General features: G+C 36.0%; 1 protein-coding gene across 1 annotated transcript; it reads right to left on the bottom strand.

Annotated features, from left to right (window-relative positions):
* Positions 1-38,648: 38,648 nt before the first annotated feature.
* Positions 38,649-124,557, bottom strand: galnt18b (UDP-N-acetyl-alpha-D-galactosamine:polypeptide N-acetylgalactosaminyltransferase 18b). Its single transcript, XM_028016030.1, has 11 exons — positions 124,016-124,557; positions 85,099-85,294; positions 80,459-80,625; positions 71,147-71,330; positions 69,003-69,200; positions 68,718-68,832; positions 53,915-54,100; positions 49,963-50,100; positions 46,098-46,193; positions 42,897-43,061; positions 38,649-39,369 (listed from the first exon to the last, which is right to left on the bottom strand). Exons 1-11 carry the CDS (start codon positions 124,251-124,253, stop codon positions 39,223-39,225), a joined length of 1,830 nt encoding a protein of 609 aa, XP_027871831.1. The 5' UTR covers positions 124,254-124,557; the 3' UTR covers positions 38,649-39,222.
* Positions 124,558-132,583: the final 8,026 nt, after the last annotated feature.

Here is a 132,583-nt window from a genome sequence, read left to right as displayed (position 1 = left end):
AACATAAAGACCCGTCTTATATTTGCTAAAATAACATCTACAAGATTGTTGGAAAAGGTTGTTATGGTCTGATAAGATAAAAGCAGAACTTTTTAGAGGGTGTGCATCCTGTTACATTTGGCATCATGAAGTCAAACAATGTTAGTCTTTTCAATGTCTGAGAGTGGTTTGCTCTATTTGAAATCTGAGTGGCTAAATAAACACAAAAGGCAAGTTTCTGAGTGCCCTGGTTCAAATCTGCATTGAAATCCTATTGAGATACAGTCTGATAATCATGAGAAATCCTCCAATATGTCTACAAATACTTCTGAAAAGAAGAGTTGACCAAAATTCCTCCATGGCAACATAAAAAAAAAACTCACTGTCAGTTGTTGCATAAGGTTTAGGGGTCTAATACTTTTTCACCTGGGGCAAGAAAACTGAGAAGTACATTTTGTATTTACTCAGGTTATCATTGTCTAATAAGTAATGGCATAAAACATACAAGTGTAACAAAAACAAAAAGGGTGTGTAAGGGTTAATTGTTTTTACAGGACTGTATGTGCTGTATCCTTTTGTACAAGTTCACAATGGAGCTGCAGCATTTTGAACAGTTTGTTCTGGGCCAGTGAGTCTGAGCCAGACAAACCAAACCAGCTGATTAAAACACAACGAACCTTTACATTGTCTTTGAAAAGATCAAGAAGCTTCATTTCTTTACAATTCTAGGCTAACTTTCAACGTTAGCACTAATCTGTCTATAGAACATTCAAAAACAGTTTAGTTTAAGAACACTTTGTCTTAAGTAATCTAGACAGCCCCCGATAATGGTTTTAATAGGATACGACTGTTAAATCTTTTTTAGCAACAATTTCTGATGTTTCTGTTAGGGAAGTAGGACCTAAACCAAACATCCAGACTACAGAATATGCAACTAATCTGTAGCGATGTGCAGAATGTGGCCAAATTCCTTAGAGTGATTCATGCTTTTAACTCCAGGGAAACTTGGTCATTTCTCTGAGCATGTTCAAAACAGACATGTCCCCATTGTGTCATCACAACTGCTAAACTGATGTCAGAAACGGGTGATACATTTGAGTCGTTAGAGCAGAACATAATGAGCACTGCAGGCTGGAAAACTGGGAAATAATAGATTGTGAAACAACCCCAAATTCTTAGTTCGATACAGCAACCAGGAAACAAATGAAAAGCTAAAACAGATATATAAATTGCCATGCTTGTTACCAGAGGGATACCAGTAAAAAAGTGATGAAACATGTTTTAAATCGGCCTGAGGGAGGTAGAGCTGGAGAACGAGCCTGCTGTTTCCAAAAAGGCAATGAGCTTTGATGGAATGAAGATGAAAATAACTCTTGTGGAAGACAAAGTGCTCCATTCACAAGCTGGGGGCAAGTCAGAGCTCCAACTGGATTTACTTCCATACATTGCAGGAGTCTTGTGTTTTCTCTCCTTGGGCTACATTTAAGACAATTAACCCAAATACAGGGTGATGCATGTCAATTTAATCTAAGCTTATTCAGACAGAAGTCAATATGCCAAGTAAAAAAAAATTAGTAAAACTAAAACCAACTTCTTAAAAAGATCTTGATCAATAATTCCGGAGGTTTTCTGAAGGTCTGTCAGTATTTTTTTTGTGTGCTTTAACTGCTTTTTAAACTCATTGCCCCTTGAGTGCTTGTGCCTAACCAGGAAAGTGTGTTCTTTGCATTTAAACAATAAAGGGAAACGAACAAACGGAGGACAATATATGTTGTGTCAGGTCTAAGAAAACAATATACACCACATGAGCTATGTATAAAAGTCCAGTCTTTAAGAAATAGGAAAACAGCCCACAATCATTGTTGTGGCCATTTATGATAAATTTTGCGGATTGTAATTTCTACCAATTTAGTTTTCTTCTTTGGGTAATTAGAATATATTTAAGCTAGTTTAGAACCAAAATTTGTAATTACTTTTTATATTTTGAATTGTTTAGATTACGTTGTTAATTGTTAGACCCTCCCATTAATTTGAGTAATTAAGAACACACCGGCTGCTTGGTGAAGGGCTATTGTTTGGTAAATGTCTGGTGTGTTGACGGGAGGTTTTATAAATGATTTTTTGACCACTTTTTAGAGCTTCAAACATCAAATTGAGATTCATTTTCGTTTTCGGCTAAGTTGCAAGACATTTTTAGGTATTATTTTGTCTCTACTTTTGCAAGATCATATATATTTTTACAAAACAATCAAGTCGGAAGTGCATGCAAATCAAACCACCTGTTACCACCCATGGCATTTGTTGGAAATGTTGGTTTTTGGAACATAGAAGGACCTGACAATCATCCTTCAGCTGAACATCAACTATACGCCAAGTTTTCAGCTATTAGCTCTTTGTTGTTGGTGCTACGATGCTGTTTTATGTGTCAGATTGTGTCACCTTTGGGATTTGTCATAGAAATTGGAATAAATTGTTTGCAATCAGAGGTGGATCGTAACAAGTTATATTTAATATGCTACATTTATTTGAGTAACTTGTTGAAAAAAATAAACAAATTGCTACTGTAAGTATTGGTTTCAAAAGTTTTATGTTTATGAAAACTCAGATTTAGAAATGTATTTCTTCTGCCTCAGTTTGTTATTTTGAAATAATGTGATGTATTTGTAGTCATTTTTCAGTACATAAGTAGCCCTTTTACTGAATACATGTTCTTCTGATAATGGTCAGGTAGGACAATGAAAATATCATCAGAAAAAAATTCAACCTCCAGAAACCCTCAAAATTTTGTGACAAAAGTCCCAAAGTAAGTCTGCTTCCAGGGAGCAAAACATAAAGAAACATGGCATGGTATACTAATTTCACATGGTACCTAATACTTATCATTTTTGACATCTAAGATGAGAAATAAAACAAACAAACAAACAAACCTGATCTACATGAAAGAAATTTAATTTTTGAAAGAAAAAAAAAGTTTTTCCCAGCAGGGGGTGCTAGAGTCCTGTCATGGTACTTTTATTTGCCTTGCTGAGCAGTTGCATTAAAAATGTAATTATAGAGCGATAAACTAAATGTTTCTTTTATTTTGACAGCTGTGCACAGGGAATTTTGTGGCTCCGATATGTCAAGTCCATAAAAAAAACAAAGTTGTTCCCTTTGCATTTTTAGGATCTCTTCAAACTGTGCAGCAGAAAACAATCATAAAACACTACTGTTGATCATGTGAGGCACCTTACACTCATTGTCTTGTCTATTATGCTTAAATACACAAGTTGCCTCTGCTTCTGTTTAGTCCTTTGTTTTTCAAACCATCTTCTGACAGGCAGATGACTAGTGGTTCTCATGACATCAGTTACATTTAACTCACAAAAAAGACAGATCTGTAAAAACATTCTACATACAGCCAGCTAAGCAGCAAAGGTGCAATTAATTTCTTTCATGCTTTCTGTCCTCCAATTTTTCATAGCTGACATTTTGTAGCTTGTCATGGCAGTAGAAGCGCAGCAGAGGTGTAATTAATAATGATTAAAATGTCAGCATCCCATGTGAGTGAGCTAGTTAAACTTTTTTTTCTACTGTGCGGTCTTACTCACTGTCAAAGCTCTGAGGGTCTGCAGCTGAGACGTCATTAACAAAATATACTTCAGCTGCACTTTTTCATGTCACATCAAGTCAAAATGTCGGCTCTGGAAAAGGTCGCCAGCAGGGCTTCTTTTATACGTGCAGTTTGTGTTTGCTGTTGGGTCGTCATCTTACCTCTTTTTAATTTAGAAGCATGTATGGTGTTCTGTGCTGCAGCTTCATATTGATTCTACATAAATAACTAAAGACCAAGCACTCAAACATTTCTTGAGAGGCGAAGTAGACTAAAGCATAGTGTATGATTAAATGAGAACATGTGAAAGCACTGCTTTTAATTTTGGTCTAACTTCAGACCTTAATCTTGCATCAGCCACTTCATCTTGTCAAACCGGTTCTTCCATCACTCATATAACGACCTAATGAACATGCCTAACACGTAATTGCAAAGGGAAGGTGTTAGTGTGAACTGATTTCTTGTGCAAATTATAAACTGATTTAACAGATGGTGTAGTACTTTGCAAAAGTCACCCTTCATTTCTTTGTGTTTTGCTTTCAATGAGCCAGATGTTCTAATAATCTTTTATATTAGTCTCTAAAAATAGTTCTGCAGAGTTTTGCTTTAACTTTGGCTGCTATCTTATAAAATTTTACTCCAATTCCCAGTCATTTTCAGACAAGCATGTATTTGTTTATTTTTGTTTTATTTGTTTATTTTATTTGTTTTTCTGACTGTTATGGTCGAATTTGGTTGAACCTGTGCAAATCAGTCTCAGTTTTCCATTCTTATTTGGATGGAGTTGAATCCAGTTTGGTCTCGTACTGCTGTAACCTATCTGTATGAAGACTCGATGTATTGTGCATTCAGAGAAAGTGTTCGACAAAATCTTGTTGCAACAAGCAGTTTTTGAGCTACTTATGTGCAAGGGTGTAAATCCCATCTCATTATTGGGGGAGGAACATGAACAGAAAAATTTCTTAAGACCAATTTTGGGGGGGTCGGCAAAGCTACAGTGAAATGTAACGTAAAATGTGGTTTAAATAGTTTTTAAACCATATTCAAGCTGCAGGACTAAGAATGACATGCACATCAAACATGTTTTTTTCTCAGTAAGCAAATTATTGAGAAATAAAACTAAAATTCAAATGTTGCTTCTATACAAATTTTGTTCAGTCTGACGATCTAATCTCTGCTACACCTTTACAAAAATGTAAGGTTCTAATTAAAAAAGTTTTAATGAGTAACTGCTCTTAAAATTAAAATTTCTCATAAACATTGATCTATTGAAATGGCTCCCAATACAAGTTATGGGCTGTTTAAATTATAACTTAAGTTGCTTTATTTTTAAGCCTTTTTTAGATTTGCCATGTGCTTGGTGACTGAGAACAAATAAGTAGATAGAAATTAATATCTGGGGAGTATCATAATTTAAACATAACACTTAAAGCACAAGAGTTTATATAGAAAAATATTCAGATTTAGTTTTTGGTTTTAAAGACTCTACGCTGAAGACAGTGAGAAATAAAGGCATAACTTTTCTTTCTCTATCTGTTCTCTTTTCTGTTCTTGGCTCCCACACACAGAGCTGGGTCCACTTGCTCAGCCCCTCCCTCCCGTTTCAAACTATTCTAATTAACTAAAAGTTAAAGAGCTAAATATGAATGAGATGTTTGCTACCTTTGACAAAAAAAAGATTAAGTCTATGAAAGCAGTGTAGCAGTTTTGCTAATGAGGCAGCTTGTCCGGGCCCCCTCAAACCCCCCAGGATTTACGCCTATGCTTATGTGTTTCTACCATCCAATCAGAACGCCTTTTCTATTGTTAGTCTTACAATCAACAATCACCACTGCTGCATGATGAATATTTGCTCCTTTTTGTACACCTGATAATGTTTTTATGTGTGAAAATCCAAGTTGATCATCAGTTTCTGAAAAATTGCCATCTGCCTTTTACACCGGCATAAAAATCCACTTTTTTTATCCACTGTGATGTTACTTTGAAATTCAGCAACTCCTCTTCTTCACTTCTATATGGCTAAATGCACTCCGTTTCTGTTGTGTGTTTGATTGAATCACTATCAGTTCAATAAAGAATAATGTGGCATATTAACACCAAAAGCGTAATTTAAAAAAAAAAAAAGCTGTTGGGGTTAGAAAGACACATCTCTCAAGTCCTATAACAGGCTGTACTGTTTTTTTCTGTACTGGAGCAAGAAATGACTTTCAGATACTGATTACAAGCTGCAGTTTGCTGTTAAGGTCTGATACATTATTTTTAGTCTTCAACTTTGCAAATTTATCTTTTTGTTTTTTAAAAAAAGGACGAGCTGCACAACACGCTGTAATGGCCAGGTATAAGGGCTAAGCAGAGATAGTTGAAAAAGCAGCTGAAGTCCAAAGATAAGATTAGAAAGTCCTTCAAAAAAGCTGAAGAACCCTCGATCCAAATCACTTTAAAAGATTGTAAGAAAGTCCGCTCCCTGAAAGCAAAGTATAAATAATTGAGGAATCAATCAGGCTGTGTGCACAGTACAGCATGTGTTGCTTTTGTACATATACACTAAGTTAAAATATGTATTATTTGAATTACAAGTAGTACAACTGCTAAATTTTAGGTCAACCTCAAAATGGATTATTTTCATTTATTTTGCCTTTGATGCTGTAGATGTGAAGAAGAATGACTGAAAAAAAAAACACATCTAAGTGCAAGGAGACACATTTTCCTACATTTCTGACCTGCTTTAATATTCACTTTTAACCTCACATAATGGGCAGATTTAGATGAGCATATCCTGAAGAGAAACACTTATTGCGGCTCTGTACCTACAAAGCTAAAAGGATCTACAAGTTTAGAAGTCATCCATTAAGGAATCAGGACAGCAGGGTAAAAATCCTCTGTGGAATGCAAAATTAATTGACTCAACTCTCAGCATACTGAACATGAATCACATTAATAACAACTACGTCCTGTCTGAATTATTCATGTGTACTGGCCTATTGAATCCCCTTTCCCATGGTCCCTCCTCCCCCCATCAGTCATCCGTACGGCACAGCATATATTGTAGTAACCCTTATCTCTACTACCCCCAGCTGTTTTTGTTTTAAAAATTTGTCACTGTTTTCATTCGTCCTGGCTTGTCTCACATTTATGACATTAGGCTCTCCTTGCTTGTCATCTAATTGGCTCTTATTTATAACCGATGGAGTGGCCTGTACAGAGCAGAGACGGTGTGTAGCACTGCAAACTAACATATACAGCAACTGAAACATGTTCAACCCAAATGAGTGCTTCGTATTCTCAGATTTTGCAGAAGTGAAGCTGTGGAGCCAAAATGTGTTGGTCGTAAGGGACGGTGTGAGCCATCAGTGACAATTCCCTGGTCGGTTTCTAGCTCCAATTACATTTAGGCCTGCATTCCACCAGGCCAGTGATGTTATCAGGAGATTTGTCGAGAAGGAAACATTCACTGGACACAAGTTAAAGGGATTCCTCTGAAATAAAGAAGAAGATAAGATGAAATAAAGTACTCTTTATCTAGTTTTTCCATTTTCAAAAGCAGGTTTCTATCATTGTGTAATTTTTATTTCAGGTAGTTGTTGTTTGGTCTGTATAGTTTGGGATGCTAACTTGCTACTTTTTCACAGGGCTTGGCATATGAAAACATTTTGTACCACTTTCTCTTCCCTTGAATTTATTTATCTTTTCTGAGGTAATTTTTAAATATATAGAAACTATAAATATCATTTAATAGTGGTAAAATAAAATGCGCTCATTTTACAGTGGCTTGCCCCACAGATCTTTTCAGTTTTTACTTTTTTCTCAAAGTTAAATTTTCTAGATTTTTGTCTCAAAGATAACTTCAGTAATTAAAAAAGTAGTTTTTAATTACGCTCACTTAACATAAACCCCAATTATGTTAAGTGGGGCTTCTCTACTGCTTATGAACCTAGAAAACATGCCATGTCTGACTGAACCACACATTCTGCTGTTTATCCTCATCAAGCTTTTGACATTATGACTCAAAATACCTCCCCAAATAATAAAAATGAAGATTTTGGATTGGTTTACCTAAAGTCTGGACTTAAATCTAATTAAGATGCTGTGAGGTAACCTAAATAAATATTTCCTGCCCCAAATTTTCTAATGTGGCTACTTTATAACAACTCTGGAAAGAAGCTTGTGCCATAATTTATCTACAGTGAAACAAAACACTCATTGCCAGGTATTGCAAACACTTGTTGCTACAAAGAATGATAAAACCACGACCAGGGCAATCACTTGTTCACAGCCATGATGGATGCAGGAGCTAACAAAAACTGTATCAGCAAATGTTAATTTTGAAACAATTAGCTGGAACTCATGAGATATCATCATAACTATTATCTCATGGAAGCCAAAGTAGTATTAGCTTTTTATCTGCAGAATTCTGTCTCTCGTTATTCATAAGAAGAGGATTATGGTGTGAAAGTGGTCGTTCTTGTGTTATACCCACATGTTTCTGTATCAGTTGGGGATGATCTGTGACACTAAATCAAACCCAGCATGTATATCTCTTTTTGCTGGACGTTCCTTGGTGTGACATAATCTGCTTGGATCGCTGCCTCTGTCTATTGATGCATTGATTTGAAACAAGCTTTTTAAAGTCACATGACTGAAAAACAAAAAGCTATTTACTTGACTGACTTGTTTGTCATGAGATATCATACAAATATGCTTAAAGAACAGCCTCTCTCATCTTTTTTAGATGTTTATTAATCACTACACTACTAATTTAAAATGAAATCCTTTTCATCCCATCTTATTTAGTTGTGGAGACTTTGGCTCAGTTGTAGGGTATTTGTTTTGCGATAGGAAGGATGAAAGTTTGATTTCAGCTTGATGTCGATGTACCCCCTGGGCATGGCAGTCACCCCGAGTTGCCTACCGATTTGCTTGTGGGTTTATAAAGGCGTGAGGCCATGTGAGTGCGAATGGGTGAATAAGTCTGATCTGTAAAACACTTTGAGGGGTCGATATACTGCAAAGGCACTCTATAAAATCTTTACGTTTTATGACATAACACTGGTAATTTTCCTTTATTTGCAGCACATGTCTTACTATTAGTTTGGATGATGGATGAACTATTTGTGGGCCTTGGGCTAAAACTGGTTTAAAAATAATAGTCTGTCACTGGAGCTTGTTAGACGTATAAATAGCAGAGATGACATGTTGCATAATTATTGGTTTCTGGTATAGTTTCATACACAAACTTATGGTTGTTTCAATAATTCCAGCCTTTGTTTGTCCTCGGAGTTGTAGCATTTTACAAACAGTGTAAAACCGATGACATAGTTGAAGTTTTAAATGGATGATTGCTAATGGTGATTGTGTGGTTTAGCTTTCGATTGAAGTTGCTTCATTCTTTAGCCGAGGGAGTTATTTTGTAGACAAGATGCCCATTTAAAGTACCACAAATTTCAATAAACTGTTGCTTGCCAATATTATTTTGACTATTTATTTAACAGAAAAGTGAATGAATGTCACACTGCAACATACACACTGTATTGCTAAAATGCAACTACAGTCAACTGGCCAAGTACATACCTGAACATCTTGAATGACATCACATCTTAAGGTAAATGATTTAATATGATGTTGATATCAATTTTGAAAATTTAGTAGTGAAGAACAGTGTTGCCAGATATTACGAGAAAAACAAGCAACCAGCTCAATTAAAGCAACCAGCCATGTAAATTCACAAGATTTTAAAGGATTTTTAAAGCGTATAACTGTGTATCGCAGTCACACTACACCACTGAAAACTACTTACCATTAATGTTTTGCTTTATTCTGGGGAGCTTGGACTTTCAAGAAGAAAGTCAAGCCCAAATAAGCAACTTCACTTTCAAAAACAAGCCCAAAAAACTGAAACCATTGAAACAAGCCCAAAGTTGCTTATAATAAGTGAACTTTGCAACACCGGTGAAGAAGAACAACTGAATTTATTGCATAAGTGGCATCTTATCTGTGGTACCAGGCTGACATGTACTGAGTTCCACTCTTTCACAACTGGTTTTAGAAGGAGTCTACATGCCATGGTGCAAGAGCTCATACACCTGTGGCTAAAGAAGTGATTGGAAATTCAATTACAGTAACAGTATTCACAAAATCACAGCCAGCACAGACACAGCAAACTGAGAAAGCTTTTATTTATTGCCTACAGAAATGGTCCTTATCCAAACTTTGATTCATAAGCAGAAATAAACATCTCACATTAATTTTCCTATCATCTCCTATCACTGAGATTTCTGCTTTTCTGAAGCTCTGTGTGAATCAGGCTAAAAAGCACAAAATGTTGCTAAAGTGAAGCAAAAGTGAACATGAAGTAATATTTGATTTTTTTTTTTTTTCCAGAAGAAATCCCACTTGTCAGACCCCAGGAAGAATATTTCCTGCTAATGTTTTCAGGTAATTTTCTGTTAATGTTGTCTAGTGATTTAGTCTAAGTGCTTGGCAGAGGAAATGGGATGAGGTAGACAAGATATTAATGTCAGAAACATCCATGTGACATTTAACAAAGGTCCCTGACCAGACTTAAAGTCAATTCATGAGCTGCATCTTAAATCCATTCTATCACATCTTAAACCCCTCCATTCTTGGAAGTTTCATGTGCAGCATAACTAATTCTCCAGAGTCTATGTGAGAGATCTTAAGCATCCAGGACATACAAAGGAGAATGGACACCTACTGTCACTTGTGTTTAAAGTGTTTACAACATTGTCCCTACACAATCAAGCCAATTGCTTTTCCAAAAATAGCGTACCCCTCTAAATCCAGATGACAATACACTACATAGTGCCCCAAGACATCACAGAGGGACAGACAATTTTCTTGAGCGTAGTAAAGTAGAAGAGCTGCTCCATCTCAAGTATAAATTTAGTCAGTTTAATATACTGTCTGCCTTGGGTGATGTCTGTTGGCATCATTCTGAGAAGAAATCTAATATACGGCAGAAAAACATCTTCCCTCGACATCTAAGCAAGTAATAAAGTCATTTATCAAAATCAGACTGCGATGACAATGCTCACACTCAGTGGTCTAATCTAAGGCCCAGCAAAAGGCAACCAATAACCCTTTATTATCTCATTCATGAAGGCTTATTTCGGCTCTCGTTCAATCCTTTGAAAAAGGCACACAATGTTGCACATGGAGATTATGGCTGAGATGCAAATACTTTGCAACCAGAGAGCTTCTACTGCAGAAAATAATGTATTAATTATTCTCCTCTCACATTTGATTTCAGAATACGTCTGTACATATGCTTCATGAGTACAAGATGTCGGCATTTTTCAAGTGTGAAACCAGCCCATATCATTGTCCTTCCTCCACCAAGCTTGATAGTTTGTTAGGAGATGTTTGTGGAGATCAGGGGTGCCTTATGGCCAATGCCCCTTTTAGTGCTTACTTGCCTAAAAGTTTTATCAGAAATGTTGAGGATCATTCAGAGGGCTTTTCTAGCAACAAGCAAGTCCTACTTGTCAAATATTTTAATTGAAATTCAGCATATGAACTCTAAAGTGTTTTCTTGTTGTTTGACTTGTAGTTGAATAAGTCAAAGTGCCAACTCCTTGAGAGACTGGTAGCTGTCCTAAGTATTTTGGATTTGGCATTATGTTAGCACAAACCAAAGGAAAACCTTCAAGTTTCTCTTTCACAGATTTGGTCACAGTTGATCATGCCCAGTTATTCAAGTTTATTTAAGTAGCAGCACCTGGCCGCTTCTTTCTTTCTTAAATTCTTTGAAAATGTAGTTCAGTTATTACATAATGGACAATTTATTACTGGGAAATCTTTGTTGACTTTGTTCTTGTGTGGAACTGAATTAATATGTAGCAAGTAATTCATAAGACAGTGAAATTTTGTTTTCACATCTGCAACAGATCCATGATGCAGTTTTCAGAAAACGCATGTAGATGCAAACATGCTCATCATTTCTAGCTGATGCGAGAAATTTTAACCTAGTTTTAAATCAGGGGACATGTTGTGTATCTTGTGATACAATTTGTCAAAATAAAAAATAAACATCTACACTTTACAAACTGTCAATGCCTCATTTAAATGTGGGCAAACTCCACCAGCACAGAGATATACTGTTTGTTATGAACTTTGTATGCTGTTTGACAATTAGACAAATGCATTACTCTAGTTTGCACACATTTAGTCAGTGGAAATTGGTTTGTGATTTTTGACCATTTTTGTACTGCATCACTGAATTCAAATGACAAATTAGGAGCAGTAAGAAAATTTGGATTTCACAGAAAATAATGAGGTTTATGTCTTTAAGTAATGACAAACAATGGTTTAATTAGTGTTTAGTGTTAATCATTTATTATTACCTAGCAGTTAGTTGCTCCCTGTTTTTCATCTTATCACTTATTCAGTACATACAGCGCTCACTTTGTTGTCTTTAGTGTTAAGAGTTTTATAACAGTGGAAGTTCATAGAATGGGGCGTTACACAGGGTTACATTAGAAAAGTCACAAACAATCATAAAAAGTAATTTGTCAGTTTTGTATTTAACATATATAGTATTTTCCATATTATATATGGTATCTATTAGTGCAAGTATCTATAGTTTACCTCCAAGTGTTTATGATCTAACCTTAAATGATGTTATGTTAAATGATGAATCTGAATTATATAGTGACATTTTGGAGGTCAATTCTGTTGCAAACTCTGTTGCAGCTGTTTGTCAGCACTTAATTTTTCTAAAAGCAAATTGTTTAATGACCTTCTTGAGTACAGTTCCTTTTTATCCTCATTTATTATACTCTAAAAACTTTAGAGTGTTTTCCTCATAAACATCTCAACCGAGGCAGTCACGGGGGTCTGGCTGTTACATTTTTACACCTTCTCTACAATAAACAATATGCCAGGAAAATATTACTCAGAGCATGGAACTGCAGCACAGCATTGAACATATAAAATACTAATTGTAAAGTGTCAAGTAAAGGCCATATGGGCCTTGAAACCAAATGTATGTTGTAAAAATGAATGACGAGAAAAAGAAATGCTGTTTTGATGCTATGTCCTTGCTTGCATCATTTAATCCATATGCTTACCAAAACCAAATAATTAACAAAGAACACTTCATTTAGATAGTTAGTCCAAGTTAGTCCAAGACTCTTTTTATGAGTAAATGTCACTTTTGTTGCTTGTGAGATTGGTGTCTTTGCTCATTCCACTTACCTACAACTTTTAAGAAATACATCTCAAATAAAAATAATCATTAGAAAGTCTTGGAGACATAGAAAAAAACTTAAAAAAGAGGAAAAAAAACTTCTGAGATGCTGCTTTCTGCTTCATGTTTTTTTTCTGAAATACAAAGAGGAGCTGTGTTATTGGCCATGGTAACTGCTTAATCATAAAGTATTGATTAGCTGTAATAGTATTTATTCTGCCTTGCTCGGACACCAGACACCACTCAGCATAGGTCATTTTAAATCTTTATAGATTTTTTTGTGAGTGCAGAGGGCTCTCGTTGATGGGATTCCTAGACCATCTTTAATTTACTCACTGCTCTTTACAGTATTCAGAGCACTAATTAACAATTACACATTGAAGTCATTAAGATCATACAGACCACAGAAATAGTGTCTAGAGATAGCTTCATAATTCACAGAATCTGAATTATATAGTGACAATTTGGGGGTATTTTTTTTTCTTTCTGACAAATCAAAGTCATTTTATTAGTTGACAGGATTATGAACCACACAATAATGCTTGTAGTCAAATGTATTGCCTAGCAAAGCATTGCATAGTAAAAAGGATATGAGTATTGCTCCTCTCACCTCTGACATGCCAAAGAGAGAGGTGCCAGTGCTGCATAGTGTTCAAGGCAAGTCTGTTTGCCATCAACTCACTTTGCCAGATATTTTCATGGAAATATTAACAAATAAGATAAAATCAGCAGTCTTTATCATTTAATTTGACATTCTGCTCAAATAAAATGAAGGTCAAATAAAAATACATTTTAAAAAGAATAACATATTAAAGTGGATAACTCAAAAAAAAACTTGAGTGAGTCCTATTTTCTCTGGTAAATAAAAAAGGCAGTACTGTTTCAGTGTTTTGCTGTTGTCAACAAGGTTAGATGGCAGTGGTATTAATGACCAATATATTTTTCTCTAGTTCTGAAGACAGGGCACACAGAGAATAAGATGAATATTATTTTAAGAAAGAGCAGAAAACAGAGGAGGCTCTCTCACTTTGTATGTACGTATGTGAAGATGAATTGTAATAACATTAAAACATACTCTTATGGCTGTTATAACTTATGTATATTCCTAAATGTAAATAATTATATATTTTGATACCCAGAAAAACTTATTTGACTATTGCAAAAACCCCTTTTTATATACTAATTTTCAGCCTGACATGTTTTCTCCTTGGTCTTGTTGCATTGATGAAACACCACTTAACAATTAGGTGACCAAAACTTAAAAATATGTACAAACTTTAGTTTAAAATTGCCTTATAAAGACAATCATCATTTAGCCAACTGAAAGGTGAAGCTAAAAAGTTATTCAGATCATTTGCATGTTCTAATTCAGAAATGCAGAAGAAAATCTTACAAAAAAAAATATATATATATTAAAAACGTCAATTAATATTAAAATTTATTACTTAGTTTGTCCTGATAAGACATTGAAACTGAAATTTGCAGGATAATAACTTCAGTATCTTCAGTATTTGCATGGCCAACTAGTATATTAACTGAATATACTGTATTTCACTTAATATATTATATACTTAATATAAGTGAAGTATATTAAGTGAATATACTTCACTTAATATACTATTAAGTGTAGTATAATTCTTCACTTAATATACTTAAGTGAGCCATGCATTTAATGTTTAGAATTAGAAAATATAAAGGCAATGATATTTCACAAAACTAACAAAGACAGATGTTGATACTGAGAGATGTGACAGAAAGTGAACTTGAAATTACATTTTGACAGCTTCATACATGCAGTGAAGTTAAATCCTCACAAATTAAACACGGCTTGATTATGTTCCCTAATAGAGAGTGTTGTTGTGTCACAGGAAGGAGACAACTGGAGCACTTTGACATGACAGCTCTGGTCAGAACTGGAGCAAAAAATAAAAAAATTATAATTCTCTTTCAATATTGAAATGTAAAGGTTTCTATTCCAATTTTTGCTGCAATTCTATTTGCCATGGTGGGATCTTTCTGGTAGATTGGGCTCACTGCAGAACACTTTTAAATTTGTCTGTAGGGTGCCAGTTTACTTAGGTTCTAGCTAACCAACATCCTTGCAAACCTCTTAATTCCTATTTTTTACATATTATGCATTGATATTCCAGTTCTTTATATCAAATCCAGTGTGGCTTGATATGAAGTAGTTCTTCAGCAAAAATAGCTCTTCATCGGCTTTTGAGTGTGTTGTCTGCTGATTTTTGTTCTTTTTCTCTGATATATGTCTTGATATCAAACATGAAAATAAATTAAACTACTGTGAACTAAAAACCTATATAAAGCTGAAAAGGAAAGCTATAAAACTTAAATTTACATACACTGCTAGGTCATTCAAATCCATCCTCTCCCAATTCATAATAGACCCACTAGATCACTGTTTAATTACAATGTACATGCTAAGGCTACGTGCATTTTACTGCCACAGAACTGTTTTCATATTAAACTTGAGTTTGGAAAACTTAAGAGATTTAAGAAAAAAATAACACATTTAGTTCTGGTCCATGAATATGTGTTTTTATTCATTGTCCCTCACTTTATATCCCTATTAGGATTTATTTTTTCTCCATGCAGTTTGAGATGTATTGGCTCTGATAGCTCTCTCCCACATGGTGCATACTTTAGTTTTGTACTTCGGGTGTGTTACACATGTTGACAGATGTCTCACAGCATAGACTCCGACAGCGATAGATGCCAGGAGAGAAGATTGATGGGGTGATGCTTCAGCTGATCGGCTGGGAGCTAAACTATGTTCAGAGTGAGGTGATTTGACGGGGTCTGAGAGCGTCCCCTCAGCGCAGGGAGGCCTGTCTTCCTGGATATCCGCTATCAGAAGTTTTGTCTGAGGTTTCAGTTTGTCAGCACAGATTAGTCATTGCGGTCGAGCCTGAAATTTAACTGCTGCCTCAGTGATTTATCACAGTTTATTGTGAAAGTATCAACAACACAAGGATGCATCCAAAGATACAGTGTTTTGCAGTTTTAGAAGATTTATCATTATCCATTTTTTTTTGTCTACCGGGTTGCCAGGTTGCACATAGACTTTCATCGGCCCCATCTGTATTGTCATATAAATAAAACTAACCATTGTTTAATGCACCTGTGACTCTTGCAGTAATTTTTCATACAGCTCAATTTACTGAGGTTCATCTCTTTTCAGAAGTAATTGATTGTGCTTGTTTATTAAGTTCCTGTCCCTTTCATTTGATCATTTTATAGCTCTAAGTGTGGAAGAAGTCTCAGCATATTCATCAGGGTATGACACGTAAAAGTACAACACATCTACCTTCCAGCTTCAAATGAAATGATTTTCCTGCCCCCACTAAAAATATGATCAAAGCCGAGCATGATAGATTGGCATTTAAAGAAAGAAAGAAAGAGACTCGGTCAGACTCTGTCAGTCAATTCTTGATCTCATAAGCAGAACTCTGTAATATTCTCATTTTTAGTAAGATCCTCAGGAGAAGGTAGATGGTTTTCTTTTTAAAACATGAACTGAACCTCTTAACTTGGGTCAACAAAGTTCTGCAAAATTCAAAAATGGAGACAAAACAAGCATGCTTCAGTTGTTACACAAATACCTTTAAGAGAAAACATAATTAAGTCAAGAAAAATCTGAGAAAAGCCGACGCAATTAGTGGAAGAAAATTAAAATCCTACTGCAATTTGTATGACTAAAAAACATAGCATTAAATTCTGTTTTTGTTATTTGACTGGTGTTCCCTCAGGGCTTTTTTTTTGCCAGCTCTCAAAATCACTATAGAAGTTTATAATAATGAATTGTTTAGTTGAAACTAAAGTTGTACCATTGAAATAGATCCAGGAGAGTGAAAGAAATAGCAGTGCATTGATTTTCAGGCAAAATATTAGTGTCCTGCTGCTATTCCCTTATTCTTATTTCAATAAGAGGTTTAGATTTCTTTAAAAAACCACTTGAATTTTGTTAATTCATAAAACAGGAAAACCACAAACCACAACTAAGGTAAATGCATTGTAAATAGTGATAGTAATAAGTGCAATGTATCAAAAATAACAAGCTAAAACTGTTTATATTTCTACTATATAAATGCATGGAAAACATAATAAAAACATATTTAGTATTGTTTTTCAGGTTATTAATGCTGCTGACGTTTACCTATTACTAATGCACAGGAAGAATATGTTGTTTTCTGAGCAGCTGAAACCTTGTGCACATATAATGAGCAGCTAACATGTTATTTGACCTCATATCTCAATCCAAGATTGCGTGAAGCTGTGGTGCTGCCAAGCATCTCAGTGGATCATTTAAATCAGAGCTGTTTATTGTGAGCTTTGGATTTACAATGGCACTGTAAAAGCAGCAAAATTTGATGTCTCTTTTAATACGCATCAAGCAAAGACTCCAGCTGCAGCATGTGCCTGTTCATGTTGAGCTCAAAGCTTGACAGCATGTGAGGTCAGTTTGAGATGCTGCGCTGTGGCGTTACGTAGTGTGTAGTGGTACTGACTTGTCACAACACTTGTGTTCCGAATCTGTGGATATTCTGTACCTTCAGATAAAAAAAAATCCTGAAGAAAAGCACTGCAACAAATTATTTTCTTTTAATTGGAGTGGGAAGATTTGCTGGCAGTGTGTAAGAATATGATGGGAAGTGTTGACCCAAATAAATTTAATGTTGAATGATCAGCACACACCATTATCCAATCTACAGAATTCAGCATATTAGACGACTTAATCCTAACCTCTTGAGCTTAATGAACCATCATGTTGCTGTTCAGACATAAAAAGCAATCTGCCTGATCTGCCCCACATCCCTGAGAATCCCTGTATTTGTTACCGTTTAAATGTCAGAATGAGCAACACTGCACATGTGTTTGAGTGGTGACATTTATAGTTTGTAACTTTTGTTTTCACTAAGGATTTCTATTTATTTATTACAGAGCTGAGTACGTATATGCACTCCAAAAAGAGACAATAATCTCACTGTCTGACAAAAACATTAATCCCTAAAACTGTTAGGTTCTTAGGTTTGTAGCCCAATTATTCTTTTGTAGTTCAATTTGATTCTAGTTTCAATATTATTTTTGTGTTAGTTTCTTATTTTTGTTAGATCAGTCCTGTTCCTGTTTTTATTTAGTTCAGTCCTTTCTCAGTGATTCTAGTTTAATTATGTTTAGTTTGCTTTACTGTTGTATTAATTTCCTTGCCTCCTGTGTCCCCCCCCTCTATCTATCTATCTATCTATCTATCTATCTATCTATCTATCTATCTATCTATCTATCTATCTATTCAGGGGTCTCAAACTCCAGTCCTTGAGGGCCGCAGTCCTGCAACGTTTAGATGTGCCTCTGCTGCACCACATCTGAATAGAATAATTAGGTCATTAGCAAGGCTCAGAGAACTGATCTACACAAGCAGGAGGTAATTAAGCCATTTCATTCCAGTGTTTTGTACCTGTGGCACATCTAAAAACTGTAGGTCTGCGGCCCTCGAGGACTGGAGTTTGAGACCCCTGATATCTATCCTCTTCCTCCTCTGTTGTCTCACACCTGCAACCCATTAGCTAATCAGTCCAGGTCCATCGTTTCAGCATTCAACCTCTCAGTACTTAAGCACCTCTTTCTCAGTCACTCCTGGCTGGCTCCTCCTTTTCCATGTACTCCTGTGTCTCCTGTTGTCTTTTTTGTTGGGGGTTACTTTTTGTTTCCACCCTGGCTCTCTGCGATTTATGTAAGCTTTGTTTATCAATTTTTATATTAAGCATTCATTATCTATTTTCTGCTTCTGCCACTGTTGTATTTGCTTTAAAACCTCATGACAAAAATGGGTCTTATTTATTTTGAATATGACCCATTTTAGGGTCATATTTCTTTTGCTATTTCAATGATATCACACGAGGAAGCTGTGTGTTTGAGGTGTTGCCTAAAAGTACATCCACAGGTGAATCTTGATCTAGCTCTGATGTTACAGAATCAAAGCCATTACATCATTATCAGGGCTTTCTAAAATGACTTAGAAAGCCCTGGTAAAAAATTATCACTAATTTTAGCGTGGTCTATGTAAATTTGTGATTTCAAGAAAATCATTGAGCACTTCTCTTTCTCATTCTGGCATTTAGAAAATAAAAGCAAGAATTTTGTTTATTCTAACTGACCAGAAATTGAAAAAGTCTATTCTGATTTAATATCAGACAGAGATCAAACAAGGGTTTATACACAGCATGTAGATATTTGGTTTCAGTTGTTTACCAAATCATTGTTCAGCAATTTATTAAACAAAGCCCTTAACACCATTTACTGACACAACTCTAAACTTTAAACTTTTATTTACAGACAGATCCTTTTATTTTGCCAAAATTAACATTCTCGCCATTGCAGTGACTTCTAGACAATAATAAGCTGGTTTCTCAACATGTTGCATGTTGTTCTTGTTTGACTCTACAAATAATTGCTGTACTTTTCCCCTAATATTAATTCACCATAGCTGTGACGAAAGTCATTGTCTATTCCCCTTCTTTTAGATGCCATAAAGAAACTCTGAGTTTAGTACTATAAGTAGTTGCTAAAAATCTACTTATAACTGGGTCCTAAGTTTGGTCACAAAGATTCACCCTTTTCTCTTAATGAGAAATGCATACATTAAAGTTTATTATCATTGAGTTTTATAGGTGCAAGAATTTTCTCATCTCTCATCCGTCATCTCTTCTATTTACATCTTTTTTACTTCAGAAGAATAGACTATTTAGGATAACTTGTACAAGACTGATATAAATGTGTGTTGCTATTGAGGAACCAAGTGTTCTTGTTCTGCGTGAGTTCAAAAATAAACCTGTCTGCCTGAATCCGCCTTCCTCTGCTGGATTGGGAGCCTGTTTATCAGGGGGGGTAAATCTACAAGGACGTTTCGGCTCATGGCTCATCAAACTCTTTTTTTAAAGCACAGTGAAAGTGATGAGAGAGAAACATTTGCTTGGATTTTCTCAGTGTGTGATCAATGCCTCGCACTAGGATGCCACACCTACATCTCCAGGAGGGAGACTGTGTGACCAAATGTCTTCTTTGTTCTGTTTTCATTTTCCTCTTTTTGCCTTAGCTAAATATAATTCGAGCATGTGAAGCTGCTCTGCTCCAGTCAGTTGTGTTTCTGCATGTAATTTTCTCTTCATGTCGAGTTTGGATTTTTATCACTTTTCAGGTATTTTTAGGCAATGAGTTTATCTTCTAAATGTGTTTAAATAACTATTAAGATAACTCTACAAATGGGCACAATCTGGTTTATTCATTAATTGCCAAATAAAAGATGTGAATTGAAATTCCTCCTGCCTGAAACCTCTAAATGTTCAAATACTTAGACCAATGTCAATATTTTCTCTTTCCCAATGCTGAAAGATGTGGCTGATTTTGCACTCTTACTTTTTTATTACTATTACATGGCAGATAATTATTGAACATATTTCCTGTATATAAATTCAGGAACATGAAATGATGATCACCATTATGTCTGATAGATGTACGTTACTTTCTCCAACCTGTCTGTATTTCACATTTATTCTGTCCTCATCTAAAAATATCCAAAATACATTGAATTTATACTTAGTTATTTTACGTGCTAATCCTGATCAGTACGTAATTCCAGTCTGTGTTTTATTTGCCAATAAGGCAGTGAATCTTTTATAGATTGGACTGGCAGAACAATAAAGTCATTATAATCAATGCTATGTACATTAGGGCTACGTTTATTTGATTTCCCTCTGAGATTAATAAAATCAATTTGAATTAAATTGATTTTTTTTCTTTTTTGCTTTTCTTGCATTATTGCATCTTCCATGCACACATTTCCATCTGTTTCCACAAAAGTGCTGGAAATGCAGCATAGCTCATTTTTGATTAATGAGAAATCTATACAGTATGCAGTGAAACTAAGCATAACTGACATCAGGGAAAATTCTTTACTTCAAGCGCTAAAGCCAGTGGCATGAACATCAGATCCAATACCATGTAGGTAAGAATGGCTTTTTAAATTTAGCTCAGGTAATGCCGTGTCGAGAGGTGAAGATGTACTGTGGCTCCATCAGTTTGTCATCTACAGACTGATGAATTCAGCTATTTATTCTGTAACTCTTAGTGGCTAATGCTGTCATTTTCTGTTTTAAATGAGCAACTAACTGCAGGCAACAAAAGTTAGCATGTTCCATCATAACTGTATGTAAAATCACAGACCAGGGGTTGCTAATCCTCAAGATTTCAGGATTCTTCTCCCTGATGCAAACATATCTTGATTGGCACCTCAAACCTATATTTGGGATCAGACCAGGATCACAATATTTTGATAAAGCCTGTGCCATTCAAAAAATATTTTCAAACTTGTAATTTTTGGTTTCTAAGTTTGAGGTAGTCAAAATTTGTGATTTCTTTATTGTTGTGTTTCCATTATTTTCTGTGATTCTTTAAATGGGTCCTTATTTAGTTGTAGTTTCCTCTTGATTTACTTCCTGGCTTTTGTCTAAGTTTCAGTATCTGCAACTTTTTAATTAATTAATTAATTTTGCTTTTGAGTTCTTTGGCCACATTCACCCATAACTATATCAGACCTCTATATTGTATCTGGGTTTTATCTACTGTAATGTTACTTCCTTGTTTGTTTTCTTCATGTTTTTTGTTTCCAAGCATTTTGTATTATCTTGTTGCAGAAATGTGTTATATAAATAAAGTTGCTTTGGCTTGAATTGGCTCTAAAAATATGTTTTAATTCTTTATGTTTTGATGCAGTTAAGTCATGTTTTGCATGCAAAAATCTTTGTCACACTATTCAATAGTGCTACAAGGACTTCTTAAGGGGAGATAAAAAAAATTAAGATTCACAAAAGCGGAAAAATCTAAATTGTGTAAAAAAAAAAAAACCTTGAAAGGAACTGTTCCAATTATGTCCTTCTGAGACTTTATAGTATTTTTTGTCCTAGTTTTAATAAACTCCTCCACTGCAATGAGCAATCTTATTTTCTATAGTTTTGTTAAAATGTGTGATTTCATCTCAATTTTCTCCAGTGCTTTCCACCCATTTTTTTTTTAACTCTGACTGAATCGGTTTTCCCTGACAGGGAGCTTGTTGTCTCCCAGAGTGTGTTGAGCCCCATTAAATTTTTAATGATGCTTTTCAGCATGAATTAGGAATATGACACAACTGTCAAAACCTGATGTTTGTCTGCATTATACTCAATGGAAAAAAGTGAATTAATAATCTGTCACAAAACCCAAAATAAGACGAGACAAAATGACCCAATGCATCACCTTATTGGGTCTCACTTTTTTATGAATTTAGCTCTATCTGCACATTAATAGATGTCTAAAATGTAAATATTTGAGTTTCTTCTTCACACATGACATGATGCTATTTTTTGCTGCTTTTCACATTGGAATATTCCAGGGCAAATTATATTTTGTTTATGTTTGTCGTCTTAGCCTTTAACCAAAGATGTTCAGTTATTATTATCGTTGTTATTATCATTGTTATGATTAATAATAATAATAATAATAATAATATGTAATGTTTCCATTAAGGCAAAGGTGTGGAGAAAAAATATTACTGTACTGTAATAAACAAAACTGAACTTCCTTTGATGGTCGAATGACCATGTTTGTCTTTAAAATGACATATGCACAAGTTTCTGACTTACTCTTCTAGTTTACTGATTTGTTCTCCACTTTGGTTTTGTTTTCAATTCTAGTATTAAAAAAATCTCTTTTAGTCTAATAAATGCTAATGCTGCTTCCATCTGTATGGTTTTCTAGATATGATGGAGATGCTTTTTTCTACATTATATCACAAGACTTTTTGTTAAAAGAGTTATGCTGAAAAATACCCCTGTGATTCCCTTTTTTCAATCAAACAGTTAGAGATATGCAATAAAAATAAAATTAATTATTGTTTTATTGGGCTTATTTTATACAGCCTGTAATAAAAGAAGCTGCACCATGGATCTTATGTCATTGTTTTAAACAAGCAACCATCCACATAAAACGTATTGTTATTGCTTTAAATTTAAAATTTACAATGTAATGTTCCCCTATCATGTGGTTAAACCAAACCATACATTTATGTTTATCAATTTGTAGGAATGACTGTGGCATTAATATGCTCAGCATGATACTGAGTGCAAGATTGATTTAAACCACGTGTTCCAACTTCATTTTTCATTTGGATTAAACATAGGCAGCAGTTCTGTGTTGCACAGCTGTTGCAGGAAGGCTGGCAGTACGGATGATATGCAAACACAATGCAATACCCATCTGCTTTGGATGGCACCGGTTGAGCTGGATCACGGGAACCTGATCTTAAAGTGGTTTGAGCTGTTAAATATGTCTGGGGCATTTCCGCTTGACTCTGTATGTGACCACAGATGTCATGTTCATCATCGGAAAACATAAATAGGACGAAAGGTAAACAAAATGTTTTACCTAAAACTATCTGAAGTTTGCTTGTAGCAACAGGTTTGATTTGGCTATGAATTACTATTCATCAATCAAGTTTATTTGTACTGCACAGTTCAGCAACAAGGCAGTTCAAAGTGCTTCACATCAGAAAAACAGAAAAATAAAAATAAAAGTAGCATACTGTCACCAATTAAGAAACCCGTAACAAACATTACATTTTGCTGAGTGCCATGATCAAAATTGTCAATACACATCTTATACGTTGATCAATGTCCCATTTATTATGGTGCAAAAGCAACTCCAAACAGATGAGTTTTAAGTCTTGATTTAAAGGAACTCAGTGTTTCGGCTGTTTTGAAGTTTTCTGGAAGTTTGTTTCAGATTTGTGCTGTATTGAAGCTGAATGTTGCTTCTCCATGTTTGGTTCTGGTTCTGGGGATGCAGAGCAGCTGGAGAATGCCAGTTCCACACTCTTATTTTTGGCTATAATTTCAGTCACCAGTTATCCAAACTTTAGATTGACTATTTATGTTGGTTCCAAAATTAGATGCGATTAGCCTAATGTAGAAAACAACAAAATGGGAGTAATTTTATTTTGTTATGGTAAAATCTTCCCATGCTTGAATGCAGAAAGTCTCTTTCTTCATAATGAAAGGTTCCAAAAACTTACCAAGAAGTCCTTCATGTTCATGTTGAAGCAGTACACCAACAAGAACACTAAATCAGCAGGCAGAATTGATCAAATACAGGATGGAGTAACAGATCTATCCATATCAAAAACGGAGAGAATTTCATACAGAATCAGGAAATAAATCCCTTTGACCATCAACAATAGCCCATTAAAACATAAAGTGTCATGGTAAAGAATTATTTACACATGAGAACATGAAATAATCTTTCAGTTCAGAATCACTTCATTAAACAGAGCATCATCATAAGTGGCCATGTAATTTAAGCTTCAACTTGTCATAAGTGATGATTTTACATTCTAAATTGTTCAGCTGGAAGGAAAAATTATAGTTTGCAAAAATCATAATATAGGTGACAGTATACGCTTAAAGAGGACGTTTGTGTATGCCGCATACTGTTATGTGTTTGAATAGTAATGAATACATTTTATTGAAACCTTGCAGTTTAATTTAATGAGCATTTCTGGTGTTAAAGTTATTTATTATTCATTTTAGGAGCATTGAGGACATTGCACCGTGTCATTCTGTGTGGTAGAACTGGCATGGTTCAATGCAGTAAAATAGGATTGTACTATTGTACTGAGATAAAATAATAGCAAGAAGGAGCACAACTTTCCATAACATCTTTGTCGTGTAAGAAAGATAAGAATTGCTAACCTGGGTTCAAACTGCAAAGGTGCTGTAAATTCAGCAGATTTTGTGACAAATTGAGGTTGGAAATTCAAAAGAAAAAAAAAATACAGGATATTTTTCTGTGATCTGTTTAGGTTTTGGTGGTCTGCTATTTTAGCAAAGTGGCCACCTTTGTAGCCAAATGAGGAGATTTCATATAAAATAGATAATACATAATCCCCACCGGTTTCAGATCTTGATGGATTGGTACGTTCCAAACTTAACAAAGCTTTCATTCTGATTTAAAGAGATAAGTTGGGATGTGCTGTTGTGGATGGCCATTGGCTGGATGCCAAAGTCCTCTTGTAGACCACCTTCCTCATGCTGTCACTCACAGTGTAACAAGGTCAGAGGCGCGGATGCCTTATTTGACGTCCTTGCCGAGGGGATGGCCAAGATGATGAATCAGGCCCTAAAATGAGAAGCTTTGATTTGTAGCTTCAGTCTTTCTTATCATCAAGGTCAGAAAGAGAGGTGGTGGAGGTACGAGATGCAAAACTCTTTCATCAGTCACACACCTGTCAATCGCAGTACTATTATTATTATTTCTCCTCATGTGCACTTTTATCTGTGCCAAACATAGACTGCAAGTGTAGCCTTATGACCTGTAAGCCAATACCAATAGAGCTGAAATGCATAATTTATAATTTGTTCTGTAGAACAAATCAAAGCAACACAGGCCATACACCCAATAACCAATAATGAGCATTTTCCCTGGCAGCATCTTGCCTATTTATGAAAAGGGTTTACTTTCTTCAAAAGCCTTTGTAGATACACATGACATTTTAGGTTCATTAGCATTTCAAGCATTTAAAAATCTGTCACATCTTCTTATTTGGGAAAACAGGATCAGAGTTGCTTACCCCAGCCTTCAGCTCCACAGGTCATTTGTTTTTATTGAAGATGACATTGTGAGCAGCATATTAAAGAAGTGAGCGTTATAATGTTGCCCTCTGCTTTTGGAGGTTAGTCATCTCTCCATCAACACTCTGGCCTTGTTTATAAATGACTCCAGAGAGTTATTCACATGAGGCAAATTTGATTCTTGGACCAATCATCTTTTACATATTTTTCAAACCTTCCCTCTTGAGAAGATTCCCAGTTTTTTGTAGATGAAGACATGGATTATTATGTGATACGATTTATAGCTGTATTGGGACCTTTTTAATAGAACAAAATGATAAAGGTTTCAGCTGGATTCATGAATTCACTCACGTTTTTGTTGCTGCCTCGCTTTAGAAACCCTAAGAGTTAAAAAGCTGCAAAAGTAGCCGGAAAACTTGGGGAATAAATTCACCCTAGTGAAAAAAAAGGTCTGAAGGCTGAATTTTGATACATGAAAGCTACTTGTAAGTTTTCTGGCTGCTGTTGCATTTATGTTGAATTTGCCCCACAAAGCAAAGACTAATTATGTAGTTAGTGCCTGGGTTTATCCTCTGGAAAGGTGCAGCACAAAGACACTTGCAGTCAGCATATTTCTATAAAAACTGGTAAAAAGTACTATCCAGAGTTTTTTTTCACTATGAAACATAAATACACTACCATAAAAAAGGACTAGGCCACATTTTGCTTTTAACATGTTTCACTTTGGTTGTTATATATTTTTTTTTTTAAAGCCTATTCAATATCACAACATATCTTTCTGTCAAGAGTTGTGCTGTTTACTTGCAGTTGAATGCAGAGTTGGACCATTTCATCAAGTCTTCTACAGAACAGTACAACACTTCTTCATGGGGCTTATGCCTGAACACCATGTCTTCATGCCTGTCTTTCACAAATAATCCAATAATCCAGTTTCCATGTTTCCTTGTAAAGTTTTTGTCAACCTCAATGATGGGTTGTTTTCAAAAGAGGATCCAGCTTGTTTGCTTGAATACTCAAAATCTGTGAAAATGTCAGAAAATGTAAAACTGCTTACTTCATTATGTGTGATTAAATAATTTGCTGCTAGCTAACTTAATGGACTCAAATGAAATGAGAAATGTGTTCTCCTTTGTTCTAAAATAGTGTTCCTAATGTATTTTTAAACCTTTGGTCAGGAGAATGGAAACATGCACTAATCTGAGCCAATTTTCTTTCCAATTCTCTTCACCAAAGCTATTGATATCTGCCATCCTATAAACTATGTAAAGTTTCTTTATGTTTTTGTCACTTCTTAAAAAATATTCTGATGCATATAAAGTTTGTGTTTTTAAATTAGCTGATGGATCATTTCTATCAAAGAAGCATTCTAAGCAATATTTTAATATTTTAGGAGATGTGCCTAAGTTCATTCCAGTATAGTGCAAGACCTTAGAAAGAAATCAATTTCCAAACATTAAATTTTGAATGAAATTGAGACGCACCTAGAATCACACCTTCACTTCAGTGAAATCCCCCATCCTAAGCAAGCACGGGGCTACAGTGGAGAAAAACAACTCTTGTTTAACAGTAATAAAAATCAGTAGAACCAGTGTCAGAGTGAGAGCTCATCTGCTGCGACTGATGGAAGACAAATAGTAACAATACTGGTTTACAGAGACACACCATTAAACAGAAAACAGAAACACATTTACGAAAGAAAATCTAAAGTTAACATGAGGAAGTCATTACCGTAAGCTAAAAAAAGAAAGGGTTGAGACTAGACTTGCTGATTGAATAACTGGGAGGTAATTTAACAAAAACAGAGCCTGATAACTCAAGGATCCACCTTCTATTGTTTTAGATACTTTGGGAACCAAAAGTAAAGTGTTCTCTTTGGAGAACATATCACTTTGATCGCTTCAATATACAATAAGGCTGTCAAATAAATAACCATATATGTTTGTATTCTATGTATTCAGGAACCAATGGAAAGTAGCTCAGATTAAAGAAACATAAAATGTCCTCTTAGCTTTCACCAGAGCTACATGATATTACTTGGTCTGATCAAAGATATTAGAATATTTCTATTCAGAAATGTTCCAGTATACAAATTATATACAAAACTGAAACTCGCCCTGTACTTGTCTAACCTATCATATTGAAGTTTCTTGTTTTTCATAAGCAGCGCTATGATGCTTACTTCTTATCTGCTTTGTTTACATGCCTTCCATTGAAGTGTAACTTCTGGTGCTCTGTGACTTTCTGAGACACAATGTGGATTTTGCTTTTCATCAGACAGTGGCACATGAGGTGATAACTTGTTTGTGAGAAAAAATGTTTTAAAAAGGAAAAAACTGACTTGTTTTTGATTGTTTGTTGAGGCAGCTGTAATTGAGTTCTGTAAAGACATTTCAGGAATAGCTTATTGATAGATTTTTGTCCAGCCATCTAGTGAGGATTATGGGTTATTGTGCAGTGAGTAGCTTTGATAGGTCCAGAGTCAGGGGGCCATAAAAATGATCTTTTCTCCATTTAGAGCTCAGACCACATCAGTGCTCTTCATCTGCTCTGACACATGCTGTTTGCCAGCAGTGATTAATTTTGCAGCTGGGTTAGAACATTTGTTCTGTGCTTTGAAAGGCAAACACACTAATCATGAACATTATATTCAAAAGGGGCTCAGATGAAGGAACTGTAAAGAATTCCTTTTAATCTAATGCTGATATATTACAGATCAAACATAAGCCTTCTCTTTAGCTTTTAATACTTGTGGTGCACATTCCTCAGTACTTTCAGCTCAGTTTTAACAGAAAGAACACTTCTATTGTTTCTAAGTTTTTCACATAGAAATAACTACCTTCATTCGTGGAGAACAACTCAAAAGATTACAAAGGTGTGATTTAAAAAAAACAAACAAACTAAGAATGTTCTTTTTTTAACAGGCAGAGATTTCACAAATGACCAACTCTTTTTTAAATCATCTGTATTCAGAGAAGACCTGTTGAATCCAGCTTTGACCCTTTTATGCTGTGCGTTTCAAATGTGTCAAGACCGTATTTGAAATGCAGTGGATGAACACCACCCGAATAACCTTTGTCACTTTGTTTGCTGGATCCTGTGTCGAGCATAGCTCTCTGTGTGGTAGGACCAGAATGGAAATAAAGTTTTGCTCTAATACCCACATGATGTCTTTCTTGACAGTGCTGCAGCAGTATGAGGGCAGACTTTAAATCCAGATTGAGGTGATAGGACATTGTTAGGAGGAAGCAAGGTCTTCTCCTTTCAACTATTGCAGTTGTCTCAGGCCAGGCATGTCAGGGTTTAGTTATTCTCTGTGAATTTGTTGAAACAGCAGATACTGTATGTGTCTGCTTGAACCCGATATGTGGAAGGTGTGACAGACACAGACTGAGTCAGTCCTTGAAGTGTGATTAAATTTTGATTAACCCATGCTGTCTTTGGCTCACCTCGTTTCTGTGAGGTCTGACATGCAATCTTTCACTGAGACAAAATATCACAACCTCTGTCTGCAGAAGGCATTTCCTCACTCTGACGGATTTTCGAACTGTGCATTTTTGAAGGCCATTCAATTATTGTCTGTTTACTGTTCTTTTGCTGCAGAAGACTGGTTGTACGGCGGGAGTATTTGACAGAAGAAGCAAGAATTATTGATGCGCAGTTAAATTACTTGTGGGTTTCGTAAGATGTAATTCAAGGTCAACGGGATCATGCATCAACATATAGCTCCCAGGCATTTAATAAGGGCCTTGACCACCGATATCTGACTCATAGAAGGAGCTTTTTTTGGTGAAAGAGGTTCAGTGTTTAAAAATGATTATCTGTGCAGACCTGGTCAAGTAGATTTGAAAAACATTTTATTCAATGCTCATAAATGCTTCATGGGTATAAAAACTAAGTCTGTTTGCCAGCAGTTACTTCACATTTACACTTATAATAATCTCTATATGTAACCTTAAAATATGATAACACATATTGTTCATAATATGGACATGTTAAAACATTACTAGCCTTGCCATACCAAGAATGGTTCTGATGGTATTTTGACATGTTGTTCACGAGGAAGTAGTTACGTCCTGCTTGTTTAAAATGTCTGCTTCTCTTTTAAACATTGTTTGAATGGTGAAATAATAAATTAGTTTTCAAAATAGCAGAAACAATGTAGAGTTTGCTAAATGCCTTTTAGTAAAATGCATGCATGGATTAAATAGACAATAAAGGTCAGGATGTTGGAAAAAACATTTTAGGTTAAAGGTTTATTTTCTCCATGACGAGTGACAATGTGTGTTAGAGCTACATTATTTTAAAAATCCTTTTCACTGGCAGCAAATTAGCTACAGAGCATGGCACTGACAGATAGTACAGTGATGTTTTTGGAGTTTTATCCTTCACTTTATAGTCAAGAGTTGACTTTATAGTTAAGAGCTTCCATCCATGCAAAAAAAAAAAAAAAAATATATATATATATATATATATATATATATGCAACTGTTTCAGATTACAGCATGACATTTTTCATATTCTGGCAACATGCTTTCCATGTTTGCACAATACACTTTCACATTACAAAACTTTTCATATTCCTACATTATAAATATTTTTGTGATATATTATAAAACATGGAAATATTTTTAGAGCAAGAAAGCTTCCATATTATAACATAATACCTTTATCGTTGGATAATAATATATATTGATAATAAAGTTGATAACTAATTGAGAAAATGTCTTATCTACTGGAGCTGATTAAGTTTCATTTCATTCTTGGCTTGGATCCAATGCAAACATCATAATGTAGGAAATGGAGACTTTATATTTTCAAAAACTGCTTCTGCAGTTTTCAGAAGGTAGGACTGAGAGTAACCTTTTTTATGTCATACTATTTTTATGTCTTAATTTACAAATGTTAAGGTAAGGATGTTAATGTTAAAACATGTTTTATACGTGGGGGGGGGGGGGGGGGGGTTGTACATATTTTTGCAAAGAACTTTCACCAAAACAGTCACAGAACAACTTCAAAATACAAACTACAAAACAGCAGCTGTAACAAACAACATGAGTTTATAAATGAACAGGAATGTAGTTTTCCTTTTAAAAGATTTGGCACAGCTTACCTTGACAAAGTATAACCAAATAAAGGTATACATTTGAAAGAAAACAGGTAATTAAGACATTATTGATTGCTGATTCAAATATGGAACGAAACTCAGATTTTCCAAAGATGTCGAATTAGCCTCATGATGAAGCTACTAAAATGCAAAAGCAAACAGGTTGCAGATTCCAAAGTCAATACTGATTTTCACTGTTTAATCTGATTTATGGACCTCTAAATGGGAGCTCATCCATCACCGTCAAACGCAAGATCGAATCGATAAAATGTCACAGCCTACATCCTCTCACTGACTGGATATAACAGGAGTAATAAAAGTAATGTAGAGAGTGATTCGGGTTGTTCAGGCAATTAATCTTCTTTAAAATCTGTGCTTATCCCTCTGTCAAGAGGGAAAGACAAAGTTGAAAATGTTACGGCGATGCTCAATTGAACTCACTTCATCAAATGTACAAGTAAACTTTTTTAGCCTTCAACGTGTCTACTTGAAGAGAAAATTAAAACACTGCATGGCTTCAGATGTGTTGAACCCTTAGGAAGCCATTGCATCTGTTGTACACTTCTGCTTTGCAGAGTCCATTATTTAGTTTTCTGTAGTAACAAGGAGCTGCTCTGTGTGCTGTGAGGCTGCAGTTTGGCACCAAACAAGAAAAGAGACTTTGACGGACCTGGGGAAATTACAGGAGATATTACCTCTGGAAGCAGACAGAAGAATGACCTTCACACATATATTTCTCCAAAACTGCGTGATTTAAAATGAAAAACAAGGTTGTGAAGATTCTTTTTGCAATATTTAAAGTGAGAGCTAAATGATGAGAAGTTGTTTTCTTATTACAACTCTTTGCTATTTAGGCAACACATGAGGAGAAGAGAGTACTGATGGTTTAACAGCAACTAACACCTGGATTTGTGTTTCTTCAATATGTTTCATTTTTTGTGAGTTCTATCAATAATTATTTTTGGAGACTGTATACAGTCATCTTTATGTTCAGAATAATAATTTTCACAAGTGTTCTTATTACAAATCAGTTTAGTGTTTATTACTGAATTTTTTGCCTAGTTTGTTTTGCTTAATTTATTTCACCCAGAATCAGGTCAGAAAGGTAATTCATAAATATACCTCAATGCTGTTTTCTTTTTTACATCTACACATTTTAACTGTTTGTGGATTTTTTTCCACTTTTATTTTCATGAATAAAAGTTTATTTTCATGAATTCCATGTTTTTTATGTAAACATATTATAAACACATAAAGAGTACCTGGTCAGAAGGGCAATGTGTAAAATATCAACAGTTTAGAAGAAAAACAACCTAGATAGGCTTGTTTGCTTTTTGAGAGTGATTGATATTTTATCCCCAGAGGAATTTCTACTGAGCAGCCTTTTATGGACCAACATGAGGTTAACTGGGCTTATAAAGCTGTAATGACTTTCTAACAACATCAGAGAGCCATGCAGTTTTAGCATTTATTTCCAGAGGAATTCCTTGATATTTTTCTGCTAGCATCATATATTTCTGGGCAATCGAGCAAATTGCAGAAACATACAAAGAAGGAGTTTTTCACAATCCTTAGTGTTTAAGCAATATGTTTTGAATTCTTAATGGCTAACGTTACAGAAGCATGCAAAGAGATGGTCACATCTGTTCCACACAGCTCCACACATTCAGAGAGCAGCAGCAACTATGAGGTCCCTTTCACTGTAAACATCAGGGCAAACAGTGAAAACACAGATTGTTGGGAAAACCTTCATAGTCCGTGTAATAAACTGGATTCCATTGTAATTGTTTTATTTTCCATAGACTCTTCCATAGACTTTTCTCAAGTTGTCAAAATGAAAAAAGGACTTACAAAAATGCTGACAGGCATCAAAGCAAACCTGTTTCTGCATAGCAACTGAGGATGTTTAATGGTTCTCATAGTTTGAGATCTTAGGTGGAATAAAAGGTTGTTTTGAGTGGAACCCCATGAGGTTACCTGCATCAAAAAAATTATTAGTGATCAATTATATAAAACATTAAACATTACAAATATTTATCACATATGTTGTGGGTTTATAGATAAGTTGGAAAGAAATGAGGACGTAGATACTTCTTGGAGGAGTTTACATTTATTTTGGTCATAAGATTCAAATACAAATACCACTAAGGTTTTTTATCCAATACTGTTTTCAACCTCAAACTAAGAGCTGACGGAGAAGTGCAAATGTAGCTATGAAATGTGATCTTGCATTGGAAGCTCTGTTGTAATAGGACAGAATATATTTCCACAAATCTAAAAATATTTGTGAACTTTACAAGTTACATTGTGAATTTGATGGAAGATTGAATTAGACCATTGGCACAGAGCCAGTGTAGCCCAACAGTGCACTGTTAATAACCAGTCCATGGATATGTTTTCATGAAAAGTACTGGTACCACTAATATCTGCAATAACAGAAACAGAAGTTGTTTTTTTATTATTATTTTTGAAGATTTTCATTTCCATTACTGCAAATCCCATAATGTTCCTCTACTTAAAACAGAGACGGAAACGCATAAAAATAAACAGATTGGTCAACTCATTCATTTTAATAGGTCAAAGCACTAGAGTGTAAAAAGTAAAGGGCAAAGATTAAACTGCATGTGAAGGCAATTACCTCCTGTCACATCGTTTCAGCTGATTTGTTCAGCTATACTTTGAGGACTGGTGGTATCTCAAAATTATTTTGCTCATTTGAGCAAATGCTAACAACTAAAATTTTAATTTGTCTTTCGGAAAAAAAAAAAATTAACAAGTATATATACTGTATATACCCACATGTACCTCCTTTCAGGGACAAATATAACACCCACCACTGTTCTGGGAAATCTGCTTTTCTCTGCTGGGGAGCTATAGATTTTAAACGACAATTCATTTCATCTTTCAAGGCTTCATGTTTATTTTCAATAGAGAAGCACTAGCTAAAACAATTCCCAGTTTCTGCATCTGTTTTTGATGTCCCACATGCCCTGCAGTACTGACAGCTTCTCCTCAGCTGTCTGTGGCTCTCCTTCATGAGAGACAGCAGAGGAAATTTCCTTCCTGCATCCTAGGAGGGAAACAGATACTCTCACTTCTGACAGGCCACTTCCCTTTTTCATGTACTATTTAAAACTCAGGTGATTCCCCTGATCACATCACGACTTCTGCCAACGTATTCCTTCATGTTTTATGTTTCTGCGTCTCGTGCAGAAAATAATGACGAGATGTGGGAGGCCTCCTTTCAGAGTCTGCTCCCTGAAGAGGCTTAAAGATGAATTATAAATGGAACACAATAAGATATGGGAGACGACTTGTGTTTTATTTTTAAGAGGATAGGGAAGAGTGTGACATATTGGGAAATAAAGTTGTCTTAAAAAAAAATAAAATAAAATAAATGTCATGCCAGTGCTATAGAAAAAGCTTGAAAATTACCACAGAACTAATACCATTCTAACTGGTGTGTAATAAGCACCACAAGTTTTAAACCCAAAATATTTTATAATGATATGACCTATTGATTTTGGAGGCCAAATAAAAGTTTCCCACATCACTTCTGTACTATTTTGTATATAAGTTACATTGTGAATTTAATGGGAGATTGAATTTTTGACAGCATCAGAAGTAATCCTGCACTATTAGTTAATTATAATTTTATTTAGACAATGGCTTCACTGCTTTTTTGGTTGCCCTTTTTGACATCTACTGTACTACACTTTCTCAGCTACAGAGTGAGCAAAAGTGTCAGGACAACCCTTATCTTAAATGTAAAATGTGTATATGTTACTCTATGAGCACTCAGTTATCCTTTGGTTCATGCCATGAGTTTTTTGCAATATTTTAAACAAAGTATATTTCTGCAAAAAAAATAAACAGATGAAAAACATCTTCTGTCAAAATTTAATTCCACTTTAGATAAGCTAAACGTCAGTACTTCTCCACTGAGACAGGCCAAAGACAGTCATTTGGCAAAAACTGGTTCTTAGGGGAGGACCGATATAATATAAACCTGTCTTCATCAAAATTGGGCCAGGACTTTTCTGAGATATTACATGTGACTCATGGACATGCAGAGACATCTCCACAGCTCCTTAACAGCATGAGCCAGTCAGGCGCAGCTATTTCTTCACATTTCTAGGAGCAACATTCTCTTTGGTGGTAGACAATCAGTAAAGAAAAGCAAGTTTTTAGATCCAGCCTCAGCATTTATCATTTTTAGTATAAGACAATGTGCTGAAGCAGCTAGGGTGAAAAATATGCATGTTATAATGACAATATCAGCTGCACGTATTCCCTGTTCAGTGTAGTTCAAAGCTAAAAGTACTGTTTGGAAAGCACACCAGCAGGCGAGCGATCAGCTACATGGAGATGTAAGTAAAGTGCATGGGCGTACGCTTTTCTTTCACTCACAAATTTGCACATGCAGAGCTGCTCTTATCGCATACATTAGAACGCATTAGCAGGGTGGTCCTTTTGATGAAAGTGGGTTTCCATGTAAATTTAATACTATGGTTTGCCAAGCTCTACTTGAATGTGGAAGGTAATTAGGACGGGCATGTTGGAAACATGCTGTGCTACTCGTCTCCACCCCAGGTGCCACAGCAGAAAGCTGTTCCAGTTCTCAGCTTCTCTCCGTTGCGTTTGTCATGAAAAAGAGACATCTCACCTTCATGACTCCCTCCTAAGGCTGCCTCTGAATGTTAGTAGTCTGTGTACACCGTGTTCCAAATTACTATGCGAGTGATATTTTCTCAGATTTTCTTAAATGGTCAATGCAAATGATGTTCAGTATAATTTTCAGGTCATGAACTATTACAGTATAAATCTAATTTTACTGAACAAAGCTCCCCATGAGAACAGTATTTTTTTTCAAAAATAAACTTAAAATGCACTGTTCCAAATTATTATGCACAGCAGATTTTCTAAACATTTTATGGATTATAAAGAACTGAAAGCGGTCATTCTTTGAATGTGCAGCATTAAGTGGTCACAAGTACTAAAATCAAAAGCTATTTCAATCAAAAACATCTTAACAGACCGAGTTACATGTTAACATAGGATCCCTTCTTTGATTTCACCTGCACAATTCTTGTATCCATTGAACTTGTGAGTTTGTGGAAAGTTTCTGCTTGAATTTCTTTGCAGGATGTCAGAATAACTTCCCAGAGCTGTTGTTTTGATATGAACTGCATTCCACCCTCAGATCTTCTGCTTGAGGAAACTCCAAAGGTTCTCAATAGGGTTGAGGTCAGAGGAGGATGGTGACCACACCATGAGTTTCTCCCCTTTCATGCCCATAGCAGCCAATGACACAGTGGTATTCCTTGCAGCATGAGATGGTGCATTGTCATACATGAAGATGATTTTGCTACTGAATGTACTGCACTTCTTTTTGAACCATGAAAGAAAATGATCAGTCAGAAAGTCCATATACTTTGCTGAGGTCATTTTCACACCTTCATGGACTCTGAAGGGGCCGACCAATGATTCTCTCCCCATGATTTCGGCCCAAAAAATGACTCCACCACCTCCTTGCTGACGTCACAGCCGTGTTGGAACGTGGTGGCCATCCACCACCAATCCACTACTGCGTCCATCTGGACCATCCAGGGTTGCACAGCAGTCATCAGTGAACAAGTCTGTTTGAAAATTAATCTTCATGTACAGCTGGGCCCACAGTGACTGTTTCTGCTTGTGAGCTCTGGTTAGGGGTGGCTAATAGTAGGTTGATGCACCGCAAGCCTCTGGAGGATCCTCCACCTTGAGGTTCCAGAGGCACAAGCAGCTTCAAACAACTGTTTGTTGCTTTTAGGGGCATTTTAACAGCTGCTCTCTTAATCCGATAAATTTGTCTAACAGAAACTTTCCTCATTATGTCTTTATCTGTACAAACCCATCTTTGTTCTGAATCAGCCACAAATCTCTTCACAGTTCTTCAGTTTTTGTTAAATATTGAATGTTTTCAGACCTTGTCATAAGACACTACACTATCTGATGATTTTTGTCAGTAAAGAGATCCTTTCTCTTTCCCATATTGCTTGAAACCTGTGGCCTCCTTAATAATGTGGAACATCCTTCTTAAGTAGATTTCCTTAATTTAAGCTCACCAGACAAACTAATCAACCCAGCTCTCTGAAATTAATTATAGTGATTCAAAGAGCCGTGACAGACAATACCATCTATAAATTTAATAGCACAACAAAAACTTTTATCTTTATGACACTTGAATCCAATTTGCATAATAATTTGGAACGCTGTGTATGTTTGATTTGTTAAGCAAAAGGAAAGTTACACAGTCTAAAGAAATGTTTAAGTTCAACATATTTGGAATAAGAGGTATTCAAGCACATGCAGAGATGACTGAAATAACTTATAAGTGACAAAATATTAATGTTTTCAAAATAACTGAAGAATTACAAAGTCTCATCATGAAATATCAAACTCTTAAGACAACAACTTCAATTGTTTTCCGTTTCTTGGATAAGCAGAGGGAGAATATCCCTCAAATCAGTGTGCAACAAGTGAGACAAGCAAAGATATGAGACAACACAGCTATTTTCAAGACTTAGAATTAATCCTGAACATAATATGTACTTTTCTATGCTGAAGGTGGTAACCAAAGTACTTCTAAAAAGCCTGGGCATGGACAGAAAGAACACACAGAGTACACAGAAAAGCTAGGGCTTAGTGAGATTTGAAACAAAGACCTGGCTTTCAGGTGACAGCCATAAACAACAGTGCTGGAAGACGACGCTGCCAAGGCTGCAAAAAAACATTATGTTGACAACGGCTATGTTGGTGTTTTAGACGAAGTGGAAACTTGGAACAGGGCAAAAATAAAACCCAGTTTAAATGGACTTTCCATTTTTCCCATCCATCCGCCTTTGGCTCTGTGCAGCGTAACAGAAAGCAGGTGCATGTCTCGCTCATACACTATTGCACTGCTTCATTTTAACCTGTTAAATGAGTGATGCTCATCAGAATAGTTTATCTAATAAAAAATAAACATTGGAGGCTGCAGAGGCCATATCAGTCAGTGCTAGAGCAGGTGCATCATAAGCTGAGACTATATTATTATGCACTAATAACAAGCCCAGGGTCTATTTACTGCATGCCTTCTCCTTCTCTCTCTGCCCTTCTTCATGTCAGGCTACAAATGAATAATGTCCACTAGTACCACAAAACCATTAATAATTTCTTGCAAACACTCACTAGTCAGTGTTTTAGTCAGACATTTACTTGTAAACACAATTCAGCAAATAACGAATTCAACTCATTGCATTTGGTTGTCTAGATATGGTAAACACAACATGCTGAAGTTCAAACTGAGAAAGATTGAGCACTGTTAAGAAGCCACAGGCAACCTGAAGATTATTATTGAACATCTCTGTCCCTTTAGGACCAGAGTATGCCCATATACTGACGGATGCTTCCAGCAAGATAATGCATCATGTCACAAAGCTCAAAACATCTTAAACTGGCAATGAGTTCATTGTACTCCAGGGGCCTCTGCAATCACCAGATCTCAATCTAATAGAGGATTCTCCTCAAGTGCAGCTGACAAATCTGCAGCAACTGTCAATATAAACCAAAATCTCTGAGGAAGGATGTTTACCACAGCTTGTTGAATCTAAAACGGTGAAGAATGAAGGCATGTCTGAAGGCAAAAATGGATCCAACTCGAAAACACCAAGACTTACCTGAAAAAGTAGCTAGTGAGTATGTTAAAAAGAAAATCAAATAAGTAGACTTCACCAGGTTGTCATAACTTAACCAGCCACATAATTTTCCAAATGTAATGTCTCTGGGTGGTTTAATGAAATCTTTATTGGTTCTAGTACATATCCAGAACCAATAAAGAAATTGGTGACCATTTCTGTCTGTTCTGGAAGCCGAATAAATGGGTAGAAAAACTTGGAGGTACAAAATTAGCTTTGCTTTCTTTAGGGTCATGTGATTTTCTTATTGTTTCTTTCCAAATCTTGTAGCACATTAAGTTACATACACATTTTGAAATATGTTACTTGGTAAATAAATCTAAATTGATGTAAATAAATCTAATAAATAAAATGATCAGCAAACTATACAGATGAATTGTAGTTTTGAATACTTTTAATTTCAATAATGGTATCACACACCTTTGGGCAACAAATATAAAAGGCACTTGTACTCAGTAGTTCTCATCATTTTTTTTTTACTGATATACATATAAGAAAACCTTTAACATTTATAAAATATCATGTCCCAATTTATTTCAACATTTCTCACAACTGTACAGCTTCATTGAATAGTAAATCTACAAACCTGAGACACAAAAATAAAAATAATTACAGGTTTCGAAAGCTTGCTACACAGTAGCAAATTTAAACAAAACAGCGGGTCAACAGAAATCTGACTAAAATACATTTACCATAAAATATACTAAATATACCATCTTGTCAAGTATGCAAAATATCTGCAACCTATGGCTGATCTCGTTGGTGAAATAAAATGTTTAACATTTAGGATGAAATGATGGCCGTTCATCAGAGGACATCATGGCTCAAAATGAACTTATCCAACCATGCAGCGTTTCCTGCTTCTTATCCTTTCACCCAGCGCTGATATGCAGCCAGATACACACAAACGTGCTCTGAAAAAGACTCCAGTGTTTTCCTTCGGCACACGATCATAGCAAGTTGCTAAACAACACATTCGTGATGAACCATTTCTGTCCGGCGCATTTCTGCAGAGCCAGTTGGTAGCCAAACTCATTGTCGCTGTTCACCACAAGCTCTAGGCATCTCTTTGATTTTCTGTTCTGAATAGATCCTCCCTGAAAAAGATAAAAGCAGGCTAGTTAGAATTGTGCTGGGCTCGAGAAGAGCAATTTGAGCAGAATGCAACTTCCCCTCTTTAAACCCACACTGCTGTTAAGGAATATCAATGTAAGCTGCAGAAGTGCCTTCCTCGTTGGGCCCAACAGATAATGTCAACATAGTTAAAGGCAAAGAATCAGACAGGATAGAAAACAAACTTTCTCAGATTATTGACAAAATGAAAATATGTAGTAAAGAAGGAACTGACTTCATGTTTATGTTCATGGCCAAAATTTCAATATTAGGATTTAATGGATAATACAAAAATGCTAAAGAAAGATGCAGAGTAAAGCAGTCTATTACCTATATGATGGCCTGCCCCCCCCAATGGCACGGCACCCCCACTAGGGGGCGCGCCCCACACTTTGGGAACCACTGCCTTACTCCTTGCAGGGTTGACCCTGATAGGACAAGGAGGTATATAAAGGTCACTGAGGAACAGGCAGTGTTCACCCAAGACAGGTTTCCAGAATTTGAATTAACAAAATTAATATAAAAACATAAGCATGAAATTAGCTTGAATTCTGCTTGGGCTGTAGATTCTTGAATATTGGCTACATTCACTGATACCCATAAGTTCTTCCAGCAGTGACTCATGCTGATGGAGTTGGTGGGAAGGAAAGGTTATGAAAGCTGAAACAATGACTGTCTGCTTGAAACATATGGATAGAAAATATTGTTTTCAGTTTACTGCCGACATCAGCCCTGAATGTGATTATGAAGAATTGCAAAAATCTTTTCGCATGCATGTTTAAAATATACTTCTTTTGTTGTAACATACTTTGTTCTCAGTTCTTTCTTATAGACTTTAGTTGGCCTTGACAGATATAACATTGTCTCAGTCAATAATAAAAGCAGAAAACTATGATTTGCCTATTGTTTAACCCTTATACAGTATTTAATTAAAAACGGCAACCTTTTAAAGCTACAACAAACTTACTTTAGATAGAGTTGATTGCTTATGATGCAACATGCCAGGTTTCTCTTTGATTGCTACTTGTAAATTTCAATTTCATGAAGATAAAATCTATTCTCCCAAGAAGAAGCATTTGGTGACATTACAGATAGCCTAGGGTAAGTGATCCCATTTATTTTGAGTATTTCCATAAGAATTGTTCTTGTTTATGCTGTGTTGTTGCTTGTTCTCTCTTTCAAAGGTTTTTATTTTTATTCGCAATGTTTGAATATGTGTGAACACATTGAAGTATTCTGTATTCTGTGAAGCAGACAAGGACAGAATGAAACTCAAATGCTTCTGAATATATTTTGAAAACTTGTCTGTCAGAGTTTACTGGTTGTTGTGCCTCTTGTGATGTCATTGACAAAATATACACAAAGCGAAAGGCTGATCACAGCAGGACAATTGAGTTTTTCTTAACATTGACAATGTCATCATTTACAGAAAGATATCAAGCAATGAAAAAAAGTCATTCAGAAGGATTTCATTGCACAATTTTCCTATTGTTCACAAATTTACCTTGTCAGCTCTTATTTAAAAATTTCACCCTCAACTTTCAAGAATTGAGATAATTAATTTTTCAAATGTGAGGAGTAAGTCCAAAATGAAACTCTGAATGACTATACATCTATACAATGAAATGCTGAGTTGCAGCTTTGCTCCTTTGTATGTACAATACAAATCTCCAAATATTTACTGATCAGTGAATGTGAGAAGATCTAATTTATGCTACAGTCTGTGGGGTTTAAACTGGATTTTCTGTCTTCCTGATAGAACAATGGGTATTTGTATATAATGAATAAAAAGGCATTCCTGCAATTCATACAAGTCTGACTAATCTGCGTGCACATCTATACACATTACATTCGAATCATTTTGCAAAGCACAACTTAAAGTCAGTCATAATACGTGGATTTCGTGGTGACTAAAAGAAGTGAAATAATCTTGCAGTTTTAATGGAAAAAGATTAAAATATCTTGAGTCATGAAGGTTTTCTGCAGACTGGTGTGTTTGTAGCAAGATCAAATAAACCCTCTCTTTTATTTGCAGATCTTTCTGTTTTGTAAAGTTGCTTTGGCTGCATCAAAGTGATCTATTTCCGTTTCAGTTCAACACTTTGCACATGTGCAGTCACAACCATGTCAATAATTGATGCCACATTTCAGGGACATGATAAGCTTCAGCCTCGCTGACACGCTCCCATAGCTCTTACTGCATTATGCAGCGTTAACTAAAATAAAGATCAGTGTGAAGATCTGTGACATCCGAGCTCGAGCATGAAAAACCTTTTTGCCGATGATGGTGTAAAACCAGGCAGACAAATGAGCGGTGGCAGTGCAGCGTTGAGAAGGTCAAAAGGATGATGTTTTTGTTCTAAAACAGGCCTAATTTCAAAGCACTTACATGGAATAAGTCACATCTTACTGCTAGAGAAACGGAAGCCTGTGATTACTGCAGCAATGACAGCCTTCAGAGGCCACAAAATATATGTACCAGCTTAATTGCTATTATCGGGTATGCAGTGAGATGTCTCCTGGTTCTGTTAAAATAGCTTATAGTTTCAAAGCTTGAAATCTCAAATGCATAGTTTCAGTGACTCACAAAATAAATGGCCCCATAAAAAGGGAATCCTACGTATATCTTCAAGCACCTGCCACAAAAAAAAAGAAAAAAGAAAAAAAAATGTAACAGTAGGTGTATTTAGAGTAAACAGTTTCAATGAGTCTGGAGAACTGCTGTAGTTCCTGGCAGAACTTTTAAACTCACTAAGTTCTTCTCTTACTGCTCTATATTATAGTCTTGTGTTATTTCTGTTTTAAGGCACAGTTACAAAGTAGCATTAGCCCATTCGCTTTGCAGTCGTCTGTCCTCTCAGTTTCCCTTTTGATCCAGACATAGTATCATACAGATAATATACTGTAGATCATACTCAAAATGTATGCATTGGCATTACTAACATCATTCATTTATGTATTCAGCTTAAAGCATCAATGACCAATGTCATGTCACTATAATCACTTCGCCTATTTACATGCCTTGTCTACTAGGTGGCGCAGTAGCATAAATGAAGCATTATGCAGCTTCTGCTCTTGAATAAAGAATTGGATGGAAAGCTGAAGGGCTTCATGAAGCTTCGTCTTGCGATCACTGCTATGTTGTTTGCTACATTCTGTTGTATGCCAGTGTACTGTTAATAAGTTTGGTTGTTGCCATGTGAGTGCGCCATCTTTGGCAGCCATCTTGTGTTGTAGCTAAAAAGGATGTCTGCTTCAAAAGCACCTGCTGTATTAGGACGTTTGATTGGTCAACATAAATTGTGTATGTGTATATGCATGACAGGTTTGCTTGACATTATTGATCAATAATAAAAAATAATGTCAATGTTGACATCATATTTGTCTAAGTTAACCTTGTTTTTCTTTTTATTCCCTGGAAGGCTGATGTGATTGGCCAATTTGAATTGAGAAGGCGAAAGTGTAGTAGGTGGATGTAGTAAAGTTGACAACATGTTTTAGGAATCATCACCTGAGTAAAGAGCCAGTGGAGCTTCATACGTTTGGCTGCGGCGTAGTTACACTCAATGAGACGTGGCCTGCCATTTACGTCCACCAGGCACTTATTGTCGTCGTCATCAACTGTGGGACTGAGCAGTCCGACAAGGAACTGCTGGTTACTGGTGTAGTACACATTCTGAAAGAGAGACCACATGCTAACGTGAAAAAGTGTTTGCTCACCGTTGACATTTAGCTGCTCCCTCACCCAGAGCTCCATATGCCCATAAAGGTGCTTAACTGTGCAGTAAATGAGGCTAGGTCATTAAGGATGAAACAGACATCTAAGGCTAAAAATACCCTGTTCCTGGGTGAATAGAAACATAAGAAAGGACCAGGTAATGCAAACAGGCTCTTTATTTATTCAGGATAGGAGAGAAAAATAAGTAATTACACTCGCTCTGTTGGAATTTTCTCAGTTGTAAGTTTTTTTTACGATAAGCTGGAAAAAAGCTGTAAATTATTTGCAAGAATAATGCAAAACTGTGTAATTTATGTACAAAGCCTGCCATAGTCTGACTTTGTGCTTCAGAGCAATTAACAATAAATTCTTTGTGCTAAATGAGTCTTTTAATTCACTCTTGTGTGCAAATTTAAGATCCAGAAGGTAAAAAAAAGAACAGAAAGAGTGTTTGATTTTACAGAAAATCTCTGGGCTTCATTTTTGTGGTTTAACAAAAAGTAAAAAGAGAAAATACTCAGGGAAGCTTAAAGCAAAAAATACTAATTTATGTGACAGAACTTTATCTTCTTTTTCTCTCTCCCACTCATCATCTGACGACCCCACATATTTAGTAGACGACCTGCTATAAGGGCGTAACACGCCTACGATGACTGGACCACTGTATCTAACTGTGCACTGCTGAGAGGTGGGAAAATTAGCTGCCCGCCTCCACCTCAACCAGCAAGAACAGTCAAAGAAAATGAATAATAATGTCACAGGGAACCTTTTCATGCATACTGTGTGCTTCTAATTTACTGTATATTATTGCTCTCAATATCCTAAATGTGTCTTTGGATTTTTTTAAAAAGACTGATGAAAGCAATGGAAACATGAACATACCGACTGGTTAGTAAATTAAGCATGATATAGAGTGAATAAGGAAAATAAGATTTATATTATAGTAAATATGTCATTCATAATATACCTAAAACAATTTAGGGAAGTATTTGCCTCTTTTCTTTGGCAGCAAAAAATATGTAGATATTCTTTCACTCTAATCTTATTTATCATTCTTTGCCAAAAGAGCCTCCTTCACACCAGACTTTTTAAGAGGCAGCAATGAGCAAGCTGTCTTTCTTGTGGCTTTTGTCTTGTGCTGCTCATTTTTGGAGTAGCTCCGGGTGCCGGGCCGTATATGACGTTGTTGTCTATTGTTTTTGGCTTTAAGACCATGTTTTTTTGTCATACGTCTGCTGACAATCTGCAAGCTTGGCAATACTCTTCCTTCCATGTGTGGTGTTTCTTTCAGCATAATTATCTCCTTTGTTTGCAACCACTACTTAAACACAATATCTGAGGTGTTCTCAAAGCTTGCTCAAGAAAAAGCTACTTATAGTAACACATTTATGACACACTGCAAAAAAATATTGTGTTTTCTTGGAAACAGTCGAATCCCCGGCCGATGACAGGAGGTCCTTTCTGATTCTGAGGTGGGAGAAAATGCAGCAAGTCCCACTCAAAGCATGAAGCCAAATCTCCCTATTCTCAGTGGGAACTCCCATTGATAGCAGATGCCAAAAAGAGAAAGCAAAAGAAAACTTGTTCTTGGTGCAACTTACATTGTTTTGCCTTTGGCAACTCCCTACATGACCCACAGCAAAAGTCTCCACTGGTGGGAACTAACTGTAGATGCATAATCCACTTGGAGCAGAAAACATGTTCAAAGAACCAAGAACCAATATAAATCTGGCAAGGGGTCATGGTTATATAATAAGGGGTCTCTCTAATCGTCTTCTGTTTGTTCAGATGTTGCCTACCATGCTGAGCCCTAATCAGAGGAGCTAATAAAGTGTCTGTTAAAATAATCGTTTCTAACTTAATTTATAAATGCAGATTGTGATACTGTTCACACTGTTAGCAACTGAAGCTGTTAAACTCTTAAAAGTTCAGATCATAGGATAGATATAGCGGTTTGCTTTATAGAAGAAGGTTCACAAATGCTGTTATAAATTTCTAAATTAATGTAACATGTCCTGCTATGATCAGCATGATGTAACTCCTTCATTCCCAGGAATAACTAGATACATTTTGACTACATAGATAAACTGTGAAGCTCCACAGAAACTCAAAATACAACAGAGGGAGGATGAAACATTTACTGGCAAAGATATGTCTTTGTGATATGACATCCGCTGGCAAACAGTGTTAATCTGTTTTTATTTAAGTTAGGAATCATGTGTAGCAGCAGCAATGTGGTGAAAAAAAACTCCAAAGATATCTCTCTTTTGTTTCTGGTGTGTTAATTTTTTGAACAAAACAAAGAAAACATTTTGTAATCACCAAACAAAGCTGTAAGTTTGAATCAGGTTTTAAATCTGCACCACTGTGATGTCATCAACACAGGTGTAATAAGTCTGAAAATGTGTCCTGCAGATTCCTCCGACTGAGCAGAGATAATGGGAGATCTCTGTCTCTAGGAAAGTTTAACAATGTCTGAAAGCAATCTGTTCAGATGTAATGGGATGCAACAATCAATATGAGCTGGAAGAGGCAGGAGAAAATAAATGATTATCATGCTTTGCTAACACTTAAACTCCTGGTTATTTAGCTGAAATATATCCTGAACAAGCGGTTCAGAGAGTTTAGGACATTGAGTAATGAGAACTGAGAAAAAACCCGCCTCTTATAAACAAGTTGTTATGATCTCCAAAACAATGGGGCTGAAATTTAGTCTAAATGTTTTAACTCTCTTATAATGCGCTACTAAAATCACATATTCTGACAGAAAACTGAAAACAACACAATAATGTTTATAGTAACTTTTCTTGGAAAAAAAATGCTATTTCTATCCAGAAATTCCTGAGAAGTTGATTATGATATTTGGTTAAAAGTTACTGAAAAGCAAAGGAGGGCTTTTTCTTGATTGTCTACTGATGGAGAAAGATGAAAAAACTAAAGATGTACCACAGAAGAACAGAGAGAAAGAAAAGAATATAAAGAGAGGGCTCTAACCTGTGGTGTCATCCCATGACACAGATATAGGATGGGGACGTTGTCGTTGTCGGGTCCCTGGTCCAGACACAGATCGTTCTTCAGAGAGTTTCTCAGCTGACAAAAAATAAACACACATAAAAAAGAACATTGTTTTACAGAGGTATAAAACTGTGACACTGTTTGACCAGATATTTGTAACAAATATTGTAACAAGTGACACATCCACTTCTGACGCACTAATTTTTTGCTCTACATACTGGGTGAAAAGGATAAATAGGTGTTTACCACAAACTTCATAAATCCACCCCTCTCCAGCAAACTGCTTATTTGTCACCTGAAACATCAGTCCGGCAACAAATAAAGCTATCTAATGGGACGCAGTACAACAATGAAATTAAATAACTAAGAAAATACTCTTTTCAGGCAGTAAAACACTTGTTACTTTAGTATAAGACATATTAAGATTATAGAAGTTTAAAAAAAAAAAAAATAATCAACCCTTACTGACCCCAGAATCTGGTAAAACCAGCATACAGAAAAATTTGGCCTTAACATCTTAAATAAGAGATTATCCTCATAATCATTTGTTGAAAAGCAGATGTGTTTTAGATTATTCTAAAACAAACAGGCCCCAGTCCATGTGTTTTGTTAAATACGTCTGAAAAGTCACATTATAACTATTTATTACGTTGTCATCCATAAGTCTATCAACAAATCACTGAAATGAAAAACATAAAAAGAGAAAGAAATGTCGACCAAGGAAATTTATTATACCATGGGGACTGGGAGAAATGAAAAAAAATATGAGTTTGTAACATGTTACTTCAGATCCTGGGTGGGATTTACTTTGTAAATTATCAATGCAACACATGAAGAGGTTGCTTCATCCATAAATTCTCCTAATTCCTGCAGAGCATTATTCCTCATCTGAATTGGAGGAATCATTAAGTTTTCAGCAGTTTATTTTAGTAATTAAAATGTTTCCAAGAATGTAGAAATTTTACAACTACAGAGGCAAAGAAAGTTGTTCATTCCTCCCACCTTTGCTGTGATTCATATAATATAAAAATTTAATCAAAATTCAAAAGTACAGAAGAAGCTGGAGTGGGTAAGAACATCTAAAATGAGAAACATATTCAGAATCTGCTTAAAGTCAATTTTGCGTTATAAAAATGCAAATCAGATGAGATACGCTTCGTGAACATGACTCAAGTCTTTCCAGGCCCAAAGGAAAATTATTCATGCTCGTCATGACAAAGGTCTCCCTGATTGCAAGGTACAAAGTGCACAGTGGGAAGCTCCAGAGATAGTGGTTTTAGAGGAGAGAAAAATAGGCAAACACGGGTGATAATAAAAACACATCTGGGAATGATTTCAGCTCCCAGCTTGCATTGGAGATAAATACTTCTATCTGATAATCAGCAAACCCACAGGTAACTTCACTGTTAGGTAAACAACACAAGACCCGACATTTTGAATGCAGGGGAAAAAACAGCAAACAAACAGAACTGATTGACACCTGTGAATGCATAGCCACATTTAAAACCCATTTGGGCTCCTGTAATGAATGTTGTATTTCAATGAAAGGTTTGAATGATGCCTGGTGATAACAGTGGTTTAAAACAATCCTTCAGATTTAACTTAACTGCTCTGACATCATCAATGCAAAAAACAAAAACATGATTGAGTTAAAGTGACAACTCATACATTCACCTTCCTGGGACAAGGATGGAGAGTCGAGGTAACCGAAGCCTGGAGATGCACGACTACATGTCAGGTTAATAAAACCCCACAAAACATTATGACCAAAGAAGGTTAAAGTAACTGCTATGGTTGTTCTATACCATTTCTGTTCTGGGATTCATGTGACCTCTAAACTTCCTGGGAACTCGTGTATTTGCAGAAGAGGGATAATCCATAAAGTTGCCACACTATGCATAGGGATCTAAAGATTTATTAATGGCATAAATAAATCTCAAGCATTAATTGCTTGAGCTCTTTCGGGAGCAAAAGAAGGTAAATGAGTTGTCATTTGTGGTGGCTGATTGGTTTAGCAATAAAAGATTAAATTCTCAAAACTGTGACAGAAAATAAATGGGTTTGTTTATCATTTTATAATCTATAGCTAACATTAAGGGTTTGGAGAAAGTGAAACTATATTACTTGTAGGGGGACTTGATTAAAAATTTTAATTGAGTTTATTGCATGGTTTGTAATTAAGCAATCAGTTATATGGAAAACTATATATTGACAAAATACAATTTTCAGTTCAAAAACCCTTGGTGCTGCTATATTATTGAGCTCAACAATAAAAATATTTGTTGTTTTTATTTTGTTATTTAAGTTATCCAAACATTGAATTGGTGCAAAATACAATAGTGCCTACTCAGCCTCTAGTGTTTCAGGAACCCTATATCATTCATCTAGTTTCATGTAATTTCTTTTAATAAATCCAAGTTCCAGGTTGTTTCTTGAAGCAAAATTAACCCCCAGTGCAGCTCACTGAGAGAAGCAGCTCAGTCATCCATCACAGTTATTTCTGGATGTTGGAATTAAAAGGTTTCAGCTCGAGACTTTTGAATGGAAAAAAAATATGTTTGCGTTAATCTATTTTAAACATGTTTATTTTAACATGTTAAATTAATACATACCATGGCAAACCAAGTTAGGTATTAGTATGTACCAAGCTGCTTTGTTATGAAACTACAAATGCCATGCAAGGACAAATAAAAACACAAAAGAAGACCTAAGGAGTCTTGCTAATATTTTGGAAAGAAAGTCGTGCAGCATAATTATAATATGTATAATATATAATAATAATGAATCGCTCTTATTCTCATGGAATTATTTCATTATACACTTTTTGAAGATATAAATGTAAAATACTTTTTAATAATTTTATAATATCTATTTATCCACATTAACCAAACTAACAATTTACCTCAAAGTACAAAACTGCTTGCATGGTCATAATAACCTAGAATAAGGTAACATTTTAGAGGAGAATGTTTCCTTAAACTGGTACTTCTATTTCACTTTATGTTTATAATGCTTCATTTAAAGCTGTAAAATATCCAGGAGAAAAAAAATGCTCGATACAAAGAAGAAAAAAAAAAATCACATCAAATTAAAATCACAAGACAGGTTAGCATAACAGAATTATTTCACTTTAGTTCTGCGGAAATTTTAAATAACAAAATGTCATCATGGATTATAATAAAAAAAAAACCTGAAAAAAAACCTGTTCTCTCTTGCATTAAATGAGGTCAACATTCAGCAGCATGCAACAAATCCTCAAGCCATCCTGACCGACTACAGACCATCAAATGCCTGTGACAAATGTAGAATAATGACGTAAACTCAACTGAACAAATTATTCTAAAGACGCCAGCTTATTCTTTCTCCGTGTAAGTCCACTGCATGTCAGTTTATAAAATATACAAAAATATCCATAGGACAGAAAAAACCTCTGCTTTTACAGTGGAGTTTGTGTGCCAGTCTGTGTTAGGATGCATCGTATTGATGCAAGGTGGGAGGACTGTGGAAATAAAGCTATTTGAGAACAACTAGAAATGGGTAAATAGAAGCGCAGCCAGCTTGTCCTGCTGGCTGACAGTATTTCTGTCAAGCGTGGCTGAAAAGCTCTTCAAGGGAATGTATTTCACATATAAAGCTAGATTTGGTTAATTTATCTTTTTATCAATGCAAAGAACAAAACACATCTAATGAAAACAAGCAAGTAAAGCAATGTAAAATGTGCAGTAAATTTATGCATCATCAAAGTAGCATGGTGGATTTAAAGGATTTGCTTGGGCACAGCTATAGGCATGTTCTGGTTTATTTTAGACACTGGATTAAAGCGGTGAAGGAAAGGAAAGCTTACAACTCCATATGCGATGGTGTCGCTGTACATCCTCATCTCAGGGTAGATGTTGACCAGGTACCAGCGGAAAGTTTTGCACTGCAGTCTCTTCCTCAATGCTTTTCTTTCTGAGATGTTTCCAATATCAATCCCTGAGTCCTGGATTAATAGAGGACATTTATACACAAATACATGGATATGCATGTACAGACAAAACAAAAAAGTTCAGAAGGTTTGCCAAGAGGCAAATCATGTAACATATTGCTAACAGTTATTTTCTACTAACTACGTTTGTGTTTCTTAAAACCGAAAGCCCTTAATTTAAGTTTTTTTTCTTTTACTGACATGAAACAATCTATTAACCAACTGCTGAGTAAAACAACCCCCCACCCTTGGCCCAGTCTTATCATAACATCATGAAAGTAAGTGAGAACATTTGCTTTGGGTGATTATAGATCCTTCATATAGTTTAGAGGCAAAATTACATATTACTTTCCACTATTTCTTTCCTGTTAGCTCATACTTTCCTCCTCACAGACAAAAACAAAGAGAAAAAGGACAGTTCTGAACGTGCAACACATTCAAGAGTTGCCACTCTTGTTTGAGCTAAATTTTTTCTGTGTGCGTGTGATTTAATGATTTATGGAAGGCTGGAGATCAGTGAACATGAACAGTATGGAGGACAGTAATTATGAGTTTAATTGTGGACAACGCCAGGATCATATGTGTCAACGTTTGGATCAGAATGAACTTGATTTCACAATCCAGCATTCACATCTGATTTCACATCTCTCAGAAGAATTTGCATGCAATAAAGACGTAAGAAACTGTGCAGCTCTGGTCAGAGTTTTGTCGGGAGTTACAGTTTTGCCCTTGCCGGTGTAAAACACCATAACTGCATATTAGTTACAGTGTGACATGCATTTTTCCACGAACGTGGATATAGATGTACATCTTTTGACAGCATTAATTAAATCCAAAAGGTTGCCTGTCTAAGAAAATAAAAATAAAATGCTAGAGTATATAGATGTGTGTGTATTGCACAATAATCAACTAATCTTATGGGTTTCAGTATGCTTTTATTCTATTTTCATTAAAAAAAATCTGGTTTTATTTGAGTCCATCAAAAACAGCAACCTTGAGGTTCTCTGTTACTAAGTGTCATTGCAAACAATATTGGAGTATTGACCATGGCTCCTGCACACTCACTGTCCGACCATGATCCTGTTCATATTAACAGCCATAGTGAGGGACAGACCGTAATGGAGATGCTCCAATGTCCTTTGAAATTTTTGTTTGACAAGTAGGCACTATGTCAAAGTAACTTTGGTATTTTGCTCATCCTCCAGAAATTACCTACTCCTGACTGAAAATAACAATTGAGGACCCTTTTGAGGCTCTTTAATTGGAACGAATATGTTTTAATTAGGCTTAGCATATAATTTCCATGTACTTTAAGTTGAAAGTGGATTTAGCTGTAGGTTTTATTCCTTCTTCTTTTCATTAAAAGATCCATTTTTCATTCTGCAATCGATTGTTGTTCTGTTTTGAGTCAAACTGAAGTGGGTGTAAATGTTGCTGACAAAGCTTTCTGATGCTCTGAGCTGTTCAAATGTGACCTCAGATGGGTGCAAACTTGAGATGAACACTGCGGATATTTGTGCTCTCAATTAACACAGACGATTTTTGTGTGTAGTTAGTTCATGGGACCGTAGCCAGGGCTAAATTTTATGCTTCTTGAGTGGAGCCTCTGTTAAATGCCTCGTTATTGACTGAATGAATTGCCTGCAGATGTTCAATTCGTCTATTTATAAAATAGATTTACATAATCAAACAAATTAGGAAGAGGAAAAAGGACTCAACCAGCAAACATTTAACTTCCCCTTGAGGGCATGCGAAATTGAAAACATTGGGAGAATTTTTGATATGACTAAATTCAGCTAAAAATTAAAAAAAAGACACCACCTATATATTGTAAAAACACAATAAATAAATATCAAGATGTCGAGCACAACTAATGCTGAGATAGCAAGCATTTGTTTTTAAATGTGGATTGCTATTGCCATATACAATTTTAGATATTCACTAAATTAAAGAACTTTATATGATTAAATTAGAAATATCTTGGTTTTATTAAATTAACTTTAGTTTTTGGAATAATATGAATTAGTTTTCAACCAAGTCACAGCTTTAATCCAGTTTCCTTCCCTTGTTGATCTGTCTATGTTTTATTATCAGCCTCCAGCATGTCTTTATTGCCTATGTTTAGAACATTTCACTGCATATTAAGAATCCAGTTATTCTGTAGCACGAATCTAATTCAGAGCACTCTGGAAATGACAAGGGGGTCTTTAAGAGGTGTCAGAGGCCCTTTTTTAACAAAACATCTGAAATTGGAAGAGAACTGATAGCTCTCAAACTGAGACCCTCAAAGGATGAAGCAGCAGAAAAGAGTTTGTAACTTATTGCTCCAGTTTAATTGAGTTGTTTTTGGTATTTTACTCAGTGTACTCAAACATGCAGGTCTATTTTTTAAAACCAAGACTAATTGTTTAAGGTTTCAGAAACATAAAATCCAAAAAATATCAATAGTTTACAAACTAAACGACAGTTGTGAAAATACCATTCAATGGCAATTTGTTTTATGACCTTACAGCTCACACTATAGCTTATCCACACAATTTGTTGAAGTATTTGACTTTTCAAACCTTTTAGCCAGTTTAGATTTCACGTTTGAAAAAAATGCATGCATGCACTGGATAATTATGCTGCCCATAAAAACTGTGCAACGTCGTAACAGATGGCTCACAAAGGACATGTGATGAATGCAAAATCTAACACATTCAGGGTGGTTGCTTCTGGTTTTCACAGAAGATAACATTTCTAGCTGAATTTGGTGGTTTAATAAAATAAACTCATGTAATCCATGTTTTGTCTTTACTGGTATTCTGCCACATTACCCCTGCTTTGCATTTATTACCTTGGAGAAATGATAGTTCTGTCTGTTGGGTTTTGGAATGATATTAAAGGCTATCTTTAATCTTAAGCTTCATATCATTGTAGAGTGAATAACTTTGTGGGTTTTCTGCACCAGGAACATCTCATAATAATACAGGAAATAAGGTAGCCTACAGTTTTTAAAGAGATAAATCCTACAGTGGCAAAGAGAATCTTACTTAATCATGCACACACACACACACACACACACACACATATATATAAAGTATGTTGGATTGGGGGGATGAGAACATGGGTTGTGCTTAGTTTTTAACATTGTTTTCCACTTTGACTACATGCCATACATTGACTACAACATTTATGTTACACAACCTAGTGAGGTTGCACTTATCTGAATGTTGTACAATGCAATGTTGCAAGGCCATATATAAAAGTATTTAAATAATACTGAGACTAAATATTTTCATTAATTGGTAATCTCATTTCGTTAAATTTTAAATTCCAATAAAATTTGAAGTAGTTCACAATTATTTGTGGATTTAGAGAATGACTATTTACTCCCCCAGTAATAAATATTGACTGCTCCAGGTTGAATCCCACCTCCCCAACCAACAAGATGTCGCATTAGAGTAAAATCATTTTATTGCTACTCGCATCCAATATTAGCTGGGAAAATTCACCCAGATTGAGCTGCAGCTACTATTTTGTTTTCATCCTTTCTGTTCAATATCTCTTCTTTCTTAGCATTTAATAGACAACACAAACATCCACAGTTCTGATGCAAAGATGGACATCATTTTAGTAATTGACAATCTTTTTAGTTTGCAATTTTTCTCGCTTTACAATTCAAATATGACTTTTAGTCATAAAGAATGGGGATGAAAACAGTGAAAAATATTTCCTTGCAGAAGGCTCCATGTTCCTGAGGCACTCCTCCAATCTGTAGGGACCACAGCTCACATGTTGAAATATCAATAAAATGAAAAATGAAAACCAGATTAACACAATCACTCACCTCAATGGGGACATTCCAAGCCATGTAGACATGACTTTTGAACTCATCCATCCAGACCTCGGCTACCCTGAGGGCGTTTCGCCGAACGTGAGACGTCAGATCCTCTGTGTACGGCTTATGAGCACGTTCAATGTGGGCTATACGAGCACAGGGCAGGACCTCCACACTGCCACCACACTGCCACACCTGGTATAAAAAGATCATATAAAGAAAAGTCAGTGTAGGGAACTTCAGGACGTTTTTAATTAACACTAACAAAAACTGAAAATCACTAATATGGCTTAAGTTTATGCAAGAAAGTTTTTGATTTACTGTTGTTTGTAGATATATATATATATATATATATATATACAGTATATATACATATATATATATATATATATATATATATATATATGTATAGGAACTAACATCAGACTCAAAACCTGATTCCTGCTTTGATGTAAATGCAGTTTAGGGATGTCCTATAAATCAGTATGCCAATCAGTGTCAATAGTGGAAGCATGCCTGGACTGCTTAAAGCACGCACTGGTTGACAAGCAGCTGCCCTTCATCACCTCAGACACCCGCCATGGCCCTGCCTGTGAAGAGTGACGCTTTGTGCTTGAGAATGTAAATAATCCCAGAGCAGACGAGGAAAAGCCAATACCACTAACTCTTTACATAATAAATCTCTCTGGGAAGAAATCTCTACAACTTTACACACCTGTGGTGTCTTCAACTAACATTTCTTCCAATAAGATTTTAAGAAGCTTTTTTTTTTTTTGTGCATATTATGTATATTAACATGCATATTATTATGCATTCCTAGTGTGATAAATGCTCCAAGCACTTTCAATTAATATGCAATCAGACAACAGTTTGGTTGGTTATTTCTTTACGAAACCCACTTAAAATAATTACATTCTTTTGCTTTTTATTACATTGTTACACACTTTAGGAACCCAGTCAAATGCATTTAATCACTTTCTAATAAACATTAAAAAACCTTCTTCAAAATATAAATATTAAAACTTGGAGATAATTAATTAGGAGGATCACAAAGCTATTGATTAGTTTATAAAGAATCTAAATGGTCACTTAAAACAGTTCACAAAAAGCTATGAAGAAGTGCTAACCCCTTTAAACAGATCTATCCGGGTTCATCAAGGATGATTTTACTTGTAGAGATGGTAAAGGGTACTCGGAAATCACTTGTGTGTGCTCAACACTTCCCCAACGCAACCTCCTATGTTTTGGATGAATACTGTTAATATCATCACTGAGGCTTTTCTGTATGCAGCAAATTCCTTCCTCTCATTACCATCCAAAACAAAGTAACAAACAGCATTTAGTGGAAATCAGCATCATCAGAGACAAAAAGCAAACATCACATGTGAGGTAAACTGTTGGTTTGATTTGGGGATTATTCATGAGACACTGGAAAGCCTTTCAAGAGTAAAAATAGTCATGAAAGCTGGTCAAGTAAGCGAGATTAGTTTTCAGACTACCAAGCTGATCAATGTGTATGTATGTGTGTACTTGTATTTGTTGGATTAAAGTAGTAATATCTACCAGCAAGGACAAAATAATACTTTTTGCTAATATTAGTGTTACTGTAATAACTCAAACTTAAACGATTAGAAAAGGGTATTTTTTTCAGTTTTCTGAGCGGTTTTAGGTATAAACCAGTGGTAGAACCAAATACAGTATTCATAAAGGAAGGGTACGGTATATGTTTTTACAGATATTTTATTTATATCTGCTTCTAATGAAGCAAACACATTTCTTGATGTTAATGCAACACAGGTTATTGTGCTGATGTCCGAGTAAATAAGGGCAGAAAATAAAAAGGGAAACAGCACAGTCTGATCTAATACTGGAGGGAGGAGGCAGTCTGTCATTGTATATTTCTCCTTTGCAATTTATTTTTTCCTCTATCAATGATTCAGATGGAAAAATGCAGTGCTGTCTAGAAGTTTATTTATGCAATGCATTATTTTTTCTCAGGTTATGGTTTATACATGGCTATACGGCTGTAGCTTTAGGGCCACAAGACTGACTACAACAAAAATGACTCAAACATTAATAAAACATTTTTTCCAAAACTGAAAGTAAAAAGGAAAATCTGGAGTGAATGACATGGATGCCGTCTTAATAAATCAGAAAATCAGACATATTTTAAAACTATGAAAGTCAGATTTATTGGTACTACCACTAGTAGGAATCAGCAACAGATTTCATAACGTTGCATAAGAACACTTTTGAGACGTTCAGTTCAAAAGCTAAATAATCTAAATAGTTTATTGGCTGATGAATATTACACTGAGATACCAGAGGTCCAAAAATATTGGATTTGAAAAAAGCTCAAGAGATCAAATTGCTTGAAAGGCTTATGCGATCTTTTGCCTAGTTTTAAAGCAACATTTTCATCTTAAAGTATTTTTCCATTTATCAAAAGTTGGTCATTTGTATCTTTAATGCAATGGTGCAAAAATTGTCCTTCTATTGTTTTGAATCGCATTTCATGTCTGCCTAAGAGCTTTTGCTTGATGGATATCCGTGAACTGCTTTCAGTGTTTGTTCCCTAAATTCATTACAATAATAAAGCATTGCTGTCAAGACAGCAAATTTGACTCTGTAATAATTTCCACTGGCTGCCGTCAAAGCACAGCAGCCTTATATCACCATTCCCAACAGTTGCATTTGAACAATCAAACCCACCATCTAATTTGCATCTTGACTCATGCAATCTGTTTTCCTATGTGCTAGTGAGCGAAAAACAATGCTGCAGCAAAACAATTATAGGACACTTTGCCCATATGCAGTCTTCAGTGTGACAATTTTCTCAATTTCCATGCTGTCAAATAGCCGACAAGATTTGTAAACACAATTACAGACACTTGCTTCATGTCATTTAGGGATGGAAGCATATTTCAGCCACAATGTGTTCAATGAAACCACCGCATTCCCTCCTCCAGCGGATGTTTGAGTCTGTTTTGTTTCATTAGGAGTCAAGTCCGTCCTCTGAGTCTCTCTGACTCCACCGCAATGAGCCAATCTCAATCACAAGAGCAAAAGCACTTTTTAAAAAAAAAAAAAGTACATAAAACATGGAGAGACACCATACCTTCTGTTCCATCTTCAAGCCATTCTCTCCCACTTTGCAAAAAAATTTTGCAAAATGTATTTTGGGAAAACATTTTTTGCAAGTTTTTTGTTAGAGCAGTTGTCCCATATCTAATGTCATATAATCATTAGCATTAGTGTGAGAATTGTGAGAGATTAGTGTGAGAATAGACCAGATCACAAATCCCTAATACGTCCTTTTTAAAGTCTGTTTATTTGCAGTCCTAACCCAGAGAGGAGAAAAGAAAAAGACAACAGTCAGCACAGAGAATGCAAAATGCTGGATTTGTCTCCTTTGTTAAAAGGAGTAACAAGGTTTGAATTACAAGACATGATCCCAAAATACCCCTGCCTTCCCCAGGGGCCGTCTCTAGGATCGGTTACCAATCTGAAGCCCCAAAGCAACAATCTTATCTGTTGAGCAACAGAGTAAGAGACAGTGTGTCATAAACTCTATGTTGTAAATCACTGACCGAATCACTGGAGAGTGTGAGATGGGAAATTGTGTTAATCAAACCGATCTAAGTCATTCTGTGAAAGGAACAGCATGGTGTGCTAAACATATTTGTCTAAGCAGCATGATACATAGAGAATATCTGCATTCTTATCGCTGAAACGCAGTTCTTGCTTTTTTTCAGCATTTTCTGACAAACAACAAATACAATTTCAACAAGAATGAAATAAAATATTTTCCAATATTCCAATGTGAATGTCTGTAAAGCAGAGCTGCTGACTACAAATGATACTGAAATGGTTCCTTCAAAGGGTGTTAACTTTAAATAGACACGTGCCAGATTTTTCAATTATTGCATGTAGTTTCCAGGAATATGAGCTGTGCTAATCTGTAAGTAGTCAAACCACTTTTTTTTCTTGACTATCATTGCTTAGTATTGCACTCACTCCATCCTCTTTCCACAGGATAGAGTCTTTCCTTCTCCCTGAAAGCAAAAACTGTGCTCAGCACAAGTTCTTATTCAGTGTTAGTTTGATTATTTTAAATTATTCTGGAGGTCACAACCTATCTATTGGCATGTACTATAATTATAAGGTTTGTGCTAAAACATTTATGCAACGTTTTAACAATTTGTAGATTTGTGAAATACTGTGCAACATCTCAGGCATCGGTAGAAAGGGTTAACTATATACTCTGACATCTATGTAAAGTTAGCAGTGCAGGTTGCTTTATTAAGACTTGCTGTTTACACTCATGAATTATGAACAACTTTCTGGAGAACAGCCTGCTTGGCGCAAACAGCACAAGCCTTTTGAGAATTGGACACTTATACCCTAGATGATACAAAATATGAACAGATAAACGAGAGATACTCCTCTAAAATTATGCCTAATACTTTATTTAAAAGTAGCCAAACCATGTCTGCACATACAGAGCCTGATTGCCTAGAAACTTCCAGTGAAGGATTTGTGAATGAAGCTAATGCACAAGGTTTTTCTTTCTGCTTCTATAGTGAATCCCAAGTGAGCATTGGTTAAATGGCATAAAATAGAAACTTCTGTGCAACACTTAATAAACCCTATTCTTTTTTATTTTCCCTTAGCTATGTAAAGTTTTGTCACAATTTTCCTGAATACCATCACCACAAAACAATGAATAAGAGTCATATATACACACACACACACACTATATACTGTATATACTCAATCAAAGGGACTAACCATGTATGTTGCAAAAACTTTTTTTTCCCTCTGATATGCACATGATGTGTGAATGCAGGAAAAGTGTTTCCCTTGCACAAAATAAACAAGCCGAGAACGTGTGCAAATGTGAATGTTTGTGTTACAAAAGTGGTTTTTCAAATGTGGATGTTTTCATTTAAACTACTTAAAAGCAAAACAACAGAGATATGTTTTCAGTTGGAATTATACGACTTAAAGGTTGTTGTATCTATCCTATTCAAATATGCTTTTTATTTTGAATCCTTGTCAAACTTATCAAGCAAGTAGCCTGGATTTCTGATCCATAAACTGTTTTATATGATATCTGTCAAAAATAGGACAGATTCAGTATGAATTCAGGGAAAAACATTGTTTTTAAATAAGAGATCCATCATGAAGCACAGCTCTCACATTTAAAGGATGGCACTATGTATTTTCCAGGCACATAGCACCGTTTTATACCACAATCAAGTAAAAATATAGCATAAAGATTCTCTAGAGGAAGCCTTAAGCCTTGAAATTAGCCTCAGTCTTTTTAAGAAGCTTCTACCCTTTCTGTCTTTCCCCCTTCAGGATGTCATCACAACAATGCTTCTCGCTGATGCTGCTTACAACCATTCTTAGAAGTGTTGGACTCTTTTTTTTCTGCATCGTCTTTCAGCAAATAATTTTCTGCCCCCTGAGAAAATTTAATATCTTGTGAAAACATCCTAATATTTCTTAATTCATTTGACTTTAAAGTTCCTCAGTAGTAAAATATTTAATATCAAAGCTAATGTTAGCATTAAAGTCAAAAGACTAAATAATAATTTGCTGCCTGATGCACAACTCAAAGCAGTGCAGGCAGCCAGCACTGCCCCAGTCTGACTACACCATCTGTACCAGATAATAATCGTAATTTTCATTATCTGGAGGGAAATTTAATGCCTTTTCCAGCTATTCCCAGCAATTTTGTAAAAATAAATAGGAAAACATTATCTCCGCCATGCATGTATTTCTGTGCCATGATCTATGACGAAATCTCACAAAGCCTTTCATTGGAAACAACAGTTTTGTTTAGCTTTGTTCAGAAATGCTAACAGGAAAAATAAGCTACTTGAAACCTAAGAATGAGGATTTTATTGCATTTCAAGAAAGCTGGAGAATTGTTTCTCATTTGACTATAAACCGACTATAAACTATAAACATGACTATAAACCACATGCTAAATAATATTACCCTAGAGAGAAGAAAACACTGAGAGCACTTGGTTCTCAGACTGTCATTCTTACAGTTTCTAAAAGTAGAAGATCTTTTAGGTTACATTAACACAGAAAAAAAAACTAAGCCTAACCTCTAACTCTAAAATGTCAGGACAGCAATAAACAATAAAGAAATGATAAAACAGAAACATAAAGGACAACAAAAGTAGTAATAAGTCAGGATCATAACACAGAGAAGTAGTAGTCATATAGTTAAGACAAAGCTAAAAAAACACTCCTCTGTGGCTTATGTCATCCTGACTAGTGCAGTTATGTTGCTTTAGGCTGTTGGAGGACAAAGCTGACCGTTCCTCACTCTGCTCAACCATTTATTTTATGTTTTCCTTTTTGTTTTCTCTTCATAAAAGCTACATCTGGCCTGGCATTTTGTTCAGCTGTGACATCTTCCTGGAGGGGGACAGGAGGAGCTATTCTGCTAAAAGCCCCATGACCATTATTTTCATCTCACAACGACGGTCTCCTGTGTTACAGTGAGAATATATTGACAATTTAAAGAAATTTGTGAAGTTACACTGTCAAGTTCTCCTCTAAGCAATCATGAATTACTTTGAAATCAAATCTCATCTTACTTTATACTTCACAAAAAAATCTCTCTGGCAGCCAACCCACTATGGCACGCTTCTGTCATCACTTGTCCTCAGAATTTATTGTTTTTGTACAAGAATTTTACTTGATTATGTCAAGACTTCAAAATATCTGCAGGATATTTTGTAAATTGTTCTGTATACCTGATTATCCATTATCATAATTTCAGGATATATAAGTATTAAAAAACCCCACTATGTACAACATTCTACGTAAAAGGACTCGTTCCGTTTTCCTAGTACTGATTTGTTAATAATGTAATACTTTTCAAGACTTCTTATCTTATAAATGAAGACACTAATGAGAAAATTATGAGTGATTCTCAAGTTTCAATAAAGGTTGAGGGAATGTAGGTTATCATCCCTCTTACTCACTTGGGTCTTTAATTAATATAAAAAGATTACCCAAACTTTAAATGGCTTAAAGTTTTTAAAATCCACTTACTCACAGCACATATTAACCAAGCATCTCCACTGTAGGGGCTGTCCTTAGTTTCTAAAGTCTTATTTATGTAATAATTGTAATACAATTCCAACTGAAGTATCTATTTACATATTTATTTGAAAAGTACATTAAAGTATTTGCTATGTCAGAATTTGTCACTGTTTGTACAACGTTTCTAGTTTTAATGGTTTCTAGCTTCCACTGGGCCTTTTACTGAATATTGTTTAAAGCTGAATTGTTGCTTTTGATATATAAAAGTAAAGAAAAACACAACAAAAATCTCAAATTGGATTCTGGTCCAAATCTTTTGAAATTCTTATAACTGCTCTTCACTATTACATCTCAAACTATAAAGCAGCAGAGCAATAGATAGTACAAAGAAAATAAAGAATTTATAATGTTATGGTTTTTAGTAGCTCACATGAAATTCAGGTTAATATGCACCACTAAATCCCAAAAGTGCTTCTCCAGCATTGCATGCAGCTCAAGTCACAGAAAAGCAACTTCAGAGTCCTGCAGCAGATGGTACGGACACTTCTTGGATGACATGGGGAGAAAGTACAGACTAAATTCCCAGGGGTTGTGTGATAAGATGCTGCCAAGTGTCTTGAAAACTCAATGTGTAAGTGTACTTAGAAAGGCTACTGCTGTGTAAAAGGCAGGAGGGAAAAACTGCAGCAGAGAGACTGACACCGAATTAGGCTGGTAAAGAATGTGGATCTTATTTTAAATGCTCATCCATATCTGCATCTTTTTGGGGTTTTTTTCTTGATCCCCATTGGATTTTGAATTCCACCCTTGAAAATAAATAAATAATGAAGAACAAATGAATAAATAAACAAATGTAAATCGTAGACAAGGCTGAAGTATTCCATATGGACAGCAGAGAGAAAATTCACACAGAATTGTTGAATTATGAATAGATCTGTAAATATTGCATTTATCTATCCACATTTTAGAGTAGCTACTTTGAAAAAATGTTGTTGATTGGTTTATTTAACATAGTTATTTGGGTTGTGTTCATTACTTTCCAAGAACCTCTTTTAGTGTTCAAACACAGGGTGACTGATAATTAAATGCCCCAGAAAACCTTCATGAAGGTATTCAAAACAAAGGTGGTCTAGATCAGACTAAAACATCCTGTCATGATTTGTGTAGAGGGATTTAAACTCCGGAGGGAAATTACTCAATTCATATTCAGATATTGCAAGTATCTCTGAGTATCTGTGCTGGGAAAATCCCAGGAGACACTTGGTAAGGTGCATCTTCCAAAATAAAAAAACCCTTCAAACTGAAATCACGCCTTTCAGCTCAGTTTTGCTGAATAGAAGCGGCAGAAAATTCCCATTTCTGTTTAAATCTTTACTCATTGTTATACACAGGAATCCTTTAAAGTGAAAAGTTTCACACATTTTACTAGCCTGTCTTCTATTTACATGCTAATCCAGTGACAAACCATCAGGGGCTTCAAAGAATTCAGAGAAGCCCTAGACTATAATTTAAGAAAGTAAAACCTCTTTAAGCATTTCTTCAATAATGGCTGCACATCAGAGTTTTGAGTCGGAAAATAAATTAATTGATAAAACGAACAAAAACACAGCCAAACAGGTTTTAAATGTGCCCGTCTGTAAGTGTTTCAGCTGTGTTAGGTGTTTGAGAGACAGTATTCTGTATCGCAGTTAAAATACAATGACCAATTAAACAAAGTGATTGAAAAACATCAGGTGGACAAACTCATCAGCAAAAAATATTTTGATTTGTAGCCAGTCTTGAATATTTGTAGCCAATCATTTGATGAATTCTGTAGGAAATGTTGCTACAGAGACCTGTAGCACTAAAAACAACATTGATATTGCTGTGGATTAACTAAACAACAACTGTACAAATAAAAAAAATGTCTCCCTAAAAATGCTATGCATTATCTACCTCCTTTTAAATTTCTGGGTATATTTTATGTCATATTCTATGAAACAGTACCTACAGGTCTTTGCAAAGTCAAATAAAATTAGAAACTCTGTAAGAAATGTAGAGATGTGCCTTTTTATATTTTATATCTCTTGGTTTCATAAATAAATTCAATAATATAGAAAGTATTATAGCCTATGAAATAGTCAGTTATGTGAGTTTTGCAGCTGCACCATGTAATCCTTTGAAGGTAATGAAAATAACTCAGAAATCCATTTCAAAACTGAGTAATGGGGCCAATCAAATGCAAGTAGACTGCTGCTTGTTAAAATGTAGTTTGCCTGTCAATATTGCAGCAAAAATTTACATTTTAAAATGTCACATAGATAATAAGGAAACCATAAAAATGAGTAGCTTGCTGGCTACTGTGAACTATTTTTATTTCCCAGTACTGAATTATATTTGAAAAGTATATTACCAGCAGGAGGCACCTCATGATAGTTTTCATTTTGTACCAGAGTCCCATCACTATTCACATCACCTGTTAGACAAAAGACTTTATTATTGATTGAGCTGTTGGTCTGAGATTACATAGTGGGAGACGATGGATTTTCTGCAGTCCAGGGGTCATGAAACTCCATCAGTGCTGTTCTACAATTATAGCCTCAGTCTGTGGTCTAACACTTAGTTATTCACCTTTAATGATAACCTAAAGCCTTCTTTCTATACCCAAAGGAGAAAGTCAAAATATCAATGCAGAGAAAGGTAAAGATGCCCACATTGTTTACTTGAAATTGATTTTCAGTGACAGTAATTATATTTAAGATACAGTAGATGTTAGGTCTGAGTAAACAAATAAGAGTCATATTCTATTTATCTCTTTTATTATGAATACTGAAGTTGAAAACTTGAGACTTAGACATAAGTGGAGATTGCTGTGGTAAAATGATGCTTATTGTTATTAGCACTGACCAAGCTCTGTCTGTTATGATGGTTTTTGTATGAACAATATATTATTTACTACAATTTTTGGAACATGCTTGATTTAGAGCTAATACTAATTGATTGATGAGTTTTCATTAGAAACCTTCAGTGTAAATCATTATGATGACAGTTTTGGTGTTTTGTTTCCATTTCCATAAGTAATGTGCATAAAATCTGCTAATAGTTGTTCATAGCTCTCAATGGTCCTCATTTTTCAAGAAAACCTCAGAGGGAGATTTGCTTTGCTCTTGTTTTGATGCATTGTCCCAGGTTGTCTTCAAAAGTGCAATATTCAGGATTCACGGGTGTTTGGGGAAATTTCTTTAATTATAATTTTGTTTCAAGGTCCTGAGGTAATTTTAGATGTATTCTCTACAGACTATGTTGCAGGACCACCTCAGATAAACTTGCATGTTTGATTTGAGGTATGATTACATTAGGCTTTCAAAGAACAATTTCAACACATACAGACAGGCAGAACTCAAAGCAACATTTCAGATTTATGTTGTAACTGAAACACTGTGGTGTTATTCATCCCGGACACCAATTACATTTACCAGGACTCTATTTCAGGCTATTGCAGCAGGAAGCTATCATCATAATTTTGCTGCATCCACTGGATCAATATGGGTACATATAAGATGTCCATGTCTTTAGTGGAGATGGACATCACCACACTTCCAGTATTGCCACTGGGTTTCCTGAAAACAGATAATAGCTGAGAGACTTTATTGCTCTGATCACCTCTAAAAGTCTGAAAAATGCTAAAGGCTACAGTTTTGTGAGTGTATTCTGTTTTGTGCATTTTATCTTAGCTTATTTGTGTTCATCCACATGACTAAAGACAAAGAAAAAATGTTCATTCTAATGTATGCTTTGTCCTTAAATCAACCAACCATTAACACTCTACAACAAAATAAATTACATTTATGAAAAAATATTCTTATTTTTATGAAAAGAATGGTAAGTATAACAAAGTTTCGTTGTTTTGGTCATACCATGCCTGTATGTGCAGTTTTGTAGTAGTCTGTGTACTTGTCAGAGGTTTTTTTTTTCCTTTTCATTTTTGTGTTTTTGTCAATAATTGCACAAACATAATCGTTTCCGCAAATTACCTTTTTCATGGATATGCTGCAGAATGTTTGTCACAATAATGATTTTAAAACATTCGCTTGCTCCATAGAAGACACACGTGGGATCAGGGTAACGTCGAGCAAATTTCTGTTTTCTGTTAGCATTTTTAAATTATACATGAAAAGTCCACACAGTGGAACAAACCCTGCCATGAGCAAGAACTGCAGCTGTGCATTTGCATAGCAATATAAATACACAATATCCAGATGTACGCATGTGTAATCGCAGAAAGTATTAGAAATCTAAATTTCAGGCATGCATAAGTTGGAAGCTTCATATAAACTCTGACATGGCTGTGAACCCAATCACTGACACTAACTTTCAGTTGTTAATGACACCATTGTTTTGGTTAAATGTGCTGACATGCAGACTTAGTCATGAGAGGCATATTTTTTCTGTTTAAGAAAACTAAACAATGTGGATCATTATGGAAAATTAAATGCTCCTTTCAACAGTGAGTGACTGCTGGAAACTGGAAAATTCCTTACAAACATTCACTATTACTGCCAGAAGAAAACTGGCCTTATATTTCCCTTAAACTGGATATAGTTGTAAGCTGTCCAATTTTGCATGCATGTCCATGTTACCATGCTTCCTTTGGGACTATGCTTTAAATCTCAAAGTCCGTACAGATCCAGCCTTTGAGGAGGCAGAGAAATGGAGAGCATTGCATATTGCCTCAGAAAGATGCTGAAAATCTAGTTCATACCTTTGTTACCTCAAGGCTTAGTTACTGCAATGTTTTATTACCTGGATGTCCCAAAATCTCTCAAAGAAATCTTCAACTTATCCAAATTGCAGGAGCTGAAATATTGGCAAAAATGAATAAAAGAGGCAATATTTCTGTGACTCACTGTACAATACAGAAGTAATTTAAAATTCTTCTTTGTACCTAGAAAGAGTACAATAACCAGGCTCCATCTCATCATGAAGATCGTATGATTCCCTTTCATCCAATCAGAGCACTGTGCTCTAAGGCTAAAGGACTACTTGTAGGTCATAGAGTTTCCGCACAGAGCCTGTGGCCATCAGGATCCTGCCTGATTCAACAGTCAGATGAGGTCTCTATTTTCAAGGTTTTTATTTTCTTTTTAACCACACAAAACAGCTTGTTTGACTTTTGATTAGACAAACAATGTCCAGATAAACAAGGACGTTGTTTATCTGGTGAAACTATAACTCTACAACTGGATTTATCTTGTCTAGCATGTAAAAGCAGCATAAAATAATCCACAGTATTTCACTAAATACCCCCAGAGAATCCTATAAAATTAACAGTTATTGGTGTCACAATATACAGTAATGTTTCCACAAAGCAAAAACATAAAAAGAAAACTAGGGCTTATTTTAACCGTTTTACCACTAAACCTCATAAAGTTGCGGCCAAAGACTGTAGCTGCTGGCCTTGTTCAAATGCATCTCTGAGGACACAATGAGAGCCAGCCCTGTGTTGGCAGCCGGTCTGGGGGCCATGACCAGTATGTTGCAGGGGGGCAAACTCTGCTGGTTCTCCATAGCAGTGGTTCCCAACCTTGAACCTCAGAGCATTTTATCCTGAATGATTTAGATACTGCGCTTCTTCAGAATACTTGATTAAGATACATATTTATAAACAACCTATTTCAGAACCTTTAGGAGGTAAATCAGTAATTTCACTCTGATATGTGAAATTACAAAACAAAACAGCAGGCCCTAAGGATCAAGGTCGTGGACTACCTCTTTCTGGGATTTCAAATCTTGGGTCTAAAATATATAGGCCTAACTTTAAATCTATATTTACCTTAAAGTATGCCTGCTTTTTAACCATATTTTTTTACTGTTACCAATTTTGCAGTGTCTTGTAGTCTGACTTGCTGTCGACAAAATGTCATTGTAATGTTATACAAAGACAATAATTCTACCTAAATAACAACTCAGTAAAGCACTTAGGTTAATTATAGTTTGTAAAATGTCAGCACAAAATTAATCCTAACAAAGGTTTTGAACTAAAGTGATGCTACAGAACTGTATGTGTTCTGTTTTAAAGCTGTGAACAAAACTCCAAACACTGCAGCTAAATGATTTCTGGGATTAATCTTCCTTCTGCTCTGCTAATTTGATCTCTGTTATTAGCTAGGATGGATAAATCCACATTTGGCATCCTGCTCTGAAGTTCCTTTCCACAGTATACTCCAGTAAGAAGAGAAAAAGGCACTCCTCTCTTGCTTTTATTGAAAAGGCTGTTAGCTCATATAATGGTCTTTGTAACTTTGTTGTGAGCTACCATTACCAATCCTTGAGAAGGACAGCTCCTGCTCTGACCTTTCTGTGTGTCATACTGCTATAATAAACACACACCGTGTATTTTTGTGGTTCACAGTCAGAGCTGAAGGTGTATAACATAATGATATGTTGGAAATTATGGAGAGGGTACATCTGTCTGCTCTGTCCAGCATTATAAAAAGCAACACAGACTTTAATGCTGACAAGTCTCAACAGAGGGATCATTGGGGGGGAAGATGATTGTTCAGACTTCAGAATCAATCAGTATTGATTTTTTGTTCTTGCTAAAACTACACAAGTAAGAAGGTATGTTGCAATGCCTTCTGAGTAGCTAAAGGATCATTTCTTCTGCTGTGTTGACTATTTTAGAAGTGTTGGGTCAAGTCGTTAAAAAATGTGATCTGCAAAGTCAAAATGACTATTTAACTGGTTTCTAACAATCTCTCTGAAGAATCATGAGTTACCTTTTAAATAATATCTGGGATGACGTCTACCTTGTTACATTTTGCAGGCTGGGGTTTTCTGAAACTGCCCAAACAGCTTTTCTTCTGCAGTAAATATCTGTATATGCTAAAATAGATAATGACTAACATAACTCCCCAGGTACATGTGGACAAACTGCTGGAATATTACAGACATGCATAAGCCTGCATGTGTTCATAGCATTTTGAGATCAATTGGACAGATTCATTCATGAGCTTGCGGTTGCCATGACAGCATTGTAGGTGGAAATAGTGGAGCAGTATATTGGAGAAAAAAAGTTTTTTTTGAGTGATATCTGACCACAGATTTGGGAAAGCTTTTGAATTCCTGATGTTCAAAGGGGATAAATGATCAAAATTTGTATTCCTTTTAAATCTCGTGTTTCTTTAAAAAGAAGTGTGCTGCTACAGATTTGATTCCTTCTCTGTTGTGTGCTTTTTACCACCTTCTCAATGGGGTTTTTATTGTCAGTGTTGCGCAGACTCAGCATTGTCACTAAAATCAAGGCTGCATTCAGTTGCAACACAAAAAGACCGAAAGGATTCTTGTAGGCAGGAACAGAAGATGAAATTTATGTCACAGGAGCTTTGTGGATAAGCCAAAGATCAAGCCAGCCTTGGTGTGAATCCCTCCTAAAATTGATTCGGACTCAAAGGCAGACATATTGTATGACAAACTAAAGTGATTTCAACTAGTTTTAGAATTTAGAAATGCCCAGCAATTACTGCACCACTCTGTAAAAAGCTCTATTAGCACTAATTGTTTAACATACTGCAATACCACCAAAATACTGCTTTGAATACACATGCCACACACTTAAATCACATACCATGTATCGAATACTTTTATGGTTTTATGGAAAAAGGTGAACCCTGGAGCTCTCCCCGTTACAGCCACTGTAATATTTTTCCCTCGCATTTCCTGAATAAACAATGGACTTCAGGGCCAGAGGCATTACTCACCCTGATGCCCAGCTCCACATTTTCTCCCCCATACACCTCCATGCCTTCATCCAGCAGACCAATCTCCTCAAAGTACAGTCTGTCCACCACAAAGCAGCCAATCAGAGCCGGGCTCCTGAAACATTTACAATGAAGATCAGTTTTGTTCGATGGTTCCCATACTGACAGTAAGGACCCAAATATATATATATATGTAATAATGTTAAAAATCACAATCTAGAATTTTTAGATTACTGACATTTAGTAATTTAATGTCAAACATATAACAGTGCAGGTTTTACTTACTGGATTGGGGCACTTTTGTTGCCCCTGTGCCACCAGGTCTTGGGTGGATTGAGGTAGCGGCACCAGAGTTCCCAGTCAAAGCCCTGGGCGGACAGTGGATACTCTTCAATCTCAAACGTGTCGTACTTGATGTTGTCAAATGATGGGGAGATTATGCGTGTTCTGTCCTCTTTAATTCTCAGCAGTATTGGTTCAGCCCTGATAACATGGAGAAAGATTTTAATTTCATCATTTGCATTTAGTTTGACAAACTTACTCTCCATAGAACATGTTTTAAAAGTGATTTCCAATAAAATCTGAAAAAAAAGATATCTACTTATAGCAAATTCAATTTTATTAATGAAAATATTTCTCAGTAAAAGATATTTATGTAAATATGCTAGAATTAGATCAAAAAGCTACTTAACATATTTAATCCCCAGTAGTTCCAAGGTTGGAGTCCACACACCTTTGAGGTGGCTATGTTGCTAACACTAATGGGTCACTTCTCCAAATCACTTAATTCAGTTATATGACCACAAGTGTATAAAATCCAGCAAAAACATATCTTCTATAAAAATTTATGAAGGGTAACTCTCAAGAGCTACATGAGTTCCACTGTCGAACCAGGACAGGATCCCACCTGTGCAAGTTCAGTCAAGAAATCTCTTCACAACTAGATAATGTAGATATGTTAGTAGTTTTATAACCAAGAAGATACAGTTGTGAATGAAAGCAACTCAGCCACAAAGTGGAGAGACAGAGGGGTTAGCAGATGCTGAGGTAAATAGTGCACAGAGCAATGTGCTTAGCAATATCTTTTTTAAGCAACACTTGTAGGCATTTAGGAACTGTCCAAACACAGTTGCAGTTTCTTTGATGGTAAAATGTTTTTCTCCTAATTTCCTAATGTCAGATTTCAGCTTCTGAGTAGTTAGGGGTCTCCTATATAATATCTATTAATCACAACAACATTCTCTACAGACTACACTGTTACAACAGTTTTTTTTTAAAGAAATGCAAATGTATTTGATATTGTCATTGTGAATCAAATAAAACCTCTCCTAAATAAATGTAAAAAACAAAAATCAAAACAGGTTTAAAGTAACTACTGCATATTATAATAGAAGGAACCAAGTCTCGCTTTTCAGAGGAAATGTTCCAGCAAGTTTAAAAGAAACTCTTGAATTACAAATGAGAGACAGAAAAGTGCATCAGTTCGAACAAGTACATCAGGCTGAAACCCATGTTTGTTTTGTGAAGGATAAACACGTTGCCTGTATAACAGGTCACACACCTTTGTGTTGTAATGATCAGAAAAAACAGAGTTGGACAGTTTAAATGTGGTTTTGGTTTTCCCATGTTTGTCTGAGAAAATGTTATCTGTATGCCAGGAATTCAAAACAGTTTCCACAAATAAAATTTCTTGTCTCAAGCTGACATACAACTTTAAACAACATAGTATATACATGTATGTATTTTATACATACCTAAGACCATTGTTTTAAACCCATGTTTACATAGTAAGAAACCATAACTAACAGTGACAACAGTCAGTGTCATAATCCTTCTTTAATTCACATTGGTTTAAAAACATGCATATGAATGCAAAGTATGAAGAATGGATTAGCTGCATGGAACTTCACTGCAAACTTATTCTTGATAATTACCAGCTCAAGGGATTCACCTGCATTTTGTTTTATTTTTATAGTTTATGCATCTGGTTGATGGTTTCCGCAAAGCACAAATTGGCTTAAGTGTGTGTGTGTGTGTGTGTGCAAGTTTAAGTGTCATAATAGTGTAAAATAAACATACGGTACATACTGTATTTTGAACATTATTAATACTAAGAGTTATAGTTAATAGCATACACAGTAATGTAATGAATGCACTGTAAATACAGACATATTTTAGTTATTGCGTTGCTTGAGAAATTAAAGAAGAAATTACATTTCTTAGTCGTACAATTACTTATCAGTTACTACCTATTGTTACATTTTATATACAATGCTAACCTTTTATCATAACATTAATTCTACTCAAGATTTATTGAAACATGATGCATTATTCTAAATTTCCAGAATGACTTTAAATGACTGAAGAACTTGTGCACATCTGTTAAACCTAGCTAATATCACTTCACACTGCACTTGTGAGTGACTCACCAGCCGACATTGAACTCAACGTGGGCATCAAATAGGGCAACAACTGGGGCAGTGGCAGCCCTCCATCCACTCACTCTGGACCGGATCAGCCCCTCCTGCCTGGTGTGCCGTACTATCTTTATGAATCCTGGATGCTGACTGTTTGTTTCCGACACAAAGTCCTGCAGTTTTTCCTTGAGCTCATCTGCAAACAAATCAAACAGAATGTATTTTGCATCAATATCAGCAGTGCTCTTGAAGGTTCCCTTCAGGATTAGGTGAGTAAAGTGAGAGTTGCCTCAAGCAAACCACCCACAAGACATCATCATGTTCTCCTCCAGTGGGCAGTTTTTCAATGGGCAGAGGCCAAAGGCACTCATGCTTCATTGCTTTGATCAGTGGACCAAATAGGGAGCAGCTTGAGCAGACTGCTGACTTCCATGGGGTTTAACAGCCATAACAGGGCCTCTGCAATATTGAGTGTCAGCCTGCAATTCTTTTCAACACATGGCAGATGTCCATATTAAAAGTTTATCTTCATTATTACCTGACTCATACACAGTTTGAGTGTGTATGATTCAGGTAATACACACTCTGCAAGATGAGGTCATACTGAGTGTTAGTGGAGCAAAATCATCATTTCTGGGCTTTTTGTTTCTTGGAAATGTAATGAACTACAATACTGGATTAAACTTTCTATTTTATTTGGTATTTATACATATCAGGATTTTTCAATATATATCATTAGCTGAACATTTGTAAATAATTGAAGGCTGTTTTGTTTTTTAAAATTATTTTGCAGAAATAAGAAAGTGGCTTTTTCTGATTACAGAAAATTAAATCCATGCTTTATGGTAGAGAGCACCAGCTGTAAAGTGGAGCACTAGTACTGTTGTATCACATCTGGAAGGTCTTTATATCTATGGATGGTCTTTAAAGGTGGACTTTCCATATGCTCCTCTAGTAACTATGAATTTTCAGCAGATACTCTGCTTTCCTTCCAGAAACATGTGTTAGTTGAACTTTGTCCCAGAATTTACTGGATGACGTTACCAGCAAGCTGTTTACTATTGTGCCTATAATGCCAAAGTACTGAAAATGGCAATTTTGCATGGCTCTAAATGTTCAGAACAAAGTAAAGTTTGTGGGACATCAACTCCTTTTCCTTCATGTTTTCTGTCTTGGCATTTCAGGCATACCTTATAGAGCAGCGTGCTGCCTTACATAAAAACTATGTCTTACGACAAAATTTTAATTGAATGACTGACATATTGGTATAACCTACAACCAGTTAGCTTATTTCCATGGATTTGTGGGTGTGTGGATGCATGTTTGTGCCAGTGGAGGGAGTGGAGGGGTGAACTTGTCACCTGAAGTCGCAAAGTTGCTATAGCGGTGAGAAGGGCAGGAAGCCTGCAGCACTCATTACCCAAGAGCAGCAAAGAGCAGTTAGCCTTCAGTCATAAATGCAACAGCAGCCCCAGTCAGACACACAGGCACCCCCACAGAACAGCCTTAAATAGAGATAAGTTAGCAGTAAAGCACAGCAACAGCAGCCCTCAGGCTAAAGAGGCACTGGGAGTGAAGCAGGCCACCGAACTTCTCGACCTAGTCCCCTATTCCAAGAAAGCCTGGACCCAGTTATCAGGGTAGCCAGGCATCTGCACAAACCCCGGCAGCAAGACTGCCCAGCACCCGCCAAAGAGGAGAGAGACCATCACACTGCAGCTGTGGGTAGTGAAGAGAGGGCCGTCACAAAGCTATACCTACTTCCTGAGTTAGAACCCAGAGTGGAAGGAGGAGTATGTGTTGCTTTTAATGCCCTCCTGTTTTGAATAGTGTGTGCATATTAGGATCAAGGGTATGGGATTTAATGTTCTTCTGTGTACCGCCATGACAAAATTAATTTCTTTTTTAATATTTAAGAGTCAACCGACCATCTTGAAATAAAATGTCAATGTTTTATGAGTGATTCCACATCATTTGCTGAATTAATGAAAAAGTATGGCACGACTTCAGTTTCATTATCATTTTTAAGGACCTGGCAAGACATCTTCATCTCACAATGCACCTAATGAGATTACTTTTGTGTTGTTCTAGAGAATCTGCTACAATATTTAAGTTTTAGTTGTGTTGATTCTGTAGCAGTGATGCCATGCATAAAGTGCAGTACCCATCCTGCAGAATTTGTTTTTTTAGCAATGCCCACAAACATCAATAACAACCAAGTTTATCTGGTGACCTCACTGTATGTTTCAGTGTCAAATAAGTTAGATGTTTTTCAATAGCATCATGTCATTCTGTGCCATTAAAAGAAAAGCAGATAGAGTGAGTGCAAAGTTCTCTGATGGTCCTAGTACATTGTCTCTTCTTGCTTAATGACTAATGGGATAGACTCTATAGGTGTTGCATTACAATTTTACAAGTTAGAAAACCGATTATGTCTGTGTCTAGACTTAGCTGGGTAAATTAATACACATGTTTACTGCTTTTAAGAAGGAATGATTCATGAATAAATAGCAGAGATATTAGGTTGTTTTTCTCTTTTCTGTGCCTGCTGGTTCTCAGCAGGGGTAGGTGTTTTCTCCAACAGACAGAAAGTAACTTGCAGCAGCATATTTTTTCCCCTTTCTATTTTTCTAATGTGCACAGCATGAAACAGGTAACTATCATGTTTGTTCATTATGGGGTGGTCAGAATTGTGTTCTCATAGACTTAATCAACCAGCGGTACCCTGTACCAATTCATGTTTTACAACACTTATCAGAAAAATTTGCTTCTGAAGTCATTTACCATGGTCTTCTAAAATTAGCTGAAGGAAGCGGCAGAGATTTGCGTGAAAAGGCTGCTGCAACAGATTTAATAATGTTTATTTCTTCAATAATTAAGACATCCTAATGTGTTGGGAATTGAAAAATAAGAGTGATGTGGCATTATGGCTCATAACAAATCACAATAAAGCACACACCATTACGCCAGCAATGGCTGATGGCTACCGCTCATCAATCTTTCAGGACTGATATCCCGCTGTAGCTCTGCCGGAGTTACACTGAAGTTACAGAAAAAGCAAGCGAGTTTTCAAGCATAACTGTGCAGTCATGAAATAAATCCAGCAGCTTATGATTGTAAATCTAGCTGAAATGTCATCTCAGAAGATAATGAGCAAAGTTAATGGTAAGTGAAAAAAAAATTAACATGTTATTTTGGTCAGATCAGTCTTAAGTCACACATAACACAGAAACAAACCACCTCAATACTGATTTAGATTCTTGCAAAATATAGAAAGCAGGGGATATTTTAACAGTTAGGATAATACCCATGTTTTGTAATATAATTTACAACTATTTTATACTTGTACAATTATGCTCATGGAAGTCTAACCTGAAATACGATTTTTGTTTTTAGAAAATGAACACTGAATTTAAAAAATGTTCCTCTGCAAGCATCATCTATTACCAGTAGAGCATTTCTTCTCACACAGCAGATGGCAGATCGGCATGGTTACAGGTCTCACACTTGCTTTTTAGTTTGAGCTACAACACTTGCTTGGCAGCTTCTCAGCACATAAGTCCACCACAGCAAAATTTGTGTCTGAAACATCCAGCAGGTACTGGCTCTTCCTCGGCAATCAAACCCACGGCCCACTGGCAGTTTGTTAAAAAACAGTGTGAGTGAAGCTCTAGCCTGAAGTTTGGCTTTGCTAGTTTTGGCTGATATCACCCCACCTTTGTGTACCCTCCAGCTTTCATTAGCTGGTTTGGGAACAACATTGTGCAAGATATCCAACAGTGACTGGAACGTCTCTGCACACCTTAGGCTGCTGAATAAATCCACATTAGATTACTGCTCTCACAGCAAAACACAATGTTGAAATGGAAAGCGAGATTCAGGTTCTTCCTGGCAGACAAAACAATGCATTAATGAAACAAAAAATGTTAACATTTTGAACAGGATTAACATAAAATTAACACAAAATATTACGACCTATATTTTCATCACAGATCAGTCTATTTTTAAGTGCAATAAATTGACAAAGTTAAAGTGTTAATTAAGAGCCATCAATCTCACTGTCTCCTTTTAAATTTGTCAAAAAAGGCTGCTTAAAAAAACTGAAATAGCTTAAAACACATTCATTGGAAGAAGTGGCTGCTTATTAATCTGTTCTGGTCTCTGATCTACCTTATCTGGTTCAGAAACATGGCACTGAAGCAAAGAGGAGCCGCACCATCTGGAGGTATAAAATTTTAACTCCAATATGATGCAACATGTACTAGTCCTTAAACCTGATGTGATTCCATTCATATTTTATTGTAACATAAAATAACAATTGAACATCAATGCTTCACTGAAAGTTATGAAGTCAGTTGCTTGATGCAGTATAGCAAAATTATAATTTTTTAAAAAATAACTGATTTTAAACAGTTTAAGTTTTAAAAAATCCTCAAAAGCATATTTAGAACACTTTAAATAATATAACACTGCATATAAATGTAACATAATATTTTACTGAGGTTATTCAGTGTGAAAACAACAATTTAAGTTACTGTAATTATTCAACTTTTTCAACCAATTTGATATCCTGATGGCTTGTGAAACCAAGCTACTATTGAATCTGCAGGTAGTTTTGATAACACAAATGTCAGCATCACATTACATAAAAAGTTAAACAAAAATCGACAAACTTTTACAACCCCCCCCCCTAAAAACATAAACAACAGCAACAACAACAACAAAAAACCTTTATGGTTAAAAAATTCTAATAAATTTAATAACATTTGACAGAAACTGGACGCAAATCAGAAATTGTTCCCACTGTGCAATAAACCTCTGTGGCGTTCCCTTCCTGTAACTGTTTCTTCTCTATTAGGGGCCAGGGAAGAACAAATCTCCTGGAGCTGTGAGGATCACTCACAGCTGAGTCACCAACACTGGCAAGAAACCAAGACATCACTGACTGAGCTGAGTGTCTATCCTCATTTTCACTCTCAATGTGTACAAAGGTCTTGGTATTATAAGACATAAAGTAATTTAACTTCCAACAGTTGATATGCTTATTTTTATTATTTACTCCATATGGCATAAACATTTTAACTCTAAAATTCTCTCTACCGTATTTTCCGGACTACAGAGCGCACCTTACTATTCGTTCACGCCGATACGTGCAGTGACTCTATTTCCCTCCTGTACTGCCAGATCGATAGTCCTCAACTTAAAAGCTGCATCATATGAACTTCTTCGTGTGGTTTCCATGATGAGGAGGTATGAGTTTGAAAACATTTCTCGCTCGTGCCTGCTGCTAGTATGTGCTTGTTTTAAATGAAAATTAGCGCTTTCTTCTTTGATTTTCAATTTTGACGTATAATGATTCACTTCCTGTTAAATAACCCCCTGGTGGTTGAAGAAAGATCCACAGAAAAGCCACACCAGGCTGTAAGTCGCATAGTTCAAAGCGTGGGAAAAAAGTACCGGCTTATAGCCCAAAAAATACGGTAGTTGATCACTTGAAAGACAACTTGGTAATGAATGCAACAAGCTCAGGTTGTTCTACAGATTCTGTAGTGACATTTTTTATAGTTTCCATCTATGTGAGGAGATTTTCTCTGAATCCTTTACATGTAACTTTAAAGATCTAGTCATTGTCTTCTGTACAGATCGTTTAATAGGTGGGCCCCCCTTCTTCAGTTTTCTTCCAAATCTGACTGGGAGTTCACCAGTTGGGAGTTTTCAAGACACAGCTTGGAACACTATCCAATTACAAAAGAACCAGCTGGGTCAATTTGCCTTTTTCTCCCTTGATGGCTATGTATGTTCTCCTACATGCTAATGTCTTCTGGAGTTGAACTGTGACAACGCCAGGTAACTAATGTGAACAAGCGGGTGGCTGAGAGGTTAGGTGTGGACCCCTTCAAGAATCTCAGCAGAGTCAGGGGTCAACAGCCTGGCGATATTTAGAGCTCAGTCTTGGTTGAAATGATAGCACCAGGCCTATCAGCCGCAGTGTGGCAGAGTGCTCAAACAAATAGATTGAAATGCCATCAGCAAAATGTCGCAGTGTCACTTGAGACTCTGAAGAAGCTGAAGACGACAACTCTCCAGCTCGCGGTTATGTAATGAAATATGAATGTGCCTTGCTCGTGATGTGGTAATCTGTCTGTGCTGGAAGGAGAATAGGGGTTGCGGAAACTTTTAGGTTTTCACATTTACATTTTTTAATAGACATCTTAAACTTTCTGGTCAATAATAGCCTTAGGGAGCACGACCATACTTATTCTAGAGTGTTAAATTAACAAAATTTATTTAAATTCAGTTTCAGGTGCCTCCAGGACATGCCGCATTTTGGTCGATTGACTTTGGCAAACAGTTTTTCCCACGTTGATAATCTAATTCCTTTTTGAAAGCAGCAGAGCCAATTAAAAAGCATAAAACTTATAAATGGCTTTGGCACTCAGTCATTACCATTTTTAATAATGGCTTTCTGCCTTTATAATATAGTCCTGTAGAGAAAACTACCAGCTCCACCTTTCACATATAACTGCAGGTTGATGTTTTTCCCTTATACATGGTACACTAACCTGACTTCTCAGGATACACTAACTATGTTTCTAAGTCAACAATCCTTACAAGACATGCAGCGAATGCAGATGAAAGAATTAGGCTTAGAAATGAAGACAAGGCTCATTGCAAACACCTCATCACCTTGCTGGATTGTTGCGTGCCTCTGGGCAAATTTCCTGGCTCTGCAGCTAATTAGTGTTATTCATCCATCGACTCAACCCAGCGAACACGGCCCCCTAATTAACATTAAGAGAGCCTGGAGACCATCAGAGGAGCAACGGACATCATAGATTTCTCTAAACATGTAAATGCTGATTTCTGAATTACCAAGGTGTTCCTGAATTTGCATTTTCCCCTCTGGATATTTTACATACATGAATGGTTAATATCCAGCGATTTCACCAGAAAATTTCATTTTTAGATGACAAAATATATTTTGACTTTGAATATGAGGCTAGTATCATCACTTGAGAAACATTCGGACCATCAGCTGCTTAGTATTTCAACTAGAAGCTATCACTTTGAGACAATTGAGTCAAAGGAAGTACTCCTGCACAAACGTTTCAGTTATTTATTTTTACATAAAAACGTTAGTTTAGTGTATTGAACAAAGGTATTTCATTATGAAAAACAAATCCAAAACATTTGGAGCTGTCATTGCAGCAAACGTTAGTTCAATCTATCAAAAGAGAGGGCAGAATACATTTTGATTTTTATTTGATAAGAAAAAAAGTTGACTACCATTAATCTTTTTTCTTACAGTTTGAGCTGGACTACCTAAAAAACACAAATAAAAAGTGACGTTTTTAGGTGTAAAAGGACAAAGGTTCAAGGGTTCTCTCAATACATTCACAAGATTTTGCATACCTGGTTCAGAGCAGATTTATTGTTGAATGGACATTTGTGCTAAAACATGCCAGTATTTTGACAGAGTGTCACAGGAAATTTAAGAAAAGTTGGCAAAGAGCACTGGATTATTTTGTTGCCACAATCAAAAATGTGCAAACACAAACTTTTTTTTGGTTTAAACTTTAAGACAGCAAGTTGCTCTTTATGTGCTTCAACTTTATAAAGTTCTTTCCAAACTTCTGTGGACAGCTCACTAGTGTCAGTCATCATAACACCACAGTCATCCTTCAACAGCTCATCTCCTGGGAGATTTCAGAGCAAGACATCAATTACATGTGAGACGCATGCTCGTCTTTGTTGGCATCAGGGATTATTGTGAGGAGGGAAGGACTAAGGTGCAGACCCACATCAGAACTTGACAGACTAAAACTGAAAGAAATGTTGACTTACTCTGCACAACTAGCCAATATTCTCATAAAAAACCCATAAGCAAGGTAAAAAGAAAATCATCTAATACAAAAAAATATATATAGTAAACACAACCTTACCACCTTTGCCACTAAATTGTTAATTACTGATTTGATTGTAGATCCTAGTTCAAATATTGTTAGCTAAAATCAAAACAAGCAAACCCACACTAAAATACATATCAATTCATGTTTTTCCATCTTGTTTAAACTTAATAATAAAATACAGAAAAACCACTGACCATAAAAATGTGTTGCAGGTTTCTTTCAAAGTAGCAGAAGATGGGGAATTACAAGAAAATTGTCATATATGCATCAAATAACAGGTTATTAACATGTTTCGATTCTTATTGAACTCAAATGAAGAATCACATCAAAACATGTTCTGTTTGTTGATGTGTTTTGCAGACTGAAAAAATCTTTTTTGATCTTTTTAAAAAATTTTTATGAAAGGTAATAACATGTAACTTTAACAATAGAGTAAATTAACAATATTTTATTATATCTAATAAAAAAGTATGGTTCTGAGTGAGATTCTTAATGCATTGTTAAACATTTACTGTATTTATAACAAAACTGTTTTCTTAGCACAGTGGCACAGTTGGTAGAGTTGTTGCCTTGCAGCAAGAAGGTCCTGGGTTCGATTCCCGGCCCGGGGTCTTTCTGCATGGAGTTTACATGTTCTCCCTGTGCATGCGTGGGTTCTCTCTGGGTACTCCGGCTTCCTCCCACAGTCCAAAAACATGACCGTTAGGTTAATTGGTCTCTCTAAATTCTCCCTAGGTGTGAGTGTGGGTGTGCATGGTTGTTTGTCCTGTCTGTCTCTGTGTTGCCCTGCGACAGACTGGCGACCTGTCCAGGTTGTACCCCGCCTCTCGCCCGGAATGTTAGCTGGAGATAGGCACCAGCAACCCTCCTACCCCTCTAAAGGACAAGGGTGTACAGAAAATGGATGGATGGATGTTTTCTTAGCTTAGACTTGCCTACATTTTACTTATTATTATTTTTTAAAGCATTTTAGTCCTTTAAAATGTGTGGCAAACAACTATTAAACATTTTTGTGTAGATTGTATTGGCTTCTTATCACTAAACCCACAAAACTCGAAAGCTTTGAGTCCAAGTGCACAGTGTAAACTTACACAACACAGCAAATGCACTGATATGTATGCTGTTTATCAGAAGTTAATCTCAGTGGCTTTGGAAGCATGCGCAGGTTGAGTAACTGTGTATAAACAGGCTGTTATCGTACAGCAGCCTATAAAAAAAGTACTGAAGAATTCATAGTATCTTCTGTATGACAGACTGGTGCACACTGCTTCCACGTGCTGATAAAGTCAAACCTGCAAAGTACCTGTCACACCTGCATTTTCAACTCAGCTAAAGCTTTAAAAAACGACTTTAAAGATGGGACTTCGCTGTCAGCTGTGAGGTGTTTGGTGGAATGAGATTTTTTTTTCTTTACCGTTATTGCTGTTGTCGTCCACTAGGATAATCTCTTTAAGAAGGTGGGAGGGTGTCCTGTTGATGGCAGAGTGGATGGATCGGAGGATGACTGACAAGGCTTCATTCACAAATATGAACACAATGCTCACTTGAGGAAGGTTCAGAGGATAAGTGATGTTTCTGCACCTAAGGAAGACAGATAAAAGTCCTGGTAAGTAAAGCTACAGATACTCAACCAACCCCCCCCCAAAAAAACCTCTTTGTTTTTAAATAAAATGATAGTACCATGATTTATATCACAGCTAACTGGTTTGTTTGGTTAAGGAATTATATTTGTTATTTTCTATACAACACAGCATTTGCTAGTAGGAAGCAGTATTTTTTTTCACGCACGTAGTACCATTTTATAGCAAATGTGTGGCAGAGGAGCGTGGGATGTAGTCCCACAGTAAAATCCGTGCCAACAAGCAACTACGCGCACACAAATATGCGCACCCGACAGAACTTACTTTTGGGCGTGGTTCGTCGTGGGTGCACACACGGTGTTCCTGCCACAGTTGTCATATCTATCCTAGCTTGTAATTTTCAGTGTCAAACATTTTGCCGGTTCCGATATTCAAGCAAAACAATTTCCGGATTAATGCGCGCCAGGGGAGGGAGTCACGTGATGACATAATGATGTAATCAGGACGTTGCATCCATTGAGTATTGCTGGGTTGCAGACACGTGACCCGGATGGGGCGCGAAATTCAGATGGAGGTCCGGAAGTGGATTTCTCCGGTTCAAAACAAAGCAAACTGGATCACAACCAGCACGCTAATGCCCTAAATAGGCTGAAAGAGACGAGGCGTCTCAAAAAAAACCACGCGTATATTTAGGATATGATCCATATTATCTTGGTAAAAAAAAAGACTTCTTGTATAATCCTGAGGATTTACCCGGTGTCAAAGTTATCCACATAACTAACAAGATATCTCTGGAGCTGCAGGGTTCATATTATACGATGAACCAGAAGAAAGTTTTCAAAAGCCTGGAGAATACAATTATTTAGTTTCAGGTTGGGTCAAATATTTAGGATCAAAAGAAGCATTAAACGACTGTGGACTTGTTTCTGCCAGGTGAATAATGAGTTGTGCTATTTTAAGTAATTTGTCTATGATAAGGATGCTATCGCTAACAACAAACTAACCCATGTTATTTCTATGTACTTGGATCTCCTGGTAAATAATATTTATCTTCTGTAAACCCAAATTCATGCTGGAGTTGTATGTTAATGTTGAGTCGTTATAAGACGCTGGATCCAGGTCCAATGTAGGTCAACTATTCGCAGCTATCTACAGAAACACTATGTTCATGTCTGGCCACAAATATAGCCAGACATGAACCATGTGGAGGAATAGTCATCTTAGGTGATGGACTTTTGAACTGCAATGAAGGTACTGTTGTTTTTTGTCTGGTTTTTAACTTGCCTGGATGTCCATTGTAAATATGCAGCACAGCTTCTCCAAGTTTCTTTTACCTGAACACCATCAATAAACACCATCTGATGTGAACTACGGCATTGGACTATCTTTTCTTTTTGTCTGAGTTATAACAGAGCCCTGCCACTCTAAGTATCTATTTTATCTTCAGTTGTTATAAATATGACTTATAAGAAATTTGACTTTGCAATTTGACATATTGAAATCCGTCTCTTTCAGAAGCTCCTGCTCCTTCTGACACTCCCCCTTCAGCTCGTCATCACAACAATGGTCCTCCATTATGCCGCTTACAACCATTTTCAGGAGCGTTGGACTGAGAACTATTTCGTATGGTTCAGCTGATGCGCAGTTCCACCAGGTGTTTGCTAATTGCTGCTAGTCTGGTGGAGCTGAGTAGGGAAAAAGTGGGAGCTGCAGACTGTAGATCTACCCTAACGTTTTGTGGAAACAAGCATGTAGACACCCTTGAATGGCTGCCAAAGGAGAGTCATGGATTTCTCAAACAGGCCTGAAAGAATCAAGGTAACATTCCAGGTATGTTTGTGATGAAGGAATAACATTATATTTCAAAGCTCAAAAAATACATTTTGCATAACACTTCACCCCTTCAAGCTATTATCATATAACTACACTAGAATTATGTAAAATAAATGGATCTGTATGGATAGAAACAAATATTTATACTGAGGTCTGGAGTGAAATCAGCTCTCTCATGCTCTCTTATAAAAAAGTATGACAATATGTTCATATTTTTAATGTTTTCATCTATCCATAAATACACTTTTTCATTTTTAATTGGAAATATATACATAATATTTGTGCAAGACCTTTCTTATAGCTGTAAACGACAGGAGTAGTAGTCTTATGTTTAAATCCTGTAATAATGTCTTGGCACAAGCTTTTTGTTTAAATGTAGAGAATGAATTGTGGTGTAATTGGGATATCTAATTCATTACCAACTGTGTTAAATGTCACACTGCTGTTCATGAATCTCCTCTGCTCCCTGTTGGATTCACACAATGTTATGGCTGGGGCACTTAAAATGTGAAACAAAAATGCAAATTATGTATGATTAACGTCTTCACCTGAAATAGTTTTTTATGTGCAAGGAAACAGTATTAATGTAACCTGCTCCTGTAAGAGTTGTGGCGAAAACTGGGTCACAGTCACCATGTTGTGGTATCAACAGTTTTCACTTTGTATAAGCATGATGCTTTAAGCCGAGGATTAAATCAAAAGTCAAATTTCAACTGTAGGGCCGTTCTTCAGGGATAAGGGAATTCTGCAGAGTCTATTTAATAAAAAACCTTAATTTCTACCAAAAGAGCTAGGGTCTAAACAAGACACCAGGGAGTTTAATCCTTTTATAGCTAGAAGCTCCAATAACGTTTTTTTCTTGTTATGGCTGTACTTAAACCTCCTGTTATATTTTGGGTCAATTTGTAACCATAATGAGCATTAAAATGAGTTATTTTACATAGTTGCAATCCTCTACACATCTATTTAGTACAGAGATACTGTTTGGGTCAATTTGACCTGGCAGTCAAATTAAGGTATAAAAAGGGTCATAAGTGTTTAATACTAGTTGTTTCCGACTGGGAGGCTATTTTAACCTCATACAGTCACACAAACACACACCTTTTCCCTTTTCCCTTTTCTCTTTACCTCACTAGTAAATTGTGAGAATTCAGGTGTTGTGAAGGCTTCTGTTTCCATGGGGAAACTTGATCCATGTTATGTGGAATCTCAGCAGAGGAAAGGGTAAGCACATAAATATTCTCTGCATTCTAGTCCTACAACATTACACCCTGCATGATATAGTATTTTTCATATTTTCAAGAAAGAACCAGCAGAAATAAAAAGGTGACAGCCCTAGAGGTGCTGGGACTTATCTTCACTCTCATGGCAGTGAGGTACAGAAGGATGTGTCTGAAATGTGAGCAGCCATCAGCATTGAGGTCAACTCTTAAGTCTGATGATTCTGATTGTGAAACAAATGATGAAAATATTAGTCATGTTCCTCCAAGCAAAATATCTGTCAAATGATGAAATGCAGTGGTTTTGACCTCCAAGAAAACTGCAGAAAATATAATAGACAGTAACACTAGTATGGCAGTAACTTGTGTTAAAGACATCAACTTTTGAGCTACTCTTGCCTAATTCAATGCAAACAATCTTTCTTGAAATGACTAAACTAGAAAGTAGGTATGTTTTAGAGGAGAAGTAGAAGGAGCTGGATAAAATGCATTTTCATACATATTTGGGTGGCGGTTCTCATTCTAGCAATATACTGTATGCCTTTCAAACAGCTAAATATGGCTTAAAAATCTCTGCAGCATGTGTTGCAAAGACCAGCTATGCATAGAAGATCTACCTTGCAAAGCCATCTTTAGGAAAAGTGTCAGCATACAAGAGTTGTAATTGATATGGCAAATGGTCTCACTAGGGGTCCAACATAACCTGTGACAATTTCTTCACATTGCCCTAAAAATGGAAAAAATGTTGCCCTAGTGAGCACTTTGCACTAAAGTGATGAAATCCGTACTTGAAAGGACCAGAAACCAAGTATGGACCTTTAGTACTATGGTACCAAAGGGGGGAGTAGTTAGCTTGGACAAGGTCACTGTGTCATACAGCATCATGTGAATGACTGAACACTTGCAGCAAAAAAGTAAAAATATAATTTTCATGTAAAATCACTGACTTTTCTGTGTAAGCTTTCCTAGTGGACATTAAAAAAATAAAATAGTTGCATTTTTGTGAAAAATGAGTGAATTATCCTCATCCATCCTTTATATTTTAGGACATCGTTGCGCTAAATATGGATTGAAATTATTAGTAATGGATTTAATGATCAAATACACAAATGTTTTGGGTGAACTTTTTGGGTTCTGCTCCTACTGCTTTTAATAAAAAAATCCCACAGTCAAATTAACCTGGGAATATTATTTCTGCACCTCAGAAATGAACATAATAGGAGGGTTAACAATCCCTTTCTCTTTGGCATTTTCTTCACAAAAACTGTTACAATGGCTAAATATCCAGAGGAACTTTAATGAGTATGAACAACATATGCAAAAAGGACGAGTGCAATAGGATCGCTGGTAAAAAAGAAAAAATGCAACATAATAAACATTGTAGCATCTGTGTGCTATGTAGGTAGAGTACTTAGTTTTACCCATCGGGTCTGAGGTCAGGAATTGGCCTGCTTAAGGACAGACGATCACTGAGGTAGGCATTATATCCGTAGTACTGGAACATCTTCAGAGCCACCCTCCGGTTGTCTGGACTGAGCTCCTGGCCCCAGTGAGCGAACAGGGATGAGTCAGAGAATGAGGTGTCTGGTAGCCCATCTTCTCCCTTCCCTGGTGTTTCTGGGAGGCAAAAACAGATACATAGTATGAATATCTGTCTGGGTCACAAGGCAAGGTTGATTTAGCGCAAAATGACCTTTAAGTTGGTTGAATAAATAACAATGCTTATAAAAACTGTGATGAATGCTTTATTGCTTGAGCTGCAATCTATGCTATCAGCTGAAAGGTGGTATATTATTTAAATATGTAGACTACTTGTCCTTCAGCAGAAATGTGATCTTCTATGAAGGCCCATGAGGATGGAGAGAATTATTTATCTTCTTAAAGAATCTTTTCACTGTCAGCTGTGATTAACTGTACTGAAGATGGCTTTAGGAAACCAATTTCTAAAAATATCTACACTAAAACACTTTAGTAAAGAACTAGGGTAGTATTAACCAATTTCTGCTCCTCAAAGGATTGTAGGAAGTCTTTTTGTTAAAATAAAACCTAAAAATAGACTGAATCAAAACTAACATCCATGAGAAGGAGGGAAATTTCACAGTTTCCTAAGCCAAACACTACATTCTTGTTCATGATCCAAAACTCTGTGGATATCCAGACATTTTAAAACATTGATGGCATCCCTAAATGATTGGTATAGCTTCTAAGTCGCTGATCTAAACCTCCAGAAGAATGCCTGCTCTTAGATGGCAGCTTTGAAAAAATCAACACATAACATGAATAAAATCTGAGCAAAATTAAGCTGGAAATGAGAGTAAAAGTGTGTTTGCATAATTGTAATGTTTTGTTTATAAAACCTACAAGTAGGCTGTATTTGTTGCAGTTTTGTCATTTATCACATTAATGTGGTTGATTCAATGAGTTTGTGTTCCTGCAGAAAGTAATAATGAGTAAGGTCTGGGGAATAAAGAAAGTATTTACATTAATTCTGTAAGAGTCTTAGGTCTTTAATAGACTGCCTCAAAACAGATGCCACAAAACATGCAGCAATTATTTTTCAATTATTGATATCATTACTACTGCCAAGAGGTCATCCCTAAGAGGAATTACATTAATTTCTGGAAAAAGAGTTTATTTCCTGATGATCTACTTCTGAGGCACGGATAATAATTCCAGAGTTTTAATTCAAATGTCCAAATCATACATAAATTAAATCTAATTAAAAGTAACTCCTGAATCATGCATAAACATTTAATTAAAAACAGCATATGCAGGCACTATAACAACAAAATTAAGGCACATTTCATTGGAGATTTTTAGCATTTCATGTTGTTACTGACAGATTCAGGTTTTCAACTATTACTCTCATTTTACAGCTTTGTTTTCTTTTTCAGTGAAATGTACCAGAGAAAGAATAAGGATGGTTTCTGTTTATTTTGGCAACATGATAAGGATGAATTAAGAGCTTAGGATAGTAAATGAGGCTCGAGAGCCATTTTAAAGAGCTGAAGAAAAAAAAATGACACAGGACAAAAACAGGGGAAAAAAATAGGCCTTAGGTTTTTTGTGACTGCCTGTAAAACACAAGGTTACCTGTGTGTGTGTGTGTGTGTGTTTGTATGCAGTGTGTTAAGCAGATTGTACTTTAAGTAGATTGGGAGTAGTTAATATTTATGAGATTTTATGCAGGACTTACATTTTGTGTCAGCACAGTAAAAAAATAAACCACAGGGAGGAGGCAGGTGTGAAAGAATTACATTAAATAGCAAAACAAGAAGAATTTTCTCCAAAATGACAGTAGATAACATTAAAAAGCTAAACAAGTAACTTTGTTTAAACCCTAAGTCCATTGAAAATAAAAACACCCATGTTTGTCTTACACTGTCACTTAATGCTGACTTTGTTCAAATGTAATCCAATCCAATTATGCGTTACACCATGTTTCAGATCTCTAATGTTGTCCATGCTGACACCTACCTACGATCAGAGCATATGCACTAAAAATGAATGATGCCAGGCCTGATTAATATCGTTTTTAATCTCATGAATGGATGGGTAGGTCATTTATCACTGAAAAAGCCTCTGGGGAAGAATGTAAGCCAGCAAAGGTAGCATGATGCTCACCATACTCAGCTTGGAAACATTGGGGTTCAGCATTTGTGTGAATGTTTTATTTTTGACATATACCACCTACTGTACTTAGACAACAACACCTTTGTGACTAGAATGACTTGTGGCTTCAGACTTCAGAACAATATTTGAGAATTTATCTATGAACTTTGCAAACAGTTCAAAGCATTAATTTGGCTTCCAAATAACCTAAATCATAATCTGATGAAACCAGGGGACTTCAAAGCCTTCAAGGTTCTGCTGCAAACATATTGGTGCTCAGTAGCAAAGGACACCTTCATAAGTTTCTGTCTCTATAGACTGGGGCTAATTTGTTGGGCTAAAACAGAACTTCACAGCATTAAGGAGTTTGAAAGTTATCGTTACCCACTGATCTCTCTGTTTGATTGATGAATCACAGTTGGGGTTTACATACCCTTAATCCACCATGTCAAAGTAAAGGTTAATGATATGTAAGTTATGCAACCCTCAGGGAACTAAAAGTTCTTTTGCAGATTCATGGAAAGACTTTAGGTAAAGTGTTTAATTTCATGGTATTAAATGTGTGATGACAGCCAGGGGACTTATTATCTTAATTCAACAGTAGAAACTGTAAGGTCACAAAATGCTACTAGCAACAAGTGTTAAATTGAACATGTTTGTTATTTGTTTACCATTAATTCAAGATCATTATGTAAAGTATTTTGTTTAAGATGAACAGTGTATAGTTTAAAGTTAGATATGTAAAGAAAAAAAATTAAATGTTTCTACGTCATTATTTTAATTTTCCCCATGAAAACAATTGCCAAACCATGTAGGGAAAGTCCAGTTTTCCATCTCCATGTTCGGTGTTCTCCACAACGTGTAACAGAGACTGCTATGATGCTGTGTATCACCACATGGTGGCACCACTTGTCTATTATGAATCAGTAGGTTACCCTTTTTACTTTTCTTCGTGTATTCCTTCTGTAATGGACTCCTCCGTGTGCACACAGGCTGGTGTGCTCCTGCAGTAACTTGTAGTAAATCTGGCACTATACTTTTCATATTTGAAATACATAAGTACTCGTGGAAAGTTACAAGTCGTTGCTCATTCGCTATCCACCTGCACACCTTCACAGCTGGCTTCATGTCCGCCTCATGTTACACATGACTATCCTAAAGTCCTGATAAATTATTAAGTAAATTAAACAAAAAACAAGAATAACTTCCCTGCTATACTGAATACCTCAAATATTCAGCATGCTGAGGTGAGGGAATTTTCCTCAGTGCAAACATAGATCCTACACATTATAGCATAGCACAACATCACATATGAGGTTAATATTTGAGTGTTACTGTGACATCACACATGCATACATGGTGCAACTTCCGGGCTTATAAATGGTATATATGGAGTAGTTCTCATCTGACAAAATTATTTGGCATGTCCAAAATTGTTGGTGGTAGCCTAGCTTAGCTGTGGGTCACATTAATTAATTATGGAATTTGACTTAATGTCGTGTTTTGATTGTTGATTCTATGTTGCATTGTGTTTCTGTGTTTGATATGATGTGAAGCACTTTGAAATGCCTTGCTGCTGAAATGTGCTATACAAATAAAATTTTATTTGATTTGATTTGGTTACATCCATTTCAGGATCATATCTGTAGGAAGGTGATGTTGGGGCATCACCAATTTTTATACCATATGTATCTTCATACATATGTATCTTCATACATATGGCAAAAAATTCAAGGTAGTTATCCAATAGTGTAATTGACTATTAGTATTTATTTATTTATTTATTTATCTAATTTTGATTATAATAATTTACCCTAAATTATTTGATCCCAATGCGAAGGTTTGCATAATACCTAGCTAGGGACAATGTTGAAGCTGTGAGTAAAGTCCTTGTGTTATTATTCCAGCTCTCTGCTATGTTTGGATGTCCATCTCTACGAGGTAGAGCAGTATTTGCAGAAAAGTTTTCTCACTGTCAAAACATGTGTATTACAAAAAAAACACAGTGACACCTCAACAATCAAAAATAAAGAAGAAAGTCAACATCCAAGTTGAGTGAACACAGTGAACATATTAGCCTGAGGCAGGATAACTTCTCACATCCAACATGGTTGTTGAAATTTCACAACTGCGAGACAGATGGGAAGACTCCTAGCCCTTGATAAGACAACCCTGTGATTAGACAGGATGAAAGTTCTGCAGGTCTTTCAATCTAGACAAGTGTGCCTGAAGGCCCATTCATCAGAATTTTCATGGTGTGATTAATTAGGCCTACTGAGACGGTTCCTTCAACAGTGAATCCCTTAAGCATCAGTGAGGGCACATTGGTGTTGTTTGAACATGGTAAGTTGGCCAACTTAGTCTTTTCAGATTATGTTCAGAAAGATGGTGTTAGAAATAACAACACATTCTTACAGTAGAAGAGCAATTAAACTACATCAGGGGTGTCAAACTCCAGTCGTCAAGGGCCGCTGTCCTGCAACTTTTAGATGTGCCTCTGCTGCACCACACCTGAATAGAATAATTAGGTCATTAGCAAGGCTCTGGAGAACTGATCTACACAAGAAGGAGGTAATTAAGCCATTTCATTTCAGTGTTTTGTACATGTGGCACATCTAAAAACTGCAGGACACCGACCCTTGAGGACTGGAGTTTGACACCTGTGAACTACATCAACAGCAAAGCACACTCTACATTACATGACATGTTTCTATATAAGTACTTTAACCTTTTGTTTAAAGGATAGTTTTTTTCTAGAAAATCAATTCACAAAATTAACACTGATACTATTAGAAATGAATTGCAGCTATTTACAAAACAGATGGATTCACATGCACAGTCTGAGCTCATAGACAGTAGCTCTCCTGGCAGTTGAAGTAATACATTTGTCAGCATTTGTTGTCTTTACAACAGAGACACTAAGCCATAGCTGTCTGCTTTCAATGTTCCAGAGAGAAAAAATAGGTGTAAACATACAAGAGAAAAACTTTGATGGTCATCACCCTAACTGTAAGGAAACAACAGAAAGCAGGGAAAACATCTAACAGAGCACAAGAAAATCAGCTGACATAAACACATTATGCTGTGAATATGATCCCATGAAAAATCCCACACAATGCATTAAGATTTTATCACATCATCTTGTCTCTTTCTCTTCCTGTGCAGCGAGAAGGTTTTAAGTTTCAAAGGATGATGTTGGTTTTTTGTAATGTGAACAGAAAACATGTGCTGCATAGACTCCTGGTAAAAAGTTACTACAGGCCAAAAGGGAGTATACGAATGTATTGTGATAACATATTTTCAAGCCACATTATGTCTTATTTTAGAGACAATTTTAAGTATTTCACGTACAACAAACTATAGGAAGAACAAAGTTGTTTTGAAAAACTTAAATAATTAAAGTGGGGAGTATTTGAGGGCATTCAATAAACACAAGCATATCCTCAGTTATGCAGGCTATCTGTATAAAAGATCAGCCTTCCTAGTAAGGAGTGTCCCAATGTGGCCTTACTGGCTCACTAATGGATCATTTAAATGTAAGCACACTAAATGTTGCCAGGTGGAAATTCTATACTTAAATTAAAGCTTTAAGACATATAAGAACCTGAGATTTCTCACACTAGGGCTGGTGATTTTTACTATAAAACTTGATAAAAGAGATGCAGATGCTATTTTGTTTTTCTTTTTACTTATTTCACTGTAGTAATAAATATGAGGTGGACTTAGAGTTTCAGAGCATTTATTCAGACTCCTTGCTGTTTAAAACAAATTGTGGTCACTGGCTTTATAGTTATAGGCATGCAGTTCAGTTCTTCTGCAGATTTATTGTCCTTTGAAGAACATTTGGATGGTGCATAGTCTGAAAGACTCATTCAGTTGTTCTGTCATCATTATACATTTTACAAGTCATATCTCTGTTAAACTTCACAGTTACTGTTTATTCATATTCTGAAAACAAATTATAAATAAAAAAAGTAAAAGCAAATACAGTCTTATTGCCAATTTGCTTAACTATCTTAGGATGCCTCAGTTTGACTTGGACCAGTAAAAATTGAAGTAAAATATGGTTGCTTGATCTCATGCAACGCTTTGAAGATGCTCTCGAAGATGAAGATTTTAACCCACAGCAAGATGACTATTCTCTCCAACGAACCACAATCCCCTATTGTTCCTACTCTTACATGGAGATATTTCCTATTAAGTTCTATATTACTCATCTGGGTTTATCCATATTGTAAAGTAAAAACAAATGAGTTTGTCACAAGGTGACTTTCCCCTTTTTGTTGCTCATGGACAAGCATTTCAGGATGACTTTCTCTTTGTTATGATTTTGCTGTTTTAATTGGAGCAACCTCCAATTAAAACAGAATTTATCGTCTAACTGGGTTGCTTAACATCCAGAATAATGAGCATTGGGTAAGAAGCCAAAACATCAAATGCTTTGTCACTGTCAAAACAAGGACATTAATTACGACACTGAGAATGAGGAGATAACCTTCAGGAAGTCTGCTAGCTGCATGTCTCGTCATTCATTTGAAAAACGCAGAATTTGTTGACAATTTAAAAACACTATCAACTGGAAACTAACTGCATACAACTTTAAGAAAATAAATGTGTCTGACGCACTGCTACAGGAGTCTTAGTTTTAGCTATATAATTTTGTGAATGAACATTTTATATGCTGCAACATTACAACCATAAACCTTATTGTTTTTATTCAGATCTTAACTGATAGATGCACACACAGTAGAGCACAAATTAGGACAATTAAAAGTTTAAAGGAAAACAATACACAGTTTTAAAGATTTGGGTGTGTTGTTCATTTCTATCCGCTCCTCTGTGTTAATATATTGCTGAACATTTTGCTGCAATTACTGCTGCATGTTTGGACATCTGGAGAAATTTTTGCCCATATTTCTATACAAAGTAGTTCCAGCTAAGTGGTCAAAGAGCATCTCAGAATATCCATTTTTAAGACTTGCCATATATTCTCGTTTGTTGTCACGGTTGCCTAACGGACACTACATAGCCGCGGTGAGCTGCCATCAACCCTCGTCCTTATAAAATGTCCACCGATTCTCCACCATCCTTAGAAGCAAAACCTCAAATACAGACGGAAGTGTGAAGACACACATTCTGGGCTGAACAATTTCGCTGAAGTTAAATACGGGCGATTTAAAAAGAAAATGTGTCGGCGACATTCAGTGACGCACGGAGGGCTGTGTGATATCAGACAGAATGGATCAGGAGAGGAACACTGCAGACCGTCAGAACCTAAAGTACCAGACATCAGAGTCTCTTCATCCCTCAATCATCTCCTGAGACTGAAAAATGTAAATGGCAATTTAAAGAACAAACCATACTAATAGATTAATGGTAAATAAATAAATATTGTGAAGAGAAACCGTTTATTTTTTCTACATTAGTTTGTTAGGGCTTTCTGTGTAGGAAAAATGTTGATATCTTTTATAAATACAGTGCTATGTGGTCAATATTATTTCACTATTTTATTAATGTGGGTTGCCAGTTTGGATAACATGACTTCCTATCAAGCTATAAGAATGAAGGAAAACATGCTAACAAAATGCCTCAGACCTGCAGCCCATAAGCAATTCTAGAGGCTGGCTGAAGTGGCTCTTTGGCTCATTTATATATTAAATGATAAAATATTGCCCTATGTTTTGTTTCATTCTTTTTTAATTGCTTTCTAGGCTGCAATTTATTCACACATATGTACATTTATTATTATTGATGCTTTAATTAAAGATGAGTTGTACATGTTTATGTGTATATCAAACAAATTAGTCTTCAATGTCACTAAAGCTCAGACTCAAAAAGCTTAGTTGTTCTAGGACTTGACAGGGGGATACTTGAGTTTAAATGTGTTTACTCAATATTATTACGGTGGTGTTGTGATGTATCTGATAAGTCAGATCAGATGCAGTGTCCAGTCAGTAACTGTTTTCCAACAAGGACATCATTTAAAGTTAAAAATATATTTTTTATGTGGTTTGACTGCTGTATTTTTAAACCTACTTAACATAAAATTAATGTCATTCAGCTGTGAGGATGGAGAGAAAGAAGAGAAGATGAATCAGGACAGACAGGGGAAGGCAACAAATAGGTCTTAAATTGGGTGGAAGTGAGGAAACAACTACTTAATCCCAAGCAATATTTTTTAAACATTATTTTTAAAAACTGTATTAAGATGTGTAATTTTTTACAACTAATATATAATGCTTTTCTGACCATATGATTTAGTGGAGAACACCAAAGACGAGGGGTGAAGGAGACAGACATGTGGTCAGTGATAGAGGAGACAAGTGATAACATCAGGAAAGAATAATAACATTAGGGAGGAAACAAAAACATAAATACCATGATGGTTTGAATTTAATTTCTGCATTTTATAAGTGCATGAATAAGGGAGAACTATATGGACATATTAAACCTGGGGAAAGGGGAGGCGCCGATGACATGTTCGCATACACCTCGGAAAGTATGTACTTGTGCCCCTGACAATGAGGCTGGGTTCATACAAATTCCCTCCACACTATTCAGATCTTTGTAAAAAATAAAAAAAAAATTAAAAATTTGCAAACCGTATATCATTTTGTTTCTACTTCAGTATTTTAAAGCATGTGTTGCTCTATCAGATCAAATCCCAATGAAGTGCATTAAAGTTTGTGCCTTCTACAGATATTTGGTATGTTAACTAAAGAGATTTAATTTCAACATGCAAAGATATTTCTAAATGGTGCCAGTGTTTATTAATACATATGACTGAATACCGGTCAAATTATTTCCTACTAATTTTTTTGTGACATATCTCAGGAACATTTGTCACATGAAAGATTATGATAGCTAAATCTGAGTAACACTGCTTAAAATATCTACACTCTCAAAAAAAATCTTGTGCTTATGTAAAATTATATTTCTTTTCCGTACCGTTTACTTCAGCTGATTATTCTTGCTGACGTTTTTGGGATGAATGCACAAAAAAAAACCATCTCTCATTCCAGCAGCTGAGATGCTGCATTCAGCAGTCACACGTATCCATCAGATTGCCTGTTTTGGCATGTAAGTGATCACTATTCAGGTATGCTTGGGTAAATGACACTACATAATATTCCCACAGACATATTTTACGTGACTACTTTATGTTGTTTGCTCAGTGAGAGAGTTGGAAAAAATCTGGGGTAGAAAATGATTTTTTTTTAAATCTGTGCTGACTGTCTTATCTTCATTCTTGTTCTGTTTCCAACAAATCGTTTCCATATCTAAGAACTATGATGAAAAGGTTTAGAAAACAGCACACTTGTTTTCTTGCAACAGCTTGACTTCATTCACACCTCTTTCCAACGCTTTGGTCTAAATCTGTATTAGCTGAGAATGTCTCGATATTTTCAGTGCAACTTGACACGTGAGCAGATAAAGAGACACGTTCAGCCATTTCAGTACATACTTACTTTAAAGACTGCTCTGCTCTTACAACAAATTAGAGATCAGTTGTGCCTTCATCTCCTTAAAAATTACCTTCTCTGTTCCTGCTGCTGCTGCCAGCTGGAGGTTTTACAAATCAAAGCTGATAGTCATTTAGTAGAGGCTAAATGACACAATAACATCACTTCGCTTTTATTACCTTTGGACCCTCTCTCTCTCTAAGGTTTAGAATGAGTTTAAAGGTTTAATTGATTTTGGCAATGCTTGGTATAAAACCATTTCACAAGGCCCAACATGGGTCTTAAATCATAAAAAATGAACACCATGCTTCCAGTAGTGTAGGTTAATGATGGTCTTAGCTTTTGCTGAAATAATTTTAATGCACTAAAATATAAAAGAATGCTTTTATTCAATATTTCACTGAATTAAGAAAATATTTTTAAAACTCTGATAAAATAGACATAAAAATAACATTCAACATGATGATTTTTAATAAATATAAAGCAAATCAAGTCTCCCTGAAACACATCAAATTAAATATGCCTAAATGAAAATGGTGGGATTGCATTTTTATTTAAAATACAAAACAGGGCTAACAGTCACATTGATTATACAACATGAACTTGATGAATCTTGCCAGATAATGTTTATATTAATTTAAGGTTAATTAAAGAGGCAGGTCCCATGATTTTAGCTTTGCATTTTAGCTTTAATGCAATACGTTACACTTTGTGTTGAATTGTAACCAAACAAACATAAATTAAACTACAATTACTTCACAGCTTTCCTAAAAACATACAAATTATATGCATCATCCACAAAAAAGTTACAACATTTTATAGGTGTATGTGAAAATAAATGATAGTCAAAATGTGCCTTGCTTTTAAGTTTTGTTGTCAAGTTTGTTAGGCTTGACAACAATAATTTTAAACATGGTTTAAGTAAATTTTTTCTTATTCTCTCAAACGGACAAGGAAACAAATCATTAACAGTTAAATATTTTGAATTGTGATTTTGTTTTAAATTGTAATTTATGTTTTGTTATTTTAGCAATCTTGCTGCTCGTGCACATTTGTTTCTTTTAGCATTTGGCTCGTTTTCTGTAGAAAATCTGTCGTATGTTTTTTTTTTTTTTTGTCATTTGGTACATACTGTACATCTGTGAAATATTTTTAATTTATTTGGTGCCAGGTCATTTTTGGCTTTGTTTACCTGGTTTGCTTGTCCTTTCTGTGTTTTACTCTCAGCCACATCAGTCTGTGCTCTCCCAAAACTGCTCCAGGTTCAGTTAATCAGTCTCCCTTGATCCCAATCAACCTCTCAGTATTTATGTTCACTGTTTACTTTCACCTCTTGCTGGACTTTCCTGTGTGCTTCTATTTGGGTTTTCTCTGCTAATTTGATTTTGTCAGCTTGCTTCTCATTAAATCATTTATAAAATGATACTGCCTGCCTCCTTCCAGCTTTTGAACCACAAAACATCACAGAATTTTATACTCTGACATTTTCAACTAGTCTGAAAATCCTAATAATTACCTTTGGACATTAGGAACAGTGTAGTAAGGCTCTCAGCATATCAACGTACATTTTTGTTACAAATCTGTCTTTGAACAGGATCAGCTGGGTCTTGATGTTTTAGTCAACAGTGTCGGGTCTTAAAAGGGCAAAGCTGTCAACACAGTCCCACGTAAAAATCTACATAAAAATTTTAAATATAATGCATTCTAGAAGTTATTATAATGAAGCAATCAATAGTTTCATCTTAACATCGTAATCTGTTTCAGCAGGTAACAGCCGTGGTGCTTTTGCTTTGAAATACAAGCACATTTAAAATATAAGTATTGTATTAAGAAGTAACAGTGAGTATACAGATGGAAGAGGGAGCTTTAAAAAAAGTCACTTTTTGCAGGAAAGAAGTTCTTGTCTTTAGCATATGCAGTGGCTCTCACACATTACGACCAGCTTTGCAGACTGTTTCACCCATGTTGCTACAGCTGTACTAACTAGAGATCCTATTTTCTCCCTGAAATACAGACACCAAGTATGGTGTCCACTTACTGGGAGGAAGGCTGTGTTCACCACTGTTTGGGCCTCTGTGACTCTCTCATTAGGAGCCATCAGTAGCCGGCACATCACACTGACATTTTCCCCATGAACGAGGAGAAGGGTGTGTGGCTTTCTTCCCCCTTGTTTATTCCCAAGAGACGATATGCAGTGGCAGAATTTAGGAGGACGGTCATGTTTATTTGGTGCAGCTTTTGTCATCTCCTACCCTCTTTTGTTCCTTTCTCCTCATTAAAGCGCTGAAATCACTCATGCCCTTCAGAAGGATAGAAAGGCTTTCTTTGTGCGTTTTCATTCAGTAGGAGAAGGGTTCCCCTCCAGAAATTTAATGTCATTAGTGCCTAAAAGTCTGAGCAACTGGCTCCAGTACGTTCTCTTAATTTGAAGAGCAGCCATTATCATGAAACAATAATAGAGAACCCTGGATATTTCTTCAAAGCTCACCGTTATGATTGTTTCACAAACAAGGTAAGAGTGATGTATTTTCAATACTTTCAGTCATCTGAGATGATAACCTGTCAAACCTAGCAGCCCATGTAAAAAAACGAACTGAATATATAGTTTATCATCTTTACCTTCCAACTATCATCTGAGCTCTGCCTTTATCTTTGCCTTTAACAGTATTTGACTTTTAAGGAGGTCCTTCCTTGGAGAAGCAATAAATAAATCTAAAAATATTTCAGAGCATTTCTATGGCTGAAAAATATACCTATGTGGCTGTGGGCACGAAAAACACAGAGTGACGAATTCCATTAATCTCTTATCCATCAGTCTGATTCAATCCCAATAATTCACCTGTGATGAAGTTTAAAGTATAACCCAAGACCCACTTTTCCTACACTTTTTCCCACATACTGACTTACTGCTTCTCAGTGTGGATTTTCAAGATGCATAATAACACAAGGGGACAAGAACAGAGATGAGAATGAAGAAAATGAGAAAGTGTTGAAAGGACAAGGGTTATTCAGAATGTCAGGTAGATAAGAGTATCACCATATGGGTTTTTAAATCTAAAAGAGCATCCTGAAAACTATGGGAATATTGAAAATGTCAGCATCCACTGGAACAATAGACTCAGAAGTCAGAATATCAATGGAAACATGTAATGCAGCTGCAGAAAGAAAGGTTTTCTGGGGGTTCTGTATGCTTTACCGTTATTTGTTTTGCATGGGCTACATACTGTAGGTGTATACCTGTCAGGGGTGGAAGTGGTATTTTCTGATTTCTGTGGTCCCTTTAAGTCAGATATTGCTCACTGTCACAAAGAAAAGTGGTCCAGGAATAGCTTAAGTAGCAAAACACTATGTTTAAGGTCTTGTTTTGGACTCAATTTTTGTAATATTTCCATCTGATTGAGCATCTTTGTGTTCTGCTTGATGAACAAGTGTGATCCTTGGCGGTCCTATCCTCCAACCTACAGGACTGAAAGGTGCTACTGCTAACATTTTGGTGCCATATACCAAGGCATAGTGGGGCTCAGGCTTTCATGGGTCAAGATTGAGATTGCAGCAACAAGTGAACGAACACGCAAAAAATGTTTTAGCTTAAATTGAGCCAAAAATCTCATAGTGAATATATAGATGAGCTGAAAATGCCTATTCGAGAACATTTTTGAGCAATACTGGTATTTAGGGTACAATACAAGATGCGGTATTAGAGTGAGACAAAGTAACTACATGAAAATTAGCAAAGGATACGCTGAACATGTACAGTAATGTGTTTTAGAATGACACACACCTGTAAACCATTACTGACCTATGCCCTCTTTAATGCAAATAACCTCAAAGTTAGCATATGAGAAGCACTTAAACCTAAACTCTTTCATTCTATTCACTATCAACTTCTCGACATAAAATTGCTTAAAAATCCAAACTATCTCATTAAAACAGACGTAAGATGCTTGTTCTGCTTATTAACTTTAAAAAGTAAACATTTTAACCCTCTTGTGATTTTTATATATTCCATCTAATCTTACATTCACATTTCTTTGCTCATCCAAGTAAGTTAAACTATGGAAAGTTTGTCAATATTGCTGGTTTTTTCAACCACATCCACCACAAATCTTAATGATATGAACACCTGTATTTATCTTTTCTTACATTTGTCAATCTCTTTCTGAACACACCAACTAAGGAAATTATCCCATGGAAGTGGTATGTGTTTGGCTTCCCAGTCTCAACCCACATCAATGTCCCATGTCTTCCCAGGTTGACAACGTCCACATTTAGACTTTTACATGATATTAAAGCCAATAGGCTGTGTAAGTAAATTTCTCATAATTTTCTATGAACCAATTTGGATTCTTACAGGCTCACGGGAGCCATTTTTTGCCGTGAACAGATGCACTCATGACTAGTCTGCTCCCAGACAATCAGTGATAAATTTTGAGATCTGATACAATTTTAAGCCAGGTGATGCTTTTCATAAATTTTTATGTGAAATGTAATTCTCCTTTAAACCTGGTTTGCTTAGGAAATTAAATAAAACAACTTCCTCTAGGACTTTATGTTTTCAAAAGGGAGAACACACTGGACCAGTCACACCAAATATATATATATATATATATATATATATATATATATATATATATATATATATATATATATATATATAATCATATTATGACTCCTTACCTGAAGCTACATTTAAGCTTTGGCAGTCAACATTTGCAACTCATTTTCCAATTGGTTGGAATTCACTTGTGATGGTGTGACAGATGGTTAATTTAATGACTTGCTAAGTATTTCTTTGAAAGTGGCTGCATTTTTCCAAACAGCTTTGGCAGAGGACTTTACAGATTGATTGTTGTGTATAATTACCCATCTGGCACATTAGTTTATGATCCGTTCAAACTACACACTGTGGACTTCACAGCAAATGTCCCAGAATTTGGTGAAATATTTTAGCCTGAATGACTCTTAATCAACTTCCCTGGAAAAGTGGCGACCGGCTAAATGGTTGTGCTTTGGTACGACACACAGATACTTCAGTTTATTAGCTTTTAGTCTCAATAATTCTAGTTGTAAACAATATTTCCTTGTACACTAGGTTATGTTTTTTATGCAACTGCTCTATTAACATTATCACTTATTTCAACCTTGCAGAAGGAGTAAAAAAACTATGCAGAGGTTTTAAAGATTTTCTTACCTTCAGTATATTAAGATATTCACTGGATTTCGGGTAATTTGGCAGGCAAATCTAGCCAACCTATAACTGTAAAATTAGTTTCTTAATGAAACCTAGATATACAAAGGTCTGCATCTGTTTTGATCATTGACAAGTAAGAACAAACCTTTCTTAAAAGCATTTTCTTAACCACTACAGCTGGAAAAATGTTCTTTAATTGTGTTTACGAAGTATGAAAATTATATGGTATTCTGTTTCATATTTCCTTTCCTTTGATAATAGCTGATGGATGGTGAGAACCATTGATCAATTATTCAACAGGAGAACTTCTTGGATTTTCATTGAGAGTATTGAGTAGCAAGAAAATATATATGTAAGATCTGAGTTAGTTGGGGCTAAAGTGAGAGTCACAAACTCCCTCTGCAGAGTTGTGTTAAAAAAACTCACAAGCAAAGACAAAATCACCACTTATATTTAATATTGGTGATTTTGTCCAATGTAAGATTCCATAACTAAAAACTTAGATGTTACTGCAGCGTAGCCTTGAGAGACGTATTGCAAATAAAGTCATAATAACAGTGAAAATATCAACTAGAAATTAAATCATGAGAGTTTTGGTCAATAAAATGTTTTTTTTTGTTTTTGTGTGTTTTTCTGTACATTATTCACACTGCCAGGAACAGCCATAAAGTCTGTCATCTAATAGCACCATTAGCCTTCTGACACACCCACACACTAAAACGGCAGGAAATTTGATTTATGAACAAGTACAGTAAAAGGCCTTCTTAGAAGAAATCTAAAGTGCACACAAGAAAAAATTATGGAAAAAAGGAATGGAAAAGCCCCATTAGTTTTTACCCAACTTCAAGACTCTTTCATTTAAGTATTCTCTTGCATCTTTGCTGTGTGCAAAATAAGCTATCCTGCAAAGTGTCATTAAAAAGACAAAATATTTGCCTTCACTCTGAACCAGTTTCCAAATACTCCAACTTCCAAGTCAACAAAATACCAGTGATACAAACTTAGAACCCACAGTGTTTTGGTGTTCACTGCCAATAAGCCAAAGAGAATCATTTTCTTTTCTTCGTTGACAATTAGGTTTTTTTTTATTCAAGTATAAGTATAATAAATAAAATCCAAATAACGCACAAATAAAAGATTATTATTATTTATTTGCCAACTTAAAAATGTAGGCAAATAACTATATACTCCTGGGATAAACGGTTTTGTTCAGCCTCCAAAGGTTTTATGTTTGATCTTTTACTCAACATCTTCAACTACACATAAAGACTTGAGAATATAACTATATAACATTAACACTAAAGACGCTTATTAAGTAAGCATGACATAAAAAATAAAAGATGGCAGTGATGTTGGAGAAAAACATCAAAAACAGATTAAACTTTTTGCATCTGAATGTTACATTATTTTGTTTTGGTAAACTTGTGTAAATAAACAGGAGAAGGAGCTTTCAAAGGACATCCGACTTGTACACTGTTTATAAATTGCTGAAAATGAGAAGTCAGTTCGACCGCTGGAGATAGGCAACAGAAGCCCTGGAGACCCCTCACATGGATGGATGGATGGATGGATGGATGGATGGATGGATGGATGGATGGATGGATGGATAAGTAGAGAAGTCAGATGAATTAAATAACCTTGACGTTGGTTTATTTCCAGGTTGTTACTGTAACTACAGATGAGATGTGTGAATCCTATCCAAATCAAACATTTGCTCAGACTGAAAGAGTTTTCAAATATGAATACATTGATATTCATCTAACATTTCTTTTAAATGTTTCACATCACTTTACAACCACCTTGATAGTCACTGTAGCTTTCAGATTAGCCATATATTTTTCTTTTCCCAACATACTGTGTAAATGTACAGATAAGCAGGTTGAATAAATCTGTTTTACCTTCTGCTAAGACCCCAAATGCAGAGATTACAGTTCCGGGTACCTAATTGTTTTTATTAATTTGTTAAATTAGTCATTTTTGTTCTTTCTGATTCTAATTATTTATTTTCTGCAAACCAAAAATGTTGTAGAGGCAAGTCAAGCAAAAGCAGGAATCCACAACAAAAATATAGACAATGAGAAATTTCACAAAGACTTTCTGCATATAATAGAAGTAATACTGGCGGCAAATAAAAACTGGAATTTTTTCTTCAATCAGAAAGAAGCATATTGGATATGTTTTTCTTTTTTTAGAGAATACATTTCAAATTTCTACTGACATAAAGACCACAGCATCAGCAGCACCCCAAGTAATCTAGACATACAAAAAAGGCAAATTAGTCTATTAATTATAAGTCAGGTTATGGGTTCAAAGTATGGAATGACACAGTTGTTAAGTCTTGAACACTCTTGTATTAAACACTTCACTCACCTTGCCTGCTAGTGGTGGACAGAGGGCACAGTGGCACTGATGCATGGTTGCCAGTGTGTGAAAGTGTCCGTAAGTGGGTGAATGCCTAAACCCTGAGCTTCACTGGCATTTTAAATATTTGTGACCTGAAAAAAACAACTAATTTTAAATTACGAAACTTGTGTACCTAATATTATGGCTGCAGTAAATATTTCAATTGATGATGGAATATCAAAAAATTTGTTTTATAGTTGGAAAATAATACATTTTGTAATCATAAAATAAAAACACAACTGTAGGGAAATTGAATTATATTCTCGCATGCTTAAAACTGTCCCGTTTTGCAGTTCAGCCATGGACAACAAAAATGTTCTGTTTGAGGTTAAAACACATGTATAACTTCTTATAAGTTTTACACTTAAGCTAATACCAACAAAGAAATCTTTGAACTAACCCTTCAAACATTATGTGGTATGATTTGAAGATTAAAGGCGAGTGAACATACAGATGAGGCAGTGGGATGCCGCTCATGCTGCTAAAAGAAATTACTTTTTTCACTGGAATCTTTAACTTCCTAATGGCATAAAAATATTTCTCCAATTTGGAGAGGAGAATATTTTCAGATATAATTTGGTTTGTGTTAGCAACCAGACTAGACAGCCAAAAACACACCATGACAAACAAAATTAATATAAGTCAATGGAAAGAACATTCATATATATATACAGTACAGACCAAAAGTTTGGACACACCTTTTAATTCAATAAGTTTCCTTTATTTTCATGACTATTGACATTGTAGATTCACACTGAAGGCATCAAAACTATGAATGACACATGTGGAAATATGCACTAAACAAAAAAGTGTAAAACAACTGAAAATACCCCTTATATTCTAGTTTCTTCAAAGTAGCAACCTTTTGCTGTGATTACTGCTTTGCACACACTCTGCATTTTCTTGATGAGCTACAAGAGGTAGCCACCTGAAATGGTTTTCACTTCATAGGTGTGCCCTGTCAGGTTAATAAGTGAGATTTCTTGCCTTATAAATAGTCATGAAAATAAAGAAAACCCATTGAATTAGAAGGTGTGTCCAAATCAGGGAGGTTTGGAGGGAACAATCAAAGCACAGATTGGATGTATCGACTTGTTAGTTTGTTTGCTGTCTGTGCTGGTCCAGGAGTTGAAGTAAAATGGAGAACACAGTTTACTGCCCACTTGCACAGATGCTACACTGCTCAACCGGCAGGCAGAACTAAAACCACCAATTTACTGCTGGGAAGACTATGACTGCAGCCAAAAAAAAAAGGAAAAAAGACAATGTAAAAGAGGATAGAGTGTATAATGAATCACTTATTGTTTGGAAAGAATTTGACATTTCTGTAATTCTCTCAAGCACATAAAAGCAACAACAAAAAAAAAACGACTGATGAAGCTATTTTTGTACACCGCAAAAATTAAACTTAAATTTTTTTTGCCTGAAACTAGCGACCAGCCATTCAGTGTTTACTGTCATGGCGAGTCCACCTGAGGCAGCTGCCAGCATAAGGACCACATAGAGAAATACGATATACAAGCCTATTTTTATTCTGTTTCATGTCTGTAATCGCAGCAGAGCACAAGTGCTCTTGTGTTTTAAAAATCATTTTGAGAAAGGCAGCTTGTACTGCCCTGTGCTCGTTATCACCAGTGATGATTTTGTGCAGGCTCAACATTAATTTCAGTAGGAGCATAATGGCATACATAATTAGTACCAAAACTCTGTACTTTGTTGCAAGAAGTGAAACAGTCGAGTTCTTATCACCACTGAGCAGACAGCTCACAGAAGGCACGTGACAGGGGAGTTTTTGCACAGCTCTGGTTTGCACCTCAGGCCAGGCGGGAAAAAAAAAAAACGCTTTTGGCTGGTTACTGGTGGTCACTATGGGGATCTGTGCAGCTACATGTTAACAACATTGTGGTCATGTGGATTTAGGAAATAAAGTGAGATATAATAAAAACGACGACAAGAATAATATTTACACTTCATGTTTAATGTTAAAAAAACAGCATAAATGTCAAGACAATTATATTCTCTCTGTCTCCCCTCTGTCTGAAGCACTTAAAACTCTTGACACACTTTAATGGCTTTGTCACAGGGCAACTTATCAAGCAAAGAAAGAAAATCTTGGCTATAAGCAAAGTATCCACATAGGCTGCAAGCAACCTTTTCTCTGGAAAGAATAATTTGTTTTTGAGGACTTTTAGCACTGCAGGCTTTCTAAATGAATAAATTGCTGTAACACTTTAGAAGGAAAGGTCAAAAACAAAAAGCTATTATGCAACCTCCAAGATTCCCATTGGCACTTGTCCACAACATTTAATAGATGTAATCGGTGATGTTAAGACTCATTAAGTAGAGTTGATGCAGATACATTTGCAGAAGGATGAAATTTTCATTTTGTAATATATTTTGGGTTTATAATGTCCTAATTCTTTGACAAATCCAACCTCTTAATGGGATTGTTTCTTTTAAATGCCAAGAATTTGCATTCAAGAGATATTGTGTCCTCTAACAGTTCCTCCAGCAACTGGAACAGATTGCTGCAGATCTATGTAAAGGCTAAAACAGAAACACGCGTGGCAACTGATTCACACAGTGTTTCAGCAGCAAGTTGCAAAATGACTTCAGAATTTGCTCACTGAGAATTTAGACTTATGGGGGCATTAATTAATTAATTGATTTTTCATATAATTTCAAACAAAGTCCTTTGTGTTTTTATTGCATTTTCAAAGCATTGTTGATGTAATACAAAGAGTGATTTAGCAACTAACTCAAACTGATGGATGTATGCTTTTTACAAGAACGTTTTGTAATCATTTCATATTTTACTTTTCATTAATGCACTGTATTGCTTTATAAGTTGTTAAAGCTGTGCTGTGATATGTCATTTATCTAAATGTTTGCATTTGCAAGCCAAAATGAAAGGGAAATTTACCTGTTTGATAGATTAAAGGTGGAATGTTTGATCTCTATAAATTTTAGAAACATAAAATACTATTTAAGCTTTTGTTTGTGCAAATCTTCTTCACAAACCCTAAATGTGGTTGTCTTGCAACATTTCAACAAATCTTTTATAAATATTTGGAAGAGCAAATTTAGGAGCCTCGTTACAACCAGAACACTGTGTTAAATAGGAATTGCAATGAAAGAAATAGTTTATCTTCAAATATTTATTCAAAACGCAGAGACAATTGCTGCCATTAAATGACTTTGAAAATGCAAGGCATAGTCAACTAACAGGACTTTATCTTTCCATTTCCCATGGAAAGATTTAAAGAAAAGTCCACAGAGTAATAACAGCACTGAAAGACCTTGATCTTCACACAGAACTCTATTTTAATACAAACTGGAATCTATGTTGAAATTCACTGTATGAACTCAAATACCAGCAAGGAGCATTGATTTTTTTAAAATTGAAAGTCCAACATGGCTGGAAAAAAGTAAAAGCATGATCAGTTTCTTGAACTGTTTTGTGACCTAATCAATTAGGCAGCTGAAAGAGGCTTGAAAAGGTTTAACCTGAAATGGGGTGTAATGTTTTATAAAGGAATCAGTTCAGTTGTGAAATATAGTGCAAGTGATAGAGTGTATTATTATTATTTTTATACATCATAACTCCGGAGTTGACTGAGGTGTAAACTGAGGCCTTTGTTTCCCTGGTAACTACATATTACAAAATAACTTTGTGATTCTTATAACTTACAAATTTAAACTTAACTGAATGAAAATGAAACAACAAAATGTGGCTAATCACAGCTAATTATATAACATAGAGGGTTTATTACTTTATGCGTAAGTTGGTTTGGATGGCTTTTTCCTAAATAAATAAAATTATCATTTGAATTACTGTTGTTTTTTGGGTTATCTTTGTCAGATTTTAAAATTGGCTGATATTAAATTCTTGTGTGACAAAATAAATACACAAATAAATTTGCAAAGGGGTAAAAATACTTTTTCCATCACTCTATGTCATTCAATATGGCCCCTAGCATGATTAGCTGAGGTAATACCACCAGAACAAGGCACTTAAAAGTGGGAAGCATACACAAAAAACAATTAAATGAATGTGTTTTAATTTTACATCCTACCACTGTGGTGACAGAAAAACCCAACAGCTAGTAAAAGGAGCAAAAGAATCTTAAAGAAGTAAGAGAAAAAAAGTAAAAAATTTGTGAGAAGTGAAGACTGTGGCAGTGCCATTGGGGATCGAAGCAATCAAGGTTGTGACTGCCAAACGAGGGAGAGTAACTCCAGTGTGGGCGTGCGCGGGTGTGTGTGTCTGTGTGTGTGTGTGTGTAAAGAGGTAATGAGAAAATGGGGAAAAAGGTAACCAGAGCTGCCAGAGGAACAGCAGAACTGGAAAGGCAGAAAGGGTCAGGGTCAGTGCAGCGCAGATGGTGGAGCTGTATCTGAAATGTCAGGAGAGTTTGTGTAGCGGATAAATAGAAGAATTAATAACTGACTGATTGCAAAACAAATGAACTGTGAGAGCATTAAAATAAAATAAAAGTATTAGAATCCATTCTTGACATACAATTAATTAACTATGCACTTACAACAGGTGAGCCCTATTCAAGTTATCAGGCAAAAAACTATTAATCCTGTTTTCATGCAGCACACATTATAGTCCTTATATATCAAGCATAAGTGGTTTAAATTATAATAAAAACATTTGCAGTTTAAATAAAATGCTTTACACTTCAGTGACTCTGCAAGATGTAAAACTGACTTTGTTTGGAACAAAACACTGAGGTAAAAAATGAGTTACATACTTTTCTAAATATTATGAAAAAATAATTCGGTGAAAGAATGTCTGTGCACAAAAATAATGGCAATAATAAAAGAATAAATAGCTGTCTTTTTATTTTGTCATTGCAAAGTAACTGATCTGTACCTCACTGTGTCACAATCACTGTTGTGTTTATATAGTAAATAGTTACGAATAAAAATGTAAAACCATTTGTTTCTACCTAAACTCTAGCCACACAAGACAAATTTAGTTTTAGGACCAGTCTGATTTTGCAGTCCATCGCTACCTTCTTAATCTCTCCCTCAAATCAATAATAACTGATCTAAAAGAGATTGTGCTCTCGCTGATTGAGACCAAACACTGTTAAGTGAAAAGTTGATGTTGTGTTGAAACTGCAAAGCTGGACAAAACCAACTTGTTTAAATGTGATGCACATGAAAAGACCTTTCCTGACCTAGTTCCAGTTTAAATTCCCCATATCACACTCAAGGTGAGACATCACTGAATTTATTTAAGGTTTTTGTTTCCATGTGAGACTGAGGCTGGAATTGTTTGCCGACAATAGACATTAGTCATGCAGGCAGCACACCCCATGCGGGTCCACATGGTTCTGGAAGACAATCCGGAGCAGGTGTCAGATGGGTCATGGTCTGTGAACACGAGCAGCACCAGCAGAGGAAATGGTTTCTTCTCAATCATCCTCATTCTGTCAATAGAGACTTGAATGACAAGTTCACCAACACAAAGTTGTACAATGCCCTTTTTATTCTTTTAATCTAAGTTTAACCTTTTTCCAAACATGTGAAATTTGAAATTTTTGTAGCTTAATGTCTCTTTTGAAGACGTCATACAAGACCTACTTGTTTGGCTTTAATTTTTGACCAAACTTGAAAATGGAGCACTTATCTTGTTTAGTGAAAATGAGTAAGAAAAAAACAAACCATCTAGCAACAAAACACGGAAAAATGTATCCCCAAAAAGACATTTCTTACATGTACAATTTCCTGGCATGTTATCTGAAAACCTTTTCATCCTGGTTTTGAGTCTGTGTAGCCATAGCAGTATGTTACTGTCTTTTGCTGTTTTTTTTCTGTGTTGTTGCACAATTTAATGAAAAGAGCAACATGCTGCAGAATTTGCTGTTCCACTTATGGAAAGTGGTTTTCAATTTATTAACCAGCGAACCCACATAGTCATAAATTAATTCTACATGGTAAAAATGAACTTTTCAGAAATAGAGAATAGGAGTTTTTCTATTTGTAAGGCTAACTTTATCAGCATTCTTTCTAAGACACAAAATTATGTAAAATTTCATTCCTTAATATTGTATGTGTAAGATAAAACATGATGGCAATGATGAGGTCTTCCATAAGCTGTCTCAAATCTCTCGCCTCCTTGGATGATAAGTGTCTTAATAAATAAGATTGACATTATGAGTCCATGACAGCAGCTCTTTTAATTATAATGTAGCAGCACAAGCTCCACTTCCACTTCACTTCACACACACTCAACAACTCGCCTCTGTCACTATATCACATACTGGTTTGAAAGGTTAATAGAAACATTTCCTAGAAAAAACAAACTGAAGTATGAAGAGATCTTCTCAAGCTAGACTCTAAAGTGTTTTGTGAAAGATGTCTGGGTTGGTCCATCATTTCATGACATATCTGTGATCTCAGCTGGATGGTAATATATTGTGTCCAACCACAAATATGTTCTTCTCACTTAAAATGAACACTGGCTGGCTGAAATTATCATTTTTTACAAGCAGAACTCTCAAATAGATATCTGTAGCTAAAATCCAAATTTGAGATAGATGTGCTTTTGACTAAAAGTGAAAATGGCCTTGTCATAATCTCTCCCTGCTCATACTAGGCAGGTTGTTGAGACAAAGCAGCTGTTGTACCTACATGACATTGTCAATAAAGTTTAATATGCTTTCAACAGTTAAATAAGAAAGTTAAGAAAGAAAAAAAGGGGTGAAATTTGAAGCAAGTTTTTCCAATTGTTAGTGTTGCTATGCTTCCACATTCTAGATTAAATGTAAATCATTTAAGTCCTTTAGATCTAAAATTGATAAAGCTGTGATTTCAAACAGTATACCAGAAATAATGATTTTTCACTGCCTTATTTCTTTTTTAAAACCTTCTAAAGTAGCATGACTTTAAAGTCATCCTCCTAATAAAAGGCGTCCTTGAATCTGCCAAATAACCCTCAATGGACAGTAGTTATAGCATCTAGCATTTTTCTGTTTCTCTCACTACATTCAAAGCTCTCTGCAGCAAAGGTCCCATCTACCATATCATGAAATGCACATACCTGATGTGTGCACTCCCCCCCCAACATATACAGGATTACTATTGAGCATATAAAATATTATAATATCATTAAATGTGGAATTAATAAGCAAACAATGAGAAATTGAGAGGACTGAATATCTAAATCTGGCCTTTTACAGATATAAATTCTGTAACTTTATTCAGTTCATCTCCTCTTTAACACAAGACATTTACTTTTATTGTGAAGAAGGTGTTTCATACCTACAATGCCATAAAAAACATTGTTGTTCAGTACATTATTTTAAAGTTATTTTTTTTCTCAAAGTTTTAACTCTAATGAGAGAACTACTGTAGAAGTGTGGGATTACTTTCATCTGATTGCTTTAATTCATTTTGACAGGTGTGTCCAGACAGAGCCATACCTATTGAAATAGGCTTTTTTATTGACAGCCTCAACAATAATATAGTTATTATAAGCTAGAACATTACAAAAGATAACAAACCTTCTTGACTTTGAAATGGAGTACAGAGAGATTGTTTGATTTTCTCTCATGAGCAGAGAGAAAATATTAGCCTGAAGTTGTTTGTACATGCGAAGAAAACAGCTGGTATATAATAGCATATGGGTTTGAGCCAGAGCACACTTTCTAATTTAGTGCCATTAATTATGAAAAAGTGGTGAGGAATAAGAAAAGGCTGACGTAGCAACAAAACACTTAGCTGTTTATTGCTACTTACCTTCACCGAAGATACTAGATACTTTCCAGGATCGAGACATAAAGTTTTTACAAGAGACTGGGAGTAAAAAATTGAAGCTCTCCCTCATTGCAAACATTTTATGACTTTGAAGCATTAAAACTTGAGCCAAAAGTATTGTTGTGTCAGGCTTTGTTGTTTCGTCATTGTTTAAATATCTATTTTGTTTCCAAGACTGTTCCGGATATAGAGGCGTTTTAATAAGAGAACTTTAAATAGTGGATGCAGCAACGAGCAATGTTGATTATCTTGGCGTCTTTCTTAAGTAAACAAATCAAATGCCCCCAAAACTGCTGACTTTACTGCCAGACATCAATTAAAAAACAAGTGATTTGATTAGTTTAATTCACTAAGTTCAGGATATTTATGGGTTTTTCACAGTGAAGCAATGAGTGAATAGCTAGCTATAAAATCAGGTTGTAATATAACCTTCACGCAGTTCTAACCCAGATTTCTGACTTACTAGCAGGAACAATTTCAAAAACTCAATTGGGTAGAAAACTACTCTAAAAAGCTTCTGCAATAGCCAACTGATGCACTTATAAAGTCTCAAGGGACACTCTTTGATCCAAACCCCTGTAAGAGCCTTTTTTCAGTGTAATTTTGTCCATTTATGATGATTTAGCCCTTGGAAGCCAAAATAATTGATTATTCTCATTACAAAATGTTCTCCAGCGGACTGTTCAGCCTGCAACCACAAACAGATTCAATGAAATTATACAATATTGCTCCATTTTACATTCCAGCCCCTCTCCATAAACTCTGCCTCACACCTACTGCAGATAGACCATATTAAAGAAATCCACAGCAGATTATGATGTAATGAGCAAATAATGGTGTAGCTATGTCCAATGAAGGCATTTAAGTGTCTCAATATAGATTTACTTATCTCCTTAAATATGTCCAGAGTCATCTTATGCAGCTTTCTGCAGTTATGGAAAAATATTACCAACTTCCCAAAATGGAAGTTGTTGTTTTTTTTCTTCACTGACCAGTATAAAGGAAAAAATAATGCCAGCATTTTAACTGATTAAATTTAACATGCCTCCAATCGGCTGTTTTGCAATTTATCAAAATTATATTGTTTAACTGAATGTAAAACTGTTGTTTCATGTCACATATTTTTAAACCGTTACAGGACACATTGTCCATTAAATATTTTAAAAGAAAAAAAACTTAATGAAAAGGTTTGTTTTGAGTCACTTTACTCCCAACACTCATGTTCACATTTAGGGTTTGGAGTTTAGTTGTAGCTTTGTCTTGTTTTACTTTGGAGTTACTAACCTTGAATGTCAGTGTTGGTTTTTGCTCCAAATGTTTTTCTGCTTTTATTGATTTCTACACCTTTGTAAATTTCATTTAGCCCCGTTATTAACTTTAGATCAATAGGTTCTCTCTATTCTGGCTTGCAGGCACAAGATCCAGCTAAAAGTGATTACAAGCAGTAGAGGGAAAAATTTCTCACACAATCTGTCAGAGCAATCAAAGTTTACCATGTCATTAGTACCTGACAACATAAATGTGCAGTAACAAAGAAATATGTTAAAAGAGCATATCTAGCATTTACTCATTAATTCTCCATGTCAAATCAGCTCTATTATGATTCTCTTAGCCATATTCTTAGCTTTGGAGTACATGGTCCTTAGTGACTGACTGATTCGGCTGCATTTCTTTAAGGAGTGTGCACAACGGAGCCAGTTCAATCCCTCTTGCTAAGATAATGTTCTTTTGTCTTTTAAAAGTCAAATCCCATTTTACTTAGGGTGCATTCACATCAACGTCTAGTTTGTTTGGAAAAGTCTGAATATTAATTGAACTAAAATGCAGGCCACCTTAAAACCTAGATCTCAGTTTGCTTGTTTTAAATTCTGTTGCGGATGTGTAACTGCACCAGAATGTGTCTGTATATGTTAACGCCTAGCAGACTGGATACCAATGTAAATGGAGGAAGCAGACCATAGTGCAGGGCATTATAGGTCAACTGAAGCAATACAAACATGCATGCACAGTACCAGCCGGAGACATAGCTAATAGTGATTTGCCAAAGACAGAAAAGAAATCCTGCAGCTGCTAAAATCTAACAACTCTACTTTTGTTTACATGTGAAGAAGGAGGTTGTGTTCAGTGTCTTCTTCTGAGGTTTTTGTGAAGCTGCGTACCTCTGTCTTACTATACCTCTCCAGTCAGTTCAATACAGCAATGTCTGCAGTATTGATTATATTCAATGTTGCTGTGTTATGAAATCAGTGCTTCAATTTCAGTGAATGTGCAGAGCAAAATGCAACTCAAGTCTGAAAAACATTGTACATGTTTGCTTGGTTAAGAAATGGTGACATGTAAACTGCTTACAGCTGAATCCCAACAAAAGTGTTACATTGATTATTGCACTGATGAAAAGATTCCTGAAATCTTAAGGCACATTAGTTTCCTAAAGGCGCTTTTCCACAAGAGCACTTCTAACTGGTGTGGTCTTGGCCCGCCATGGTCAGATTTTCTATTAGCAGATTTGGCATGGCTCGACCTGCCTGTTCTCAGATTTTCATACCTACTTCAGGGGTACCACTAGAAGGACTGAGCCAGGTATGGCACCAAAGAAGTTTGATTGCATTAGTTGATTGGCTAATCAGCTCATCTAAGTCTTTATCATTATGTTTGGGCTAGCAATGGATTTCTTTAAGACCAAATGAAATATCTGGGTTTATTCGAGTCCATGTTGGAACCAGAACATTGAACCAGAACATTGAGGTTCTCCATTGCTGAGTATTACAATGGCAGAACTGATACATACTGTATGTCTGTTTCCTTATTTTAAAGCCGTGTTTGTTTAATTTCCTTTATAAGTTCACGCACGCAAGCAGAAGTTTAGCACATACTTCACGTAGCAGGTGCACCCAAAAAGTCAGACAATGAGGGTGAAAACCACAGAGAGCAAGAAGAGTTCAAGCAGGTGTTGGCTTAGATTGTATCTCTATGCACCAAGCTGTTTGTTGTTACTGACAGGGGCTGAGTTTTTTCCCCTTTTGCTCTTCTGTCCAATACTTTTGTGTAAAAACATGGTTAAATGTGAAGCATATAAAGGATTGTATACAACTTCATTTCAGGGCTCTGCTTCTCTGACGTCCAGGTAAAGAAACTTTGAAAGCTTTTTCCTTTGAATAAAGCCTTTTGAAAGATTGATCTTTCTCTATTCCAGCAGTTTCTCTACCCTTTATTAAAGAATTTCCACAACACTGCAAACATCAGTGGAGAGATGACCATAACTGCTGCATGTTCACGATCCGCCCACAATAGTAAGGAACAGACTGTATAATGTACAACTCACTACCTGGAGTGAAACCGAGAGGCACATTAACTGGTTAGTGAGCGACTTGGCAGTGGAAAAGTGCCTTTAGATCCTCTGAATCTGAGCTGAAGAATCTGGGTGTGATTTCTGACAATTTATGTTACTTGATCTTCATTCCAAGCTCAAATTTGGTTTTACAATTTAAGAAAAAGATTTCTAAGTTCAGAACCACGCTGTCTAGTTGTGAACTGTAAGTTACTGTAAATGCTTCTGTCTTTTGTAGTGGATTATTGTGATGGTCTTTTCACCTGTTTTAACAAATCTGCAATGCACATTCAAACTGTGCAGAATGCTGTGACAAAACTTTTAACAGGAGCAAGCAGGGGACTTCATATAACTCCTGTCTTAGCTTTTCTTAAGTGGCTACTAGGTATTGTAAGGGTTTGTTTTAAACTTTTTGTTTTAACTTTTAGGGCTCTACATGGTCAGGGAACTCAGTAGAGTTCCAGGTTTACATACCACATGCCAGGTTTAAAACCTGTGGGGATCAGTCATTTCAAGCGGTTCTTCCCCAGTTGTAGAATTCTCTCCCATTGTTATGTGCCATATCAATCCTATTGATTATTTTAAAACTTATCTAAAACATATTTGTACAGACAGGCTTTTAATTAATGTGATGTTTATGTCTGACATGCTTTTTGTGTGTGTTTTGTTAAAAATAACATGTTACTTACTTACAGTAAGGTCAGTGAAGGCAAATCAGAATTGTCGATATTAGTTTAAAACTGAAATATTGTCATAAAACATAATTGAGGGAACTTTTGGACTCAAAATCCATACATCAGATACAGTTACAAAGTGTATTATTGGAAACCATCTACCTTACTTCTGCTTTTAGTTGACGTAAGACGTTATTTTCAGAAAGATTAAGTGAATAAGCACCGTAACATTTTCATTTCAGTGGCTCATGCTTTCCTGCCAGTCTAAAGCTGTTCCATCACTAAACATTTTTTTCTCTGCACTAGTCCTCAGCTGTTCTTGCTCTCCTCATCATCACCTGCACCACCTGTCCCTTATTAAGACTAATTATATAAGCAAGTTATGCCCACAAAAATCAGGCATCTTCCTAATGTTTGTCACTCTGCAGAAAAACTCATTAGCAAACTTAATTACAGTCTTTTACTTTTTAACCCTGTAAACTTAAGAGGAAAAATTTAGATAATGCACAAAATAAAATCACATTTACATATGATAAATGAAGGTAAGATTTAAAGAACAGAATATTACTTCATCATATCAGCAGCATTAGTTTGGAGCATCAATCTTGTACCTGCTGCGATAAGAAATCCTCAAATGAAACTCTGCTTAAGACCTGGCATGATGAACTGAAACAGACAAATCATCTCCAAAAGTAAACAGTTTACTAGACACTCTGCATATTCAGAGTGTCTGGTAAACTTTTTTTGCTTGCTAGGTTTTTCCTACATTCATTACATTTATTTGTGTATAAAACTCCACCATTCAAAACTTTTCTAAATTTGGATTTTAAAAGAGGAAAAAGGATGTCATCCTATAAATTTACAGCTTTTTGCTTGTTCTCTAGATGGCCTAGTGAATCATGTGGTGTTGCATACCACAGCCTGTACAAACATGCAGACCATCATGTGGCTCAACAAGCAGCCACCACTGTGTTTCCAAAACTCATTTAAGCCAGCACTGCACTGATTAATGCTCTGCTAGAATCCCATCAGATAAATACCCGAATATAACTGTCCTCTAAGCATCAGCAGAGTCTCCAATTTGCAGAGACTCCCAATTGACTTGGTGGCAGGATTTGTTTGAAGCGATCATGTCAGTCATTTTCAGCTATACAAACAGTAATGTATTGATGTTGTCTCACAAGCTTTATGGCTGCTAAAACATGAAACACTCTACATTCACAGTACTTATTCTCACACAGGTAAAATGAACAACAGATCACATTCTTTCAAACCTAATCTTGCTCAGACATGGCTAAAGCTCCATGTCTCCCATTAAATCTGAGGCTGTAGACTAATCAGATGTTTTGAACTAAACCAACCGAGCAGTTTGTATTTTTTTAGGTCTTATATACACGAGAAGATACTTTAAGATATCTTGAGATTCTTCTTGGCCTATAATTTTTAGTCACGAGGGTTGTAATTAAAAATAACCATGAAGAAATGGGACATTCCCTCAAGATCCACAGCATTAGTGGTCGCCAATTCTTTGTGTGTAAAGACTTAATGCTTTTGCCTCCAGCTGATCTTATTCTGCGTCTAAACCAAGACATACCCACATTGCAGAGGTTGAGCATACAGTTAAGCTGCATATTTTTAATAATTTTTTTAGATTTATATTTAAAAATACTTTTATTCACCCATGAATCATATAAATAACATTGAACATGTTGAAAGTTATGTATATCTTTCCCAATATTCCATAGAAAAATCCTGTAATGGCACCGGGAAATAAAACAATCAAACCTTTCCTATAAGTGCTGACATTTTTTTCTGCAAGTTTATGTATTTTGATGATGCATCAGACTGAATCAATCAAATCAATCAAACCAATCATACTGCTTTGTTCCCACGGAAAAATCTGTCTTGGACTCTGGAGCTGATTCAATAAACACCTTGGCAGCACAACAAAAACAGTGAATCTGCATAGCGTTAACTCTCCCAGTCACATGAAGAAACATACTTTACATGTATCCCATCATTTAGGGTAAAAAATATTAAAATGAAAAACTAATAAATAAGACAAAAAAGGGAGACATGTCTTTTCTTAATGTTATTTAACAAGATGAATGAATTTTTAAACTGATTCAGTTTGCACTCTAAATCTTCTACCAAAAGGTTGTAACTCATACTCGGAAGTATGTGTAAACAGTATGTGTAAAGGAACTGATAAAACACTCTGTGCCTGTCATGAACAGATTGTTCATGAACGTAGTCAAAGGAAGAGTTTCCAGTCATCCCAATCACTTTAATGGCAACCTGAAAGAGCTGCAGCAGTTTAGCTTTGGACTGTGCAGGAAGATTGATCATTAGATCACACCATCTCTAATGATGTTCTCTGATACAGCCTGTTAGGACAGGAACAAGATTTTTTGATTCACGGCAAACGTCCCAAGTCTGCGTAAACAATAGAACCTTTGCTGTAAGCGAGAACACAATCATTGTTTGTTCCTGCTGAAGAAGAGGTCAATAACACCACGTCACATAAGAATTGACTCAACATTCACAAACAATTGTTTTTAAGTCAACTGTCATGCAAAGTCACAAGTATTTCAGGGACAAGTCTGAAGAAGAGTTGAAGGTTATTTCCTAACCATGCAACAAAGTAAGGATTTTTTTAATATGAAGTTGCAGGAGTTTCGCTAAATGCTCGACTTTAGCCTTAAAGCTAAGAGTGCACAGAACAAGACTCATGGTGGGCATGTGGAAACCTGCTCAGCCCAGCTCTTCATTACATACTCCACGACTGACAGTGCTTAATCTAAGAGAAAGTGCAGCCACTTTACATTGCTGTCGCCATGTTGCTTTTGTCTTGGTAACAGCCCGCCTAACTTTATCACATCGTGGAATATTTCTGTCTCACACCGAGTGAGAAACTGACACCAGATACATCTCTGCTGTCAGCAGTGAGTCAGCCTGCAGAGATTGTTCGCTTCCTCACATGCAGCCCTGCAGAGCTCTAACACAAAGTGCATGTGATGGGAAATGTGAGCAAGGACAGATCAAGTGTGGGAGTCACAGTAGTATGAAAATGAAAAGTGTGAGTCAGAATTTACAACTTCGGTACTTGTTTGACATCCCAGCTTTGGAATAAAATGTATTCTTAGATCGGTAAAGTGTCTCTGCCTCTTCACTTTATTTGAGATTCAGTCTCCCACATATAGATCCAGTTCAGAAGTAGCATTGGAAGAAAAATGAGTTCCAGTTTGTCTTTCAAAATATTTTCTTTAGAAAATAAAAAGCATGGAAACGCGCTGTCATTGTGATTTGACGCTTTTGGTTAAAAAAAGAAAATTCAGGGTTTTAAGATCCTTAAAATTCTTTGATCTACAAATCCTTTCATGGGATTATACAGACAGTGGACTGTTTTTCCCAGTCATGTGAAGTGTAAAGTGCTCCCCCATCCCATCTTATTGTTCGATGTCGGTCAACTATATGATGTTTGAGTGACAGGAATTCCCTTGGACATTTCCTTAGCAGAAAAAAATAAGAATATCACACTTAACTAAGCTTTCTTAAGGTAACAAGCTTCAGCAACAAGCTATGAGTGTCAGCCAGCAATATGCTCAACCATTTACAGCAACTACAGAAGAACAAAATGCAGCAACTTAATTACCAAACATAGTTTTGGCAGATCCAAGACAATCATCTAGAATCACAGAGCAGACTCAGTGGATGCAGAGACACAAAGTCAATAGCTGCAGACCTGCAAACATCAAGTTGTCTTCAGATCAGCTCAATGATAGAACAAAAGCAAAGCATTGGCTGCAGTGCTGTAGAGAATGTATTCTCTCATGTAACAAATTATTCCCTTTCTGCCTATTAATTCTATGTGCAGGGATTGTATCTTAGAAAGATACATCTTCATGCTCCCTACTTTGCGTTGACAGTTTTTGAAGATGGTCTTTTTGTATTACAACGTCTGCTCACCTGTGAACAAAATAAAGTCATAGATGAGCAAGTTTAGTATGGAAAAATATGGCTGGCCAGCATAAAGCTTTGACTTCAACTCAATAAAATATTGTGATAAATCTAAAGGAGACTGCAAGCAAGGACTAATCATCCAACATTAGTTTCTGATCTTACAATTGCTCTTCTGGGCTAATAGTAAAAATATTCCATAAACACACTGACAGATCTCATGACAAGATTTCTGAGAAGACTTGAAGTTGGTGTAGCCACAAATGGTTACCCAACTGTAACTGATTTTAAACACTGCTAACACCCTCATCTGTGTATTTAATGTGTATTTGTACATCAGTATTAAAGTGGATGTAAATAATACAGTAAATATTATTGTAGCTGCTATAACAATAATCAATGTTGCAACAATATGTAATATTTCTGCTGCAGCAGTAATTGTATTTTTAAAATAACAATTTAAACTGCTATACAGTTTGACATTTTGCTATACAGCACTATTTTCTAAGACTAAGAATGGTACACTGGGTGTGAGTGTAATCTTTGCTGTAGGCCTGTTTCATTTTAAGCAGGCCTACAGTTTATGAGCTATAGTAAAAACAACCCTCAAAGCAGCCAATAATGATGTAAATGACTGTGAAATAGTCTGTAAAAATATATGTGCACAAGAATTGAAAACAATTTAATTCAGAACATTAAACTGAATTAATGTTCAGTTTAATGAACTGAACATTTGTTGAAAGTGTGATTCAGCAAAGTGTGTTGAATCACATTTTGTTGTGTGATTCAACAAAGTGAATCACATTTTTTTTATTGTTTTATACCTGACAAAACAATCAGGTACACTAGGAAACTAGGGGCAAAAAATAAGCACCACCATTCTTTGAAGTCCTTAGAGAGAACATCAGTAGATCACGAAGACAAAGGAACACGTCAGAAAATTAATACAATTGTGCAAAAGTTTGAAGCAAGATTTGATTAAAAACAATTTGCCAAGCTTTGAACATCTGACAGAGTAGGAAAAGTATGAGAATCTGTTGACAGCCCAAATATCAGTCATGCATTCTATAAAAAAAAAGCCTTTTCTGAAAATTGGCAACAACATATCTATAGTTGAAAGTAACCCATAAAAAGTCCTGAAGCCCTATTTGGAGTTTGCTATAAATCACATAGGGACCCAGCAAAAGTGTAGAAGAAGGTGTTTGATGTAAATTTTTGTCATCATACTGAAAACTAAGATAAAAAAATAGAAAACTTTTTGACGCAAATTAAAACTACATTACATGTAGTTGTAATTGAAAAAAATATTTCCCACACTTTTTAGATGTACATTTTAAGTGTGCTCTGCCTCTCAACCGCAGACTGCTGGAGATGGGCACTAGAACCTCTCGCGTTCCTGAAAGGATAAGTGTGTTAGATAATGGATGGATTAATGTGGGTGTGCGACAAAAAATGTCCTAATACCACTTCATGAATAATTTTCATAAAGGTTGTAAATACTTTTGCAAGGGACTTACGTCTTTGTGGTAATTTCTTAAAATATAGTTGTGTTATAGAACATAAAGACTAGAAGAACAGAAGAAACATGCCTGTATCCAAAAAATAAACAAAACTGCCAACTACTAGCTCTTCAGCTATCATCAACCAAGTCTCATGAAGATAATCCAGTGGTATGTTCTTTGGCTTAATTGTGGTAACTTTGGATATAGTCCATTAATTGGTCAGCCTTAGAGGTTATTTTGGACAAAGCACAGCCAGGTAAAAACCAGCCCCTGATTCCTACAGAGAGTCTGAACCCTCAGTTATTGAGCAGCAGTTACTTGTAGGTGTAGACTCTGACAAAGTTTAAAATTTTACCCAATCACTAACATTTGGCTGTGATGTATGCAATGTGCCAGTTTGATGTTATGAAGCATATTAGCAATTATGTGTTCTCGAAACAACCATCCCCTGCTGCGAAGAGAGAAGTGCAGAACCAAATGAGACAGCTGTTAATTTAATTCAATATTTGGAAGCGTGGCAAACACAGACTGAATGGCCATGTTCACTGCGTCCGCTGCCATTGCTAGAACTACAGCCAGACTACATTTCTAAATTAGTGTAGAAAGTCAATGTCCTCTCTCACATTGCCTCCTTTTCGCTGATTGACCCAGTTGAAGAGAAATTGAATGGAAGAAGTCCCATTGAGCAGGAAGTGGACAGGGAGATGAGAATCAAGCGCAATTATTTTAAGCTCACATAAACAACTCCTGGCTTAGTAATAGCTGGCACAGATATGAGCTGCACCTACACATTACCAATATTTCACAAGTAATCATATTGTTGTAATGGTTATTTACAAGAATACACATTTTTTTAACACCACAACACTTTTCTCCACTGAAAAGGCAATGCAAGTTGTACATTTTGATAGATAATTGTTTTTCCAGCGTTTTGTTTTAGCTTTAGAAGGTATACATTTCTTACTCAAGGCTAAGCCATTTCAGCTTTATCACATTTAGGAGCCCTTCCCGTAGTAAAATACAGAGGAAAGCTCTCCATATTGGCCTTTATGAACTAACATGCAGATATTTCAAACACATCATTCAATATGTTCTGTTGCTTAGAAATATTTTGTTTCCTTGTTATTGAGAGATGAAAGTGTTGTAGGTGTTTAATAGGAAAGTGAAATGTTTTTTATGTATCTCAGATGTGTTCAAGACCTCAGAATATATGTTAGAACATTTTGATTTTTGCTAGATGTACGGAGAACATTTACAGAGAGCAAGTTGCAGATTTTTTGGCATTAATCTAGCATGAAATGCTCTTTTCTGCCAGAGTAATAGAAACTGCAGAAACGTGGACTTTAGAGGTATGTCACTGAGGGCACCGGCACAGAGCTCCACCCCACCAATGCCTATTGGTGCCAAGCTAAAATGGAGACCTGCCTCTAGGAGGAATGTTTATCCAAGCTGAGCACAAAGCCTTATTGCTCAAAGAAGCATGAGTGGATTTCTGTTCTGCAGCAGCTCTGTGCCATTTCAGCCAGAGACCTGCATAAAATGAGCCTTCTCTCACCCGTGACGAGAACAGCTCTTTTAAAGAGGCATAGCAGAGATAAATTAACAAGGTGTGATGAAGCGTAACATGTGCGCACCAGAAAGAAGGAATTCAAGCACTAAAAAGATCCCTGCATTCCAAAAGATGTTAGAAGAGATTACATTTTTTTAAACTTTGAAAAATCATTTCTTAGTGAGCTTACTAGGGGCAAGCAAGAAAAGTTGAAAATATTATTTGCATATTTCTTACATGCGTGAGTTTGGTTAGACAAAAACTTTAAAAAGAGAGATCAGACCAGTTAAGCTTTTTCCTGAAGGATCAATCTCAATCCACACTGAATCCAAGTAGAGGTCCAACCAAACTGGTGGAACTGTTTATGCATTAGCGTAGACTTAAATCTGTGTCCTTACATGGCTCAATGGAAAGAGAAGTTGTCTGGTTATTTAAAAGTTGCCTTTCTAATTCCAGCTTGCTCAAACCACATGTTAATGAGCTCTTGGGCAAGCCACTTAACCCCAAGTTGCTGACTGATCTGCATATTGGTAAATTACTGTGAGAGTAGCAGAGTGAGTGAGACTTGTAGTGTAAAAGTCCATTTAGTGGCGTGAAAGGCAAATGGACTGAATTTATATAGTACTTTTCTAGCCACTGACCACTCAAAGTGCTTTACACAAGAGCCATGCGCAGCCAAATGCACTCACATTTAATTTGGAGTTAAGTGTCTTTCCCAGGAGGGAATAAACATGTGACAGGAGAAAGATGTAATTCAACCAACAAATTTCTGATTGCAAGACTAGCCCAGTCTCTGAGCCTCTACTGCTATGACTAGAAAAGGACTATATAAGTTCAACTGATTTATTTTGAGTACCATTGGAAAGCCAGACAAGCATGAACTCTTAAAAATGAAAAACACTTATCCACTAACTCAGATATATGGATGACACCTGGATCCAAATGCAAGTCGAATAAATGGAAGCCTTTAGTGAACACTTCAGCTCAGTGAACCACAACATCAAGTTCAGAATGGAGTAGAACCTACATTTTTAGACTGCTTTCTGCACAGTGAGAGAGTTGAAAGTCTATTGAACGTCTATAAACATGGACCAGCATCTGGTTTTTCAATCACATCACCCGCTGAAACATAAAGTGCCAGTCATGAGAGCTCTCCACATCATGAAAACACTTCAAACTGGTATCCAGGATTTTGTGAAATCCTGGATACCAGGAGTTGCCTGTTCAACTCTGTCCAATGAGGGACACAAGAAGAAGCAGGGGAACACTGACATTCCATATGTGGCTTAGAGAGTATCCAAGAAACTGAGACTGATATTTTCCAAACATTATATTCCAACAGCACACTTAGGCAGGGACCGGTTCGTCCCAAAGATAAAACACTCAAACATAAGCTCAGTAGTGTGATGTGTAGTCTAGGACCACGAGGACTGTTTAGTTCTCTACACTGAAGAAACTAAACAGCAGCTACACAAATGGATGGCCCAGTGCAGAAGAGCAAACTCATCGGGTCAAGAATCAGTGGTTCACTTGCATCTTAAGGATGCATTTGTATGGAGTAATAGGAACATTTTGAACAGGGAAGACAGATTTGAGAGAGGAGAGAAAGACGGCATCAAGATTAAACATGAAAATACAAAACTAATTAGAGGAGATGGCCTCAGATTTGAGCTTTCTGACACCTACTACAATCCTGACTCATCTCCCCTGTTCCTCAGCAATAAACATTTTGGGACATGACCAAAATAACTCCCATGGCTTCACAAGGGACATGTTTGGATCATCAAGCAACAGTGATGCATACAATGAGCTAAATAATGAGTAGGACTAATGACTCATCTCCTAATTGCTCCATTTGTGACTTCAATAGCGCTATTAGTTTTTGATTGTTCTGAAAACAACTTATATGCCTCCAACTTCTTATCATATTCACAACAGATGAATTCTTTTGGATGAGAGCTGAGACATCTTAAAGAAACAAGAGAAAAAGTCCTGTTGCCTTCTACTCAAGCACTTACTGTCAGATTGAAGTTTAACAACTAAATAAGGCTAAAATAAATTATTTAAATCCAACTACTTTAAAATATGCTTATTCAAATTTATCTTCTAATTATTTTTTTGTGCATTTTACTTTTGTATGTCTAATTTGTTCATGTTAGAAAGAAACAAGAATAAGAACTTGTGTTGTGATAGTGGCAAAAAAGGTAAAGAAATAATAGTAAACTATTTAAAATCTATTTTAACAAGACTGTGTCTTCGTTGTCTGCCCTGCGACTAAAGCTAAGACGTTCATTAGCAATGATTGCCTCAGGTACAGAAGCTGAACTTGGTAGCCACATACATTTTAGCATTAATTACATCACTGAACTATAACTCTGACATTTTTCAAACCACAAATCTTATGCTTGTTTTAATTGTTTAATCCATCAATGTAAACTGGGAGTGTTAAGGTTAACCTATTTTATTTTATTTTTTTCATGTTTTATTAAAATTTTAAAATTGTTTGGTAATGTTTAATACCTCCCAGAATCTTCTTGTTGTGCATGAAATCAACAATAATGTCAGACACGCTGATATAATAAAATATCTGCCTGCGTTTGGTCGCTTAACCTTTTGTCTCCGGCAAAACGTTGCAGTTTTTGTTCTGTTCTTTATTCCGCCGTATAAACTGTGTGATTTTCAGAGCTGGAAAAAAAGATGTTCTTACTGTCCCCAAAGAGAAAACATGGAATTACAGGTACGTTCCCTGCAAAACCACGCAGACACCAAAAACATTTACCATTTAGGAAAGTATAAGGCACTTCATTCAAACTTTATCTCGGAGGAAGACAGTTTGCGTTGACCCGCTTTCCCTCAGTTGTAATTTGATATCAGGAATCTTACCCTGGATGTGCTGGTTCACCACGCTCTCCAGCCGATCCAATCGCTCCATTATGCGGAGAGTATCCCCTTTTTTGTCCCCTTCCAACTTTCCCACTGCTAAAGGCATGGGGACTTTGATGTAAATATTGGCGATGTAGTTAGTAACCCATCCGACATAGAGCAGGCAAACAATGTTGGTCATGCCGCTCAGGATCACGCATGTGGACACCAAAGTTTTGGTTCTCCTGGTGCAAGCCATGCCGACATCCCTCCATGCAGCACAGCCCGCAGTCTCCCCTCGGATCGCGGCACAGGGCGACAATTTCCCGGACAGGCACACACAAAGAAAAAAAAAATCAAGCAAGAATAAAGTTATTCCTAGCGAGTGCGCAGCGGTGCAAAAAATGCCAAGCACAGAGCGCCTACTTTAAAAGTGCCGCGGGTTTATTTGTTACGTTGCTGAAAGACAGGTAAATGGTACAAAAGAAATCTACAGGTGAAGGACCCTCCTCTCCTTTTCTCTCTCGCCCTACTGCGAACCTCCGCGCCTACAGTTGCATTTGAGGTTTGAGAAAACAGGAGGGACAGAGCGCATCCTACTGCAGCCAATGGGAGAGATGGAGAAGACTGACAGCCTCCGAGTCTCCGCTTATCGCTGATTCACTCTGATCCGATCGGATCGTTCTTATCGTGCAATTAAAAAAATAATCTATAAACAGCTATTGAAACAACAACATAGTGCACTTTTATATGTCATCTATGGTCTTTGCCCTTTGCAAATCCATTCTAAGTATAATGAATTTTTCAGTACTCTGCATTGTACCAAAGAAAACAATCATCACTCTTATCTGCTGTGCATCTGGATCAGCTCGTAGGATAGAGCCAAAGACACATCAGATATGAAGGTGTGCAGAGGTCGTGTGCCGTACTCCGGATTCATGGAAGGGGTCGCTGCTGTGGTCAAACCAGCGCTCAGGAAAACGCATCAGGGAACATATTGAGCATGACCTTAACCTTTCAGCATCTAGATCATTGCAGCATTGTGTGCTCCTCTTTCTTCATATCCTCTTGTGTTAGGATGCCCTCTCCCTCCATGCTATCTTATATTTTATGTGCTTTTGATGATGGTTTCACCACAAGAAAAAAAGGACCCTAAGTTATTGGTGAAGATTTTGCTCAAAGTCATACCTGTGATATTTGGTGACCTCATTCTGATTTGAGAGTTTAATTCAGAACCCTCCTGGCAAGTCCTTTGTTAGACTGTGTGATTTACTTTTTGACTATAGATAAACTTTTCCAAAAGCAAGTTTTAAATAATAAGATTCGTATTTGCATATTAACTGCGGCGCTTGAATGAATACAATGATTTTCTCTACATTTTCTTGTTTACAAAAGACTTTTTTGTTTTTTGACAGCAGTTTCAAGTATCATCTTTGGCAGATGACTATTTTCAAACAGCTTTTATATTCAATTTGCCAGACTGGCACAACACAGCATGCTGCCAGAGTGAAATGATTAAATCTGGTGTCACAATCATTTCTATCACCAAAGGCATATTGTGACACTTGATTTCCAATATGTTTTCATGAATACGACTCAGACAATATTTAAGAATTACTGTCAAAGGAAACAGAACTAACACTGGCAAACTTCTGTCTGCAGAATTACCCAGCTCGCTGACTTCTCGTTGGGCATTTCAAGTGCAGCCAGTCTTTTTATTTAGTAGCACTGGTCTGGATTGCAAAACCGCTGCAGTGTCCCCTTGTGGTTCCTGGAGGACATAACAAATTACTCAGCAGTAACTTCAACACAAAGCAGCAACAGACTTTTATTTTTAATAAGTAGAGGCAATAGCAAAGTCTTGTAAGTTGTAACACTGCTCTAAAGATCCGAAAAAAATCCTCTGAAAATCCAACTTTTTGCTTTGAATCTTATTATGTACAAGCTAACGTTAGCACTGCAGTACAGACAACAGCTACAGGAAGTCGAAAAATTAGCAGTGTAAAAGTGTTTCGTCTTTTTTGTGAAACTCAGTGACACTACCAATCTCCTCGTGTACCGAAGGTTTAATTTAATCCTGGAAACATTAGTTTGTAGGAGAAAAACAAACAGAGTAGGTAATTGTCTAACGTATTTTCACTTTGAAAGCTGGACATCTTTACTCTGGCCCTATGTTACTTTTTTATTACTATTACTTATAATTTGAGGTTCACTTCTGTTCCTTAGCCACAGAAACATGTCACTATAACGAGCGCCACAGCATGGATCTATCAATAGTTTTTCTTTTTTTCTCTCTTTTTTTGCCAATCTTATGTAAATTCTAAGTTTATATGCAGTTAAATCCAAGAGGACTGGGACTCCTCTTGCATGATTCACTGCATCAATGTGCCGTAGTATAGAGGCAATCAACCTGTGGGACTGTGTAGATGTATGTAAACTCAGATTGCTTTGATAGTTCCCTTCACCTCATCTGCTTTGTTGGTTCTGGTGTCTCTCATCTACCTCTTGAAAACAGCCCATAGATTTTCTATGGGCTTCACATAAGGGGAACAGGAACTCATCACTGAACCATTTTTTGGTACCTTGGGGAAAGCAATTTTAGGTGTGCCCCCTGCATTAGGGGAAGCAAGTTCATATGTAAACATTTACGCAAAATATATCTTTGTAAAACTTAGTAAAGAGAATGTCTTTAGTTATTCACTCATTTTCAGGTGGCAGAAATGAGTCAGGAGTTGCTTAGCGCCGCTTAACAAAACACTCCCAAGTTGTTTTTTGGTTTTGTTGACCTTATCAGCACCTAAGTCAGAAGATAATTATCTTTATTTTGTACTTTGTCATTGGACGTCCAGAGACTGCCCTTCTCCTTTGTGTTATGGCTATATGACTCAGTGCTGGGTGGTGGGTCATTCATCTCAGCTAACAGAGCTGCCAAAGTGCAAAAAGGTCATTTTCTTGAGTTTGTACTGTGTGAAAGGGTTTTCTGTTTGCTAGGAACATGGGCGTGATGAAACAGCATTTTTCCCTCTCTTTGCAGTTGCTCACCACTTTCTTAAGGCATTTGATTCTCTTGAAAATCAATAAATTGTCTAAGAGATCTTGAGTGCTGAAGTTGCTCTAAACAGTCCTTGAATTAATGCATGAAGAAAATAAAACCTTTGGAGTTGTTTGTGCATGCTGTACAAAATTCACAGCACTTATGTGAGCTTAATTTAGTCCCCATTTGAGCCCAGGTAAATGTGAGGTACTTCCATAGTTGATCAAGTCTGAAAAAAGTAAGAAGATATAGTCATTCCTGTTCCTTTGTTCTAAAAATGTCACGCTACAGAAAAATTTCACATAGAGACACTGGACGTTATATTAGATGACGAGGTTTACAGTATAAACACCTTCCAGGAGTTATGGCTCGTCCTCAACATTCTGTCATGTTGGTGTTCTTATTAATGCCTCAGGCATGAAGTGCTTGTGTAAAACATTGCAATGTTAGAGGAAAATGAAATAGTTTTTTATTAACAAGTGTATGAATCATAGCTATGCAAACAATGAAATTTTACTCCAGCAGCAAGAACACAAACTGTTGCATCACCTGAGGAGAGACTTTCAACCTGAAAAATTTTGCCAGAAATGTTTCGTACTACAGTTTTCTCTCCTCCACTTGGTTTGGAAACAGAATGTATTTGACTCTGCAGCTTGTTGTGACGACAGAGAGGAGAGCTTGAATGGGACTGCTGTTCATTCCTTGATGCAATCTGTCAATCAAATCTCAAATTAAAACTGATCTGTCTTTCTCTTTGACTGCAGCAGTTCAGACTTGTGTGCAGGTCATTCATATGGATTCATTCCTCCTGGTAATCTTTACATTATCATAAGCATATCAGTGTGTAACATAAGCTGCCTAATTGTTACAACGCAAACAAATGGAGCTGAGTTACAAAATGATTCAAAATGATCATTTAGTTTAAAAGCAAGATTTTGTCTACAATACGCATGGTAGTAGAGGTTATGATAAAGTATATTTTCAAGCCAAAGTCAAGCAATTCAAGAAACTCTAATCATGCTGTCTATGCTGTCTTGCCCATCTTTGTTTTTTATTCCAGCTGAATCTTATAGGGTTGTGAAAGAAAAAAGTGTCTGCCTCTTAGTGATCGATAGGCAAGAGTCAGGACATTTCACCCGTTCTTCAAGAACTTACACAGATATACACAGATACGCTGGACTACCAAAAAATACACCCAAACACACACATCAAAAAGAAGTATAGAGTCTCTAAATAATTCACCTAATATGGGCTTGAAATGGAATATCCAGAGTTTAGCCAAAGTTTCAACTAGGATTCAAATCAAGAACATTCTTGTTACAAGGCAAATCTCCTGCATTGTGCAGCCTCTGATCGTACCTGTGTTTTCTTTGAAGCAATTGAATTTCTTTGATTTTTGTAGCCGTTATCTTAGCATTACTCTGTTGTTGTTTCACAGTTTCTTGTTCTCTTAATTTTGTTTCTCCTCTTTTTCTGATGAAACTAACTCAAATGTATTTTTTGCAAGGCAAAAAAATTAAATTAACTAACAACCTTAAGAAACTGATACTGAAGAGTCGGTTGTCGTCCATCTAAGAGAGGTTCTCCATTATATTTTGTTATGAATTGCTGTTATTGTTTTGAGACTCTGGTTTAAAGGGCAATATTGGAAAAATTAGGCTGCCAGATAAGAGTGTTGTCGCTGGGTGTCCTGGTAGCGCCACAGCATTACCATGACAACCTCAAAGTGTGGTGCATTTTTAATTGACAAACCATAAACACCTGCAGGCATTAGATGTGTGACTTCTATCAGTTTCTTTTGAACCAGGGCCAGGCTGGGGGACACTTTGAGGTTGATATGAAGGGCCCTGAAGCTCTTGCTGAGTGATCCCCTCGCCAAGCGACTGTCACATTTAGTCAGAGCAAACGGGCTTCCTCTAGGCTGATTAATTACTGTGTGCAATAGGTTATCCTATAATAATCACAGTCAAGTTTCAAAGACAAAAAGACTACCAGAGTAAGTTCCTCTATCTAGGGGAGAGAATAATAATTAATGAGCAAAATGCATCACTACAACAGCAACACAAATACAAGATACCAACTGTCTGTCATTATTAACCGTTTAATCTTCTGATGTGTTTTGTTTTTTAGCTCAATCTTTACACCTAAATAGAAATATAACTCTGCAGACAAAACAAAAGTTTGCTTTTAAAAACTATACACCTTAATACAGTACATTTACTTTACTTTCATAATGTCTGCTCTTACACACTGTGACACTCTTCATCAACTTTCAGGCAGGACTTAATAAATCTATGACAGTCATGAACAAAAAAAAGTCAACATTGATTGACTGAAAGGCCTTCGCAGATCAGAGAAGCTTGTAAAATGGTATGCCATAGTCTTTTGATATGATTTCCTGAGATTTTAAATTAAATGCTGGTGGCAAGCTTTGGTTCAAATCCTGTTATATTACAAAAGAAAGAGAGGAAATGAGGAAAAGATCAAAGTGTCTGAGCTGAAAACCAAAACCAATATTCCCTGTGAATGTTAAAAAGAAAAAAGAAAAAGCTAAAGCAATTAGAAATTGAAATGTACACGCTAAGGAGTCATTCTTTCTGAAAATATAAACAAATAAACTAACTACGCAGAAGTAAAATCTAAACTATTTTAATAACTGAATGGAAGAAAACAAGAATTTAGTGGGTTAAAAAGAAGCAGTCAAAGAGGAAAGTTATATTTCATAAGTGATACTTCTGTCGAGTACCAGATATGTTCTTCCGTTGCATAACCCAGTCCTTCTCTTTATGCTGAAAGTGAAAGATTATTTACTCCTCGTCTCTTTGGGCTGCTCACCTGGAACTTACCTGGTACCCAATCATGTGGCCAAATATTGATTTATTTCTCAACTGTAATCCTTATCTGGGAAACTCACTGGGGTCTGGCTGTGGATCAGTGGTTAACGTTTGTCTGGCTGTTGGAAATCTGTTGGTTTGTGCCCAGAATCCCCCAGAACTTATTGAGGTGTCCTTGGTCAACTGATCTGTGTATCAGTGTATAAATATGTGTGTTTTGGGATTGTTTGAGTGGCACTAAATGTTTAATCCATTAACCATTGACTGAAGTATCTGTACAATATTCAGACATCTTAACCTCAACTGTCTTCTTAAGTGTGGATAGTCTTTAATGACAAAGTATGGATTGTATTTTCGATTATATCTTAACAGTCAAGCTATCTAGCTATTGCCTTTCAAAGCCACAAATTTTGAGATGCATGAAATAGTAGGTTGTTCATATATATATATACACACACATACATACACTATATATAAATAATCCAACAAATTTGAATATTATTGAATTTATTTGATCTGTAACTCAAGACAAGAAGAATTGAAAATGTATCCTTTTTTGTGTTCATTACCAGAAATTGCTCGCATGTCGTTGGCATTCATCTTAGCCTTTTACTAAAGACTTGAAGGGTTTCAGGAGATATCTGTGTTGGCAGGAGCTTAAGGGAGAACATTCAGATCAAAACCGTCTTTTTTTAATTACATGAGTGATTCCATCCACACTTCCCTAATCACAATCTCCCAGTGACAAAATGAGGTGTTGTAATACATGATGAAACAAGTGAAATGCAAGACGAAAAGCAGGATACGTCTAATTATTCTCTAAGAGGTGGACACTATCACCAGCACCTGTTCAATATAATGCTGTGAAATACAGCCCAGCAATCTTAATAGCACTAATAATGTATAATACTTTTAGTCATGACAGATAATTACAGATGTGCAGGACATTTCTTTTCTGCACACTGTTTCACCAACGAAAGGTTTGGCCTTTAAACCAAATTTTCCAGTTGCAGTACTCCTGCACAAGAATCATTAAGCTGCAGACATATTGTGTTCACCCCAAGTACACTCTGTGGCCTGGTCTTATCTGCTGGAGTCAGAGATGGTCAGGAAAAACCTCCATCTTTCCCAGCACCAGTTTAAAGCCGCATCCAGCTTGTGAAATCTCATTTGAAGTAGAGCCTCCTTTCACTAAGCATAATTTTATAATCTCATTTCTCTGGGCTTTCTAAGGTCAGAAGTCTGAATCTTGTTGACATGCTGTACTCTATTAACACTGTGCTGTGAAAACTGAGTGCGGAAGGAGCACGGCTAATCTTTTTAAATAAAATCAGCGAAAATGAAAATCTGCTGGTCTTTATGTACCGAGAAAGTCTTTAATTTTAGCCTGTATTTGCTGAGTAAATTGACTTGGAAAATGGCAGCAAAAGCAAAGGCAGACCAAGAGAATAACCGAGGAGGTAACTGGTTTTAAACTCTCTCAGTTGGGTGGAAAACATACTCAAAGACGAGGGTGCTGCAGTGTCGCTTTGGTAATATAACAGAAAGCGATGGCAGAGGTCTTGATGAGAAGCAGAGGCGTCCAGTTTGGCAGAATGAAAAGGAAAAAGATGAGAGAATTCACCTCAAACCCGAGGTGAGATAGGGCTGAAAAGCTCAGCAGGTCCCTGAAACAGAAGTCACAGAGATTTTTCTGCGCTATTAGCGATTGAAGTAAGGTTATTGTCAGTGCGTGAAAGAAAAGTCAAGAAGAAGAAAGACTTGGTTAAAGAGACAGCTTTTCGTGTTGTGTTGTGCTCACTCACATTCAATAATATGAAGATCTAATAAAGAGTAGACAGATTTATCCAAGTTTCAGAATAAGCCTTTGAGGAAAGTGCTGGACACTTCCCCTCTTCCCATTTTACACTTTTACAGTTCTGTTTATTTTATATCTCAATATATACTGTATATTGTTCTACAATTTATTTATAATTTATTATTTGTGAATATGGTTTAAGTACTTTAGAAACTTACATGTACCAACAAGATTTTACCAGTCAGTTATTTCCAAACAGGGATCAAAACTGGAATAAATATAAATAAAATGTAACACAAAGTTTCTGACAATAACATACAATTAAATTCATTTTTATATAAGATTTGATCATTTTCCTGACTATTTGTCACCATAATTACCACAAAAACAAAGCATGCAATGGTTTGAGTTTAAAGGTACAAAGTAGTTTGTTTGACGGTACAAAATGGGAATAAAAGAGGAAAAAATTGATAACATGGAGGCTCAGAATCAACAAATTGGCATTGGGGAAAATGGTAATGAAGTTTTTCAGAAGACATTCACTCTTAACAGACAGGTAGTTCAAGAGCGGATGGAAATCAAATGATTTGCTGTCATATTCATGGTGATTAGGATTTTGCATCTACTCGTGTTCAGTCATTTGTCTTGTAGGTTATTTCTGGTCATGTAGTAGTTTTCTAATTTCTCTGTTTATTGTTGTTTCTAAGATATTGTCATATTAGTTAATTTCTCACTTGGACACTTTAATCTTATGCTCTTGTATATATTTGCTTTCTTTTTAGCTTTTTGTCAGGGATTATTTTCCCTTTTTTTTCCATTTTGCCTTAGTTAAGCTTTATTAGCGTTCCCCGTTTCCATTTCATTTATATCCTCCAGTAATCAAGCTCATTCAGCCCACCTGTGTCTGTCACCACATTCACCCT

Source organism: Xiphophorus couchianus, chromosome 4 (assembly GCF_001444195.1).
Source record: "Xiphophorus couchianus chromosome 4, X_couchianus-1.0, whole genome shotgun sequence".
Taxonomy (NCBI): domain Eukaryota; kingdom Metazoa; phylum Chordata; class Actinopteri; order Cyprinodontiformes; family Poeciliidae; genus Xiphophorus; species Xiphophorus couchianus.
Note: the sequence above shows the minus strand (reverse complement) of the source record. Positions and strands in the feature narration are given on the sequence as shown.

Coding starts and splice junctions, on each gene's coding strand:
- galnt18b (XM_028016030.1), bottom strand. CDS start 124,253: ATGGCTTGCACCAGGAGAACCAAAACTTTGGTGTCCACATGCGTGATC. Junction 69,201..71,146: donor GTTGAGTTCAATGTCGGCTG/GTGAGTCACTCA, acceptor CCATGTTATCAG/GGCTGAACCAATACTGCTGA. Junction 50,101..53,914: donor CTTGGAATGTCCCCATTGAG/GTGAGTGATTGT, acceptor CTATTAATCCAG/GACTCAGGGATTGATATTGG.